The 144,179-nt window shown below is 36.2% G+C and overlaps 6 protein-coding genes and 1 long non-coding RNA gene across 17 annotated transcripts in view; 4 read left to right on the top strand and 3 right to left on the bottom strand.

The window, feature by feature from the left end:
• The first annotated feature begins 660 nt into the window (after positions 1-660).
• lmo4a (LIM domain only 4a) lies at positions 661-15,246 on the top strand. Of its 2 annotated transcripts, none has more exons than XM_058057123.1 (5): positions 661-795; positions 3,475-3,721; positions 10,271-10,367; positions 11,661-11,819; positions 14,556-15,246. In XM_058057123.1, the coding sequence occupies exons 2-5, from the start codon at positions 3,480-3,482 to the stop codon at positions 14,562-14,564; spliced, it is 507 nt and encodes a 168-aa protein (XP_057913106.1). In that variant the 5' UTR covers positions 661-795; positions 3,475-3,479; the 3' UTR covers positions 14,565-15,246. The 2 variants fall into 2 exon arrangements, with proteins under 2 accessions (XP_057913106.1, XP_057913107.1); XM_058057124.1 differs by having other exon boundaries at positions 673-775.
• Positions 15,247-35,829: 20,583 nt separating this feature from the next.
• nsmce1 (NSE1 homolog, SMC5-SMC6 complex component) lies at positions 35,830-42,816 on the bottom strand. 7 transcript variants are annotated; one of them, XM_058057175.1, is made up of 8 exons: positions 42,732-42,804; positions 39,980-40,107; positions 39,782-39,903; positions 39,628-39,705; positions 39,414-39,557; positions 37,481-37,591; positions 37,217-37,343; positions 35,830-36,002 (listed from the first exon to the last, which is right to left on the bottom strand). In XM_058057175.1, the coding sequence occupies exons 2-8, from the start codon at positions 40,095-40,097 to the stop codon at positions 35,941-35,943; spliced, it is 762 nt and encodes a 253-aa protein (XP_057913158.1). In that variant the 5' UTR covers positions 40,098-40,107; positions 42,732-42,804; the 3' UTR covers positions 35,830-35,940. The 7 variants fall into 7 exon arrangements, with proteins under 7 accessions (XP_057913158.1, XP_057913155.1, XP_057913156.1 ...); XM_058057172.1 differs by lacking the exon at positions 42,732-42,804 and adding an exon at positions 42,251-42,405 and having other exon boundaries at positions 35,841-36,002; positions 37,481-37,597; XM_058057173.1 differs by lacking the exon at positions 42,732-42,804 and adding an exon at positions 42,260-42,345 and having other exon boundaries at positions 35,841-36,002; positions 37,481-37,597.
• A 742-nt stretch (positions 42,817-43,558) lies between these two features.
• On the top strand, positions 43,559-79,670 carry LOC131107285 (DENN domain-containing protein 1A-like). Of its 2 annotated transcripts, XM_058057167.1 has the most exons (22): positions 43,559-43,721; positions 45,535-45,599; positions 49,207-49,250; positions 50,025-50,074; positions 53,441-53,560; positions 53,695-53,764; positions 55,508-55,588; positions 55,817-55,870; positions 58,016-58,126; positions 60,164-60,264; positions 60,398-60,443; positions 61,327-61,428; positions 63,604-63,729; positions 64,341-64,442; positions 66,072-66,159; positions 67,045-67,085; positions 69,765-69,836; positions 69,906-69,962; positions 70,045-70,149; positions 71,836-71,900; positions 75,747-75,975; positions 77,572-79,663. In XM_058057167.1, the coding sequence occupies exons 1-22, from the start codon at positions 43,705-43,707 to the stop codon at positions 78,454-78,456; spliced, it is 2,631 nt and encodes an 876-aa protein (XP_057913150.1). In that variant the 5' UTR covers positions 43,559-43,704; the 3' UTR covers positions 78,457-79,663. The 2 variants fall into 2 exon arrangements, with proteins under 2 accessions (XP_057913150.1, XP_057913151.1); XM_058057168.1 differs by lacking the exon at positions 55,508-55,588 and having other exon boundaries at positions 77,572-79,670.
• A 4,672-nt stretch (positions 79,671-84,342) lies between these two features.
• LOC131106926 (uncharacterized) lies at positions 84,343-102,096 on the top strand. Of its 3 annotated transcripts, XR_009120167.1 has the most exons (7): positions 84,343-84,383; positions 85,191-85,865; positions 92,138-92,285; positions 97,118-97,188; positions 98,018-98,157; positions 101,167-101,239; positions 101,335-102,096. It is a non-coding gene; the product is annotated as an uncharacterized LOC131106926 (long non-coding RNA). The 3 variants fall into 3 exon arrangements; XR_009120168.1 differs by lacking the exons at positions 84,343-84,383; positions 85,191-85,865 and adding an exon at positions 91,963-92,047; XR_009120169.1 differs by lacking the exons at positions 84,343-84,383; positions 85,191-85,865; positions 92,138-92,285 and adding an exon at positions 96,802-96,845.
• Positions 85,149-112,552, bottom strand: crb2a (crumbs cell polarity complex component 2a). The gene is made up of 13 exons (XM_058056472.1): positions 112,453-112,552; positions 102,841-103,500; positions 101,146-101,341; positions 99,091-99,230; positions 98,492-98,662; positions 98,283-98,396; positions 94,924-95,856; positions 92,094-92,656; positions 90,004-90,169; positions 88,871-89,741; positions 87,117-87,233; positions 86,831-86,957; positions 85,149-85,803 (listed from the first exon to the last, which is right to left on the bottom strand). Exons 1-13 carry the CDS (start codon positions 112,517-112,519, stop codon positions 85,582-85,584), a joined length of 4,347 nt encoding a protein of 1,448 aa, XP_057912455.1. The 5' UTR covers positions 112,520-112,552; the 3' UTR covers positions 85,149-85,581.
• A 2,743-nt stretch (positions 112,553-115,295) lies between these two features.
• fbxw2 (F-box and WD repeat domain containing 2) lies at positions 115,296-135,143 on the bottom strand. The gene is made up of 8 exons (XM_058056473.1): positions 134,793-135,143; positions 129,331-129,623; positions 128,671-128,893; positions 126,848-127,042; positions 124,928-125,061; positions 121,511-121,597; positions 119,801-119,970; positions 115,296-116,164 (listed from the first exon to the last, which is right to left on the bottom strand). The coding sequence occupies exons 2-8, from the start codon at positions 129,595-129,597 to the stop codon at positions 115,867-115,869; spliced, it is 1,374 nt and encodes a 457-aa protein (XP_057912456.1). The 5' UTR covers positions 129,598-129,623; positions 134,793-135,143; the 3' UTR covers positions 115,296-115,866.
• Positions 135,144-137,022: 1,879 nt separating this feature from the next.
• Positions 137,023-144,179, top strand: part of LOC131106925 (SWI/SNF-related matrix-associated actin-dependent regulator of chromatin subfamily B member 1-like) — a 12,183-nt gene continuing 5,026 nt past the window's right edge. The window contains exons 1-6 of the mRNA XM_058056474.1: positions 137,023-137,335; positions 139,123-139,234; positions 139,330-139,438; positions 141,493-141,630; positions 142,758-142,885; positions 142,958-143,124. Coding sequence (XP_057912457.1) covers positions 137,246-137,335; positions 139,123-139,234; positions 139,330-139,438; positions 141,493-141,630; positions 142,758-142,885; positions 142,958-143,124 — 744 coding nt within the window. The 5' untranslated portion in view covers positions 137,023-137,245. The remainder of the gene's footprint in view (positions 137,336-139,122; positions 139,235-139,329; positions 139,439-141,492; positions 141,631-142,757; positions 142,886-142,957; positions 143,125-144,179) is intronic.

Raw genomic sequence — 144,179 nt, 5'->3', positions numbered from 1 at the left:
CTAGAGGTCGCGCTCTACTAATGTAATATAGGACACTTATCGGCCTCTAAAACTTCAAGATATGCCAAATGTTAAATATACTTATGAAATAAAAAATGTGAATGGCCGCTGGATTTATTTTTATATTGTATTACTTAAAATGTAATAATTGAAATCATGAATTATTATCAATAAGCATCATTTTATTTTAATACAGTACATACAAGTCAAATCAAACAGTAGTCCAATGGTGTTAATTAATTACCGAATAATTTGTCATTTATGTAATTTTCCTCACAGTTTTAATATCAAAGACATAACTTTGTGTTATTATTACTTATTAGTATTTCGGATGTTTTTCTTAACATTATATTTTTTGCAAATTTTGTTGAGATTTTTTATTATTCATTAATAATTTATTATTATTAAATTCTTATTTAAACATATGATATACTTTCATTTATTATTTATAGACACAAGCTGACATTTTTATTTTAAAATGTTGCATATTTTATTTTTATTTTTTTAAAAAAAATTTATTTGGGCATCCGTCCAGACAGTATTGAAACTAGAGCCACGCCCCTTTTCAATGAAGGGGGCGGGCCTAATAACAATGACGTATTTAACAAGCCGAGCAGGAGCTGCCAGAAACGTGCTCGCAAGTTGACCAAGGGAAAGAGAAAGTGAAAGTGACTGGATGTCAACTGCGCTTCTCGGCAGCTGTCACAGCGAAGTTTTCAGCATTTTGTGGACTCGAACGATCTTATATTTTCGACTCGTCGTGGTCCTGAGTCACGTGAGTTCTTTTATTTATAGGTGAGTTATTTGAACTCACGTGAGTTCTTTTTGTGTGTACATACAGTATACACTCGTTTGATACTTGGGAAAAAAAACAAATAACAAAATTATTTGAACGATTACTTAAATTATTATTAGTTCATATTTAGTTATATTTAAAAAGAACACCGAATTCCATCATTAGTGGTTACCATCAACATATTCTCTTTTTGGGGACACTGATGTCCAGCGTAGTGTCTTGACTGTGGCCACCAGTAGGGGGTGCTGTGGTAGCCACTGCTGAACAGGATGTCCCAAAAATCTGGAAACAAAAGCATTTAAATGTAATATATAATATTGATAAATAATGTAACAAATACATATGTCTTCGTTTGAATTTTTAACGTGGCTTGTAATATATTTATTTATATTAATATATCAATTTTGTTATTTAAAGTTGTTGAATAAATACATTTTGGAATAAATTATTATTAATTAAGTTTCCCTTTTTGTATAAGGTATCTGTATTATAAATGTATAATAATAATAATAATAATAGGGCTGCACAGCGATCGAGTGGTTAGCGCGCAGACAGTAGACCAGGGTTCAATTCCACCCTCGGCCATCTCTGTGTGGAGTTTGCATGTTCTCCCTGTGCATGCGTGGGTTTCCTCCCACATTCCAAAAACATGCTAGGTTAATTAGCGACTCCAAATTGTCCATAGGTATGAATGTGAGTGTGACTGGCTGGCCACCAGTCCAGGGTGTACCCCGCCTCTCGCCCGAAGACAGCTGGGATAGGCTCCAGCACCCCCGTGACCCTCGTGAGGATAAGCGATAGAAAATGAATGAATGAATGAATAATTCATATTGATATTATGTGCCCAGTCTTTGGGGACCATCTGTATGTAGCTGTACAAATTTAGACTTGGGAACCGCACAGTAAATATCAAGTAAAAGTCAATGTTTTCAAGTCCAAAAAACAAACAAAAACTGCTGTCAGTGTAGCACTATAGAGTGTGCAAATTACACGCCCACCGAGTCTGGAGTTGATAATAGCCACCCCCCGCCACGCCCCCCCCCCCCCCCCCCCACAATTAGTGGGTCTGCTTGAGTTTATTACATTTATTATAACACTGGTAGCCCCGCAAAAAACACGTAATAACCACATTACACGTTCCCGATGTTGTGGAAAACCTAAGCTGCTTACCATTCGGAGATGTCTTGAAATCACCTCTTTTCTTGAGAAACTGGATCGGATTCGGACAAATATGGCTGTATTTTATTTTATTATTAGTTTATTGTCAACACCTATACCGTTTATCAAATTCTATAAAGTTGGGTTTATAAGTTTTCCCAGCTATCCAGAAGTCTTTGTGAGCACTTGGGAATGTGTGACCAACCAGCCTGGAGTAAATCAAAAACAGACTCTTTTCACAAAAAGCACAAAATCCAAAGAAATATGGCCAGAATAGGTGCAGATTCTGGAGGATCTAGAATGCTTTCTGTGCTGTTTATTGTGTGTAGCTGCTCTATAGGAGTCCACAACTCAATACAAAGGGACGAAAAATGGTAATGGTTTAATTTCATTTGAACATGCATCAGATTACAATTGAGTGCATCCCATAATCAGTTCCCAGTTCCACATGTCCAAAAGGAGTAGGAAGAAGCAAAGCTTATTAAATCCTACCCCTCCATCTGGTACTTTTACAATCAGTAACCTTTACATTTGTTCACTTCCTGCTTTCTTAATTTAATTTAATTTAATTTAATTTAATTTAATTTAATTTAATTTAATTTAATTTAATTTAATTTAATTTAATTTAATTTAATTTAATTTAATTTAATTTAATTTAATTTTTAGCTAATTGCTTATTTTTAGATAGATAGATAGATAGATACTAGATAGATACTAGATAGATACTAGATAGATACTAGATAGATACTAGATAGATAGATAGATACTAGATAGATACTAGATAGATAGATACTAGATAGATAGATAGATAGATAGATAGATAGATAGATAGATAGATAGATAGATAGATAGATAGATAGATAGATAGATTTAGATTTTAATAGACAGATAGATTTAGATTTTAATAGATAGATTTTTAATTTAATTTAATTTAATTTAATTTAATTTAATTTAATTTAATTTAATTTAATTTAATTTAATTTAATTTAATTTAATTTAATTTAATTTAATTTAATTTAATTTAATTTAATTTAATTTTAGCAAAGTGGTTATTTTTAGCCTTATGCATTATTTTAGCTGTTTGAAGATGAACTATATCAGCAAGTTGAAGTATTTGTGATTTTAGAAATAAGGAGTTAGTATGTTCTCTGTAGGTGGCATTATGAATTATCCTTACTGACCTTTTTTGCAGTACATTTAGCGAGTGAAGATTGCTTTTATAGCTATTAGCCCATATTTAATGAGCTATTATGAGCATAATAGGCCCCCTTTAATATAACACGTACAATGCTTTTCAGCCTTGTTGCTATGGTAGGATAGTGTTTCGAAGACATTATGGAAATCGAACATGACTTGTTGTGTTCTGTGACAACTTTGTCATGCCGTCATTCTTAGTTGTTTTAGTCGTCTTGTTGTCATTATTGCAGTTTTATTTGTTTTAAAAATACGGCAAAACTCTAATGCAGAGATAAAATACATAAAAGTAATACCATCTTTTCTCCCCTCCTGTCTCGCTTTAGTTGTGATGGTGAACAGCAGGGTGGAGGCGCCCACAGTGGCCGTGATGGGCAGCGGAGGGTCCACAGCGGGAAGGTCGTGCGCAGGATGTGGAGGTCGAATCGTGGAGCGTTTCCTCCTCTTCTCCATGGAGAGGTACTGGCACACGCACTGCCTCAAGTGCTCCTGCTGCCACGCTCAGCTGGGCCAATACAGCAGCACCTGCTACAGCAAAGGGGGCATGATCCTCTGCAAGAACGACTACATCAGGTCAGCACCTCCCCAAAAACACTTCTAGTATGATTATTATTATCATAGGATATTATTATTATTTGCCACTCTTTATTATATCACGCAACAACTACACAGATAGATACTAGATAGATACTAGATAGATGGTTAGACGGATAGATACTAGATACTAGATACTAGATACTAGATACTAGATACTAGATACTAGATACTAGATACTAGATACTAGATCAGGGGTGGGCAAACTACGGCCCGGGGGCCACATCCGGCCCGCCAAGTGTTTGAATACGGCCCGTCCATTCTTTCCAAAGTATTTAATTTAAACTCAACATACGAACTGGCATCATGGCTTGAGCCAACCTTTTGATGGTTTTATCAATTTTGTTATTTGATGTGGTCTGTTGTTTACAAAGTGCTCCTGAAAAAAGGGACACAAGCATAATGATGATAATAATAATAATAAATTTTAAAATATTTAAATATAAAATATTTAAATATAAAATATTTAAATATAAATATAAATTAATAATAGCAGATTGCATGACACTTTTACAGATACAATAATACCAGGTGGACTGTTACGTGTAAAATATATAGTCTGCCCCCTATAGATAGATAGATACGAGATACTAGATACTAGATACGAGATACGAGATACTAGATACTAGATACTAGATACTAGATACTAGATACTAGATACTAGATACTAGATACTAGATACTAGATACTAGATACTAGATACTAGATACTAGATGGATAGATACTAGATGGATATAGATAGATAGATACGAGATACGAGATACGAGATACGAGATACGAGATACGAGATACGAGATACGAGATACGAGATACGAGATACGAGATACGAGATACGAGATACGAGATACTAGATACTAGATGGATAGATACTAGATGGATATAGATAGATAGATAGATAGATAGATAGATAGATAGATAGATAGATAGATAGATAGATAGATAGATAGATAGATAGATAGATAGATAGATAGATAGATAGATAGATAGATAGATAGATAGATAGATAGATAGATAGATAGATACGAGATACGAGATACGAGATACGAGATACGAGATACGAGATACGAGATACAAGATACTAGATACTAGATACTAGATGGATAGATACTAGATGGATAGATACTAGATGGATATAGATAGATAGATACTAGATACTAGATACTAGATACTAGATACTAGATACTAGATACTAGATACTAGATACTAGATACTAGATACTAGATACTAGATACTAGATACTAGATACTAGATACTAGATACTAGAATCTAGTATCTAGTATCTAGGCAAACTACGGCCCGGGGGCCACATCCGGCCCGCCAAGTGTTTGAGTTCTTTCCAAAGTATTTCATTTAATAGATAGATAGATAGATAGATAGATAGATAGATAGATAGATAGATAGATAGATAGATAGATAGATAGATAGATAGATAGATAGATAGATAGATAGATAGATAGATAGATAGATAGATAGATAGATAGATAGATAGATAGATAGATACGAGATACGAGATACGAGATACGAGATACGAGATACGAGATACGAGATACGAGATACGAGATACGAGATACAAGATACTAGATACTAGATACTAGATGGATAGATACTAGATGGATAGATACTAGATGGATATAGATAGATAGATACTAGATACTAGATACTAGATACTAGATACTAGATACTAGATACTAGATACTAGATACTAGATACTAGATACTAGATACTAGATACTAGAATCTAGTATCTAGTATCTAGGCAAACTACGGCCCGGGGGCCACATCCGGCCCGCCAAGTGTTTGAGTTCTTTCCAAAGTATTTCATTTAAACTCAACATACAACCTGGCATCATGGCTTGAGCCAACCTTTTGATGGTTGAAGTAGCTGACTTATCAATTTTCGTTATTTGATCCTGAAAAAAGGGACACAAGCACATAATAATAATCATAATAACAATAATAATAACAATTAGAATAATAATTATCATTATTATTATTAACCAAATAATAATAATAATAATAATATTAAAATTTAAATTATAAGGCACTTTACATCAAATAAATGATCTCAAAGTATATATATAGCAGACTCCATGACACTTAAAATATATAGTCTGACCCCCCCCCCGTCAATTTTCTTAAATCAATGCGGCCCCCGAGTCCAAAAGTTTTATAGATAGAAGTTAAATAGATAGATCGATAGATAGATAGATAGATAGATACCGGATGGATAGATAGATACCGGATGGATAGATAGATGGATAGATCGATACCGGATGGATAGATCGATACTGGATGGATAGATCGATACCGGATGGATACCGGATAGATAGATACCAGATAGATAGATAGATAGATAGATAGATAGATAGATAGATAGATAGATAGATAGATAGATAGATAGATAGATAGATAGATAGATAGATAGATAGATAGATAGATAGATAGATAGATAGATAGATAGATAGATAGATAGATAGATAGATACTAGATAGATACTAGATAGATACTAGATAGATAGATAGATACTAGATAGATACTAGATAGATACTAGATAGATACTAGATAGATACTAGATAGATGATAGATAGATACTAGATAGATACTAGATAGATACTAGATAGATGATAGATACTAGATAGATACTAGATAGATACTAGATAGATACTAGATAGATGATAGATAGATGATAGATAGATACTAGATAGATAGATAGATAGATAGATAGATAGATAGATAGATAGATAGATAGATAGATAGATAGATAGATAGATAGATAGATAGATAGATAGATAGATAGATAGATAGATAGATAGATAGATAGATAGATAGATAGATAGATAGATAGATAGATAGATAGATAGATAGATAGATAGATAGATAGATAGATAGATAGATAGATAGATAGATAGATAGATAGATACTAGATAGATGATAGATAGATACTAGATAGATGATAGATAGATACTAGATAGATACTAGATAGATAGATAGATAGATAGATAGATAGATAGATACTAGATAGATAGATAGATAGATAGATAGATAGATAGATAGATAGATAGATAGATAGATAGATAGATAGATAGATAGATAGATAGATAGATAGATAGATAGATAGATACTAGATAGATAGATAGATAGATAGATAGATAGATAGATAGATAGATAGATAGATAGATAGATAGATAGATAGATAGATAGATAGATAGATAGATAGATAGATAGATAGATAGATAGATAGATAGATAGATAGATAGATACTAGATAGATACTAGATAGATACTAGATAGATACTAGATAGATACTAGATAGATAGATAGATAGATAGATAGATAGATAGATAGATAGATAGATAGATAGATAGATACTAGATAGATAGATACTAGATAGATACTAGATAGATGATAGATAGATAGATAGATAGATAGATAGATAGATAGATACTAGATAGATAGATACTAGATAGATACTAGATAGATAGATAGATAGATAGATAGATAGATAGATAGATAGATAGATAGATAGATAGATAGATAGATACTAGATAGATAGATACTAGATAGATACTAGATAGATGATAGATAGATAGATAGATAGATAGATAGATAGATAGATAGATAGATAGATAGATAGATAGATAGATAGATAGATAGATAGATAGATAGATAGATAGATAGATAGATAGATAGATAGATAGATACTAGATAGATAGATACTAGATAGATAGATACTAGATAGATAGATACTAGATAGATAGATAGATACTAGATAGATAGATACTAGATAGATAGATACTAGATAGATAGATACTAGATAGATAGATAGATAGATAGATAGATAGATAGATAGATAGATAGATAGATAGATAGATAGATAGATAGATAGATAGATAGATAGATAGATAGATAGATAGATAGATAGATACTAGATAGATAGATAGATAGATAGATAGATAGATAGATAGATAGATAGATAGATAGATAGATAGATAGATAGATAGATAGATAGATAGATAGATACTAGATAGATAGATACTAGATAGATAGATAGATACTAGATAGATAGATAGATAGATACTAGATAGATAGATACTAGATAGATAGATAGATAGATAGATAGATAGATAGATAGATAGATAGATAGATAGATAGATAGATAGATAGATAGATACTAGATAGATAGATACTAGATAGATAGATAGATAGATAGATAGATAGATAGATAGATAGATAGATAGATAGATAGATAGATAGATAGATAGATAGATAGATAGATAGATAGATAGATAGATAGATAGATAGATAGATAGATACTAGATAGATACTAGATAGATACTAGATAGATAGATAGATAGATAGGTAGATAGATAGATAGATAGATAGATAGATAGATAGATAGATAGATAGATAGATAGATAGATAGATAGATAGATAGATAGATAGATAGATAGATAGATAGATAGATAGATAGATAGATAGATAGATAGATACTAGATAGATAGATACTAGATAGATACTAGATAGATGATAGATAGATAGATAGATAGATAGATAGATAGATAGATAGATAGATAGATACTAGATAGATAGATACTAGATAGATAGATACTAGATAGATAGATAGATACTAGATAGATAGATAGATAGATAGATACTAGATAGATAGATACTAGATAGATAGATAGATAGATAGATACTAGATAGATAGATAGATAGATAGATAGATAGATAGATAGATAGATAGATAGATAGATAGATAGATAGATAGATAGATAGATAGATAGATAGATAGATAGATAGATAGATAGATAGATAGATAGATAGATAGATAGATAGATAGATAGATAGATAGATAGATAGATAGATAGATAGATAGATAGATAGATAGATAGATAGATTCCTGCTTTCCATAAAACAGTTTTTTTTTAATAATGCACCTCGTACCGAAGTACGAGGTGATATGACCATACAATAACATACTTGTGAGGCGTCTTTGTCTTAAACTACACACTCTCAGATATGTGTCTGCAGCGTTTTTATGTCCTTGTTAGACCCAGTTTGTGCTGCCCTCTGAATGTAGTAGTTAACAGCATAGTAGGAGGTTTTTTGGTGGGTTTTCTAATATTTATTAGCCTTATCAAATGGTGAACTTGAATTAGCAGCCATACCAGGAGATCGATGCAGAGGACTGACAGTTGTTGATAGTAGGCCTCCATGCAAAAATGTATATCCTTCTTTGAAAATCATCTCATTCATTTTCATTGTTTGTTAAATGGATAAAAATGTTTGTGAAATGGAAAAACAAGTTTGTGAAATGCATGAAAATATGTTTTTGTTTGGAAAACACTTTCGAGCAGTAGTGTATATTGTAGATGCTCCAAACTATGCACCAGATGCACCGGCAAATACAAATAGACGGTGTGGACATTGAAAGGGTGAAGGAAAAAAAATTATAATCACAATAGATGAAAATATGAGCTGGAAACCTCATATTACAAATATACAACATAAGGTGGCCAGAAATATTTCAGTATTGAACAAAGCAAAATTTGTTCTCAATCAGAAATCACTCCACACTCTTTATTGCTCTCTGGTTCTACCATATCTTACTTGTTGTGTGGAAATATGGGCTAATAACTATAAAAGCAATCTTTACTTGCTAAATGTACTGCAAAAAAGGTCAGTAAGGATAATTCATAATGCCGTTCATAAATCCTTATTTCTAAAATCACAAATACTTCAACTTGCTGATATAGTTCATCTTCAAACAGCTAAAATAATGCATAAGGCTAAAAATAACCAATTAGCTAAAAATGTCATCCAATACTTCTCTACAAGAGAGGAGAAATATGATCTCAGGGAAGAAGTACATTTGAAACACTTCTATGGACAAATTTTAAATTAAATTAAATTAAATTAAATTAAATTAAATTAAATTAAATTAAATTAAATTAAATTAAATTAAATTAAATTAAATTAAATTAAATTAAATTAAATTAAATTAAATTAAATTAAATTAAATTAAATTAAATTAAATACAATGAATTTTAATTACATTTAATTTTAATTAAAATTAAATTAAATTAAATTGATTTAATTAATTAAATTTAATTAAAATTTAATTAAAATTTAATTTGAATTAAAATGTAATTTAATTAATTTAATTTAATTTAATTTAATTTAATTTAATTTAATTTAATTTAATTTAATTTAATTTAATTTAATTTAATTTAATTTAATTTAATTTAATTTAATTTAACAAATGTAACAGTATGTAATGTACTGATTGTAAAAGTACCAGATGGAGGGGTAGGATTTAATAAGCTTTGCTTCTTCCTACTCCTTTTGGACATGTGGAACTGGGAACTGATTATGGGATGCACTCAATTGTAATCTGATGCATGTTCAAATGAAATTAAACCATTACCATTAGCATTACCATGAATGAACACGTGTCCAACATTTTTGCCTCTTTTTATGCTGTGGGTTTGCAGTACAGTGGTTGTCATGTGTGTACTGTATTCCTGCAGGCTGTTTGGGCACAGTGGAGCGTGCTGCGCATGTGAACAATCCATCCCTGCTAGTGAAATGGTGATGCGGGTCCAAGGAAACGTCTACCACCTGAAGGTGAGCGTTATGATACAGCTGCACATCTCAGAATATGATAAAATAAGATAAGATATACCTTTATTCGTCTCTCCGTGGGGAAATTTGCATTGCACAGCAGCAAGAGTACAGAATCAGTTAAGCAGTACAAAATACACAATATAACACAATATTAACAAAATATATAATACAAATAATACAAATATTAACAAATCAACAGTTGTATATTGTATATTTTAGTTATATACAGTCTATACAGGGGTCTCAAACACGCGGCCCGCGGGCCAAATGTGGCCCGCAGGACACTAGTTTGAGGCCCCCGCCTTGATATGAAAGTTTGATATGGATGCTATATGGTATCATGTACCCAGAAAAAATTATTACGTTTGATTCATGTTCATGTTAAAGGTTAAATAACTGTTAATAGTTATCCTCCCTATCCGTGTGGAAGTGGTAAGTTTTTGGCTATTTAAGTTTAAAGGAAATAACTTGAAGGCTACCGTTTAGGTTCGCTAGCTCTCTAGTTTGCGAGTTAGCATGTGTCTCGAGACCCTGCAGTTGTGCAATATGTTGTAAATAAAAAGAGTATAAATGTGACTATAGTCGTGTTTTGTCATGTCTACAGGGCTCTAATAATGCTTTGTTCATTTTAATCTGAAAAAAATCATTTGTTTACCCACCAACTATATGTGGTTTCTTAAGTTTTTATTATTTGGTGTTTTATTATTATTATTATTATATTTATTTATTTATTTCTGATTGATTTATTTTCTTTATTCTTGATTTGTTTATTTATTTTTCATCTTATTTTGTGAAGAAAAATACAAATTAAGATATTTGAGAACAGTGGAATGTTTTATCAGAGCTTTTCTTGTAGAAAATTGGAACCAAAGCAAAGTTTTTTTAATTTTTTTTGTTTTTAATAAATGCATTTTTTTGTTTTTTTGGGGGGAAAACCTGATGCGGCCCAGTCTCACCCAGACCCTAGCTCCAGTGGCCCCCAAGTAAATTGAGTTTGAGACCCCTGGTCTATACACTATGAGATCTTGCTAGTGAGTTAGTATGAGGCATTATAGAAATACTTCACATAGAATTTAATATATTGTATTTCAAGTCTTGATATTGCACATGGAAGTTGATCAGATATTGCACAGTGAATGGAGTCTGGAGTAACTATACTGAGTATAAAAACAAAGTATTGCACAGATGTACATAGTAGTGTAGAAGTAGTGAGTGTAAATGTAGTAGAGTTGAACAGTAGAGTTGAACAAATACGTTTAAAAAAATGGCTTAAAAAGTATTTTTATGCATTAGTGTTTTATCTGTGCAACCTGTCGGAACCGCCTGGTCCCCGGTGATCGCTTTCACTACGTCGACGGAACTATCTTCTGTGAGCACGATCGGCCAGGAGATGGGCTCCTCAGTGGACATTCGACTCAACTCCAGGCCAACAGTTTGATGTCCGACCAAAAGGTAAATGGCATGCAAAAGCAAACACACACACACGACTTGTTATTGCATATTTGGTTCTCGCCCGTTTGGGGTACGACACATGCATGAAAACTAGCATATTAGCAAATTAGCATACGCATGCGCATCACGACCAAAACAAAATGTCATACTTTGGTGCTCCCGAACACGTGCTATATTAACTCTTTGCTGGATTTGCCCTTGCAACCTGCCACCAGTTTCACACATTGACATGGAATCTGACAGCTGTCGTAACGGGACAAACAACACACAGGAAGCTAGCTATTACCTAAGCTAGCTAGGAAAATAAAACTGTATTTGTATGACCAAGTGGAAGAGTGAGGTTACAGGGAGAAGAGATACACAAGGTGGAGAATGTGAAGTACTTGGTGTCAACCATGTTGCTTGGCCTAGAGACAGTGGAACTGAGGTAAACACAGGGAGCAGAGATACGGATGCTGAGGCTCTCATTGGGAGTGACCAGGATGGATAGGATCAGGAACAAGTACATCAGAGAGACATTACATGTTAGAGACCTTGGAGATAAAGTCCTTTAGGCCAGACTGAGATGGTTGGGACATGTCCAGAGGAGAGATAAATAAACAAAAACAAGAATAAACAAAATCAATCAATCAGTAATAAATAAATATAATAATAATAATAATAATAATAATAAAAACTTAAGAAACCACATATAGTTGGTGGGTAGACAAATGATTTTTTTCACATTAAAATGAACAAAGCATTATTAGAGCCCTGTAGACATGACAAAACACGACTATAGTCACATTTATACTCTTTTTATTTACAACATATTGCACAACTGCAGGGTCTTGAGACACATGCTAACTCGCAAACTAGAGAGCTAGCGACCTAAACGGTAGCCTTCAAGTTATTTCCTTTCAACTTAAATAGCCAAAAACTTACCACTTCCACACGGATAGGGAGGATAACTATTAACAGTTATTTAACCTTTAACATGAACATTAATCAAACGTAATAATTTTTTCTGGGTACATGATACCATACAGAATCCATATCAAACTTGCGCGGGCCGCACTAACATTAAACTTTCATGTCAAGGCGGGGGCCTCAAACTAGTGTCCTGCGGGCCACATTTGTCCCACGGGCCGCATATTTGAGACCCCTGGTTTCGAGCAAAGAGGAGGTTTATGGATGTAGTGAAGGAGGACATGACGGTAGTTTGCTGTGGCGACCACCCGCTCCTATACGTCTTGGATTTTTCTCAATCTTGATGTTTATAGCATTTAGCTCATTAAAAACAAAAATCCTTGTCTGAAAAAAATAGAATATTTCATCAAAACAGTTTTCAAAAATGGGATTTTTAACAGAAATGGAGCCTATCCCAGCTGTCTTCGGGCGAGAGGCGGGGTACACCCTGGAATGGTGGCCAGCCAATCACAGGGCACATATAGACAAACAACCATTCACACTCACATTCATACCTATGGACAATTTGGAGTCGCTAATTAACCTAGCATGTTTTTGGAATGTGGGAGGAAACCGGAGTACGCGGAGAAAACCCACGCATGCACGGGGAGAACCGTAGACAGCTGGGATAGGCTCCAGCATGCTAGCAACCCTAGTGAGGATAAGCGGTAGAAAATGAATGAATATTATCTACAGTATTATATATACTATTATAAACAAATACTATGGGGAATATCATGTAATTTTAGTGGCACAGAGTTAAAAATTGTTTAACTCTATAGCTGGGATAGACTCCAGCATGCTCGCAACCCTCGTGAGGATAAGCGGTAGAAAATGAATGAATATTATCTACAGTATTATATATACTATTATAAACAAATACTATGGGGAATATCATGTAATTTTAGTGGCACAGAGTTAAAACATTTTTTAACTCTATAGCTGGGATAGACTCCAGCATGTTCGCAACCCCCGTGAGGATAAGCTGTAGAAAATGAATGAATATTATCTACAGTATTATATATACTATTATTAGCAAATACTATGGAGAATATAATGTAATTTTAGTGGCACAGAGTTAAATTTTTTTTAACTCTATAGCTGGGATAGGCTCCAGCATGCTAGCAACCCTCGTGAGGATAAGCGGTAGAAAATGAATGAATATTATCTACAGTATTATATATACTATTATAAACAAATACTATGGGGAATATCATGTCATTTTAGTGGCACAGAGTATTTTTTTTAACTCGATAGCTGGGATAGGCTCCAACATGCTTGCGATCCTCGTGAGGATAAGCGGTACAGAAAATGGATAGATGGATGAATGGTTCAGATGGTTACATTAAATAGCAGCGGCTGTGATTGTTTGTTGCATTTAAATGTGCCCCACTCTGAAAAACGGTGAGGTTTTGATGACGTGTGTGTGCACTGTGCGCCTGTCAGCCAATTTACCACTGCGCCGGGTGCCCTTTGCCTTCGCCCTTCGCCGACCAAATTATCCCCGGAACAGGGTGCGCCACACACCGCCATCCTGCGCCACCTTGAGGTGCGCCACGGAAATAACAGTAACAGTAAAATCTTCGATTAAAGTAACATTAAGGATTAGAGTGAACACAAACTGAGGCAAAATTACGGCGTAAATATTCTACGTTAACTGAAAAACATGCTAACCTGGGCGGATGCTAACTGAGGGTCCACTATATATTTCACTGTACAGGTACAGTATGAACTGTACGAACATGTCAAGTTAATAAATCCGCATCTCCATGTCCATTTATTTTCCAGGTTTGCTGAAGAAGATGATGAAGAAACAAATGTGTGCCTTCTCGTCTGAGAGAGCTCATCGCTTCATTCAGGACGTTTGGACAACATGGCCGCCCGCCATCGGGAAACAGAAAAAAACGTAACATGTCATTGCAGGGATTGCATTGGAATTGGAAATGAACTGTTTCCAAAATGGTGGCAATGCGAGGAGCATTTCTTGGTTTGAAGAAAAACCTCCGCTACGACGGTTTCCTTCTTGAATGTTCTGCTCTCAAAGTGGTTTGTTATGGAAGCATTCAAGCCTTATTTGGAATTGCATCATCCACCCAAGTCCATCGCTTATATCGATAATAGAACATTTAAACTGTAAAAACGCAACATTTGTTCTGATGCTGGCAGCTGAAATGTCCGTGTATCCAATATGCGGCGTGATTGGCGTGTCCAAATATTTCCCACCGAGGGCTACGTCCTGAAAAACGAAAGGATGCACTTTGATGTTTAGTAAGAGCTAAGCTAAGCTAAGACGCTTTTCAGAAGTCATTTTTTATTTTCTTTAGTTATTTAATACTTATTTGGTATTTATTATTGTTCTATTTTCTTATTTTTGTTGTCTCTCCTATCTTGTCTTGTTTTGTTTATTTTATATTTAAGTGTTTAGGTTTATTATGACATTTTGACATATGAATTTCCCTCAATAAAGTCTATATCTATATATAATATCTATCCATGTATCTTTCAAGGAAAAGCTAAGTTTTGTGATTTAAAAAATAATAATTTCTTTATGTAATATTATAACTTTATTTCCTTACTGTTACAAGTTTTCGCCAACCTAAAATAAAATTCATTTTTTCCCTATAATATTATGATGTTAAAAATGCATGTTTTCATTAATATTTCAACTGTATGCTAAAATGACATTTTTCCTCACAATGCTATGACTGTAAATATAAAAAGAAATAATATGAATAAATAATAATAATAATAATAATAATAATAATAATAATATAAATAAATAAATAATAAATTATTTATTAATTAAAAATATAAACAATAAATAATAAATAATAAATAATAAATAATAAATAATAAATAATAAATAATAAATAATAAATAATATAATTTTACTTTATTTTCTGCAAAATTACATTTTTTTTCAATTTCTGCATTTTTTTGTATTTATAATATATAATATAATTTGACTTCATTTTCTGCAAAATTACATTTTTTTTTCAATTTCTGCATTTTTTTGTATTTTCCAAATATTTTTCTTATTTTAAATATTCTTCTCGTAATAAATAATATATAATAAATAATAAATAATAAAATATAAAATATAAAATATAAAATATAAAATATATAATATATAATATATAATATATAATATATAATATATAATATATAATATATAATATATAATATATAATATATAATATATAATATATAATATATAATATATAATATATAATATATAATATAATTTGACTTTATTTTCTGCAAAATTACATTTTTTTCAATTTCTGCATTTTTTTGTATTTTCCAAATATTTTTCTTATTTTAAATTTTCTTCTTGTAATTACAATAACTTAACAGTGATTTCTGATTTCTTATTTTATTTGCATGTTTGTCACACTTAAATGTTTCAGATCATCATACAAATATTACTCAATAACACAAACGAACCCAAAATGTGTTTTTTAAATGAAATTTAAGTACAAAACCCCCCAACACAACTCAGTTAATTGTGATCTATCCATCTGGAAATAGCTTGTAAAAGCATTTCTAAAGCTTTGGGACTCCAGCGTACCACAGTGAGAGCCATTATCCGCAAATGGTGAAACCAAGAAACAGTACTGAACCTTCCCAGGAGTGACTGGCCAACCAAAATGACCGCATGTGACTCTCACAGACTCAACCAAGAGGTCACAAAAGACCCCACAACAACATCCAAAGGCCTCACTTGCCTCAGTTAAAGTCAGTCTTTTTGACTCCTCCATAAGAAAGAAACTGAGAAACACTGGGCAAAAACGGCCCGCATGGCAGAGTTCCAAGACCAAAACCACTGCTGAACAAACGGAACATTTAGACTGGTCTCAATTTGACCGGAAAACATCTTAATGATTCCCAAGACCTTTAGGAAAATACTTTTAGGAAACCTTCTGGAATGGATTCATGATGCTAACCAAGGTTCTACCGTACCGTACCGTACTACCGATACCGAAATCCACGCAATTATGCTAAGGGTAGAATGAAATCACGGAAATGTGTTGAGGGACGGCCATATTTAATTGATGTGTTTGAGTGGCGGGTCAAATGAAAAGCTTTGATGGACCTGATGTGGCCTGCTCGCCAACTATTGAGGACCACTATCAGAGCCCATTGTCCTGCCCCTCCCCCTCCTCAGTTTCCCATTGGTTTGACTTCCAGTTCTATGGTTATCAACGTGAGTAGTCGCATTACAAAAGGTGGAATAAAGCCAAAGAAAAAGCACTGACATCAAAGGCAAGTAGTGATTGTCACCAATTATGAAGATATGCGATCAATAATCATGTTCAATGTTGGAATTTATCGCATTTCCAGACATCAAGTATGGAAGCGAAAAATTTGTGTTATGCGGTCATGTGACTCAGGATCACATGACTGCATGAATATGAATATGAATATGATACATATCCAAAGAAGCGGCTACAGATAACAGTCTACTGTCCCATTCAGCCGGGTGAGGAGGCGTGGTTTATATTTCACCCAATCAGAGTACTCGCAATAATGAAAGCGCTCATCTTAATTAGCTTGATTACGTGGATTTGACGACACATCGCCGCCATATGGCGCAACAAAACCAAAAGAGAGGGGAACTAATTAAAAGTACAATAATGAGGATTTTAATTACCTGCTTCCCCGAGACATCAGCAAATAGGGATGCGGAGTTGTAATTAAAAAGCCCCGTTGTGCTGGAAACACCCCCCCCCCCCCCCCCCACTCCGTTTTAATAACGACTCCATCCATCTAATTAAATCTGTAAATGAATTAGTACAACTGAGTGTTTTGGGAACTTTTTGGAACGGAACCTTTGGTTCGGTACAAAGGTGTGTTTCCCACACGGTACACATTAAGAGAGAGACAAGAAGTTTGCGTGTCATAAACTACGGGTGTCCAAAATGCAGCCTGGGGGCCATTTGCGGCCCACCGATGTTTATTTTATTGGCCCACCGCACATTCGAGATGTAAAAAAAGGTAAAGGTAAAAAAAACCAGGAGGAATTTTAGAAGAATGAAATGTAAATATAAAGAGTAAAAAGTTGGAATCTAAAGTAAAATGTTGGAATTTTATGAGAATAATGGCGTAATATTATATTCTGTTGTCTTAGTAGCATAACGTTGAAATATTTAAAATATTTCTTTAGTATATACCAGGGGTCAGCAACCCGCGGCTCCAGAGCCGCATGTGGCTCTCCAGTCTCTTTGTTGCGGCTCCCTTTGCAATGCTTGAATATTTTTTAAGCACCCGAGTGGTGAAAATGCACATCTTCGTTATGAGTTTACAAAAATCCAACTTTGTGTGAGACCATGAATGCATCCTGACTGAGTTCTGACTGGTGACTGAATGAGCAGACAGGATGCTATCCAGTTCTCTCTGACAGGTTAACATGAAGGGAAATGAGTAATACTTTGAGTTATTAATTATTAATTATTATTAATGAGTTATTTGACAATTCTGAAAAAATAAATTAGAGCTCATTTAAAAACAAAAGTTTATCTCCAGTACTAGCAAGAGTACTCCAACTCGTCTTTTTTTTTTCCCTCCAATGTTGTTTTAAACATACAACGTTTTGCGGCTCCAGGCTATTTTTCTTTAGTGGGCAAGTGGGTGAAATGGCTCTTTTCATAGTAAAGGTTGCCGACCCCTGGTATATACTATAGTATATACCATATAAATATATAAATATATAAATATATAAATATATAAATATATAAATATATAAATATATAAATATATAAATATATAAATATATAAATATATAAATATATAAATATATAAATATATAAATATATAAATATATAAATATATAAATTTAATTTAATTAAATTTAATTAAATTTAATAATAAATGTATTAAAAAATAAAAAAATAAATTAAAAATAAATTTACTTGAATTGAATTGAATTGAATTGAATTGAATTTTATTTTATTTTATTTTATTTTATTTTATTTTATTTTATTTTATTTTATTTTATTTTATTTTATTTTATTTTATTTTATTTTATTTTATTTTATTTTATTTTATTTTATTTTATTTTATTTTATTTTATTTTTTTGTCCCATACCGAAGTAGGAGGTGATATGAGCATCCAATGCCATAATGTGTACCATAGTAAGTGTCAATATAGTGATATATATAGCACATCATGACTGGTTCAAGACTCTTCATCCTTGTCAACACAGAATAATAGGGTGATATTTCATATCTATTGGCATCTAATAATGTTAACACCCCTATTTTCAAAGTCACAAACAGGTTTTTCTATGATCTAACTACAAAAATATTCCATATATTATTATTAAATCCTACTTTGTAGAAAACAATTATCCGTTATAAACAAGCGACGACTGTAGTAATTAATCAAATAAAATTTGCCTGGAAAAAATAACACTGATCCATACATCAATAACACGGTAAATGTGGAAAATGACATCTTGAAACAACAACCATGTGAAAATTTATTATGGCTTTTCAGTGGGTGCTGCTGTTTTGGTTAGCAACCGGGCTCTTTAATGCATAAGATAAGTCACTGACATGATTTATCAACTTTGCTTAAGTACGTGCTATATTGTTTGTAACTATATTCTTTTTCATTTTTTTCAGATTATGATTAAAATTAAGATATGGTAGAACCAGAGAGCAAGAAAGAGAACAAATTTTGCTTTGTTCAATACTGAAATATTTCTGGCCACCTTATGTTGTATATTTGTAATATGAGGTTTCCAGCTCATATTTTCATCTATTGTGATCCCCAGAAATGTATTTTCCTTCACCCTTTCAATGTCCACACCGTCTATTTGTATTTGCTGGTGTGTGTCCTTTCTATACATACATCATACATATATATATATATATATATATATATATATATATATATATATATATATATATATATATATATATATATATATATATATATATATATATATATATATATATAATTACAGTATACATCAGTGTGGTTTGTCACACTCAAATGTTTTAGACCAGGGGTCTCAAACTCAATTTACCTGGGGGCCACTGGAGCTAGGGTCTGGGCGAGACTGGGCCAAACCCCAAAACCCGCATTTATTAAAAACAGAAAAATGAATAAACTTTGCTTTGGTTCCTTTGGCTAGCTATTTTGGGTACAACCCAATATGTAGTATACAGGAAAATAAAACTGTATTTGTATGACCAAGTGGAAGAGTGAGGTTACAGGGAGAAGAGATACACAAGGTGGAGAATGTGAAGTACTTGGTGCCAACCATGTTGCTTGGCCTAGAGGCAGTGGAACTGAGGAAAACACAGGGAGCAGAGATGTGGATGGTGAGGTTCTCATTGGGAGTGACCAGGATGGATAGGATCAGGAACAAGTACATCAGAGGGACATTACATGTTAGAGGCCTTGGAGATAAAGTCCTTTAGGCCAGACTGAGATGGTTGGGACATGTCCAGAGGAGAGATAAATAAACAAAAACAAGAATAAAGAAAATCAATCAATCAGTAATAAATAAATATAATAATAATAATAATAAAAACTTAAGAAACCACATATAGTTGGTGGGTAGACAAATGATTTTTTTCAGATTAAAATGAACAAAGCATTATTAGAGCCCTGTAGACATGACAAAACACGACTATAGTCACATTTATACTCTTTTTATTTACAACATATTGCGCAACTGCAGGGTCTTGAGACACATGCTAACTCGCAAACTAGAGAGCTAGCGACCTAAACGGTAGCCTTCAAGTTATTTCCTTTCAACTTAAATAGCCAAAAACTTACCACTTCCACACGGATAGGGAGGATAACTATTAACAGTTATTTAACCTTTAACATGAACATTAATCAAACGTAATCATTTTTTCTGGGTACATGATACCATACAGCATCCATATCAAACTTACGCGGGCCGCACTAACATTAAACTTTCATATCAAGGCGGGGGCCTCAAACTAGTGTCCTGCGGGCCACATTTGGCCCGCGGGCCGCGGGTTTGAGACCCCCAAATTTCAAGTTTGTTACCAAACAGCATGATTTTAGTTTTGCTTAGGTTCAAGGACAATAGTTAAAGTGCAGTAAATTATTTGGACGTTTGGTTTGAATCTGGCTTAAAATATTTATTTCTAATCAAAATGCCAGAAGACAAGGTTGTTTATATTTTCATATTATTTTATATTATAAAAAACACAGAATGGACTTCAACTGGTATTTTGACACACTTTTATAATTTTTTTTGAATTTTTTTTTTTTGTAAAGTTGGAAGAAAATCCAAATTCTGTATTGTCGATTATAAAACCCTGCAAAGAGTGTTTCAAATAAAATGAATGTTTGCCTATTTTTCTTGCTCCACGTGAACCGGGATTGGCTCCAGCTCCGATTTACGCCCAAACACAGGTGCAGTATGGAGACAAGAAGTGAATATGACTCCCGATTTCACACCCTGCTGATCATCATCATCAAAACAGCAACGCTCTTCCTGCACCGCTCATCTGGTCAAGCATCTGCTTGCTCCTGCAATGCTTCAATAGCTTGCTGCGGCATCCCATGACAATGACGTTAAGTTCAATCAAAGTGTATTACCATACTCCCACTCATAATGAATGCTTTATCCTTCTCAAATGGGAAATTTGCCTCTTTCAGATCCAAAAATTGATCCCACATGCTGGATGATCGGGGTTGGTGCAACGTTAAAGCAGGAGGACGGAGACCTTCATGCAGGAAGGAACAACAACTTCATGTGTGAAAGGAGAACTTTATTTTTTTTGAAATTTTGCCCATCATTCCCAACCCATTCCCAAAAGCGCTTGTCTGTGTAGCATTATAGAGTGTGCATACCAAAAGTTTTTTAAACACTGGTAGTCCCGTAAAACACATTAAACATTACTGATGCTAAAATGCTAAAGCTACTTACCATTGAGTAACCTCTTTGCCTGAGAAGCCTCGAACTGTCCAGTCTCGACTTCGGATCGGATTCGGGATCCAACACATGAATGTGAGTGTGAATGGTTGTTTGTCTATATGTGCCCTGTGATTGGCTGGCCACCAGTCCAGGGTGTACACCACCTCTCGCCAGAAGACAGCTGGGATAGGCGCCAGCATACACCCGCAATTTTAGTGAGGATAAGCGGCATAGAAAATGGATCTTTTTACAACATTTATAAAAGCAACATAAAATGGCATCCGTGGCCCAAAATGCATTGTGCGATCAAGTATCGCAAGATTTTGTCTTGGTCGAGTGATCCCAAATGCCGGCGTAAACAAACCGGACGGTATTTTGGAAGCTAAACAAAGCAAAAATGTGGGTTGTTATTAAAAAAACACTAACTGGGGTGGACTTTAACCAAGGTACAACTGTACTATGGGGACACGTTCAACACATTTGATGAAAATCTCAAGTATTATTCAGATCATTAGAGTAAAGTCCGAGTCGCTTCCACTTTTCTGACCAATAAACGTCGTTAGAATGTTGTATTTTTGTGTTAAACGATGCCAGAGTTTCAGATCATTTGGAAGTGAGCCCTGAAAAAAGTTTGGGATGGCTCAAAACGCTCAATTTCACAGGGCATTGCCATACTGTTCCTTTGTGATGTCACAGAGCGACGGACTTCCTTATATGGGCGTGGCTGTAAGCCAGATAAGCTCTCTGCTTCTGTGTTTACTTGCTATAGCAAAGGCTTGTAAGGGAACACCACATTTGTTTACAATTCGTAAAGACGCCACCATCAGGTTCAAGTGGTTGGAGTTCCTGATTCCCTACCAAAAAAAGCAAAAAAAATGCTGGACTGGACTGTTTTGTGAACATGGGCCAGTATGCAGCTGGACTAGTTGAAGTCCGAAACCTTTCCAACGTTACTTGGTCGTGTGGAAGAGTCAGAAGAGCAAGCCATGGAGCAAAAGCGCTTGTCTGTGTAGCATTATAGAGTGTGCATACATCGAGAGGGGCTCTACCAAATGTTTTTTAAACACCGGTCGTCCCGCAAAACACATTAGACATTACCGATGCTAAAATGCTAAAGCTACTTACCATTGAGAGATATCTTGAAGTAACCTCTTTGCCTGAGAAGCCTCGAACTGCCCAGTCTCTACTTCGGATCGGATTTGGGATCCAACACAAATGTTAAAAGCGGACATTTTAAAAGGATAAGCGGCACAAACTGGAAGTTCTTTTTTCAGCACTCTGGAGTGTGAACAACCATGGCGGAGTGGGCATGCCTGGAAATCCCCAAAAATACAGCTGGAATAGGTGCAGATTCTGGAAGAACTAGAAAGCTTTCTGTGCTGGTTATACAGTAAACCTTGGATATATCGGAAATTCGCTCACAACGGACAGATAAAAAAGAACCGATTTTTCTGTAATGCATTTCCAATAAAAATTCATTGCATATATCGGATTTTTTATAACGGATTTCGCCTATTTTGGACAAAATCTCCAGTCCCGTTCCAATGCATTTCCATTAAATTTCCCTCGCATATATCGGATGGCCGCATCGTGGCGCTCCGATTCGCCGAATCGTGACAGGCCGCTATACGACGTCATTTGCAGCGTTTGCAGCGTTGCCTGCGCGTCCAGGTACATTGGAAACATAGTCAAGGAAGTGCCTTTTTATAACGGATAAAATACGATTTACGCATATACCGGATATAAATCCGATATATGCGTAAAACGGACATTTTCCGGTATACGCATATAACGGATTTCGCTTATATCGGACAAAACCAGTGGGAACAATTGAATCCGATATATCCGAGGTTTACTGTAGTATGTTCCCTTTAACAAGGTAAGGATGCTAACTAGGACGTTGTGTCAGTAAAGATACACAATAAAGAACACAGTTGGACTCACGCAGTGTATTATATCCTTTTTCTTATTAGAATATTGCAATTTTCTTTCCATAGTATGACTTTATTCCCAATCCTTATGTGAAACATGAACATATATTTCTTTCATATTTCCTATTCATATTTCTTTTCTGTGTATTCTAACACAAGAACACGAGTTGATATGAGCTAGCTAACAATGTACATCACTGGGACAATGACCTATTTGGACTATGAAGCCCTCTAAAGAAACCTCTAACGTCATTCCATGGTTTGATATCCATGCTGTGATCATGTATTAACACGTACACTGATGATAACATGGAATAGTTGCAGTATCTTGACGTATTTTGATGATTTAAAACGTATTTTTTTGGTGTATTGATACACATACTTATGCTAGTTCTGTTAATAACAACGATAACACTTATGATGTCAGCTCTCATTGGGATGGCTGTGTCTTCCAGCACAAGACTTGTGCTCCAAGATTCAGGAAGTGCATCACGCTACAGTAAATTTGAATGTTTATGTTTTGTTGTTGGAACCAGAAATGAGTGACAGGAAGACATACAGAGTAGAGACTAGTCAGGAAGGTGGGATTACTAAAGACAGGAAAAATACCCTGACAAACACGAGAGGGAGAGATGCCAGGAAACAAAATGGCACCAGCTGGGGCCGACCATGGCGTCAGATCGTTGCCAAAATCAGCGCTCATAAATGCCACTCTCCTCACACTCGCGGTCTCCGAATAATCTCCGACTGCCTGTGCCTTCGACATCCTCCGGGACTCTGGGACTCTGGGATTCACCCCCAATCCTCCCCCCTCTTTGGTCACTATAAACGCCGACTATCTCCAGGTCAGTGCCAATCCGAGGCAGATTAGGGCAGGTCATCAAAATTTGGTAGAAAATTTAGGATCAAGCTGTCAGAGGAAAAATAGGAATTTATTTAATTATTATTAAATAATTATTTAATTTTAATATTTTTAAATATTTAAATATTATTTAATTTATAGTTTTTTATTTAATTTATATTTTTTATTTAATTTATAATTTCTTTTTTAATTTATAATTTTTTTAATTTATAATTTTTTTTATTTATAATTTTTTCAATGTATTTTTTATTATTTATTAATTATTATTATTTAATAATTAAATATATTTAATTAAATTTTTAACTTAATAATAATTATGATGGCTTCCTGACTTCCTATGAAGGAGAAAGGAGGCCCTATTCTGCCTGGATACAGTCAGCATTTCAAGCGACCAATCAGAAACAACGGTGAGTGCCAAAACTCTGAAATGGCGACTTCGCCCAAGACGCAGAAGAAGACAGATAGCGGTCTTCATTATTGTGGTTTTTATGCACACGGCTATTGGCGCTGGTTTGATTCCATTACAAAGTGAGCTCTCTGATTCGTCGAGAGCTTGTCACTCAACCTACACGCAGGTTGCCGTGGCAACTCGGAACTGACAACACAAAAGCGTTCCCTGAGAGCACTGTAACACCACATTATGTAAAAATAGAATACATTTTTTCATCATCAAAGCATATATGCACAATTAGTACCGGAAATGCCGACATGTTGGCAGGTCCGCAAACGTTGAAGTTCATCCTCCTGTGTTTCCCCTTTGTGGCTTCATTCTCTGTCCCATTGGGGAACATGTTAAAGGCTAGATTGCTAGATTTCCAAATGGTGGCTAAAAGCCACCAATGCAAGCAAGGAAAGGCCAGTTGTCCTGTTGGCAAACCCGCCAGGCCCCCAGGAGGGGACGCTTTCCTGGCTTGGCTGATAGAAATCTGACTGACATTTCCCGTTTCTTTTTAGCGGAAAAAGTCCATCAGTGGCATTACGTGGGAGCATTTGGAAAGGTCCGGTCATATTCCTCTTCTTGATATGCAAGACAAACTCTTTGGGGAACTTTTGGTTTTGGGGATCATTTGAGTGCATCCCATAATCAGTTCCCAGTTCGACATTCGACATGTCCAAAAAGAGTAGGAAGAAGCAAAGCTTATTAAATCCTACCCCTCCATCTGGTACTTTTACAATCAGTAACTGTTACATTTGTTCACTTCCTGCTTTCCATAATACAGTTTAAGGCTTTTTTTTTTAAATAATGTACCTCGTACCGAAGTAGGCTAAGTAGTATTTAATTTAATTTAATTTAATTTAATTTAATTTAATTTAATTTAATTTAATTTAATTTAATTTAATTTAATTTAATTTAATTTAATTTAATTTAATTTAATTTAATTTTTATTTTGTCACATACCGAAGTACGAGGTGATGACCATCCAATGGCATAATGGGTACCATAGTAACTTACATTTGTTACATATTTCTCCTTCTTATTATAGATAAAAGCGTATTTCCATCTGCAATTAAATGCGATTAATTGTGAGTTAACTGTGCACAAAATGCGATTAATCATGATCAAATATTTTAATCAATTGACAGCCCTATAAAAAACATATTTACAAGGTCATAAGCAGGAAGAAAATATACTAGTTATCAATAAGGAATCCTACTTGTACCAGGTAAGTACTTTCTTAGAGGAACAGGACTGAAATTAAAAAAAAAGGTCTGTGGGGTCACAATGCTCGCTGGTTGGTAGGGAATGGTAATGGTAATGGTTTTATTTCATTTGAACATGCATCAGATTACAATTGAGTGCATCCCATAATCAGTTCCCAGTTCCACATGTCCAAAAGGAGTAGGAAGAAGCAAAGCTTATTAAATCCTACCCCTCCATCTGGTACTTTTACAATCAGTAACTGTTACATTTGTTCACTTCCTGCTTTCATAATATAGTTTTTTTTTTATAAAATTAAATAAAATTAAATAAAATTAAATAAAATTAAATAAAATTAAATAAAATTAAATAAAATTAAATAAAATTTAAATAAAATAAAATAAAATTACATTAAATTAAATTAAATTTTTTGTGCCGTACCGAAGTACAAGGTGACATCCAATGCCATAATGGGTACCATAGTAAGTGTCAATATAGTGATATATATAGCACATCATGACTGGTTCAAGACTCTTCATCCTTGTATTTAGCAAACATCAACTGCTTGTATTGTTTCTTGAATTGGCTCATCGTTGTGCATTGTTTGAGGTCCTTACTCAATCCATTCCATAGTTTGATTCCACATACTGAAATGCTATGGCTAGCATAACGTAGTCCTAGCATAGAAGTGTTTCAAATGTACTTCTTCCCTGAGATCATATTTCTCCTCTCTTGTAGAGAAGTATTGGATGACATTTTTAGCTAATTGGTTATTTTTAGCCTTATGCATTATTTTAGCTGTTTGAAGATGAACTATATCAGCAAGTTGAAGTATTTGTGATTTTAGAAATAAGGAGTTAGTATGTTCTCTGTAGGCGGCATTATGAATTATCCTTACTGACCTTTTTTGCAGTACATTTAGCGAGTGAAGATTGCTTTTATAGTTATTAGCCCATATTTCCACACAATAAGTAAGATATGGTAGAACCAGAGAGCAATAAATGAAATACTGCATTTCCTTCAATCAATCACAGATGAATGTACAAGCTTGATTGAATTAATTTTTATTATGGACTGAATGAATGCCACAGTTTTAATTTTAGTGGGCAGATTCTTCTCTAAATAATACCTTGCACGTCGTCTAATAGAGAGCCAAAAGCGCCCCGTGACTCTGACAGCTCCTGTGTGTGCGCCATTTGATGGATGAACCCCACCGCAAACGGGTTTTTTGTGCAAGTCAGTGGGAGTTAAAGCGCCTTGTGCATGTTAATACCAAAGAAAACATTAGCAGGAGTGATCCCACTGCTAGCTCCCTCTTGGATGATTTCATCAGTCATCTCTCTGAGGCTCGGCATGACTCCAGCCCACTGAGGAGAGGAAATGGAAGACGACCACGATGTAGTCACGCTGCTATGGGATTTCACAATTCCTGCGGTGACTGTCATTTACGTCTTTGACTTTGTGAAACAAAAAACTAGATGAATCCATAATCCACTCATTCAAAAGATGGTAAATGTGGGGTACTAACCGCTTATGTACAATACATTGCAGTAAAACTATGATCCAAATATTAATATTAATAGTAGCATCAGTATCAGAAAGATAATAGCATGTTGAGATTGATTTTTCTACTATCTCCTATCTTTCATTTCACATTCATTTCTCAATGTTTTTTGTTGTTTTGTTTAGTTTGCTGATATTGTCACTGAGTTCGTCCCGATAAAATAATCACATGGGCGTGAGTGGCTTTTAATGTGGACCAATTAAATTGAATTGAATTGAATTGAATTGAATTGAATTGAATTGAATTGAATTGAATTGAATTGAATTGAATTGAATTGAATTGAATTGAATTAAATTAAATTAAATTAAATTAAATTAAATTAAATTAAATTAAATTTTAATTTAATTTTTAAGAACATTTTTAATAATTTCATTAAATTTAATTTAATTTAATTTTTATTTAAAAAATATTTTTTATTAAATTAAATTAAAATTTCCCTTACATATTAAATTAAAATTTAATTTATTAATTTCATATTTCCCTTACATACTATAATTTAACTTAATTTAGTATTTCCCTTACATATTAAATTAAAATTAAATTTATTAATTTAATTTCCCTTACAAATTAAATTAAATTAATTTAATGTTGAGATTGATATTTCTACTATCTCCTATCTTTCATTTCACAAATCTCAATGGTTTTTGTTGTTTTGTTTAGTTTGCTGATATTGTCACTGAGTTCGTCCCGATAAAATAATCACATGGGCGTTCGTGGCTTTTAATGTGGACCCATTAATCCAAAAATAAAATAAAATAAAATAAAATAAAATAAAATAAAATAAAATAAAATAAAATAAAATAAAATAAAATAAAATAAAATAAAATAAAATAAAATAAAATAAAATAAAATAAAATAAAATAAAATAAAATAAAATAAAATAAAATAAAATAAAATAAAATAAAATAAAATAAAATAAAATAAAATAAAATAAAATAAAATAAAATAAAATAAAATAAAATAAAATAAAATAAAATAAAATAAAATAAAATAAAATAAAATAAAATAAAATAAAATAAAATAAAATAAAATAAAATAAAATAAAATAAAATAAAATAAAATAAAATAAAATTTTTAATAAAATTTGTAATAATTTCATTAAATTAAATTTCAATTTAAATTTTATTTAAACTTTTTTAATTTTTATTAATTTAAATTAAATTAAATTAATATTACTCTTACATATTAAATTAAAATTTCATTTATTAATTTCATATTTCCCTTACATACTATAATTGAATTTAATGTAATATTTCCCTTACATATTAAATTAAAATTGTATTTATTAATTTAATATTTCCCTTACAAATTAAATTAAATAAAATTAAATAAAATTAAATAAAATTAAATAAAATTAAATAAAATTAAATAAAATTAAATAAAATTAAATAAAATTAAATAAAATTAAATTAGGAAAGCAGGAAGTGAACAAATGTAACAGTTACTGATTGTAAAAGTACCAAATGGAGGGGTAGGATTTAATAAGCTTTGCTTCTTCCTACTCCTTTTGGACATGTGGAACTGTGAACTGATTATGGGATGCACTCAATTGTAATCTGATGCATGTTCAAATGAAATAAAACCATTACCATTACCTATTGTGATTTTTCCACTTTTCTGACCTATAAATGCAGTTAGAATGTTTTATTCTTGTTTTAAACCATGTCAAAGTTTCAGAAAATGAGATTTGCGCATTTGGAAGTGAGCCCTGAAAGAAGTTTGGGATGGCTCAAAACGCTAGGTTTCCGAAGGCGTGGTAAAACCGTTCCTTTGTGATGTCACAGGGGGACAGACTTCCTTATGTAGAAACTCTCTGCCCTCCTCCAATGCCTCAAAAGAGAAAACCACATTTGTTTACAATTCCTAAAGACGCCACCATCAGGTACAAGTGGTTGGATTTCCTGATTCCCTACCAGCACATAAATGCATTTTAATCTGTCAACGGCATTTCACACTGGACTGTTTTGTGAACATGGGCCAGTAGGCAGCTGGACTAGCCCAAAAACTTGCTGATGCCCGACTCCTTTCCAATGCTACTTGGTCGTGTGGAAGAGTTAGAAGGACCAGCAGTAAGTAACATTCTATCAGTGTCCTAACTGTGTTTATTTTGTGTAAGTCACGGAGCAAAAGCGCTCGTCTGTGTAGCATTATAGCATCGCTAAAGGGCTGCTAATAGCTCTACCTGACTTTTTTACACACTGGTAGTTCCGCAAAACACATTACACGTTATCGATGTCGCTAAAATGCTAAAGCTCCTCATCATTGAGAGACGTCGGACTGTACAATCTCCATATTGGATCGTATTCGAGATCCAACACATATGACTGTATGTTAAACGTGGACATTTTAAAAAGATAAATCGCGATAAAGTTGGCGCCACAAACCGTAAGTCTTTCTTTCTATGCACTCAGAGTAGCTTAGTAGGCGTGCATGGCGGTGAGCCGTGGGTGGAATATATTAAGACAGACCCTTTTGCCCGGAACCACAAAATCCAAAGAAATACAGCTGAATAGGTGCAGATTCTGGAAGACCTAGAACGCTTTCTGTGCTGGTTATTGTGTGTGACTGCTCTGTAGGAGTCCACAACTCAATACAAAGGGCCAAAAAATTCAATTTTCTTGGCCTTTCCTGCATGTGGGGCCTTGATAAGGAGAATATTTATTAATATTAAGATAATATTAAGTGCTTTTCTAGTTCATATTAGGGAAGCTGCTGATTCTAATACCGAACTGAAATTGGCCAATAATGTACATATGGATAAAATATACATTTTTCAATTATTCATTCATTCATTTTCTACCGCTTGTCCTCACAAGGGTTGCTGGAGCCTATCCCAGCTGTCTTCGGGCAAGATGCAGGGTACACCCTGGACTGGTGGCCAGCCAATCACAGGGCACATATAGACAAACAACCATTCACACTCACATTCATACCTATGGACAATTTGGAGTCACTAATTAACCTAGCATGTTTTTGGAATGTGGGAGGAAACCGGAGTACCTGGAGAAAACCCACGCATGGAATCGAACTCGGGTCACACTGTGTGACCTGCGCCTACTAACCACACCACCACCGTGCAGCCTCATTTTCAATTAATTTTTGATAAATGCTATTGGCCGTAAAGGAACAATAAATTCCCCTAATTTAGACAAAAAACATATTTGACTTGAAAGCCTCTATCTGATGACAAAGGCTGGCCATCTTGTCTGATGAATTGAATTATTTTTCGGGTTATTAGCATAGGCTGACTGTCACACACGTACGTATGGGCGAGTGTCCAGATGGCGTCTGTTTGATTGATGATTGTGAGCCTCTAAAACTCTCCGTCCAGTAGGACATACGAAAACCGAAGTTTCACTGTACAGCGTAAAAGTAACCTTAAATGTCCATTTATTCCTTTCAGTCATCATTTATACGCATTTTAGTTCTTGGATGTAAAACAATTAAGGCTCAACAGAACAAAAAATGTGTTTTATGTGAAGATTTTTGGACTTTTTCAGCTTACATTTACCAGTGAAAGTACAAAATTTTGTCGTGATATTGATACATGATGTATTTACATTATAAATATCCTTGTTAGCTTGCTAATACCCCGTTAGTATACAAACAAAAGCTACATTTTGGTGTACATTTTCCAGTAAAAGTACAAAATCTTGTCGTGATATTGATAAATATCCTTGTTAGCAGCCATTTAGCTTGCTAATACTCCGTTAGCATACAAACAAAAGCTACATTTTGGTGTACATTTTCCAGTGAAAGTACAAAATCTTGTCGTGATATTGATAAATATCCTTGTTAGCTTGCTAATACTCCGTTAGCATACAAACAAAAGCTACATTTGGGTGTACATTTTCCAGTGAAAGTACAAAATCTTGTCGTGATATTGATAAATATCCTGTTAGCTTTGTAATACCCAGTTAGCATACAAACAAAAGCTACATTTTGGTGTACATTTTCCAGTGAAAGTACAAAATCTTGTCGTGATATTGATAAATATCTTTGTTAGCAGCCATTTAGCTTGCTAATACCCCGTTAGAATACAAACAAAAGCTACATTTTGGTGTACATTTCCCAGTGAAAGTACAAAATCTTCGTCTTGATATTGATAAATATCCTTGTTAGCAGCCTGTTAGCTTGCTAATACTCAGTTAGCATACAAACAAAAGCTACTTTTTGGTGTACATTTTCCAGTGAAAGTACAAAATCTTGTTGTGATATTGATAAATATCCTTGTTAGCAGCCATTTAGCTTGCTAATACACCATTAGCATACAAACAAAAGCTACATTTTGGTGTACATTTTCCAGTGAAAGTACAAAATCTTGTTGTGATATTGATAAATATCCTTGTTAGCAGCCTGTTAGCTTGCTAATACCCCGTTAGCATACAAACAAAAGCTATATTTTGGTGTACATTTTCCAGTGAAAGTACAAAATCTTGTCGTGATATTGATAAATATTCTTGTTAGCAGCCTGTTAGCTTGCTAATACTCCATTAGCATACAAACAAAAGCTACATTTTGGTGTACATTTTCCAGTGAAAGTACAAAATCTATTTGTGACATTGATACATCATGTATTTTCATTATAAATATCCTTGTTAGCTTGCTAATTATCTGTTAGCATACAAACAAAAGCTACATTTTGGTGTACATTTTCCAGTGAAAGTACAAAATCTTGTTGTGATATTGATATATAATGTATTTTCGTTATAAATGTCCTTGTTAGCTTACTAATTATCCGTTAGCATACAAACAAAAGCTACATTTGGGTGTACATTTTTCAGTGAAAGTCCAAAATCTTGTCGTGATATTGATAAATATCCTTGTTAGCAGCCATTTAGCTTGCTAATACACCATTAGCATACAAACAAAAGCTACATTTTGGGGTACATTTTCCAGTGAAAGTACAAAATCTTGTCGTGATATTGATACATAATGTATTTTTATTATAAATATCCTTTTTAGCTTGCTAATACTCCGTTAGCATACAAACAAAAGCTATATTTGGAGTACATTTTCCAGTGAAAGTACAAAATATTGTCGTGATATTGATAAATATCCTTGTTAGCAGCCTGTTAGCTTGCTAATACCCAGTTAGCATACAAACAAAAGCTACATTTGGGTGTACATTTTCCAGTGAAAGTACAAAATCTTGTTGTGATATTGATAAATATCCTTGTTAGCAGCCATTTAGCTTGCTAATACACCGTTAGCATACAAACAAAATCAACATTTTGGTGAACATTTTCCAGTGAAAGTCCAAAATCTTGTTGTGATATTGATAAATATCCTTGTTGGCAGCCTGTTAGCTTGCTAATACTCCATTAGCATACAAACAAAAGCTACATTTGGGTGTACATTTTCCAGTGAAAGTACAAAATCTTGTCGTGATATTGATACATAACATATTTTCATCATAAATATCCTTGTTAGCTTGCTAATTATCCGTTAGCATACAAACAAAAGCTACATTTTGGTGTACATTTTCCAGTGAAAGTACAAAATCTTGTTGTGATATTGATACATAACATATTTTCATCATAAATATCCTTGTTAGCTTGCTAATTATCCGTTAGCATACAAACAAAAACTACATTTGGGTGTACATTTTCCAGTGAAAGTACAAAATCTTGTCGTGATATTGATACATAATGTATTTTCATTATAAATATCCTTGTTAGCTTACTAATACTCCGTTAGCATACAAACAAAAGCTACATTTTGGTGTACATTTCCCAGTGAAAGTACAAAATCTTGTTGTGATATTGATAAATATCCTTGTTAGCAGCCTGTTAGCTTGCTAATACTCTGTTAGCATACAAACAAAAGCTACATTTTGGTGTAAATTTTCAACGCTATGCTAACAGAGTATGCTAACAGAGGTTCCACAGTATTAACACAATGCTTAACAGGTTTCATGAAATGGTAAATGATTTCACCTGGAAACTTTTCACAGCTCGGAGTCTCTTATTTCTTCTGCCAAAAGACTTTTGGTGTTTTTGGATGATCTGGAAGCTGTCATAATCTCGCCGCATCTAAAAAGTGCCTCAGGAGCGAAACGGAGGACTCGAGTGCTCCTCATGACTTAATGTGGCCCCCCACTGTGTTCATTTCAGAGCAAGCCAAGCTCATCTTCTCCCCACTGGGCAGCTAATGCAATTACACCCTTGCATGTGCAGGGGGCTCCCCGCTCAACCCACTGCCACGCTTGCTGTGTGTGTGAGTGCATGCGGTGTGAAGGAGGAGGTAGAAACGGAGACTGGTAGGTCTCACGGTCACGATACGGTTAATCAATCATCGCGCCGACTTAATGACACCGTGCTGGTTCCCTAATGTCTTCTGGCGGAGGCGGCCTGCTGCTGGCACAGATCTCACGCCGGCACACATATGGTCGTCTCCGATTGAGTGACAGGGCGGCTTTCATTTGAGCTGCCCCACACGCCGGATGCCATCAGCCGCGTAGGAGCGCCGCTGGCTGGCACCGAGAGGACCGGCGGAGGAGGGAGACGAGCAATAGAGAAGAATGACGGGAGTGATGGAGCGAGGAAAAGAGTGATATTTTTCACCTGACTGGCTCGGCCTGCACAGATCCCAAAAGTCCAAAACAAAGTAACGGGAAGAGAGAGTTACAGTACACAAGGTTTCCATGCTGACGGATCTGACAGTAATGGAGGGAAATTCATGCAAAGGCTGCACTTGAGGAACATCTGGTGCAGGGGTGTCCTAACTTTGGTGCCCTAACCAAAAGTAAAATGCTCAGAAGTTAAATGGTAATGGTAATGGTAATGGTTTTATTTCATTTGAACATTTTTTTAATTTTTTGTCCCGTACCGAAGTACAAGGTGATATGACCGTTTTTTTTTTAAATAATGTACCTCGTACTCGTAATCAGTTCACAGTTCCACATGTCCAAAAGGAGTAGGAAGAAGTTATTTATTTAAAAAAATTAAATTAAATAAATATAAAATATAATATATAAAATATATTATGTATAATAAATATATATAAAATATAAAATAAATATAAATATTTTAAATTATTTAAAAATTTTAAACGCTTATTAAATCCTACCCCTCCATCTGGTACTTTTACAATCAGTAACTGTTACATTTGTTCACTTCCTGCTTTCCATAATACAGTTTAAGGTTGTTGTTTTTTTTAATTTTTTGTCCCGTACTGAAGTACGAGGTTATATGACCGTTTTGTTTTTTTTATAATGTACCTTGTACCGAAGTACAATTACAATTGAGTGCATCCCATAATCAGTTCACAGTTCCACATGTCCAAAAGGAGTAGGAAGAAGTTATGTATTAAAAAAAAATTAAATTAAGTAAATATAAAATATATATAAAATATAATATATTAAATATATTATATATAATGAATATATATAAAATATAAAATAAATATAAATATTTTAAATTATTTTAAAATTTTAAACGCTTATTAAATCCTACGCCTCCATCTGGTACTTTTACAATCAGTAACTGTTACATTTGTTCACTTCCTGCTTTCCATAATACAGTTTAAGGTTGGTTTTTTTTTTTGTCCCGTACCGAAGTACAATTACAATTGAGTGCATCCCATAATCAGTTCACAGTTCCACGTGTCCAAAAGGAGTAGGAAGAAGTTATTTATTAAAAAATATTAAATTAAATAAATATAATATATTAAATATATTATATATAATGAATATATATAAAATAAATATAAATATTTTAAATTATTTTAAAAATTTAAACGCTTATTAAATCCTACCCCTCCATCTGGTACTTTTACAATCAGTAACTGTTACATTTGTTCACTTCCTGCTTTCCATAATACAGTTTAAGGTTGTTGTTTTTTTTTAAATATTTTGTCCCGTACCGAAGTACAAGGTGATATGACCGGTGTTATTTTTAAATAATGTACCTCGTACCTCGTACAATTACAATTGAGTGCATCCCATAATCAGTTCACAGTTCCACATGTCCAAAAGGAGTAGGAAGAAGTTATTTATTTTTATTTTTTTTAAATTACATAAATATAAAAAATATATAAAATATAATATATAAAATATATTATATATAATAAGTATATATACAAATATATAATATAAAATAAATATAAATATTATTTTAAATGATTTAAAAATTTATTTTTAAATTTTAAACGCTTATTAAATCCTACCCCTCCATCTGGTACTTTTACAATCAGTAACTGTTACGTTTGATTTCGCTCAAGCGCAACACCGGCGCGTTCACACAGCCACAAAATAAATGCTGCTCTTTAATACACTTGATAAGGCAGCATTTCAAGAAATGCTGCAAACGTCAGACCGTAGGAATTGCCTTTGAGAAAATACATACAAACATCAATTCCACAACTTCAGTGAGTGAAAGATGACATATTCAAGAAAATGTATTATTGCATATCATTATTAATGATTCATTTGGTCTCAAAAAATTTTAATTTTTGATTAGTGTTGGAACATAAACATTTTCAAAATGTACCTGCATTGTTTTGTGACATGGTTAAATTTAAGTTTGTTTGTCCGGTCATATTTCTTCATTGGATTTTTCTTAAAATTAATATTAAAATCTCGTCTCATGGACCCAATCTTGTGCATCGTGTCGTCTCTTGAGTTCACCCTATTATTTGACCACAATCTAGACCAGGGGTCTCAAACATGGCCAAATGTGGCCCGCAGGACACTAGTTTGAGGCCCCCGCCTTGATATGAAAGTTTAATGTTAGTGCGGCCCGCGCAAGTTTGATATGGATGCTGTATGGTATCATGTACCCAGAAAAAATTATTACGTTTGATTAATGTTCATGTTAAAGGTTAAATAACTGTTAATAGTTATCCTCCCTATCCGTGTGGAAGTGGTACGTTTTTGGCTATTTAAGTTGAAAGGAAATAACTTGAAGGCTACCGTTTAGGTTGCTAGCTCTTTAGTTTGCGAGTTAGCATGTGTCTCAAGACCCTGCAGTTGCGCAATATGTTGTAAATAAAGAGTATAAATGTGACTATAGTCGTGTTTTGTCATGTCTACAGGGCTCTAATAATGCTTTGTTCATTTTAATCTGAAAAAAATCATTTGTCTACCCACCAACTATATGTGGTTTCTTAAGTTTTTATTATTATTATTATATTTATTTATTACTGATTGATTGATTTTCTTTATTCTTGATTTGTTTATTTATTTTTCATCTTATTTTGTGTAGAAAAATAAAAATTAAGATATTTGAGAACAGTGGAATGTTTTATCAGAGCTTTTCTTGTAGAAAATCGGAACCAAAGCAAAGTTTATTCATTTTTCTGTTTTTAATAAATGCGTTTTTTTTTTTTTTTTTGGAAAACCTGATGCAACCCAGCCTCGCCCAGACCCTAGCTCCAGTGGCCCACAAGTAAATTGAATTTGAGACCCCTGATCTAGACGTCTTCATTCGCTGAACGAAGATCGATGTCCCTCAATTTCTGTAATCGACAAACCAATGAGCTTGGTTTTAATGCAACAAAATCATGTGCTATGTAGTTTAAGCCCGAATCAATGGACACTCACCAGGTATCGAATGCGGCCAAAAATCCTCACACGCGGGACACCTTGGATCTGTTGCTCCTCTGAAGAATCTGGCCACACATGGGTTGTGTATTTTGATCCCACACATTGGATTCTCACAGATTTGACTCTAAGAACGAGATCCAACGTTGTCGTTAACGTGTACGTATGACGCCAAAGCATCAAGATGACAGACTAATTCCAAATGACTTGCTGATATGATATTATTATTTTTAATTACAACACCCAAACATTGGAGAGGTTCACCTGGAAGGCGACGCTGTGACAGATCCGACACTCTTTGACCTGATCCTGATACATGGTGCGAATGTATGACTCCATTTCAATGATACACCTGGTGGACAAGCAGTACTCCCCCTGTTTCTAAGGACAACAATCACAATAAACACGTTTATCTGATCTAATGGTTCATCATATTAAACATACTGGTGAGCAACAGGAAAGAATTTTTAAAAGACCGATAAAGTGATGATAATTAATACATAAAACTGTTACAGGATTGGAGACATTATTCCACTAGTTGAAGAAATTGTGCTGAAACTAACAGGAAAATCTGTCAAAGGGAACCAAAAACACATTTTAAGACCAGTTGAAAAATTCTAAGAACTTATGCTAGGAGGCCAGTTGGTGCCAGTTCTCGCCAATGCAATTTAGTGGCGTGCAGTGGCTCAAACTGCCTCCCAACTGGCTCGTGGTGGCCCGTAACGGCTCGTAACGGCGGCAAAAATTTTGTTTGGCGTCAGAAAATTTAATTCATTCATTCGTTCGTTCGTTCGTTCGTTCGTTCGTTTTCTACCGCTTATCCTCATGAGGGTCGCGGGGGTGCTGGAGCCTATCCCAGCTGTCTTCGGGCGAGAGGCGGGGTACACCCTGGACTGGTGGCCAGCCAATCACAGGGCACATATAGACAAACAACCATTCACACTCACATTCATACCTATGGACAATTTGGAGTCGCTAATTAACCTAGCATGTTTTTGGAATGTGGGAGGAAACCGGAGTACCCGGAGAAAACCCACGCATGCACGGGGAGAACATGCAAACTCCACACAGAGACGGCCGAGGGTGGAATTGAACTCGGGTCCAGAGTGGGCCTAACCATACCAAGGCAGGGTCACAGAGTGGAGACAAACTACAGTAGGGCAGGGTTCCAGAGTGGACACAAGCCATGCTAGGGTTGGGTTCCAGAGTGGGCCTAACTATACCAAGGTAAGGTTCCAGAGTGGAGACTAACTAGACTAGGGCAGGGTTCCAGAGTGGAGACTGACTACACTCGGGCAGGGTTCCAGAGTGGACACAAACCATGCTAGGGTAGGGTTCCAGAGTGGGCCTAACCATACCAAGACAGGGTTCCAGAGTGGAGACTAAGTAGACTCGGGCAGGCTTCCAGAGTGGAGACTATCTATACTAGGGCAGGGTTCCAGAGTGGAGACAAGCCATGCTAGGGTTGGGTTCCAGAGTGGGCCTAACTATACCAAGGTAAGGTTCCAAAGTGGAGACTAACTACACTAGGGCAGTGTTCCAGAGTGGAGACTAACTACACTCGGGCAGGGTTCCAGAGTGGAGACTAACTATACTAGGGCAGGGGTCTAGAGTGGGCCTAACTATACCAAAGTATGGTTCCAGAGTGGAGACTAACTAGACTAGGGCAGGGTTCCAGAGTGGGCCTAACTATACCAAGGCATGGTTCCAGAGTGGAGACTAACTACACTAGGGCAGGGTTCCAGAGTGGACACAAACCATGCTAGGGTATGGTTCCAGAGTGGGCCTAACCATACCAAGACAGGGTTCCAGAGTGGAGACTAACTACACTCGGGCAGGGTTCCAGAGTGGGCCTAACTATACCAAGACAGGGTTCCAGAGTGGAGACTAACTAGACTAGGGCAGGGTTCCAGAGTGCAGACTAACTACACTAGGGCAGGGTTCCAGAGTGGAGACTAACTAGACTAGAGCAGGGTTCCAGAGTGGACACAAACCATGCTAGGGTATGGTTCCAGAGTGGGCATAACCACACCAAGACAGGGTTCCAGAGTAGAGACTAACTACACTAGGGCAGGGTTCCACAGTGGACACAAACCATGCTAGGGTAGGGTTCCAGAGTGGGCCTAACCATACCAAGACAGGGTTCCATAGTGGAGACTAACTAGACTAAGGCAGGGTTCCAGAGACCAATTTTTACCTCACTGAGCCAACCGTCATGCACCAGTCGATTCAACAGTTGTTCCGTGTCTTTCTTCTTTGTTTTTTTGTTCAGTGTGAGGGCACAGTTCAGAATTTTGGTGGAGGAGGCCGTGCCAGAGTCAGCGTCCACAATCAGGTCCATCTTAAGAGGAACAGTGTACAGTTATATATACACTTTAGGTAAGATGGACAACATATTCCATTGAACACACAATTTTCCTGAAGAGCTCCAGCTCATGTTCGGCGTAGTCAGACGTCATTCTGGTGATGCTCGTCTCGGTCATGTTAACCTGGATAGGATCAACACCGACATTTTTATGTCGTCCTTCCTGTTCAACATTTATGAATGAATGCTCTAACCCTAACCAAAGCATAGTGCTGCACCCCGCGGTCTTCACACCTCCCCTTTCTGATCTGCATGAACAATGGCTGCAGATTAGAGTTGATGGTGTCGATATAGTCATCTAGTTGGTCAGGGCGGTGATGTGCTGCAAATAAACAAGAACAGCAGTCACTAGTCTCAACTGTGTCGGTTATATAGCAACAATTGATGCAGTGACTCACTGTTATGTACTCTGCAGCAATGCTGATGGAGCTTCTTTGCGGCTCGCTCGTCAACAATACCACTTCTCATTAACGTCTGCAGGAATCGTCTGTGACTGTCATCCATCTGTCGTGCCATGGCTCTGGAACTTTGAAAAACCGGGGAAGAATATCGGTATTGATTAATACATTTCCTCTAATAGCAATTTATGGTAATAGTTTTATTTCATTTAAACAGGCATCAGATTACAATTGAGTGCATCCCATAATCAGTTCCCAGTTCCACATGTCCAAAAGGAGTAGGAAGAAGCAAAGCTTATTAAATCCTACCCCTCCATCTGGTACTTTTACAATCAGTAACTGTTACATTTGTTCACTTCCTGCTTTCATAATATAGTTGAAGGTTTTAATTTTAAATAAAAAATAATAATTTCAAAACATTATTAAAAAAATATTATTAAAAAATCATTATTATTGATTATTTTAAAATTATTTTTTTAATTAAAAAAAATTAAAAAATATATTATTTTTTGTCACATACTGAAGTAGGAGGTGATATGAGCATCCAATGCCATAATGGGTACCATAGTAAGTGTCAATATAGTGATATATATAGCACATCATGACTGGTTCAAGACTCTTCATCCTTGTATTTAGCAAACATCAACTGCTTGTATTGTTTCTTGAATTGGCTCATCGTTGTGCATTGTTTGATTTCCTTACTCAATCCATTCCATAGTTTGATTCCACATACTGAAATGCTATGGCTAGCATAACGTAGTCCTAGCATAGAAGTGTTTCAAATGTACTTCTTCCCTGAGATCATATTTCTCCTCTCTTGTAGAGAAGTATTGGATGACATTTTTAGCTAATTGGTTATTTTTAGCCTTGTGCATTATTTTAGCTGTTTGAAGATGAACTATATCAGCAAGTTGAAGTATTTGTGATTTTAGAAATAAGGAGTTAGTATGTTCTCTGTAGGCGGCATTATGAATTATCCTTACTGACCTTTTTTGCAGTACATTTAGCGAGTGAAGATTGCTTTTATAGTTATTAGCCCATATTTCCACACAATAAGTAAGATATGGTAGAACCAGAGAGCAATAAAGAGTGTGGAGTGATTTCTGATTGAGAACAAATTTTGCTTTGTTCAATACTGAAATATTTCTGGCCACCTTATGTTGTATATTTGTAATATGAGGTTTCCAACTCATATTTTCATCTATTGTGATCCACAGAATGATTTACATTATAGCGTTTAGAGCCACAGTATGCGTCCGTTGAAAACTTTCAGAAGCAATGTTTTGTTTCTTGTTTTTTTTTAAGTTTAGTAAGTAACTACATCAAATTTGACATAAATGCATATCAATTTTGGAAACAAGGGCTAGTTCACTGGGAAAAAAATAACATACCGTTAGAAAGCCCACAGTATGTTTTGTTTCATTGTTTTTCATCAAGCGTTTATTCCCACTTTGTTCTGCATCCTTGAACGCTCCATAGTGGAGTGCAGTCATTGCCCTGCTGCATCTTGGTTTCGAACATTACTTACCGAACATTAACTGACACTCCTTGCTATGTGAGACATAACAACCAACTACCTGGAGCAACCACAACAGAAGAACCCAGCCCAGCCCTCCGGGTGGCAACCACTCCTCTATCAATCTTTCCGGGGTGAACCAAGCACTACATTGGTTTGTACTTCGCTCCCTCACTCTTTTTTTTTTTTTTTTTTTTTCAAAAAATCAATTCATGAATGACCTCTGTTAACATAAATATGTTCTAAATGAACCAAAATAACATAATATTTATAATTATTTATCTCACAACAGGCACAATAACAACATAAGTCATCATAATAAACACCCAGCCAAAGTTCAACGCTAAATCCCAGACGTCACTTCCTGTCCATACGGCCGGAAAACATTTATTGAAACACACACCACAACGATGGTTATTAATGTCTTGAATTGCTTGTTGTTTGTGATTAGCTCTACTATATTTGGTAATATAATTGTAAACTCGTTACTATAGAAGGCTGTAATATCGGTAAAAATCATATTTAGAAAGTCATAAACAGGTTTTCTTTACTAAACCGGAATAAATGAGGCATTGCTGTACCTTTGTCAAGTGATTCCACAAATAGACTATAAATATGTTTTTCTTTATCATTGTTGTTTACAAATGCTGATGCCGTGTGAATACATAAAAGTGAGCTTTGTGAGTAAATAACCTAAAGTTATTTCATGCAAGCGCACCGTTTACGGCTTCACCTAAAAAAAACGATATACGTACTGTAATCACCTCTCTGGAAAACAGACTCCAGGCTAGTGGAAATGTTAAATGTGACACAATTTTGTGCTTTTCAGTCTATGTTGTTGGAAGGTACTTTTCAGACGCAGGGTCTTTATTGTGACAGCCCGGACGTTTGTTGTTGAGCTCGAGTGTCCTTCTTTTATGTTAAGCGTACACAACTTTAGTAGTCAACTTAGATAAGCGTAGTCATTCCATTACATTGTATTGTATTGTATTGTATTGTATTGCATTACATTATTATATCACATTCCTCACATCCGGGTTTGTTAGACCGCGAACCGGTGCCTGGACTCAAAAAAGAATGGGGGGACATTGGTTTAGAGCGCAGCAAAATTAACCAGATCGAGGTAACACGCACCCAAATGTCCAAAATACGGATTCCCATGAGTTATACTACAGGACATAATTTTATAAATAGTCCACAACCTTATAAAAAAATCATTTACCAGCTTCAACACACCTCGACTTGGGCGCTTCCGTCTTCTTCTTCGTCCTCGGAGCCAGCTACAGTTTCAATTGCGCCACCTGCTGCTCTGGAAGCACACATATACAATTGACTGAGGACTGCTGTACTGATTCGTCAGAAAATGTCAACACTGCCGCTTCATGGGCACAATGGAGTACAGCATGTGATTCACTTTCCGCAAGAAAGTATTTTCCACCCGACTGGTCACCAGGCATATGTGCTGTAGACATATTTAAAAAATGAAAATAAGATTCTCGTTTTATTTGAGTCAGATCAAATCTTGTCGATCATGGTCATGTGACTGAGAAGGCGCGGTGACGTCATCGTTTTCAGGAAGCAGGCATTTTTAAGATTTTCCCATTCTGAAAGTTTTGAAAAAATACCGTTTCAGGACACACAGAATTATCTTTCATGAAAGTTTGAAACAATAAAATGCATTTTTTTTCCTGAAAACGTTAGTCTACAACATTACTGACACCTCCCGACCAGTGTAGAATACTATATATCATTCACAGCGTCTTTGAATGCCTTTTTTGTATGTTTGTCACACTTAAATGTTTCAGATCATCAAATTTAAATATTAGTCAATGACAACAAAACTGAACACAAAATTAAACTTTTTATTATTAAGGGAGAAAAAAGCCAAACCGTGTCACTTCTATCTACATTCGAAGAAACTATACATCATTATTGAAATTAACGCAAATAATAAAATGTCACGCGACCCTCGCGTGCCCCTTACTAAGAAATGTGGGAGTTGTAGTTTATTTCAGGAAACGCTTGTGTATTGTACTCCTACCTGCAGTCGTGGTAGTACTACAACCCCCATAATGCCATGGGGGCTAGCTGTGTTTAGTGTAGAAACGTTGGTAATTTGTACATGTCTATGACATGTTGGAAATAAAAAAGCCGCTCTTGACACCTCTCTAATCTTTCTACTGCGAGACAAAGTGTTAAGGAGATCAAGATGGAATCGAGAATCAAGTAAGAACAACTTGATACTTTCCGCTCTGCTGTCATTAGCATGTGTGCTACCGTTAGCTCGTTCAAAGTGACAAAATAGCCACATTCCGTACACTTCCTGACTTGTTGACACACTCAAATGTGGAGACCACCTCCAAAAATGGTGGAAAAACAACAACATCGTCAACAAGATTAGCTATTTTACTTCGTTTCAGGATCTTCGGTGCAGGATGGATGCTGATGGATACATGAACATTTACCTTATCACCAGATATATCATATATAGATGTGATGTCATATAATACCATATTTACAAAAACATCGCACATACGCACATATAAAAACACAACTGTCATGTATATTTAATGTGTGGCACATAAATATAACTGTATTTAATATTAAATACATATTTAAACATGCTAGCCATACATACGTATGTCATTTTTTGAAAAATATTAATCTATATATATTATTATTATATTATATTATATTGTATTATTATTAAATATATATATTTTTTAAATTATTTATATTGTCATGTAAATAATATTAAAAAACAAAAACACCATGAATTAATGAATGGTATAAATAATATTAAAAAAAACAACTGTAATATATATGCATGCCTATACATGTGTCATATATGTCACATAAAACACAACTTTAACATTAGCTAATGTGGCGTGTGGAGTGTGTATGAGTGTGCTTTAGTGCTTGTTGATGTAGCCTGGCGTTTTAGGATGATGGCCGACTTCCTGCAAGTTGTGTGTGAAATAGGGACGGCAGCAACGACTGCAAGACGCACTCGGATAGCTAGCTCAATAAGCGGTAGTAAAAAAACACATTTCCGCACACATAAAAATTTCGGCCTTCAAAATAAACGTGGCGCCCATATTGTCTAATTTTGGTAATAAAATAATGGTGTCAAACAATAAAAAAAATGCAGAAGCATCAGCAGCATGACACAGTGATGGCATGCAGCCCACCATCACAGCTTCAAAAAATCTGAATGGAAATCCTGCAGTCTATGTTTGTCTTTAATATCGTGCTTAAAAGTAATATCGATAATAACTCATTTAATACCAAAGACATAGCTACACATTATTATAAACCCAAACTCCCAATCCCAATGACGTATTTATACATTTTACATTTTGTTGTTTGAGAAGCAAAAAGATTGCACACTACTGGATGTCACTTTTCGAGCATTTAAGAGAGCAATAAGAAAAACACATGACAGCAAGGAGGAAGTGCAAGAACGTGGACGACTGCAGCCTGCAGAATGTTACGCAATGACGGGAAATGCACACAAATGCACACAAATGCACACACAGTTCAGTTCCAAATGTGAAAATTGTAAAAAAAAATCATGGCTGAAAGGATTGTCTTTTGAAAAACAGCTGGGCTTGAATGAGTTACTGTAATAATATTGATATATTGCCCAGCAATATACTTTTCATACACAAACACAATATATTATATTTTACATTGGTCAGTGTGTTGCCTGTAGCTTATTGTCTTTACTGGTCTTTAGACATAGACTTTCTTTATTGTCATTGCATAATATCACAGCAGTGAAATAGCCAACGAAATGTTGTTGCCTGGCTCCCGTATAATAATAAATAATAATAATAATGTGGAGAATAAATAGATGACATCAAATATAAACAACAATGTGCAGCGTAAACAGTAATTTGTACAAATAATTTAAATAATTTTGAATAAATAATTTACTTTACTTCATTTTGTAGCGCACAGCTAAGCTCGCTTGTGGATAGACGCGCTTAGCTTGTTAGCTACCATGTGAAGCTGAATTTATTTCTTCTTTTTCTAGCGAGAGGCCAGAATCTGCTTTTGAAGTTTACATGGAGGTAGTCCATCCAGGCACTCCTAGCTCGGGTAAGTTTCATAACTCATCATTACACTTTGATACTGGCTTTAACAGTTGGTACCTACCGTTGGTATTTCAAAGGATAAACTTGGGTTGGTAATGTGTAATAAAGAAAATTTCAAAACTTGTGCTTCAAACAACTGTAGAAATCCTCCCCCTGAGGACTCTAAGTGGGTTTCGAATAGAGGATAAGGGAATCTTAAAGAACCAAATTATAGAATGAGAACCAGATTTATTCCTGACAATAATACCTAATACAGACGTCTGGACTTATCTACAGTCCCTGTATGCCTACAAGTAAGCGGGTCTTATTAGACATAGACATAGACTTTCTTTATTGTCATTGCACAATAACACAGCAGTGAAATTGCCAACGAAATGCCGTTGCCTGGCTCCCGTGTAATAATAAATAATAAATAATGTGGAGAATAAATAGATGACATCAAATATGAACAACAATGCACAGCGTAAACAGTAATTTGTACAAATAATTTAAATAATTTTGAATAAATAACAATAATTTAAAGTTTGGGTTGTGCGTGTGGGCAGGTAGAGGGGCTTATTTGGCATTGAGCAGTCTGAAGGTATTTGCTCAATTTTGCTAGCTAAAGATAAAAGCAAGTTTTACAAATACAAAGGATACTTATATATGCACCCTCACAAAAAAAGGACTAACGTGACATCTGACAGTTAAGGTGGAAACATGGAGTACGCATATGACAGCTTGCTTTGCAACAAAGGAAAAGTAGAATGTTCCAGATGCCTTGATGCCCCAGCGAAGGGGGCAAGGAGAAACAAACAAAAGGATAAACACCATGAAAGCGGTTCAAGGACTACAGCCTCAGGACTCCAGCCTCGAGTGTATAAAAGGCAGGGAAAGGAAGGGTGCTTTTTTTGCAGCTGCGCTGTAATAAGACCCGCTTACTTGTAGGCATACAGGGACTGCAGATAAGCCCAGACGTCTGTATTAGGTATTGTTGTCAGGAATAAACAATCTGGTTCTCATTCTATAATTTGGTTCTTTAAGATTCCCTTATCCTCTATTAGAAACCCACTTAGAGTCCTCAGGGGGAGGATTTCTACAATACGGACGGAAGCCGTGAGGCACATACAACTACTAGCAAAACAGCATGGACGTTCGCACGCAAGCAGTAGCGAGGAAGTTATCGAAAAGTATGACACACTTACGACACCATGACTACCCTACGTCCTCGACAGCATGTTGACATTTGTGAGTTGATGATATCGTAAATGGGTGACTTACTGTAACTGACTAATGTTTCCGGTTGCCATTGTTTTAGCCGCTAAGTGATGCTGAAAAGATACTAACAAGGACATTTTGTTTCAAAGATACATTACTATTGTATTATTCACTAGTAATTATTATTGTTTTGTTATAGGACAACTGTGGCACTTTCTAAACTTGAGGCTCTCTTGCTAGGTGATAGCAAGATGACTGTTAGCATTTTAGCATTTAAGCTAATTTACTCATGTCCTAAGGCAAATACACACATGGTATGATGTGGGGGCACTTTCGAAACTTGAGGCTCTCTTGCTAGGTGATAGCAAGATGACTGTTAGCATTTTAGCATTTAAGCTAATTTACTCATGTCCTAAGGCAAATACACACATGGTATGATGTGAGGGCCAGTATAAGACTGCCCCAAAGTTTTTGGGACCAGAGGCTGTCTTGCGAGGTGCTATCATGGTAGCCGTTAGTATGTTAGCATTTTAGCTAATTTACTCATGTCTAAGTGCAAATACACACATGACATGATGCAGGGAGGTTATAGGACAACCTTGGCACTTTCTAAACTTGAGGCTCTCTTGCTAGGTGCTAGCATGGTCGGCATTAGCATGTTAGCATTTAAGCTAATTTACTCATGTCTCAAGGCAAATACACACATGGCATGATGTAGGGATGTTATAGGACAACTTTGGTTCGTTCTAAACTTGAGGCCCTCCTGCTAGGTGCTAGCATGATGACTGTGAGCATGTTAGCATTTTAGCTAATTTACTCATGTCTAAAGGCAAATACACACATAGCATGATGTAGGGAGGTTATACGACAACCTTGGCACTTTCTAAACTTGAGGCTCTCTTGCTAGGTGATAGCAAGATGACTGTTAGCATTTTAGCATTTAAGCTTATTTACTCATGTCCTAAGGCAAATACACACATGGTATGATGTGGGGGCAGTATAAGACTGCCCCGAAGTTTTTGGGACCCGAGGCTGTCTTGCGAGGTGCTATCATGGTAGCCGTTAGTATGTTAGCATTTAAGCTAATTTACTCATGTCTACAGGCAAATACACACATGGCATGATGCAGGGAGGTTATAGGACAACCTTGACACTTTCTAAACTTGAGGCTCTCTTGCTAGGTGCTAGCATGGTAGGCGTTAGCATGTTAGAATTTAAGCTAATGTACTTATGTCTCAAGGCAAATACACACATGGCATGATGTAGGGATGTTGTAGGACAACTTTGGTTCTTTCTAAACTTGAGGCCCTCCTGCTAGGTGCTAGCATGATGACTGTGAGCATGTTAGCATTTTAGCTAATTTACTCATGTCTAAAGGCAAATATACGTGGCATGATGTGGGGACACTATGGGACTGCCCCAAACTTTTTGGGACCTGAGGCTGTCTGGCTAGGTGCTAGCATGGTAGCCGTTAGCATGTTAGCATTTAAGTTAATTTACTCATGTCTAAAGGCAAATAGACACATGGCATGATGTGGGGACACTATGGGACTGCATCAACCTTTTCGGTTCTTGCTAGGTGCTAGCACGGTAGCCATTGGCACACCGGGCCCGAGGTTCACAGCACCGGTGGCAAGCCCATCAAAATTTCTGTGGGAATTTTCTAGTTATTATTATTATTGTATTAATAACACGTCAAGACGTGCCCAATAATGTTTTTCCTCACCAGAAAAGGTACACAAACCAAGGCAAAATTTTTTACCTTAACTGAAAAACATGCAAACCGGGGCGGACGTGAACCGAGGTTGCACTGTACCAGTGATTCTTAACCATAGGGCCGCGACCCAAACGTGGGCCTCAAGCTCCGAGTTTGAGTTTGAATTGAAAACATCGGAGATGCTACTGTATGTTATCCATGAGAGGCTCAGTTACAGTGCAGCTTCCAACCAGAGGGTGGCGGTAATATGTCAGTCACTTGTTTAACAAGCTCACAGAAGATCAGAAGAAGACAATTCACCTACAACGAGCAATGGTGAAGTTTTTAAGTTAGCAGAAAGCTAGCACAAGAGGAAGGTTAATAAGCCTGACTTAAGCCTTTGCATTTGTTCCATGAATTATTAGCAAAAGTTAGGATAGGTTTAATAAAAATCTTTGTGATGATCACATTTAATCATGTTATTATTCATTAAACTTTATTCAGGTTTTAGCTTGTTAAACTGTGAGTGGATTTGATTTATTAGCGAAAAAATGAATGAGATCATTTAATGGGCGCCGGGCCCCTCTGCAATGAAAATGACATCAAAAAGGTTAAGAATCCCTGCATTGTACAACATATACAACATATAAATGACATGTGTTCATGGAGTGGTGCGTTGAAATGGATAATAATCATGCAATTTGTGCTTTTCTAACAGCGCCTGATATCCGAAGGAAATTCCCAGAAGACTTCAACGACGGGGTTTGAGACAAATTCTTTTTTCTTTGCATTTCGTTACATTATTCCGGAATTTGGATTGACAGTGCTAGATTGACATATGCAAGAATGTTTTATTTGGTGCCGCTGAATTCCTACTCAGTTATTTGCTTCAAATTTAAGCATGCAGTGGATCCGTGCACATTCGTTATTCAGCATTCACGATCCTGTGAATTTTTGGATATTTCTCTGAAAATTTTTTGCCACATAAAACACATTTTCCAAGTTGGTACTTTATGAATATGTGATAATACAAAAAGTACAGCATACATGTGCCACAAAGGGACGGGGGGGGTGCTGGAGCCTATCCCAGCTGTCTTCGGGCGAGAGGCGGGGCACATCCTGGACTGGTGGCCAGCCAATCATAGGGCACATATAGACAAACAACCATTCACACTCACATTCATACCTATGGACAATTTGGAGTCGCTAATTAACCTAGCATCTCTGTGTGGAGTTTACATGTTCTCCCCGTGCATACGTGGGTTTTCTCCGGGTACTCCGGTTTCCTCCCACATTCCAAAAACATGCTAGGTTAATTAGCGACTCCAAATTGTCCATAGGTATGAATGTGAGTGTGAATGGTTGTTTGTCTATATGTGCCCTGTGATATACTGGCGACCAGTCCAGGGTGTACCCCGCCACTCGGCCCAAGACAGCTGGGATAGGCTCCAGCACCCCCGCGACCCTCGGGAGGAAAAAGCGGTATAAAATGAATGAATGAGACATTATTCCCAATGAATTTCATCTGTTCCACAGGAAACCATCCAGACTGTGCCAAAGTTCTGCTTTCCGTTCTCCTTGGATAGGTACACTATCACAAACAAAATATAAAACATGTGTCTGTCTTTCTTGCCTACTATCCCACCTATCAACCCACCATCAGCAAGAAAAGCATTAGTAAGACTCGGATTAAGATCCTGCAGTACCCGTAAGGTCCCATTGTCCAAGAAGATATGTGTACAGACTAAGGATCGACCGATATATCGGGCCAATATTTGCGTTTTTTTCCTTGTATCAGTATCGGCCGATAGGCGCGTGGGATCGCCAATATATTTTCCGCCGCATGATTTACAGTCAGGCATCTGCCGGGGCAGCTTTGTGTTGAGCGGTAGAGAAATTTTTTGTGATGTGTGATGTGTTTGTGTGTGTGGAGGGGGTGGGGGGAGTGCGCGTCACGCTGCGGAGGAGCAGTCATCACATCGATGCTAGATAAATGATAAATTGAAACTACGACAGAAATATTTTGCACATGGTTGAATATTTATTCCTTTTAAAGTTTAAATGCCGTTTAAATGTGTTTTTTAAAAGGCTGAATCCTACTGTGTTCAGTGTTTACATTTCCATAAATATTTGTTTAAACATGAGACCTGGAGTATTTATTATCATGGTCATTTTTTTCATGTAAATTGAGGGATCAAAAGCAGTATCGGCTACAAATATCGGCCCAAGCAAAATCGGCCATTGGCTAAGGGTGATGGAAAAAAAAATCGGTATCGGCATCGGCCCCAAAAAAACATATCGGTCGATCCCTAGTACAGACCCGTCTGAATGGTTCGTTGGGAGTATTTGAACCATGGTCGGAAGCTTTTAGCATGCATGAAGGGGATGTTTTTAGACGCAGATAAATAGTGAATGTTCCAACAACAGCATCTCTACTAGCAAGTATGGAGGTAGAAACACTCCTGGTTCCTAGAAGACTTCCCCACTTGATGGGGCTGATGAATGGGATCAGGATGTCAGATCATGGAGCTGCATTAGCAAAGGCCCCTGGCAGCGTGCCGTTCTTGCTGAGGTTGGACGCAGTAAGACAGTCATTCGATATTTTTTGGAAAGATCCTGAGCATTACAGAACCAAAAAGTCAATCGGCAGACCCCAAAAAAATGACAACCGCGCTGAGCTGGAACATCCGTCTGTCAAGACACACGGCGACCTGTGGTCCTCGACCCAAATCAAGGCCCTTACTGGTGCCGACTAACCATCAGACGGCATCTGCGGGAAAAGGGTTCCAAGAACAAAACACAAATTCAAAGATCTCGTCTTCGTCTACGCCACAAAACTGCCCATTACGACTTTGCCAGGGAGCATCAAACGTTTTTTATTCTCCGATGAGAAAATATGTAACCTTGACGGTCCAGATTGCTTCCAACGTTACTGGCATGACAAGGAGATCACAGTGGACGGAGGTCCATCATGATCTGGGGTGATTTTTCATTCAGTGGAACACTGGAGCTTTAGGTAGTGCAGGGGTGTCAAATGGTGGCCAGTTACTAGTTAAATCACAGCTGAGGGCCCTCGTCTGTGTGGTAACAGCTGGGTTTTTCAACAGGGCACAATGCTGGCTTGACAAGGGCCTTCAGTCATGATTGATGCCCCCTGCAACATTTCCACATAGCCATCTGCCGTTTGACGCCCCTGCACAACCTGAAGCTCCACTGTTCCAATGAAGTAAAAAGGACCTCCACCGTTGGTTTTATTTATGGGTTTATTTCATTTGAACATGCATCAGATTATAATCCCATAATCAGTTCCCAGTTCCACATGTCCAAAAGGAGTAGGAAGAAGTTATTTATTAAAAAATATTAAATTAAATAAATATAAATATATATATATACAATATAATATATAAAATATATTATATATAATAAATATATATAAAATATTAAATATAAAATAAATATAAATATTATTTTAAATTATTTTAAAATTTATTTTTAAATTTTAAACCATTATTAAATCCTACCCCTCCATCTAGTACTTTTACAATCAGTAACTGTTACATTTGTTCACTTCCTGCTTTCCATAATATAGTTGAAGGTTTTTTTTTTTTTGGAATTTTAGAATTTTTTGTCCCATACCGAAGTATGAGGTGATATGATGTTTTTTTTTTTAATAATGTACCTCGTACCGAAGTACAATTACAATTGAGTGCATCCCATAATCAGTTCACAGTTCCACATGTCCAAAAGGAGTAGGAAGAAGTTATTTATTAAAAAAATATTAAATAAAAAAAAAAAAAAAATATATATATATATATATATATATATATATATAAAATAAATATAAATATTATTTTAAATTTTATTTTTAAATTTTATTTTTAAATTTTAAACGCTTATTAAATCCTACCCCTCCATCTGGTACTTTTACAATCAGTAACTGTTACATTTGTTCACTTCCTGCTTTCCATAATACAGTTTAATTTTTTTTTGTTTTTTTTTTTTTAATAATGTACCTCGTACCGAAGTAGGAGGTGATATGAGCATCCAATGCCATAATGTATACCATAGTAAGTGTCAATATAGTGATATATATAGCACATCATGACTGGTTCAAGACTCTTCATCCTTGTATTTAGCAAACATCAACTGCTTGTATTGTTTCTTGAATTGGCTCATCGTTGTGCATTGTTTGAGGTCCTTACTCAATCCATTCCATAGTTACAAAGTGTCTTGGCATGTCACAGTGTCATGTGGAAAACATCTCAGGCGGCATCTCCTTATAGTACAGTAACGTTGGAAGCCATCCGGACCGGAGAATAAAACTTTCTTCCACATTTCAGTGTCCCATGTTCAGCCTTTTCTTCTTAAAAGCATTCTTGCAGTTTATTATTACACAGATCAACCAAACATCAGCCATCCCCCCAACATGCTCGGAAAGAAACCAAAGTACGGGGTAATATGGCGCATATTAAATAAAAAATATATTCATGATATTTCCTGGTTGCATTGTAAATTTGTGTTGCTTTTAAAGATAATGTAACACGTGAATGTGTATTTTATATCTCATGATGAGGGGGAGTTGTTGCTTGGGTACCCAGCATGCCTTGCGGGCACTTTGTGACTAATAGTTATGTGTTTGTTATTGGTGCTTATTTGTCGTTCTTGAGGTTGAGTTTGAGGACTTGATGGAAAATGTCCTTGTGCCAATAGATGGTAATTACATGAGGTGTAGGATTTGTTGACGCTATTTACATTTTGGGAAACAGTACCTTTGAATCAGTGGGTGTTTCGGCCTTTCGACACTAGACACCCTCATCAAAGGCGGCAAGCTACAGGGTGATCAAGCCTGAAACAAATAAAATGTCATACGCGAAACGTTGGAAGATCATTTTTGAACAAAAACCTCTCAAAACCAACATTGTCTCTGCTCTAAAATATGTTTCTATCTGCAGTGTCACGGTCAATCAGATGGACCAAAATTTCACATTTGTGTTGACTGACATCAACAGTAAACACAGATTTGGATTTTGTCGCCTCTCCTCAAGCGCACACACCTGCTATTGCGTCCTGAGGTGAGTTTTTCTTTTGCAATTCCCCATCAATCCTCATCTAATTGTACTGCAAACACAGCAAGTCGGAATGTTTTTGGAAGTCTGGGAAAGGTTGCTCTCAGGTTACAGAATGTACTTCTCTTTTTATTCCTCAGCTACCTGCCTTGGTTTGATGTATTTTATAAACTGCTAAGTATCATCGCAGACTACACTGTAAATGGCCAGGTAAGAACAATACACTATCTTCATTTTGTGTTATTGTTGTTATTGTTGGTTGAAAAAATATCTATTCACAATGGGTGTGTGACAGATGTCAATGTCAGTGATCAACTCCCCTTTCAGTAACTCATTCATTCATTCATTTTCTACCGCTTATCCTCACAAGGATGGCGGGGGTGCTGGAGCCTATCCCAGCTGTCTTCGGGCGAGAGGCAGGGTACACCCTGGACTGATGGCCAGCCAATCACAGGGCACATATAGACAAACAACCATTCACACTCACATTCATACCTATGGACAATTTGGAGTCGCTAATTAACCTAGCACAGGGGTCTCAAACACGCGGGGCCCGCAGGACACTAGTTTGAGGCCCCCGCGTTGATATGAAATTTTAATGTTAGTGTGGCCCGCGCAAGTTTGATATGGATGCTGTATGGTATCATGTACCCAGAAAAAATTATTACGTTTGATTAATGTTCATGTTAAAGGTTAAATAACTGTTAATAGTTATCCTCCCTATCCGTGTGGAAGTGGTAAGTTTTTGGCTATTTAAGTTGAAAGGAAATAACTTGAAGGCTACCGTTTAGGTCGCTAGCTCTCTAGTTTGCGAGTTAGCATGTGTCTCAAGACCCTGCAGTTGCGCAATATGTTGTAAATAAAAAGAGTATAAATGTGACTATAGTCGTGTTTTGTCATGTCTACAGGGCTCTAATAATGCTTTGTTCATTTTAATCTGAAAAAAATCATTTGTCTACCCACCAACTATATGTGGTTTCTTAACTTTGTATTATTATTATTATTATATTTATTACTGATTGATTGATTGTCTTTATTCTTGATTTGTTTATTTATTTTTCATCTTATTTTGTGCAGAAAAATAAAAATTAAGATATTTGAGAACAGTGGAATGTTTTATCAGAGCTTTTATTGTAGAAAATCGGAACCAAAAGGTTTTTTTTTTTTTTTTTTTTTTTGAAAACCTGATGCGGCCCAGCCTTGCCCAGAACCTAGCTCCAGTGGCCCCCAGGTAAATTGAGTTTGAGACCCCTGACCTAGCATGTTTTTGGAATGTGGGAGGAAACCGGAGTACCCGGCGAAAACCCACGCATGCACGGGGAGAACATGCAAACTAACTAAACTAGGTTAATTGGCGACTCCAAATTGTTCATAGGTATGAATGTGAGTGTGAATGGTTGTTTGTCTATATGTGCCCTGTGATTGGCTGGCCACCAGTCCAGGGTGTACCCTGCTTCTCGCCCGAAGACAGCTGGTATAGTCTCCAGCACCCCCGCGATCCTCGTGAGGATAAGCGGTAGAAAATGAATGAATGAATGAATGAATGAGTTCTCCTATTTTGTGTGGAAGTGGTAACTTTTTGGCTTCTTATTTTGTCTTTCCCCACCCTCGGCCATCTCTGTGTGGAGTTTGCATGTTCTCCCCGTGCATGCGTGGGTTTTCTCCGGGTACTCCGGTTTCCTCCCACATTCCAAAAACATGCTAGGTTAATTAGCGACTCCAAATTGTCCATAGGTATGAATGTGAGTGTGAATGGTTGTTTGTCTATATGTGCCCTGTGATTGGCTGGCCACCAGTCCAGGGTGTACCCCGCTTCTCTCACGAAGACAGCTGGGATAGACTCCAGCACCCCCGCGACCCTCGTGAAAATAAGCGGTAGAAAATGAATGAATGAGTATTTATTATGGGATATTTATTACATTTATTTGAATGTGAATGTTGTCATTGCTTTAGGATAGTCATTTCCAAGAGTTACTGGTGTCCCTGCATAAGCTTCCCATTCCTGATCCGGGTGTCCCTGTTCATCTTGCTATGGTGAGTCACGCAGCACATCTTCAGACCCGAGAAACAAACATGTCCATATTCTGACATTCTTCTGAAAACGGGTACGACACAGTAGCAGCTTGCTAAGCCAATAATATTAAAAGTGTATATCCATACAGTACTTCTGTACTGATTAACCTGCAAAAGTTGACATGTTAAATACACGTTAATGTATGTGAAATAAGTATAAGTATTCTTTGTCTTTTCTTTGTATTACAGCATTTCTACTTCACTGTACCCGACGTAAAAGAACTCCCCAGAATACCAGAAAACGTGAGTGTTCTCATTTTCATCAGTTTAAGGATGACAACATGTTTTTAATATCATGCCATTCACATTTTTAACTTATTTTTATACATTTTAAGAAGTTTTTGTTTTTGTGTTACTACCCCAACCTTCCATAAGTGGGTCAAAAATGACCCGGTCAGGTTGTTTTCTTGAAATATCTTCATAATGAAATTTTTTTATCATTTCATATTCTAAGTAGTCCTCAGAAAACATGTTTTGATATCATACCGTTCACATTTTTAACTTTTATACATTTTAAGACATTTTTGTTTTTGTGTTACTACTCCAACCTTCCATAAGTGGGTCAAAAATGACCCGGTCTGGTTGTTTTCTTGAAATATCTTTGTAATGAAAATTTTTTATCATTTCATATTCCATGTATTCCTCAAAAAACATATTTTTGATATCATGCCGTTCACATTTTTAACTCATCTTTTATACATTTTAAGAAAATTTAGTTTTTGTGTTACTACCCCAACCTTCCATAAGTGGGTCAAAAATGACCCGGTCAGGTTGTTTTCTTGAAATATCTTTGTAATGAAAATTTTTTTATCATTTCATATTCCAGGTATTCCTCAAAAAACATGTTTTTGATATCATGCCGTTCACATTTTTAACTTCCCTTTATGCAACACACAATGGATCCTCACATTTTCTATTGTTGTATGGGGTCATTTTCTTTTTCAAAAATGTAAAAAAGTGAAAAATGAAGATGTTTCTAACATGAAATCATTCTTGTGTGGTCCTAAATATAATACTAAATATCATACAAGTGATTATTCCTAACCAAAATGGCAAAATTGGCATAAAAAGGCATTGATTCTAGTATGGGTGATTTTTGAGCCACTTATGGAAGAGTGTAGGGTCCAGTCACTCGTGCATCTAAGGGTTAAACCAGATCAGAATTTGGACATTGTTGTCCTCAAAGGACTGTTCCTTCTTCTAAAAATGCAAATAAACTGCTGACTCGGGGCCCAATGGAACTGCTGTCGTACGTGTGCCATGCATTTTAATAAGGTCTCTCCAATGTAGAGGTCAGACTGAACGCCTCACTAAATAAATAAACATTTTCTCTGGATTTTGTCTTTGGAGTGAACCTGCTTTTGTCTGAAGGAAAATGCATAACATACCAATGCATTTGTCTGAAATGCATCAGTGTGTGATGTTTGGAGAAAATCCTGCTCAGTTTCTCTGACGGACAAACATGAAGAGTCCAGTTGCCCTAGATTTAACCTATGCTGACATTACCAGTGTAGTTTTATGTATCTGACAGCAGGACTGACGGTAAGCAGTGCCGAGTTCAAGGAGATGTGGTTTTTGTTCAGTATGTAACTGTCAAATGCATGCATAGCACAGGGTGTCCAAACTGCGGCCCAGGTCTGTTTTTATTGGACGCTATTTTCCAAAAATGTAAATTAATTCATTCATTCACCCTGGACTGGTGGCCAGCCAATCACAGGGCACATATAGACAAACAACCATTCACACTCACATTCATACCTATGGACAATTTGGAGTCGCTAATTAACCTAGCATGTTTTTTTGGAATGTGGGAGGAAACCAGAGTACCCGGAGAAAACCCACGCATGCACGGGGAGAACATGCAAACTCCACACAGAGATAGCCGAGGGTGGAATTGAACCCTGGTCACCTAGCTGTGAGGTCTGCACGCTAACCACTCGTCCACCGTGCCGCCCTCCAAAAATGTAAATTAACAAGAAAACTCAAAAGATGAAATGTAACAAGAAAAAGTCATAATTTTGGGTTTTCTCCGGGTACTCCGGTTTCCTCCCACATTCCAAAAACATGCTAGGTTAATTAGCGACTCCAAATTGTCCATAGGTATGAATGTGAGTGTGAATGGTTGTTTGTCTATATGTGCCCTGTGATTGGCTGGCCACTGTTTTAGAGTGTCAAAATAACATTTTTATGGGCATGTAAATTGGGATCTACTCTAGTCATAATGTCATAATATGTGTGTATTTTACTTGAATATGAATTGTATGTTTTGACTTTTTCCATTCATACAAGTAGTAATGAAAGACCTGATTGTGTTTGGTGAACAGTTAACAGCTTGTGTCACAAGAGGAGGATTAACTAACTCGTTTTTTTTTTGTTTGGCTCTTGCAGAGGAATCTTACAGAGTACTCTGTAGCAGTAGATGTCAATAACATGCTTCATCTCTACGCTAGTATGCTTCATGAACGTCGCATTCTCATCTGTTGTAGCACACTAAGCACTGTAAGTAGTCCACTTCATTGAAGCTTTTCAAATTATGATCTTTCATGTCAATTGTATTTCTTGATTATGGTTTCTTTTTAATGCACATCCTTTACATCAAACTTTCTGTACCATTGGTATCGCTTTTACAGATTGTTCAATAACTGATTGCACTGGTTATACTCAGCCCCACTACATCCTGGTGATTTCATTATTGTCTGTTGTGGGTCAATATTGCTCCACTCTGATGGTAGCGATTCCAATTATTCAACTCCAAGTCCATCTTTCTGCTCATGAAAGATTCCAGAATGACTTGAACGTTGTCATATTTGATGGAATTTGAAGACAGCAGCTGCAGCACCAAAGCAATGAGTGAACTGGGCTGAAATGATTTGGGACACCACCCGAGGCTGATGCCTAACTTGGCCTCATGATTGCTGTACGTTCTGATTTCTTCATATGCAGTGAATCAGCTTCTTATTTGCAGCCTTCTCACCCCCCACAAACCAGAGGCTGATCAACCTATTTTCTTACTTCACTCACGGTGCAACCAAAGTAACACATGGAACACACACTGTAACAGTACTACACAGACTATGCAGGTATTGAGATTATAAATAAATATATAAAAAAACGTTTATTGTGCTCAATTGGTATATCATCACAAACTATTTATATTTGTTTACGTCCTGAAAATGCTTAATTTAGGCAAAAATGATGCATATTTTATATTATGCCATATTCAACATTGCAGCAACAATGATTTATTAATATATGTTTGTGTCAAGTGGCACGGGATTACATGCAATACTATTTTATACAAACCCGTAACACACAAGGTGTGCTGGGAAGGCCACAAGCACATGCCCCCAACAGGAACTCACCCAGCATGCCTTGCGGGTTATACATGAGTTTTGCCAGCATAGTCCATGTGGTGCTGCTACAGTGTGTGTTCCACATATTGTATGGTACTTGTTGTTATTTCTGGTTGCACCGTGAGTGAGTGAGTGAGTGATATTTCTGGTTGCACCGTGAGTGATTGTGTGTTATTTCTGGTTGCACCGTGACTGAGTGAGTGTTATTTCTGGTTGCACCGTGAATGAATGAGTGAGTGAGTGTTATTTCTGGTTGCACCGTGAGTGAGTGTTATTTCTGGTTGCACAGTGAGTGAGTGAGTGAGTGAGTGTTATCTCTGGTTGCACCGTGAGTGACTGAGTGAGTGTTACTTCTGGTTGCACCGTGAGTGAGTGTTATTTCTGGTTGCACCGTGAGTGAGTGAGTGAATGTTATTTCTGGTTGCACCATGTGTGAGTGAGTGAGTGTTATTTCTGGTGGCACCGTGAGTGAGTGTTATATCTGGTTGCATCGTGAGTGAGTGAGTGAGTGAGTGAGTGAGTGAGTGAATGTTATTTCTGGTTGCACCGTGAGTGAGTGAGTGTTATTTCTGGTTGCACCGTGAGTGAGTGAGTGTTATTTCTGGTTGCACCGTGAGTGAGTGTTATTTCTGGTTGCACCGTGAGTGAGTGAGTGTTATTTCTGGTTGCACCGTGAGTGAGTGTTATTTCTGGTTGCACAGTGAGTGAGTGAGTGTTATTTGTGGTTTCACCGTGAGTGAGTGGGTGTTATTTCTGGTTGCACCGTGAGTGAGTGAGTGTTATTTCTGGTTGCACCGTGAGTGAGTGAGTGAGTGAGTGAGTGAGTGAGTGAGTGAGTGAGTGAGTGAGTGAGTGAGTGAGTGAGGGAGTGTTATTTCTGGTTGCACCGTGAGTGAGTGAGTGAGTGAGTGAGTGAGTGAATGTTATTTCTGGTTGCACCGTGAGTGAGTGAGTGTTATTTCTGGTTGCACCGTGAGTGAGTATTATTTCTGGTTGCACCGTGAGTGAGTGAGTTAGTTTGATGATCTGTTGTGTAGGTGGTGTTTTAGAGTGTCAAAATAACATTTTTATGGGCATGTAAATTGGGATCTACTCTAGTCATAAAGTCATAATGAATTGTATGTTTTGACTTTTTCCATTCATACAAGTAGAAATGAAAGACCTGTTTGTGTTTGGTGAACAGTTAACAGCTTGTGTCCATGGGTCTGCTGCCATCTTATATCCAATGCACTGGCAACATGTTTACATTCCAGTTCTGCCTCAACATCTATTAGACTACTGCTGGTGAGTTTGCTGGCTTTTACTCAGATACTTCCAACGTCATTCTGTTGGCAATTAAGACTAAATCGTGCACGTAAACATTTCTTAAGCATGAACATTGGGTTAAAGAAATGCTCTAACATGGATTTCTTTTTAGTGCCCCAATGCCGTACCTCATTGGAGTGCATTCCAGCTTAATGGAGGTAAGTACCACAGACACACTGGTGTAACTTCTGAAGGATCCAAAAAAAAATTCCACAAAGTCGGATTCCTAATCTATAAATGGAATATTTACTCAGAGCATAGAAAACAGTTTGCGACTTTTCTAAATCTATATATTTTTTAGCATTATTACTGTGAATGTGAATCATTCACACAGAGGCTGCTGTCGACCACAACTCGTGCCAATCACCACACTGACACACCAGACATCATCTTAGCTCCACTGCTGCTATCACTCAGCGAAACACTGCCGACGCTAGCTATCTGACGTCACACACGTCACTTCCTACTCGGCCCCACTTCTTAAAGGAGTAGTCACAGATATTACACTACATATCATGTCTTGAATGCCTTATATTTGTATTAGTATTTTTGTTCATTCAGCCATTAGACAGTCTACAGGACTCTATATGGTACAACCTGTATTTAAAAATGGATGTTTTACAAATAACACATTTGAAAGTAATATTTATTTCAATACGTCAAATAACCTTGTGTCCTTCATACTTTAAAATGTGGGAAAGATGGATCCCAAGCTCTTATGAAACACACTTTTTCCACCATATGGCATAAAATTGCACTAAACATGATCTCTTCTATTGTGCACTTGCATCATCAACTCTTTTTGCCTGAACTGAAAACACATATAAATACAGTACTTTGAGATTTGGTCGTTCGGTTGGGCCTGCAACCATTTATCCTTGATAAACGAGGGACGACTGTACATACAATTACCTTGATGCATTTTTTTTTTTACTAATAGCATCTTTGAACTGTTTTGAATGCATGCACAGTTGTTAGCATGTGTCGTAGCACACGTATGTGTCGGTATCCTATGCTGAGATCTTTGTGTTTTTCTTTTAGAAAGTTCGGAGACTGGCAATGGACGATGTGGTGGTACTGAATGTAGACACTAACACACTTGAAACCCCCTTTAATGATCTCCAAAGTCTACCCCAGGATGTGGTAAGGAACATGAGTACATGCATGCTGTATTATTTTACTGTACACTAGAGTGCATCAAAAAACACAATTATTGAATTTTCATATGGCTGGGTACTAAAAGTGTTCCAATATATGTAGAAACAACACATACAAAATATTTTTCCAATACATGATTATTTAGGGGTGCCACCATATATCTGTTTTTGTGGAATAAAGTGAACAGTTCAATGGTTGCTATGGAGATTTGAGGTCAGCAAAGACTGCAGCTGAAGAACTCTTTTTGTTGGTATTTATACTCCTATTACATATTACTACCAAATATGTGGTTTTGTCATTGTAATTTGAATGATTTGTAGTCATATTTATAGATATTTAGTGCTTATTGCCTCTACTGTAACTAATATTAGCTAGCTACAGTTTGCTAATGACAGTTAGCTAATAGCTGCAAGTTTCTAGTGAGTTTGCCAGTAGAGAGAGTTTGTTATTTAAATGTGTTACTATTGCCCCTTGTGCTTACAATAAAATACAAATAAAATAAAAAACAATAAAGTGTTTAAACTTTATATGTATGTCAAATATCCATCACTGCTACATAAAATTCAGGGTAAGGCCATGTGAACATGTCCCATTTATCGCCATTCGTTTTGTCAATAGGACAAATGAATGGAGAATCTTGAAAGTTGATTTTTCTTAGGAATACCCAATCCAAAGACAAAACAAATAGTGAGTGAGTGAGTGTTATTTCTGGTTGCACCGTGAGTGAGTGAGTGAGTGTTATTTCTGGTTGCACTGTGAGTGAGTGAATGAGTGAGAATGAGTGAGCGAGTGTTATTTAACTGGTTGCACCATGAGTGAGTGAGTGAGTGTTATTTCTGGTTGCACTGTGAGTGAGTGAGTGAGTGAATTAGTGAATGAGTGAGAATGAGTGAGCAAGTGTTATTTAACTGGTTGCACCATGAGTGAGTGAGTGAGTGTTATTTCTGGTTGCACCGTGAGTGAGTGAGTGAGTGAGTGAGTGAGTGAGTGAGTGAGTGAGTGAGTGAGTGTGAGTGAGTGAGTGAGTGAGTGAGTGAGTGAGTGAGTGAGTGAGTGAGTGAGTGTGTGTTATTTCTGGTTGCACCATGAGTGAGTGAGTGAGTGAGTGTTATTTCTGGTTGCACCGTGAGTGAGTGAGTGTTATTTCTGGTTGCACTGTGAGTGAGTGAGTGAATTAGTGAATGAGTGAGAATGAGTGAGCAAGTGTTATTTAACTGGTTGCACCATCAGTGAGTGACTGAGTGAGTGTTATTTCTGGTTGCACCGTGAGTGAGTGAGTGAGTGAGTGAGTGAGTGAGTGAGTGAGTGAGTGAGTGAGTGAGTGAGTGAGGGAGTGAGTGAGTGAGTGAGTGAGTGAGTGTGTGTTATTTCTGGTTGCACCATGAGTGAGTGAGTGAGTGTTATTTCTGGTTGCACCGTGAGTGAGTGAGTGAGTGAGTGAGTGAGTGAGTGAGTGAGTGAGTGAGTGAGTGAGTGAGTGAGTGAGTGAGTGAGTGTGTGTTATTTCTGGTTGCACCATGAGTGAGTGAGTGAGTGAGTGAGTGGTATTTCTGGTTGCACCGTGAGTGAGTGTTATTTTTGGTTGCACCGTGAGTGAGTGAGTGTTATTTCTGGTTGCACCGTGAGCGAGTGTTATTTGTGGTTGCACCGTGAGTGAGTGAGTGTTATTTGTGGTTGCACCGTGAGTGAGTGAGTGTTATTTCTGGTTGCACCGTGAGTGAGTGAGTGTTATTTCTGGTTGCACCGTGAGTGTGTTATTTCTGAGTGAGTGAGTTTGATGATCTGTTGTGTAGGTGGTGTTTTAGAGTGTCAAAATAACATTTTTATGGGCATTTAAATTGAAGAAATTGCACATTTTCTGAAATTTTACAAAAGTTTATGTGTGAGGTGGCACCCCTAAATCTCAATGGATTTCCTCAAAACTTTGCAAAAGACATTTTTATGTTCATTAGAAAAAAATGGAATGCCAGCCTAATTGATATTATGAAATTAAAATTTCCCATTCAAAAGTGCTTTACTTAGAACTAACGCTTTCAGGTAGATTAAATCAAAACAATTAAGATGCCATGGAAGAGGATACCATTGACAATATGTAAAAAAAAAAGTTGAGGATCTCTGTTAAATTGATTTTTTTTTCCCCTTTTTTTGTTCTGTGATTAGGTCTCGTCTCTGAAAAGTCGTTTGAAGAAGTTTTCGACAACTCCTGGGGACGGCATGGCTCGAGCTTTCCTCAAGAGTCAGGCGTCTTTGTTTGGCAGCTACAGAAATGCTCTGCGGATTGAGTCGGTTAGTAGATTTTACTTGACACATTTAACATTGACTTGACAGACGCTTTGTGCCGTTGCGAAGAACAGTGCTTGGAAGGCCTTTGCAAACTTTAATGACTTGTGACCTCAGTGCCACGTTTGTTACACGTTTTCACAGGCAAGAAGATTGGAAATTGCTAACATCACTTTGCAGTTGACATGTTGAATAAGGTCATAAATCAGGGGTCTCAAACACGCGGCCCACGGGCCAAATGTGGCCCGCAGGACACTAGTTTGAGGCCCCCGCCTTGATACGAAAGTTTAATGTTAGTGCGGCCCGCGCAAGTTTGATATGGATGCTGTATGGTATCATGTACCCAGAAAAAATTATTACGTTTGATTAATGTTCATGTTAAAGGTTAAATAACTGTTAATAGTTATCCTCCCTATCCGTGTGGAAGTGGTAAGTTTTTGGCTATTTAAGTTGAAAGGAAATAACTTGAAGGCTACCGTTTAGGTCGCGAGCTCTCTAGTTTGCGAGTTAGCATGTGTCTCGAGACCCTGCAGTTGCGCAATATGTTGTAAATAAAATGAGTATGTCAACTGTAGGTCCTGGTGTTCAACTCCTGACGTGTCTTTCTCCATGGTTAGGGTGAGCCAATCACATTCAGTGAAGAAGCCTTTGTAAATCATCGATTGAGTGCCATGAGAGAGTTTCTTCAGAATGCCATCCATCTGCAACTTTTCAAACAGGTAAACATCTGCACACAATAGTATCAGCGTTTGCTTGTTCAACCGGTGCTTGGCCATTGACTTGAAGATAGAAGCCTCCTAAAATTTTGCCACATTCTGTGAGGCACACTTCCTGTCCCTTGCTTGTAATGTGTACTATGTGGGAAATGGTAATGGTAATGGTAATGGTTTAATTTCATTTGAACATGCATCAGATTACAATTGAGTGCATCCCATAATCAGTTCCCAGTTCCACATGTCCAAAAGGAGTAGGAAGAAGCAAAGCTTATTAAATCCTACCCCTCCATCTGGTACTTTTACAATCAGTAACTGTTACATTTGTTCACTTCCTGCTTTCCATAATACAGTTCAAGGTTTTTTTTTTTATTAATTCCTATTTTTAATTTAATTTATTTTTTTGTCCCATACTGAAGTACGAGGTGATATGACCATCTGGTACTTTTACAATCAGTAACTTTTACATTTGTTCACTTCCTGCTTTCCATAATACAGTTTAAGGTTTTTTTTAAATTAATTCTTATTTTTAATTTAATTTTTTGTCCCATACCGAAGTACGAGGTGATATGACCATCTGGTACTTTTACAATCAGTAACTGTTACATTTGTTCACTTCCTGCTTTCCTAATATAGTTGAAGTTTTTTTTTTTATTAATTCTTATTTTAATTTAATTTAATTTAATTTTTTGTCCTCTACCAAAGTACAAGGTGATATGACCATCTGGTACTTTTACAGTCAGTAACTGTTACATTTGTTCACTTCCTGCTTTCCTAATATAGTTTTTTTAGTTGTTAGTTCCTGTTAGTTTTAGGATTTTTTTTTATTAATTCTTATTTTTAATTTAATTTAATTTTTTGTCCTGTACCGAAGTAGGAGGTGATAAGGATAATTCATAATGCCGCCTACAGAGAACATACTAACTCCTTATTTCTAAAATCACAAATACTTCAACTTGCTGATATAGTTCATCTTCAAACAGCTAAAATAATGCATAAGGCTAAAAACAACCAATTAGCTAAAAATGTCATCCAATACTTCTCTACAAGAGAGGAGAAATATGATCTCAGGGAAGAAGTACATTTGAAGCACTTCTATGCTCAATGATGTGCTATATATATCACTATATTGACACTTACTATGGTACCCATTATGGCATTGGATGCTCATATCACCTCTTACTTCGAGGTGCATTATTAAAAAAAAAAAAAATTACGTAAACTGTATAATAGAAAGCAGGAAGTGAACAAATGTAACAGTTACTGATTGTAAAAGTACCAGATGGAGGGATAGGATTTAATAAGCTTTGCTTCTTCCTACTCCTTTTGGACATGTGGAACTGTGAACTGATTATGGGATGCACTCAATTGTAATCTGATGCATGTTCAAATGAAATCAAACCATTACCATAATAACACAAGAAAACACTAACAGGAAAATGTATGCTAACTGAGGCAAAATATTGACATAAAATGTAAACACTATCCAAGGTTCCATTGTACTTTTTGTGGTAAGAGATTTGCGTTGTAAGACATAATAAAGGTTAAAGTTAATAAGAACAGAAGTGACAATATTATATTATGACATGTTACAAACGCTAAGCTATTGTTATCATTTATTGTTTCAAACTGCAGTTCATCGATGGCCGTTTGGACCGGTTAAACTCTGGAGAAGGTTTCAGTGACATCTTTGAGGAGGAGATCAACAAAGGCGAATATGCGGGTGAGTTTCCATTTCAGTCTTTCTGTTTTGGGTGGGAAGAAAATGTTCTTTGGAATTGATACAGTTGTGAAAAACAAAGTAAAGTTTTTCACATGACAGCAGGTTTGACATATTATATTAACCTATAACTTATATATAATAATATGTTGTACTAGAACAGGGGTGAGCAAACTTTTTGACTCGCATTGAGTTAACAAAATTGTGCGGGGGGCCAGAACATATATTTAACACACATGATTTTACGCTTATAATTTTAATAATTTTAATAATTTTAATAATTTTAATAATTTTAATAATTTTAATAATTTTAATAATTTTAATAATTTTAATAATTTTAATAATTTTAATAATTTTAATAATTTTAATAATTTTAATAATTTTAATAATTTTAATAATTTTAATAATTCTAATATTTTTATTATTTTTATTATTTTTAAGAATTTTAAGAATTTTAAGAATTTTAAGAATTTTAAGAATTTTAAGAATTTTAAGAATTTTAAGAATTTTAAGAATTTTAAGAATTTTAAGAATTTTTACGCTTATAATTTTACGCCTTGAATTATTTGTCTAATTTTATATAATATCAGCTATATGTTTTCATTTCTCCTTTTTTCAGGAGCACTTTAAACATCAGATACATCAAACTACGATTTTTTTTTTTTTTTTACTGAATAAGACATCCGACTTGAAAGTCATGTTGCCAGCTGGTATGTTAAAAGTTGAAATACTAAAAAGCAATTGGCGGGCCGGATTCAAACGTTTGGTGGGCCGCATGTGGCCCCCGGGCCGTAGTTTGCCCACCCCTGTACTAGAAAGTCGCTATGACCATTTTTCCTGTTATTGTTCAGCATACAAGACTTTTTCTTATTGCAATTCTCTCCACAGGAAGTGACAAATCCTACCACCAGTGGCTAAACACTGTGAAGGTTAGTTCAATGTTTTATCATTTTACCACACAGAAATAGCCCTGTCTGCAAACAAAGTTATTACATATTATTTACATTTTTTAGTGTGTGCCGCTCTCCTCCCTTCATGTAACCTTGATCAATCCTCATTGAAGTACTTTCTTGGTCATGTTGTTAACACAACTACGTTTCAAAGACACAGTACTACTATCAACTTTGCTGTTTTTTTCCCCTCAAATATTTCAACTTTCTTCATAAGAAATCTTTCTGAATTTTCCCTCTAATATATCTAATATTTCCTCTAATATTAAAATTAATATTGTGACTTTTATTTGCTCAGTGTAATTTTCCAAGGCTTTTATTTTATTTATTTTATTTATTTATTTATTTATTTATTTATTTATTTATTTATTTATTTATTTATTTATTTATTTATTTATTTATTTATTTATTATTTATTATTTATTATTTTATAAAAAAGTTATTATTATTATTATTATTATTATTATTATTATATAATATTTCAACTCTGTGCTACTAAAATGACATTATTTTTCTCTTAACATTCCGAGTTTATTCTCGTAAAATTGTGACTCTTTTGTCTTAATATTTTGGCTTTATTCAGATAAAATATATTTTTTTTCCCCCATATTCCAACTATTTCAACTTTCTTCTTGTAAATGTTATATTTATTTGTTTATTTGTTCTATTTATCTATTTTATAATTATGACTTTTTCCCCAATATTTAGAATTTTTTTCTCGTACACATTTTTTAAAAATGTGTCATATTTCAACTTTATGCAAATAAAATGATATTTTTTCCTCATAATATTATGAGGTTATTTTTTGTAAAATTATGGTTAAAATGTGTCATATTTTAACTTTATGCAAATAAAATGCTATTTTTTCCTCATAATATTATGAGGTTATTTTTTGTAAAATGATGGTTAAAATGTGTCATATTTTAACTTTATGCAAATAAAATGCTACTTTTTTCCTCATAATATTATGAGGTTATTTTTGTAAAATTATGGTTAAAATGTGTCATATTTTAACTTTATGCAAATAAAATGCTACTTTTATCCTCATAATATTATGAGGTTATTTTTGTAAAATTATGGTTAAAATGTGTCATATTTTAATTTTATGCAAATAAAATGCTACTTTTTTCCTCATAATATTATGAGGTTATTTTTGTAAAATTATGGTTAAAATGTGTCATATTTTAATTTTATGCAAATAAAATGCTACTTTTTTCCTCATAATATTATGAGGTTATTTTTGTAAAATTATGGTTAAAATGTGTCATATTTTAACTTTATGCAAATAAAATGCTACTTTTATCCTCATAATATTATGAGGTTATTTTTGTAAAATGATGGTTAAAATGTGTCATATTTTAATTTTATGCAAATAAAATGCTACTTTTATCCTCATAATATTATGAGGTTATTTTTGTAAAATGATGGTTAAAATGTGTCATATTTTAACTTTATGCAAATAAAATGATATTTTTCCTCATAATATTATGAGGTTATTTTTGTAAAATTATGGTTAAAATGTGTCATATTTTAACTTTATGCAAATAAAATGCTATTTTTTCCTCAGAATATTATGAGGTTATTTTTGCAAAATTATGGTTAAAATGTGTCATATTTTAACTTCATGCAAATAAAATGCTATTTTTTCCTCATAATATTATGAGGTTATTTTTGTAAACTTATGGTTAAAATGTGTCATATTTTAACTTTATGCAAATAAAATGCTATTTTTTCTTCATAATATTATGAGGTTATTTTTGTAAAATTATGGTTAAAATGTGTCATATTTTAACTTCATGCAAATAAAATGCTATTTTTTCTTCATAATATTATGAGGTTATTTTTTGTAAAATTATGGTTAAAATGTGTCATATTTTAACTTCATGCAAATAAAATGCCACTTTTTTCCTCATAATATTATGAGGTTATTTTTGTAAAATTATGGTTAAAATGTGTCATATTTTAACTTTATGCAAATAAAATGCTATTTTTTCCTCATAATATTATGAGGTTATTTTTGTAAAATGATGGTTAAAATGTGTCATATTTTAACTTTATGCAAATAAAATGATATTTTTCCTCATAATATTATGAGGTTATTTTTGTAAAATTATGGTTAAAATGTGTCATGTTTTAACTTTATGCAAATAAAATGCTATTTTTTCTTCATAATATTATGAGGTTATTTTTTGTAAAATGATGGTTAAAATGTGTCATATTTTAACTTTATGCAAATAAAATGCTACTTTTTCCTCATAATATTATGAGTTTATTTTTGTAAAAGTATGGCTTTCTCGTTAGATTCCCACTTTGTCTCCTAATATTTTGACTTTATTCTTGTAAAATTGACCGTGAGATGTTTATTTCCCCAATATTTAGACTTTTTTCTTGTAATACTTCTCGTAAAACTTTGTCCCTGACAAATTTTCCAAAATACTACTTTATTTGTTTTTCATAATAGTACACATTTTTTAAAAAATGTGTCACATTTCAACTTTATGCAAATAAAATGCTATTTTTCCTCATAATATTATGAGGTTATTTTTATAAAATGATGACTTTCTTGTTCGATTCCCACTTTGTCTCCTAATATTTTGACTTTATTCTTGTAAAATGACCGTATTCTATTACTTGTGTGTTGTAAATATTCCCTGACAGAAAGGAAGCGGGGCTATCTTGAACTCTGTGAAGACCAAGGCAAACCCAGCCATGAAGACTGTTTACAAATTTGTGAGTACAACCCAAAAAAAAAAACTATGCTTGCTATGACTTGGACAGGAACTTATGCTTCATCGGCAGGCCAAGGACCATGCCAAAATGGGTATCAAGGAAGTCAAGAGCCGGCTAAAGCAGAAGGTCAGTGACTGATCAAACTAAATGAGCAAGTGGCATTTAGTGTTTTTCACAATTAGTCCATGTCCTTGCTTCTCTACCGCAGGAGCACCCAGATATCGGACCAGGAATGGTTGTTGGTGATAATGACAAGAGTGAGGGAGCACCACCGACATGGGATGAGCATAGACTCAATTGGCATTTTGGACTGGTGAGAATTTTCACATTGACACTTCAAAACATAGAAAATACTTCCTTAAAATGTTGTTTTTCTGCAGCAATAAATATCCAACAGCGTATTTTAGAGATGCAACAAACGGGAAAATGTATGGTTTGATATTTTTTCAATACAAAATGGAGACATTTGGAAACCTTTTCTAAGTGGTATGTTATTGATTCAAAGTAGATTCAAAAGTAGTGTTTGTAAATGCAATATATGTTGTAGGTTGAAATGCTAACTGTAAGCTGCACCTGCTAGCCTATAATTGCATACTTTGGCATGCACAAAATTGCAGCACGTCATTATTCAAGATGACAGTCTGACTCACTGTGTCATCTTACAATCAATGCTAATCTCATAATACAGCAACTTAATACTCAAAAGGTAGACCTAATAAATATAACAAACATGTACTAATATGAATTATTTATGTTAAAAAAAAATGACCATAATCTATTGTGTGAGCAAAGCATTTCATTGTAGGACAAGCAGCGTAGAAAACGGGTGAATAGTGCTGCAGTGCTGCTTCTGTCCACCAAAGAAACCCAGAGGGAGGCTGATGTCAATGCAGCGCTGCAGCGATGAATGCATCTTATCATGATGGAAAAACTTTTAAAAAATCACAGGTTTTTATTTAAAACTCCTATTGTTACATGTTTGTATCTTTATCTTTATTATACATTTTTGAGTGTTAAGTTGCTGTGTCATGAGTTTAATGTTCTTTGTAAATTGGCACTGAGTGAGACTGTTATATTGTTATGCTGTTACATATTATGACCCCCTGCGATTTCCAATGGGTTAACAAGCTCATTGTGAGTTCACCGATAGCTCGTGATTGGCTCCTTCCAAAGAAGGAGTGAGCGTTCCCCATTGCCTTGCATGTGGCACCATATTGAAATAGTTGGTAGTTTTGAAGTAAAGGAGATGTCGCAAGATTAGAATTTGGCCAGAGATTAGCCACACCACAGATAAGCGGCAGGGTTATTCTTAAAGAAAATTTAGGGGAAAAGTAGTGGAAAGCAGGAAGTGAACAAATGTAACAGTTACTGATTGTAAAAGTACCAGATGGAGGGGTAGGATTTAATAAGTGTTTAAAATTTTTAAATAAATTTTAAAATAATTTAAAATAATATTTATATTTATTTTATATTATATATTTTATTTTGTATATATATTTATCATATATAATATATTTTATATATTATATTTTATATGTATTTTATATTTATATTTATTTAATTTAAAAAATAAATATCTTCTTCCTACTCCTTTTGGACATGTGGAACTGTGAACTGATTATGGGATGCACTCAATTGTAATTGTACTTCGATAGAGGTACATTATTAAAAAAAAAAAACCTTAAACTGTATTATGGAAAGCAGGAAGTGAACAAATGTAACAGTTACTGATTGTAAAAGTACCAGATGGAGGGGTAGGATTTAATAAGCTTGCTCCTCCGCAGTGAGACGCGCACCCCGGCGGATGCCTGTCTGTAAATCATGCGACGGAAAAATATATCGGCGAACCCACGCACGTGGCCGATACCGATTCAAGTAAAGAACGCAAATATTGCCCCGATATATCGGCTGATCCTTACATAACACCCGCTACATAAGCAGTCTATTTTCATTCCTGTTCAACTTATTGACATGTGTTTTTTTTTATTCACTTTTACAGACACAGTCACCCATCCTGTTGAAGAGACACACCAGTAACGACAGTCTGGAAAGTTCGGATGACCAGTAAGCCTACTTCAGTTCCGTATAGAGCCGCTATAGAAAACCACAACCTAAATTGCAGAATATCTTATACTTAATAAAAAGCCTTTGAAGTGCAGTTTGAATTTGCGCTTGTGCAAAATAAGACCATGTGCTAGCATAAAACAAGTTTCTGGACCATTTAAGGACAAAAACCATAGCAGGTTCTCAATAATAACTCCAGCTGAGTTCAATTTCTGACTTTACTTTGGAGCTTGCTAAAACCGAACCCACAGAAATAAGACCTATCAGTACCCACGTTTACATGAGTTTTTCTCTTTCCGAATGGAATTGAAATTAGTTTGGATCAAAAACAAACTTATGAATGAAGTATAGAAGGGTTTAGATTCTGTTCCAAGGAAATACAGTTGGAATGGGTGCAGATTCTGGAAGACCTAGAAAGCATTGTGTGTGGGTTATTATGTGTAGCTGCTCTATAGGAGTCCACAAAATGAGCATGATAGGAATCCTTCATCCACAATCCTTATGATGAACACATTTATTTGACCTTTTTCACAAGAGAAAACGAGTTAGCATGAGCTAGCTAACAATGCACGCCATTGGGAGGTACCTTTTGGACTACGAAACTCAAACAATAGCCATGTTTACACGTTTTTTTCTTTCCGAATGACCTTTCCGAAAACACGGTATACATGGAAAGGAATATTCCAATCTCTTGTCTAAATGCGGCGCTATAATCAAACAGAATAGTCAATGGGGCATGCCCAGTAAAACGTAAACATCAACATTACGTGATACCGGCTTTTCCTAGTTTTTCTTCCGTATTGCCAGTTTTTCGTTGGTTTATATAGATATATATATATTTTTTTTATGAATAATGTATAGAAGGGTTTAGATTCTGTTCCAAGGAAATACAGTTGGAATCGGTACAGATTCTGGAAGACCTAGAAAGCATTGTGTGTGGGTTATTATGTGTAGCTGCTCTATAGGAGTCCACAAAATGAGCATGATAGGAATCCTTCATCCACAATCCTTATGATGAACACATTTATTTGACCTTTTTCACAAGAGAAAACGAGTTAGCATGAGCTAGCTAACAATGCACGCCATTGGGAGGTACCTTTTTGACTACGAAACTCAAACAATAGCCACGTTTACACGTTTTTTTCTTTCCGAATGACCTTTCCGAAAACACGATATACATGGAAAGGAATATTCCAATCTCTTGTCTACATGTGGCGTTAAATCAAACAGAATAGTCAATGGGGCATGCCCAGTAAAACGTAAACATCAACATTACGTGATACCGACTTTTCCCAGTTTTTCTTCCGTATTGCCAGTTTTTCGTTGGTTTATATAGATATATATATATTTTTTTTATGAATAATGTATAGAAGGGTTTAGATTCTGTTCCAAGGAAATACAGTTGGAATCGGTACAGATTCTGGAAGACCTAGAAAGCATTGTGTGTGGGTTATTATGTGTAGCTGCTCTATAGGAGTCCACAAAATGAGCATGATAGGAATCCTTCATCCACAATCCTTATGATGAACACATTTATTTGACCTTTTTCACAAGAGAAAACGAGTTAGCATGAGCTAGCTAACAATGCACGCCATTGGGAGGTACCTTTTTGACTATGAAACTCTAACAATAGCCACGTTTACATGAGGAGTTTTTTTCTTTCCGAATGGAATCTTTCTGAATACACGGTATACATGGAAAGGAATATTCCAATCTCTTGTCTAAATGCGGCGCTATAATCAAACAGAATAGTCAATAGGGCATGCCCAGTAAAACGTAAACATCAACATTACGTGATACCGACTTTTCCCAGTTTTTCTTCCGTATTGCCAGTTTTTCGTTGGTTTATATAGATATATATATATTTTTTTTATGAATAATGTATAGAAGGGTTTAGATTCTGTTCCAAGGAAATACAGTTGGAATCGGTACAGATTCTGGAAGACCTAGAAAGCATTGCGTGTGGGTTATTATGTTTAGCTGCTCTATAGGAGTCCACAAAATGAGCATGATAGGAATCCTTCATCCACAATCCTTATGATGAACACATTTATTTCACCTTTTTCACAAGAGAAAACGAGTTAGCATGAGCTAGCTAACAATGCACGCCATTGGGAGGTACCTTTTTGACTATGAAACTCTAACAATAGCCACGTTTACATGAGGAGTTTTTTGGAATTGGAATCTTTCCGAATGACCTTTCCGAAAACTGAAAAAATAATCAAACAGAATAGTCAATGGGGCATGCCCAGTAAAACGTAAACATCAACATTACGTGATACCGACTTTTCCGAGTTTTTCTTCCGTATTGCCGGTTTTTCGTTGGTCCGGTCTTGAAATTGAGTTTGGATCAAAAACAAACTTTCCTTAGCAGTCCAGTGCCGATTGCTCGCCTCCATTTTTAAAAGCGAAGAACGTCTGGATCTGCGTGTTCAAATTCCATCTTGCTAATATTTTATAATGAAACTGGTAACATGTTTTATATAGATATATATTTTCTTTTTATGAATAAAGTATAGAAGGGTTTAGATTCTGTTCCAAGGAAACACAGTTGGACTCGGTGCAGATTCTGGAAGACCTAGGAAGCATTGTGTGTGGGTTATTATGTGTAGCTGCTCTATAGGAGTCCACAAAATGAGCATGATAGGAATCCTTCATCCACAATCCTTATGATGAACACATTTATTTGACCTTTTTCGCAAGAGAAAATGAGTTAGCATGAGCTAGCTAACAATGCACGCCATTGGGAGGTACCTTTTGGACTACGAAACTCAAACAATAGCCACGTTTACACGTTTTTTTCTTTCCGAATGACCTTTCCGAAAACACGGTATACATGGAAAGGAATATTCCAATCTCTTGTCTAAATGCGGCGCTATAATCAAACAGAATAGTCAATGGGGCATGCCCAGTAAAACGTAAACATCAACATTACGTGATACCGACTTTTCCGAGTTTTTCTTCCGTATTGCCAGTTTTTTGTTGGTTTATATAGATATATATTTTCTTTTTATGAATAATGTATAGAAGGGCTTAGATTCTGTTCCAAGGAAATACAGTTGGAATGGGTGCAGATTCTGGAAGACCTAGAAAGCATTGTGTGTGGGTTATTATGTGTAGCTGCTCTATAGGAGTCCACAAAATGAGCATGATAGGAATCCTTCATCCACAATCCTTATGATGAACACATTTATTTGACCTTTTTCACAAGAGAAAACGAGTTAGCATGAGCTAGCTAACAATGCACGCCATTGGGAGGTACCTTTTTGTCTATGAAACTCTAACAATAGCCACGTTTTCATGAGTTTTCTTTCCGAAAACACGATATACATGGAAAGGAATATTCCAATCTCTTGTCTACATGTGCCGCTATAATGAAACAGAACAGTCAATGGGGCATGCCCAGTAAAACGTAAACATCAACATTATGTGATACCGACTTTTTCGAGTTTTTCTTCCGTATTGCCAGTTTTTCGTTGGTTTATATAGATATATATATATATTTTTTATGAATAATGTATAGAAGGGTTTAGATTCTGTTCCAAGGAAACACAGTTGGAATCGGTGCAGATTCTGGAAGACCTAGAAAGCATTGTGTGTGGGTTATTATGTGTAGCTGCTCTATAGGAGTCCACAAAATGAGCATGATAGGAATCCTTCATCCACAATCCTTATGATGAACACATTTATTTGACCTTTTTCACAAGAGAAAACGAGTTAGCATGAGCTAGCTAACAATGCACGCAACAACAACAACAACAATGCACAGTAGGATGCTGCCTCCCAACACATCCACTCATCTTGGCGTCAAAGAGCTCCAGTTTGATGATGCGTCGTATCCTGCAGGTCACAGCCGTACCACTCTCTCAGAGAGGCGGAGTGGATGGAAGAAAGGGATTGTCAGACGGCTCCTCCCAGCCCGCTGAAGGAGAACATCTCCAACGTCAGCTTACTGGCCAATATCTTCAGCTGCCTGGATGAGCACGAGAGCCCAGGATTTCCTCTGGCTAAAAGTCTCGAGGACCTGAGGATTCTGCAAGACTCTGACGCACTTCAAGCCAAGCTCACCTGTGAGGTCAGAGATGTTTTTTTTTTTTTAGATTTCATCAATTTGTCTTTTTTCTAATACAGTATTACCGTATACTGTATATAGGTGCCTGCTATTGCCAATATTACTTTCATAATGTAATATAGTAAAGAATAATGAATAACTATTAGATGCTGTAGTTTATTCTCAAAGAAAATTAATGTGAAAAAAGAATGAAACAAATGTAAACATTAAATATTTTATTTAATCTTTTTCATTTTTCAATAAATAAAAATGATGATTAAAAATATGAATGATATATATTTTATATACATATATTTATATAATTTTGTTTTTGTTAAACTAAAATTTAAAAAATTATGATGAAAATAAAATAAACTACTAGATATTTCATCTATATTTTTCTTTTTTTTATATTTTTATATTAATATATTAATGTTTTTAATGATATATTTATTATAATATTTATTTATATATTTAATATAGTTATTTATGTACAATAAAAATTGTGACAGAAAATACAGTAAATATGAACTATTAATATTTAGTATTTATATTTAAAGTCATTTTTACTTTTTTAAATAAAAATAAAATACAAATAATTGTAAAATATAAAACAAAAATGAAATATATATTTCATATATATTTTAGCATATTTTTATTTAAATAAAAAATCTCATAGTTCATATATATATTTTTGTCATTTTAGGTTTTTATTTAAATAACAATGCTGATTTTAAATAAAATATTAATTATAATAAAAATACTTTACATTTTATAATTGTTATTATTAAAATAATAATAAAAAATAATAAAATAAATAAATAAATACTAATAATAAAAAAATGTAAATATTTTTTACAAATAAAAATGCTGTTAATAGGAAATACTAGATATTTCAACATCATATTTTTATTTAAATATGAAAATGATAAAGATTAGAATAATTTAAATATGAAGTATTGACATTTCATAATGTTTCATCATCATTTTAGGTTTTAAAATAAATAAAACTGGTGATAAAAATCCTATTATTTGTTTGTTATTATTTTTAGGTTTTTATTTCACCAAATTTAAAATCCTGATTATTAAAAAATAAATAAAACTTAACATTTTTTAGGTTTTTATTTAAATAACAATGCTGATTTTAAATAAAATATTAATTATAATAAAATAGTTTACATTTTATAATTGTTTGTATTTTTTAAATAATAATAAAATTAAAATAAATAATAATAAAAAATTAAAAATAGTTTTTACAAATAAAAATGCTGATAATTGGAAATACTTGATATTTTTATCATTTTAATTTTTTTATTTAAATATGAAAATGATAAAGATCAGAATAATTAAAATATGAAGTATTGACATTTCATAATGTTTCATCATCATTTTAGGTTTTAAAATAAATAAAACTGGTGATAAAATTTTTATTTTTTGTTTATTATTTTATTTATTTAAAATAAAAATTTATTAATAAAAAGAATAACTTAGAATTATTAGAACTGTTGTGAATTTTAATTACTGGATAAGTAATTGCCTTCTTGTGATGGCGACATTGAGTTTAATGAGGAAGAGAAAACTCGTTAAAGCCGTGTCATGTGTTGCATTTCCTGTCTGCAGCGAAAGGAGCTGAGTTTCAGTGAATATTCCCAAATGTTTCCGGGCCTGAAGCCGTCCAACCCTTATAACAAGCTGTTGAGTCCCGGACTGGATCAAGTCGACTTTTCCCCTTGCGAGCCTCCTTCCTGCCAAAGACCCCCATCTTCCCAACCCCGCAGCCAGAACAAATACCACAGCAGTAAGAATTCAGACTCCTGCGGCCAAGACATCATCACAATACCTCGTCCTCACGGCAAGAGAAGAGCTGATCTGGGACCTGTGCGTGCACCAATTGTCGGGCAGGCGCCGTGTACACAATTCCATAATGACGCGACAAAAAAAGGTGGCCAGGAATTTCGAAAAGCCCTAACAAAGACCTCAGATGACGTCCAAATGAAGTCTGGGCAGGATGGTGTGGATTTGATAAGCCTTCTGGACCCCCTCAACGACTCAGCACGCAGTAGTTTCATGTCAGGAAGGGGTGACGTGGATATTGAGGTGTTTTCTTGCAAAGCAACCCCTTTCGCACAGAACCTGCCTCCGTTTCAGCCACTTGATGACATATCACCTAATCTCTTCACCCAAGCTACCTGGAGTAAAACGCCGGAACCGCGCCGGCCGCAGCCGTTCCACGCCCTCTCCGGCAGTGCCACCCTCATACCCGGGTACCCGTCCTCATACATTTCGTTGCCTCACTCGTCCACCGCGAATTATGCACTTTCGAGTGCGCTTACGAACTCATCGTCTGTGCCGACTGCGGCACCCAACCCGCTCGCCAGGCCGCGTCACGCCGAAGCGGAAAACCACCACACTCAGGATCTGTTTGGTGACCTGCTCACAATGATTAAACCAGCCGCCCCCCCCCAGAAGACCGTGGAGCAGAAGAGGTGGGAAACATTTGACTGAAGCCTGCACATAAATAATCTCATCCTCTGCTGATTTTGGCACGTTACCCCGTTACCCCGTGTATATTCGGAGTACTCAAGCACTTTTACCCAAGGGTTTGCCCAAGGGCACTTCAACATTGTCATTAAACCCGCAACCTTCAGGTTTGAAAGTGGACACCGCTAACTAATAGAATGACACCAACATCTCAGTCAATTAGAAATTCATTGATATCTGCCATATAAAGCAGGTACCGTTCACATGTTAGTGAGGGTACCCTGCAAAAGTCAGCAGGGGTTCAAATCCCACCATGTTTTGTCTGAATGTTGCCTTTTGATTTCATGACTGCACGAGAGCCATTTTTGAAATATTACAAAACATATCAAATGTTCCTCAAATTCAAACCCAAACTGCAATGAAATGCATGATTGTCTTTTATGAAACGTCTTACAACAAACGACTCCAAGCCCCCCCCCCCCCCCCCCCCCGCACGGAAAATCCATGTGAAATGTGAAAACGTACATTGGAACCTTGGATAGCGTCATTATTCCATCTTTAGCCAAATCCAAATTTCTCATAAGGAATAATAATAAGGCCAAAAATATTAACACAAAACCGTCAAATGATTCAAAAAAGGAATCAAATTAATCACAGTTTTCAAATTAATTAATCATGATTCATCATTATTTGAAACTGTGTAAAATTTGCCAATTTTTATGTATTTTATGCACAGAAAGATACATGACAGGACACAATTTATTATAACTTATAATACATAATTTAATTATATTACAGCTGTCAAATGATTACAAAATTAATCATGATTAATTTAGCATAAGCAACTGCAGTCATGGGAAAAAAAATGATGCTAGCGTCAACTGCTGACGTCATCGTAGACGGGCGATGTAACTTCCAGCTGCGTTTGCCATTAAGCTAATAGCTAACAAAGAAGGACGTTTATGATAAATACATTAAAAACATAAGCAGTGCATTAATAACATGACCGGAGAATGTATACTTGTGGTGTGTACATTTTCAATGTTAACCAAAAAACACGCTAAGCAAGGTTCCTTGTACTCCAATAGGGTTTCCTTTATTTTGGTTCACTTTTTGTCAACACACACTTGCTATCTTATTGACACTCAATAAAGACATTCCTCTGAATTCATACCGCATATTGGTCATTTTCAAACCTTTATAGGTTAAGAACCTACTGCAAAAAAATCTAGTCAAAGATCCTTTATCAGACAAGACTGCTTGGCTGTTTTTAAGGTTCTACTGCCAAAATATCAGTCAAAGATCCTCGACATGAAAGGAACACTTGGCTGTTTGTAAGGACTTGATGTAAAAAGCTAGTCCAAGATCCTCAATATAAGACAAGCACTTCATTGTTTTTAAGGACGTACTACAGAAAATATGCTGGTCAAAGATCCTTACAGAAGTGTTTGCTGTTTTTAAGAACCTACTGCAAAAACTCTAGTCAAAGATCCTTTATCAGACAAGACTGCTTGGCTGTTTTTAAGGTTCTACTGCCAAAATATCAGTCAAAGATCCTCGACATGAAAGGAACACTTGGCTGTTTGTAAGGACTTGATGTAAAAAGCTAGTCCAAGATCCTCAATATAAGACAAGCACTTCATTGTTTTTAAGGACGTACTACAGAAAATATGCTGGTCAAAGATCCTTACAGAAGTGTTTGCTGTTTTTAAGAACCTACTGCAAAAACTCTAGTCAAAGATCCTTTATCAGACAAGACTGCTTGGCTGTTTTTAAGGTTCTACTGCCAAAATATCAGTCAAAGATCCTCGACATGAAAGGAACACTTGGCTGTTTGTAAGGGCTTAATGTAAAAAGCTAGTCCAAGATCCTCAATATAAGACAAGCACTTCATTGTTTTTAAGGACGTACTACAGAAAATATGCTGGTCAAAGATCCTTACAGAAGTATTTGCTTTTTTAAAGAACCTACTGCAAAAAATCTAGTCAAAGATCCTCGGCATGAAAGGAACACTTGGCTGTTTGTAAGAGCTTAATGTCAAAAAGCTAGTCCAAGATCCTTAATAAAAAAAAAGACAAGCACTTAGTTGTTTTTAAGGACGTACTACAGAAAATATGCTGGTCAAAGATCCTCTGTATTACAGAAGTGTTTGCTGTTTTTAAGAACCTACTGCAAAAAATCTAGTCAAAGATCCTTTATCAGACAAGAGTGCTTGGCTGTTTTAAGGTCCTACTGCCAAAATATCAGTCAAAGATCCTCAACATGAAAGGAACATTTGGCTGTTTGTAATGGCTTCATGTAAGAAAGCTAGTCCAAGATCCTCAATATACTAGACGTACTACAGAAAATATGCTGGTAAAAGATCATCTGTATTACAGAAGTGTTTGCTGTTTTTAAGAACCTACTGCAAAAAATCTAGTCAAAGATCCTTCATCAGACAAGAGTGCTTGGCTGTCTTTAAGGTCCTACTGCCAAAATCAGTCAAAGATCCTCGACATGAAAGGAACACTTTGCTGTTCCTTTCATTAAGGGCTGAATGTAAAAAAGCTAGTCCAAGATCCTCAATATAAGACAAGCACTTAGTTGGTTTTAAGGACGTACTACAGAAAATATGCTGGTCAAAGATCCTTACAGAAGTGTTTGCTGTTTTTAAGAACCTACTGCAAAAAAATATATAGTCAAAGATCCTCTATCAGACAAGAGTGTTTGGCTGTCTTTAAGGTCCTACTGCCAAAATATCAGTCAAAGATCCTCGACATGAAAGGAACACTTGGCTGTTTGTAAGGGCTTAATGTCAAAAAGCTAGTCCAAGATCCTCAATATAAGACAAGCACTTAGTTGTTTTTAAGGACATACTACAGAAAATATGCTGGTCAAAGATCCTCTGTATTACAGAAGTGTTTGCTGTTTTTAAGAACCTACTGCAAAAAATCTAGTCAAAGATCCTTCATCAGACAAGAGTGCTTGGCTGTCTTTAAGGTCCTACTGCCAAAATATCAGTCAAAGATCCTCAACTTGAAAGGAACACTTTGCTGTTCCTTTCATTAAGGGCTGAATGTAAAAAAGCTAGTCCAAGATCCTCAATATAAGACGAGCACTTAATTGTTTTTAAGGACGTACTACAGAAAATATGCTGGTCAAAGATCCTCTGTATCATAGAAGTGTTTGCTGTTTTTAAGAACCTACTGCAAAAAAATCTAGTCAAAGATCCTCTATCAGACAAGAGTGCTTGGCTGTCATTAAGGTCTTACTGCCAAAATATCAGTCAAAGATCCTCGACATGAAAGGAACATTTGGCTCTTTATAAGGGCTTCATGTAAAAAAGCTAGTCCAAGATCCTCAATATAAGACAAGCACTTTGTTGTTTTTAAGGACTTACTACAGAAAATATGCTGGTCAAAGATCCTCTGTATGACAGAAATGTTTGCCGTTTTTAAGGTCTGACTGCTTGTCCCTGTTGCTAAAATGCCAGTCAAAGATCCTCAATATAACAGAAGCACATTTTTAAAGACTTACTTCAAAAAAGCCAGTCAAAGATCCTCTGTAAAGACAGGAGCGCTTTGCTGTTTTTAAGGTCCGACTGCAAGAATGCTTGTCAAAGATCCTCCATAGTCCATATGACGAATGCATGATGACTGTTTTTAAGGCCCTATTGTGAAAATGCCAGTCAAAGATCCTCAATATAACAGAAGCACATTTTTAAAGACTTACTTCAAAAAGCCAGTCAAAGATCCTCTGTAAAGACAGGAGCGCTTTGCTGTTTTTAAGGTCCAACTGCAAGAATGCTTGTCAAAGATCCTCCCTAGTCCATATGACGAATGCATGACTGTTTTTAAGGCCCTATTGCTAAAATGCCAGTCAAAGATCCTCTGTAAAGACAGGAGCGCTTTGCTGTTTGTAAGGTCCGACTGCAAGAATGCTTGTCAAAGATCCCCCATAGTCCATATGACGAATGCGTGACTGTTTTTAAGGCCCTATTGTGAAAATTCCAGTCAAAGATCCTCAATATAACAGAAGCACATTTTTAAAGGCTTACTTAAAAAAAGCCAGTCAAAGATCCTCTGTAAAGACAGGAGCGCTTTGCTGTTTATAAGGTCGGACTGCAAGAATACTTGTCAAAGATCCTCCATAGTCCATATGACGAATGCATGACTGTTTTTAAGGCCCTATTGTGAAAATGCCAGTCAAAGATCCTCAATATAACAGAAGCACATTTTTAAAGACTTACTTCACAAAAGCCAGTCAAAGATACTCTGTAAAGACAGGAGCGCTTTGCTGTTTTTAAGGTCCAACTGCAAGAATGCTTGTCAAAGATCCTCCATAGTCCATATGATGAATTCATGACTGTTTTTAAGGCCCTATTGTGAAAATGCCAGTCAAAGATCTTCAATATAACAGAAGCACTCTGTCGTTTTTAAAGACTTACTTCAAAAAAGCCAGTCAAAGATCCTCTGTAAAGACAGGAGCACTTTGCTGTTTTTAAGGTCCGACTGCAAGAATGCTTGTCAAAGATCCTCCATAGTCCATATGACGAATGCATGACTGTTTTTAAGGCCAGTTTTTATTGCGAAAATGCCAGTCAAAGATCCTCAAAATAACAGAATCTTTTGATTAATCAAAAGATTAATCAAAAGATTAATATGACTGTTTTTAAGGACCTATTGCAAAAAAGCCAGTGAAAGATCCTCTGTGAGAAAGGAGTGCTGTTTTTAGGGGCGTATTGCAAAAAATATGCTGGTCAAAGATCCACTACATGACAAGACTGCTCAGGGGTTTTTAGGAATCTGACGCATAAATGTTACTCTGCAAAGTTTTGAAATGAAGTCGCAGGCCGGTCTGATGTGGCCGAAGGGCCGCCTTTCTGGGAGCAGTGACGATCTGGTCAACCTCAACACCAGGAAGACCAAAGATATCGTGGATTTTCTGGAGGTGGAGGACCACACCACCCGCATGCTTGACCATCAACAGGGAGGTGGAGGGCTGGACTGTAAACACCAATCATATTGTAAAAAAAAGGGTGCTTTTTTGCAGTTGCACTGTAATAAGACCCGCTTACTTGTAGGCATACAGGGACTGCAGATAAGCCCAGACGTCTGTATTAGGTATTGTTGTCAGGAATAAACAATATGGTTCTCATTCTATAATTTGGTTCTTTAAGACTCCCTTTTCCTCTATTCGAAACCCACTTAGAGTCCTCAGGGGCAGGATTTCTACACGGTGCCCACGCTTGGGACCCGTAACACGGACACCCTTTGTTAATAAACATTTTTTTTTCCATTTTGTTTTTTGTTTTTGTTTTTGTTTTCTTGACACTACAGCTTCCAAATTTGCAGCATGTCCTTGGCATGTCCACCTAGATATGTCTACTGAATGTTTGGCTCAAAAGGGAGCGTCACAAAGCCCAAAACGCCACTAAACCCTGAGGTACCAAATGAACAGGGTTGTATCAGGTTATCATCTTGCATATGAAGGCAAGTTTATTTCCACAGCACAATTCATCCCCAAGGTCATTCAAAGTGCTTCACAGAAAAGAAAGGTGAAATCACTTCATAAAATGATTCCATAAAAACAAAATCAGTTTAAAATCATTACAGAAAATTCCATAAATCATTTCATAGAACAAAAGAAAAATGAACAGCGCAGATGAAATACTTTCAGTTGTTATGCAGAGTTGAATAGAAGTGTTGGAGCGTTCAAGTGTTTTCGGCTTGGATTTTAGTTAGAAATGCACATTTATTTTCAAAATGTGTGAATTTATTATTATTTAATAATTGTGTGAGTTTTATCTCAATTTTTTATTTTTCTTATTTTGTTTAGTCTATTTTCATCGCTTTCCTTGTATGTGCTTTATTTTGTCCTTTCACTTTTGCTCCTCCCGGGCTTCCGTAGTTGCCCCCATCTTTGGTAGCACTCCCTCTCTTTACCACACAACATGGCTGGCATTGATGAGGGTAAGTTCAGTTAAGGAGCTGCAGACAAAATGTGTTGTTTAGTTTAAGATTCAGTCATGTGTGTTGTGTATATTGTTTTTATGTCGATATATTTGTCATTTCGAGTGGTTTTATGTTATTTTGATGATTGGTTTTAGTAAAAAGGGCCTCGTTTCATATACACTTCTGGCGGGATTTGCGTTACACTAGCAAATGCCCGTCGTGGTTTTTGTTACATTGTGTAATTTATGTTCCGTCTGTGTAGGGTGTAGAAGTGGAGAGGAAAATAACTTTATTTCCATTCTTTTGTTCTTCATGTATGTGTTTTTAATTTTTTGTAATAATACTTTTTGTGCGTCACGTGTCATTAATCACTCTTTCCGCTTCTCTCCCCCACTCCGTTACTTATGTTGGCCACTAGTTGGCAGTGTTGTGCAACATTGTAAATATAAAATCTGTGTTTATTACCATTAAAACAAGTACTTCCTCTTTTTGCCACACAACGTGGTTGGCATTGATGAGGGGTGCAGAAATGGAGAGGAAAATAACTTTATTTTCATTCTTTTGTTCTTCAGGTATTTTAATTTTTTTGTAATCATAATACTTTTTGTGCGTCACGTGTCATTAATCACTCCTTCCGCTTCTCTCCCCTACTCTGTTACTTATATTGGCCACTAGTTGGCAGTGTTGTGCAACATTGTAAATATAAATCTGTCTTTATTACCATTAAAACAAGTACTTCCTCTTTTTGCCACACAACGTGGTTGGCATTGATGGGGGCAGAAATGGAGAGGAAAATAACTTTATTTTCATTCTTTTGTTCTTCAGAGACCTAACAAGGCCGTTACATACGCTAACATCAAGCATGGCGAGTCAGGCCATCTCTCCCAGACGCGGACCCAGCCCCACCACAAAGATTGTAAAAACTTACATATTGGGGTCTACTTGAACGCCAGGACCTGGACACACACACAGGAACAGTATTGTACATTAAGTTCTGTATGGAAGCTGTGTCTGTAGAATTGGCATCCGGGTTTTTTCCTAACCGGAAACTCTGGATGACCAGCCAGCCACCTCGCCAGCAGTCGATCCTGGGGTTTCTGATGTCAATGTGACACCAGGAAATTTTGTTTTTTCATTTTTGGTTCTAATCATGTCTACTGTACTGTGGCGTGTACTTGTGCATAATGTTGACGGTACGATTGATTGTCGATGTGGGTCAGATGAGTCTTTCCTCAGGTGGAACTTTGAGCATTCTGTCCATGGCCAAGCGAGCCCCTGCCAGTTCCTCGGCGCTGGGACTGTACGCCCCCTCCGACTGGCGCTTCTTTCTCGTCGTTCGTATCATGAAGCCCAAAGCGGGGATGAAAACGAGGACGCAGAAGGACAACAGGGGGAGCGCCACTGCCAGCCAGGAGACCTCTTCTGCACGCGCTTGTTGCTGGGAAGTAAAGGCAAGCCACAAAAGGAGACGTGAGTGAGGAATCAAACGTGGCGTGTTGGGTGAGTATGCTGTTTATGCCTGTGTTCACCCTACCTTTAAAAACCATTCCAGGAAAGTGTTAAATAACTTTACAAAAGCGGCATTCACTGAATATAATGCAATAATTCATATATAGTATATATTTTTGTTACAGTTCGATTAGCGCTATCTTGCTATATCGCTTTTTCCCCCTGACATTAATTACATTTTTAATGATCGCTATTACTGGGTATTTTATTGGTGAAAACATATTGCAATACAGGGCTGCACGGTGGAGGAGTGGTTACCGTGAAGGCCTCACAGGTAGGAGACCCGAGTTCAATTCCTCCCTCGGCCATCGGGATGTTCTCCTCGTGCATGCGTGTGTTTTCTCTCTTCCAAAAACATGCTAGGTTAATTAGCGACTCCAAATTGTCCATAGGTATGAATGTGAGTGTGAATGGTTGTTTGTCTATATGTGCCCTGTGATTGGCTGGCCACCAGTCCAGGGTGTACCCCGCCTCTCGCCAGAAGACAGCTGGGATAGGCTCCAGCACCCCCGCGACCCTCGTGAGGAAAAAGCGGTAGAAAATGAATGAATGAATGACAGACACATTAGCTTACATTACATTACCTTAACACATGCAGTGTTAAGGTAATGTAATGTAAGCTAATGGCATGTCCAACATGAGTGGAAAAAAAAGATCTCCCATTCAGTGTGGAAGTGGTATGTTTTTGGCTTCTTAAATTTATAGAAAATACATTTGAGGCATTTGGTTCACACGCTAGCTCACTAGCTTGTTAGCTTGCTAGCTAGCGGCCGTCTCGAGTCCAAAAAATGCAATGTGTTGTAAATAATAACTAATATAAGTGTATAGGGATGGTTTCATGTCTGCAGGAATGTAATAATGTTGTAAAAAATATATTTAGAAAGTCGTAAAAGGTTTTCTAAGCTGGCCTGGAGGACTTTCCACAGCCAGGATAACAGGAAGTATGGAGTACTTACATTGATGTCACACACGGAACCGCTGTAGCCAGGCGGGCATTGACACACAAACATGTTGAACCGATCCAAACAAGAACCGCCATGCCGACAGGGATTGGAGTTGCACTCATTGATCTCCATTTCACAGCTGGAACACAAAACGTGTACGATGTCAAGGGAGTTGGGAGCACAAACAGCAAGAAAAGCATTAGTAAGACACTTAGCTGTCATGAATTAAGGTCCAATTGCAGACCCATGTGACACATATATGGCCTCTGGTGAGGTCATTGAAGTTATTGAAACGTACCTTTTGCCTTCAAAGCCCGGCATGCATGTGCAGTTAGCACCCCAGAGCCCGTCGTTGCAGATCCCATCATTTGCACAAAGTACATCTTTACCACACTTTAGCGGCGGATAGTCCCACCTATTGGAAAAGTTAGCATCATTACTATTTAAAAAGCCATAGCATTTCAGTATGTGGAATCAAACTATGGGATGGATTGAGTAAGGACCTCAAACAATGCACAACGATGAGCCAATTCAAGAAACAATACAAGCAGTTGATGTTTGCTAAATACAAGGATGAAGAGTCTTGAACCAGTCATTTATTCATTCATTTTCTACCGCTTTTTCTCACGAGGGTCGCGGGGGTGCTGGAGCCTATCCCAGCTGTCTTCGGGCGAGAGGCGGGGTACACCCTGGACCCCTGGACTGGTCACAACCATTCACACTCACATTCATACCTATGGACAATTTGGAGTCGCTAATTAACCTAGCATGTTTTTGGAATGTGGGAGGAAACCGGAGTACCCGGAGAAAACCCACGCATGCACGGGGAGAACATGCAAACTCCACACAGAGATGGCCGAGGGTGGGATCATTTAATTTAAATTTTTTAATTTAATTTTTTTAATTTAAATTTTATTTAATTAATATTTTATTCAATTAATACTTTATTTAATTAATATTTTAATTTGAATTTTATTTAATTATTTTAATAATTATTATTTTAAATTTAAATTTGCTGTGTGGCCTGCGCTCTAACCAGTCCACCGTGCAGCCATTTGTAATAAAAAAATTCATTCATTCATTCATTTTCTACCGCTTATCCTCCCGAGGGTCGCGGGAAGTGCTGGAGCCTATCCCAGCTGTCTTTGGGCGAGAGGCGGGGCACACTCTGGACTGGTGGTCAGCCAATCACAGGGCACATATAGACAAACAACCATTCACACTCACATTCATACCTATGGACAATTTGGAGTCGCTAATTAACCTAGCATGTTTTTGGAATGTGGGAGGAAACCGGAGTACCCGGAGAAAACCCACGCATGCACGGGGAGAACATGCAAACTCCACACAGAGATGGCCGAGGGTGGGGATAGACAAAACAAGAAGCCAAAAAGTTACCACTTCCACACAAAATAGGAGGAGAACTCATTCATTCATTTTCTACCGCTTATCCTCTCACGAGGGTCGCGGGGGTGCTGGAGCCTATCCCAGCTGTCTTCGGGCGAGAGGCGGGGTACACCCTGGACTGGTGGCCAGTCAATCACGGGGCACATATAGACAAACAACCATTCACACTCACATTCATACCTATGGACAATTTGGAGTCGCTAATTAACCTAGCATGTTTTTGGAATGTGGGAGGAAACCGGAGTACCCGGAGAAAACCCACGCATGCACGGGGAGAACATGCAAACTCCACACAGAGATGGCCGAGGGTGGAATTGAACCCAGGTCTCCTAGCTGTGCGTTAACCACTCGAACGCCGTGCTGCTCCCCTCTAAACATAACACCCCTATAGTCACCTTTGCGCCTGCATTACCCAATACAGTACATAAATTACATGAAATATAGACATTGTATTGTTCTTTATATACGTACTTCCTGTTGAGTACAGTACTTACTGTGGAGGCTCCTGTCTCATCAAGGTAACAGCATCTTTTTTGACTAATAATAGGTCATACTTGACCACCAAACCAAACATTTAATATAAATAAAACGTGATAGAGGCTCGCTACGAAACTACTATTGGCGAGGGATCAAACGCGTACTCACTGGCATCGTGGGCCGCTGTAACCATTGGGGCATATACAGGTGTACATGTTGGGTCCGTCTTGACAGATGGCGCCATGTTGGCAAGCGTGATGCTCGCACTCGTCCACGTCCACGTCGCAGAGTGCGCCTGCATATCCCGGGTGGCAGCGGCACTCGAACCCAGCCAAGTAGTCCTTACACCGGCCATTAAAACAAGGCCCAGACGCACAATCATCCGCGTCGACATCACATAGTTCCCCCTCCCAGCCCACGTCACACTCGCAGAAAACCTTATTAAAGACGTCGTTACAAGTGGCTCCGTTTAGGCAAGGGTTGGCGTTACAAACGGGGGCACTGCGACAACCCAGGCTGATTCTTTGCGTTCCCGAAAAGCGGAACTGAGCCACCTGTGGGGGGTCGTAGTCGTCCACAAAAGGAAGATACACCCCTCCGACCCTGATTGCACCCAAGCATCCGGTGAAGCTCTCGGCTAAGGTTAGCACCGCGCCTCTATCATTGAGGAAGTGTAAACTTCCTGTTCCGTGCGGCAGGCTACTAGCATCGATGATTCCGTCCACGGTGATCGTCCAGGGGGATGATTTTTGGTCTCTCTTCGCCATCGTCACGTTTACTCGATGCCACCTCCCATCAGCCACTTTACGCTCGCCTGTAAAAGTCAGCGTCTCGGCTCCGTCGGCGATGTGGATCTCAACCCAAACAGACGAGTCCAGCAGACCCACCGTCAGCTGGTCGGAACCCCGGGTGGCTCTCAGGAGAACCGCATTCTCGGAACGGGTCCTTAACTCCACGTATATTAAAGACACGGGTTCAACCAGGGAACCTCCAGTACTGAATTGTGCAGGACTGTTGTCAAACGTTGCGTTGTGCAGACCTAGGAATAAGGAACAGTCGTTATGGGGGGACGTCATTGGCGAACAAAGCAGCCATTTGATTAGGGACCCACCCTTCATCCTTCACCCATAGCGTGTGAAAAACGGTGGAAGGTTGTTTTGCCACAAGGCAGGCAAATGACCAAGTGGTACGGAGTATGGTCATTCACCAGCCACGCCCGGCAACAACACCGCCATGTGCCGCCCCCCCCCCCCCCCCCCCCCCCCCCGACAGTCTGACAGTAACAACACTGTGATACTTACATTCATAGCCGTCAGAAAGATCCATGCAATGGCCGCCATTCAAGCAAGGATCACTGACACACCAAACTTGAGTTTGACAAGTGAGTCCCGTGTAGTCGTGCGGACAAGAACACGTGAAATCGTTGAACGTCACCGTGCATTCGCCTCCATTCTGACAAGGGCTCCCCTGTTGAGGACAGCAAGTGACAAAGAAATTAGCGGCGGATATCAAAAACATGTTTTTTGAGGAATACCTGGAATATGAAATGCTAACAATTTTTCATTACGAAGATATTTCAAGAAAACAACCTGACCGGGTCATTTTTGACCCACTTATGCATTTAAGGGTTAATTACATTTTTAATGATCGCTATTACAAGGTTTTTTATTGGTGAAAACATATTGCAATACAGGGCTGCATGGCGCTGAGTGGGACCAATCACAGCGGAGTGGCCGTAGGTTAGGGTGCATCAAATTTGAATGGGAAATTTGAATTTCATAATATCAATTAGACTGGCATCCCATTTTTTTCTCATGAACATAAAAATGTCTTTTGCAAAGTTTTGAGGAAATCCATTGAGATTTAGGGGTGCCACCTCACACATAAACTTTTGTAAAATTTCGGAAAATGGGCAATTTCTAGTCTAATTGCCAAAAAGTTGACCTGGAAATGTTGAGTACAATGAACTTCAATGAACAGCATAATTTTATATAGGGTTATCAAAGTAAATTATTATTATTAATATTAATATAATTATAATTAACAATAATTATATTGTGATATATATAGTATATAATTATTATAATTAATTATTATTATTATTAAATTATTATATTTGTTTTCTCTTTGGGCAGATTGGGTATTTGATTAAACATGATTAATTGTGAGTTAACTATGGACAAAATGTGATTAATCGCAATGAAATATTTTAATCGATTGACAGCCCTAATATATATATATACATACATATATATAATATTTATGATGCATATTATTGGTATATATATTTATTATATATTGTGTAAAAAAACTTGTTTCCATCTGTGATTAAACATGATTAATTGTGAGTTAACTATGGACAAAATGTGATTAATCGCAACGAAATATTTTAATCGATTGACAGCCCTAATATATATATACATACATATATATAATATTTATGATGCATATTATTGGTATATATATTTATTATATATTCTGTAAAAAAAACTTTTTCCATCTGTGATTAAACATGATTAATTGTGAGTTAACTATGAACAAAATACAATTAATCGCAATCAAATATTTTAATCAATTGACAGCCCTAATATATATATACATACATATGTATATATAATATTTATGATGCATATTATTGGTATATATATTTATTATATATTCTGTAAAAAACTTTTTTCCATCTGTGATTAAACATGATTAATTGTGAGTTAACTATGAACAAAATACAATTAATCGCAATCAAATATTTTAATCGATTGACAGCCCTAATATATATATACATACATATATATAATATTTATGATGCATATTATTGGTATATATATTTATTATATATTCTGTAAAAAAAACTTTTTTCCATCTGTGATTAAACATGATTAATTGTGAGTTAACTATGGACAAAATGTGATTAATCGCAATGAAATATTTTAATCGATTGACAGCCCTAATATATATATACATACATATATATAATATTTATGATGCATATTATTGGTATATATATTTATTATATATTCTGTAAAAAAAACTTTTTTCCATCTGTGATTAAACATGATTAATTGTGAGTTAACTATGAACAAAATACAATTAATTGCAATCAAATATTTTAATCGATTGCCCTAATTTATATATATATATACGTATATATATACATACATACATACACACATATATATATATAATATATATATATATATAAATATATATAACATATTATTGTTATATATATTTATTATGTATTGTGTAAAACTATGACATGCAAGGACTGTCAAAGTAATCATCATCACGGACATGAAGCTTTGACAAGGTCTGACCCTGATGTGAAAGACAACAATTGTTACTGAGGTACGCCGTGAAAGAAGATGATATAATATAAATATCCCTTTTCCACCTTGCAAGTGTCGTCACTGATGCATCCTCTCTTTACATTTTCAGCACCACTGGATACGTAGATTTCCTCCTCATCGGCGTCGTTCCAGGCGTCCACCTCCAGATGAACTAAATCCAAACGAAAGTCCTGCAGGCAGCCTTTGTAATGTCCTCCCCACGGCCGAGAGTCCCACTCTTCTGGAAGTCCTCCGAGGTAAGCCTCGTCTCCTGCGTTAATGACCACCTCAGGTATAGTCCCGATTCCATAACGAAGGCTTCCGTGATCAAAGATGACTTGTCTTGGCTGGATCTCCACCAGAAGGAAGTGCTTCTCGCCGGTTGTCAGAAAAATGGGAGCAGTAAGAGGGGCGCCGTCGCCCAGAGAGCTGATCAAAAGTCTTCCCATCTTTAGGTACATGGAAAAGTACACTTCTCCTGCGGGTGTTCTCAATTGAAAGATCAACCCTTCCAGCTTTAATGACCTCAAAAAAAAGGAGACTTGAAAGTTCCTGCCGTGGCTCTTGGCGATACGATAAACGCTAAAACTCCTGCTGTCCTCATGGCTGTATGTCCACGACGGCAATTCTGCCAAAAAGTAGATGCACTTTTAAAATAGCAACAATAATATTAAGGTAATATTTACAGTACATCATTAAAGTTCCAGGTATACTAAGCAATATTTTACTTAAGACTATTTTTATTACTCATATGGTATATTCATTCTGCAATTTATCAGGAAATATGCCGCTTCACCGATTTTTACCTCAGAAAATGTTACAAACCGTTGGATTTAAAAATACAATTACAGTAAACCTCGGATATATCGGAATCGGATATATCGGAAATTCGCTCACAACGGACAGATAAAAAAGAACCGATTTTTCTGTAATGCATTTCCAATAAAAATTCATTGCATATATCGGATTTTTTATAACGGATTTCGCCTATTTCGGACAAAATCTCCAGTCCCGTTCCAATGCATTTCCATTAAATTTCCCTCGCATATATCGGATGGCCGCATCGTGGCGCTCCGATTCGCCGAATCGTGACAGGCCGCTATACGACGTCATTTGCAGCGTTTGCAGCGTTGCCTGCGCGTCCAGGTACATTGGAAACATAGTCAAGGAAGTGCCTTTTTATAACGGATAAAATCCCATTTACGCATATACCGGATATAAATCCGATATATGCGTAAAACGGACATTTTCCGGTATACGCATATAACGGATTTCGCTTATATCGGACAAAACCAGTGGGAACAATTGAATCCGATATATCCGAGGTTTACTGTATAACAGAGTTGAATGGACATTCATTCATTCATTTTCTACCACTTATCCTCACGAGGGTCGCAGGGGTGCTGGAGCCTATCCCAGCTGTGTTCAGGTGAGAGGCGGGGTACACCCTGGACTGGTCGCCAGACATTTACAGAGCGACAAATAGTCATTTTTTTATGTTATCATTATTTTTTTGCTTATTTGGTAGCCAGGTAGTCAGAGCCTCACCTATCATCGCACATCACGACTAAGAACACACCATTATTATATAGAACTAGACTATAGACTATTATATACTATTATGTATATATATATATTATATAGACTATTATCATAGTCTTGATTCAACAAATGACCAAGTATAACTACACCAAAGCCGTCAATCGTTTTACCTTTACGGTCTTTTCACATCATAACAGAGGGATCTAAACAAGGGACCTTATTTTAAATTTGCATATTTGAAAATTAAAAATTATCAAGCTTAAAAATTAGGAATGTGTGATATTGTTTTGTTTTGGAGGTTTTTTTGCCAAAAAACAATATGCCGATTTTGTCCAACAATATGACAAAAAAAAACTTAAACTGTATTATGGAAAGCAGGAAGTGAACAAATGTAACAGTTAGTGATTGTAAAAGTACCAGATGGAGGGGTAGGATTTAATAAGCTTTGCTTCTTCCTACTCCTTTTGGACATGTGGAACTGGGAACTGATTATGGGATGCACTCAATTGGAATCTGATGCATGTTCAAATGAAATCAAACCATTACCATTACCATTACTTATATGTTTCTTGAGTAAAACTATTATAAAGTAACAATACTCTTCAATGAGTAAACTTGTTTTATGCGTATATATATATATGCGTATACCGGAAAATGTCCGTTTTACGCATATATCGGATTTATATCCGGTATATGCGTAAATCGGATTTTATCCGTTATAAAAAGGCACTTCCTTGACTATGTTTCCAATGTACCTGGACGCGCAGGCAACGCTGCAAACGCTGCAAATGACGTCGTATAGCGGCCTGTCACGATTCGGCGAATCGGAGCGCCACGATGCGGCCATCCGATATATGCGAGGGAAATTTAATGGAAATGCATTGGAACGGGACTGGAGATTTTGTCCGAAATAGGCGAAATCCGTTATAAAAAATCCGATATATGCGATGAATTTTTATTGGAAATGCATTACAGAAAAATTGGTTCTTTTTTATCTGTCCGTTGTGAGCGAATTTCCGATATATCCGAGTCCGATATATCCGAGGTTTACTGTATGACACTCTTAATTTGTTTACACAATTAGACAGCATGTGGCAAAAAGCGCTCTTATTTTGAAGTATGTCGAGAAAGTATGAAGACTAGCCGGGAACGAGAATAAATGTGCCTCACGTGCTTATTTCACTCAGAAAGGGCGTCGGTAAACGGGGTAAATGGGGCGGACTTTGTGATGAGATTCCACCACATCCGAGCTGTCCGTCAGGGAAATACTTCCACACTCAAACGCCACTTCCGCGTATTTTTCGATTCTGTCAGCGCAGTCATGGGACCCTATTAGTGTACAGGCGTGCTTACCTTCCTCGCAGCTTCCACTGTAGAAAGGACGGTGGCAGTCACAGTGGTAGCTGGTCCAAAGGTCCACACAGCGTCCACGCCCGTGGCAGGGGTCAGGCTCACACCACTCAGTTTTACTACATCCCAGATGTTGGTCCTCTTGGAATGTTTGGGGAAGAACAGGTCCAGAGTCAATGATCAGGTCTTCCATGCATCCTATGAAGCTCTCATAGCTGACGGAGTTCTGTAACAATTCCTCTGGAGCCCCGCCCACATACACATGGAAAAGGCTGTCCAAGTTCTGGAAAGGTGATTCAATTTGAGCTCGGCACCCGTCTCCGTTGCAGCCAGGTCCTTTCAGAAGCAAATGTAAGCCTTTGCTGTTCTCAAACACATGAACATCTCTCCAATCTCCATCGTTGACAAAGTCAGGAGAAGTCAATTTCAGTTCAAAGCCATCAGAGAAGGCTTTCACCTGAAGGGAACCATTCACAATCTCAAGTAGGAGGTAGGTTTCCAAATCTCCTCTGTAGAACACTAACATGTCGGGTAAAGTTGTCCGAAAGCGCAACTGTATTGCTAAACCATAATCGTCACCATATTCAACCCCCATCTGGATCTTCTCTTGGGGAACCTCGATGGGAATAAATCCGGGCGAGGAGAACGAGAAGGTTGTTTGCGTCAAGCACTGCTCGTCATAAAAGCCGGGAGCGCACAAGCACGTGTGGCCGTGTCCTACGCCATCAAACCACGGCGAGCACGTGGCTCCGTTTTGGCATTCATGGTGGAAACAACCGAAGAGCTTGACGTTGCACTCACTGCCTCCCCACGGAAGATTCCCCACCTTTGCCTCAGGACAGTGGCAGATGTAGGAAGCGGTCCCGTCTTCACACCAGCCGCCATTCTGACACGGCTGACTTTCACATTCATCGATATTCACTTCACAAAGAAAACCTGCAGGAAAACAACATGTGATCAGAGACATTTTGTTCTGGAGGGAGTACAGACCAAATCATTAGAAAGGTCAGAAGAAATGGTCTCGTTCTACCATCTACTTATTGTGTGGAAATATGGCCTAATAAGCAATCTATATTAAAATTAAAATAAAATTTTTAAAATTAAAATAAAATTTTTAAAATCAAAATAAAATTTTTAAAATTTAAATACAATTTTTAAAATTTTAATATTTTTTTTAAATTAAAATAAAAATTTTAAAATAAAATTAAAATTAAATCTTTTAAAATAAATTAAATTAAAATAACACAAAATAAAATAAATATAAAAAATAAATAATAAAGCCAAAGGCCAAAAAGCAATCTTCACTCGCTAAATGTACTGCAAAAAAGGTCAGTAAGGATAATTCATAGTGCCGCCTACAGAGAACATACTCCTTATTTCTAAAATCACAAATACTTCAACTTGCTGATATAGTTCATCTTCAAACAGCTAAAATAATGCATAAGGCTAAAAACAACCAATTAGCTAAAAATGTCATCCAATACTTCTCTACAAGAGAGGAGATACGAATAATGGTGCATGACGCTGAAATGATTTGCTCCAGTTGTGTGAGTGTGCATGGTGTGTTGCATAAAGACAGAATGGTTGAAAATGTAAGGTACATAAAATATAAGGTACCATGGTTTTAAAAAAAAAACTTTAAAATGCATAAATATGGTTATAGCATTTAAGAGTAGTAATACTTACTGTCATACATATAAAATTCTGTTGTAAAAGAAAAAAATTCACCCTACTATTTTTTTATATGTTTGTTTCTAAAATAACCAAATCTCCATTGTTGGCGCTTGGGTGTAATACCGCAAAGTCCACGAGGGGGTGCTAGCAGCGATGGTGGTATAGAGTAGGTGACAAAACGACAGAGGAAGAATAAATCCTGAGGGTGAAAATACGTCATCGTGGATTGTCTTCCTTATTCTGTACCACAGGTTACTACAAAGTAGAGATAATTTATATTTTAACGGCTGTAAAGAGTTTAGAAAGTTGCTAGAGTAAACAGCTGACTGCTAAATGTTTTTTTTTTTTTACAAAATATGTAGTAGAAAATTTGAACATAAGCTAAATGGCTAATGCTAACCAGTTTTAATGTACAGTTAATAGCATGAAGTAGGCTAATTGAAAATGTGAAATGTGTCTGGACACAAATTGGTAATTGTTGATGTAATCATTTTAATATATTTGAAGTTTTGTTATTTTTCAGAGGAAGAATAAATCCTGAGGGTGAAAATACGTCAAGTCATCGTGGATTGTCTTCCTTATTCTGTACCACAGGTTAGTACAAAGTAGAGATAATTTACATTTTAACGGCTGTAAAGAGTTTAGAAAGTTGCTAGAGTAAACAGCTGACTGCTAAATGTTTGTTACAAAATGTGTTGTAGAGCATTTGAACATAAGCGACATGGCTAATGCTAGCCAGCTTTAATGTACAGTTAATACAGTAAACCTGGGATATATCGGATTCAATTGTTCCCACTGGTTTTGTCCGATATAAGCGAAATCCGTTATATGCGTATACCGGAAAATGTCCGTTTTACGCATATATCGAATTTATATCCGGTATATGCGTAAATCGGATTTTATCCGTTATAAAAAGGCACTTCCTTGACTATGTTTCCAATGTACCTGGACGCGCAGGCAACGCTGCAAACGCTGCAAATGACGTCGTATAGCGGCCTGTCACGATTCGGCGAATCGGAGCGCCACGATGCGGCCATCCGATATATGCGAGGGAAATTTAATGGAAATGCATTGGAACGGGACTGGAGATTTTGTCCGAAATAGGCGAAATCCGTTATAAAAAATCCGAAATATGCAATGAATTTTTATTGGAATTGCATTACAGAAAAATTGGTTCTTTTTTATCTGTCCGTTGTGAGCGAATTTCTGATATATCCGAGTCCGATATATCCGAGGTTTACTAGCATGAAGCATGAAGTAGGCTAATTGAAAAATGTGAAATGTGTCTGGACACAAATTGGTAATTGTTGAAGTAATCATTTTAATATATCTGAAGTTTTGTTATTTTTCAGAGGAAAAATAAATCCTGAGGGTGAATATACGTCAAGTCATCGTTGATTATTTTCCTTATTCTGTACCACAGGATTTTCAAGGCATACAACCCCTCCAGGTGGTGGAGGGGCAACAAAAACAAGGCAAATAAAAGACTTTTCCCAGTAGCATGCCTGGATTGTTCACCCACTAATTGTGAACGTGAGCTGGGATTAGGCCGTCGTGAGACAGGTTAGTTTTACCCTACTGATGATGTGTCGTTGCAACATGGGCGGTACATATACATATATTACATATATTTGCAACACTTTATGTTAATTTCCTCACATTCCAAATTTGAAACGAAAATGTCCCACCTGAAAATCCAACAGGACATGTGCATGCATAGCCATTGTCTTGATCCTGACAAGTGCCTCCGTTCTGGCAGGGTCCAGACTCACACTCATCGATGTTAACAGTGCAGTTCTCGCCTGAAATTGAAAACAAAGCTGATGTCTGATGATTGACAAGTGGTAAGAAGGGAGAATTTGTAAGCAGATTATCTTTTCATTCGTGTTTAGTCGACCTGCAAACCCCGGCGAGCAATGGCAAATATATCCAGCTACGCTTGCGTAGCTTGGTTCCCAGTCCAGACCCCAGTGGGTCAGTTTGGAACGCTCGTAACATTCGCCACCGTTGTCGCAGGGATGTTCAGCACACTCGTCAATGTCCATCTCACAGTGTGTGCCTTCATAACCTGGAAGGAAAAGAAAAAAGATCAGATTTATGCGAAAAAGTTGCAGTCATTAATGGCTCGGTTGCATGTGACATCACGTCCTCCGAATCAAACTTTGCCAACTTTGAAACTTCATGCAACCCCATTATCCCATTATGTCATTGGATGGTCATATCACCTTGTACTTCGGTACAAGGTGCATTATTAAAAAAAACAACCCTAAACTGTATTATTGAAAGCAGGAAGTGAACAAATGTAACAGTTTCTGATTGTAAAAGTACCAGATGGAGGGGTAGGATTTAATAAGCTTTGCTTCTTCCTACTCCTTTTGGACATGTGGAACTGGGAACTGATTATGGGATGCACTCAATTGTAATCTGATGCATGTTCAAATGAAATAAAACCATTACCATTACCATTACCATTACCATGCTATTTGGTTGATGTACCTGGCCAGCAGAGACAGGTGTATTGTTTGACTCCCTCCAGACATGTGGCGCCATGTTGGCAGGGATGAGAGACACACTCAGCGACGTCCACTTCACAGTGGTCTCCCTCAAATCCAGTGTCACTGCAGTCACACTCGTAGCTGCAACAAATAATGTCATTTAAGAAAAAAAATAGTACAAAACAGATCCAGAAACAGTATCTCATCAAAGAAAACTTCATTTTCTGCCGCTTATCCTCACGAGGGTCGCGGGGGTGCTGGAGCCTATCCCAGCTGTCTTCGGACGAGAGGCGGGGTACACACTGGACTGGTGGCCAGCCAATCACAGGGCACATATAGACAAACAACCATTCACACTCACATTCATACCTATGGACAATTTGTAGTCGCTAATTAACCTAGCATGTTTTTGGAATGTGGGAGGAAACCGGAGTACCCGGAGAAAACCCACGCATGAAATATGATCTCAGGGAAGAAGTACATTTGAAACACTTCTATGCTAGGACTACGTTATGCTAGCCATAGCATTTCAGTATGTGGAATCAAACTATGGAATGGATTGAGTAAGGACCTCAAACAATGCACAACGATGAGCCAATTCAAGAAACAATACAAGCAGTTGATGTTTGCTAAATACAAGGATGAAGAGTCTTGAACCAGTCTTTTTTAAGATGTATTGTTTTGCAGGCATATAAGAACTGTTAGGAATGGAATATGTTCCACTCAGGTCTTTGGGTACTGCGATATGTATGTGCTTATCTACGACACAGGCATCTGTTGGTACAAAGACATCCTGTTCTTTTCAATTAATCTCACACACAACCATAGTTTTTTTTTACGATTAAACCTTCTGTCTCCTGGCTGAGATGTCCAGCCTCCTAGTTCAGACCAATACACCAATAAAGGGTTCGTGGACGTTTCCTGATCATTGGTAGGAAGAGGTACTCAGTTTCACTTTAAAGACCGCTTGGACCTCGCTAGACTTTGGCTGTGGGGCTGACTGTTCTCTCCAGCGCTGGCATTGCAATTGTTTGTATTCTGTGCTCTATCACTCTAAAGCAGGGGTCTCAAACTCAATTTACTTGGGGGCCACTAGAGCTTGGGTCTGGGTGAGACTGGATTTTCAAAAAAAAAAAAAAAAAAAACACATTTATTAAAACCAAAAAATTTTTAAAAACTTTGCTTTGGTTTCGATTTTCTACAATAAAAGCTCTGATAAAACATTCCACTGTTCTCAAATATCTTAATTTTTATTTTTCTACACAAAATAAGATGAAAAATAAATAAACAAATCAAGAATAAAGAAAATCAATCAAGCAGTAATAAATAAATATAATAAGAATAATAAAACGGCAAATAATAAAAACTTAAGAAACCACATATAGTTGGTGGGTAGACAAATGATTTTTTTTTTTTTAGATTAAAATGAACAAAGCATTATTAGAGCCCTGTAGACATGACAAAACACGACTATAGTCACATTTATACTCTTTTTATTTACAACATATTGCGCAACTGCAGGGTCTTGAGACACATGCTAACTCGCAAACTAGACAGCTAGCGACCTAAACGGTAGCCTTCAAGTTATTTCCTTTCAACTTAAATAGCCAAAAACTTACCACTTCCACACGGATAGGGAGGATAACTATTAACAGTTATTTAGCCTTTAACATGAACATTAATCAAACGTAATAATTTTTTCTGGGTACATGATACCATACAGCATCCGTATCAAACTTGAGCGGGCCGCACTAACATTAAAGTTTCATATCAAGGCGGGGGCCTCAAACTAGTGTCCTGCGGGCCACATTTGGCCCGCGGGCCGCGTGTTTGAGACCCCTGCCCGAAAGGATCTTTGACAAGTGGGATCATAGCCAGTATTTTTGACATACAGTTGACAAGACGTTCAGAGAATATATGTACGTATGTACATATGTACTCATACATAAACTACCAGCTGCAGTAAATCATGATAAGAACGAGCTTGGGTTTGACTTTTTGACAGCACTTCCTAAAATTCCAAATAATGAAGTGAAGGAAAAGTTGATTTCCTAACCTGTTGACCATGTCGCGGCAGGCAGCTCCGTTGAGGCATGGCTGACTCTCGCACTCGTCGACATCCGCTTCACAGTGGACGCCTTGAAACCCAGGTGGGCATTCGCACGAGTAGGAGCCCATCAGGTCGTGGCACGTGGCTCCGTTGTGGCAGGGATCCGACTCACACTCGTCTATTTCACTTTCACAGTTGATTCCTGACGTGGAAGAGGAAACACAAGTTTATGGTGACGTCATAACGATGCTGGTCGTGCTGGTCTTGCTGGTATGTTATCATGCTCTACTATGGTGGCCTTTTTTACTGCATGCTTTGTAGTCTTGGGGGAAATTCAGAAATTTCAAATTAAATATTTCAGTATTGAACAAAGCAAAATTTGTTCAAAATCAAAATCAAACTCTTTATTGCTCTCTGGTTCTACCATATCTTACTTATTGAAATATCGGCTAATAACTATAAAATGACCCCTGTTCTCCAAAACCTCCACTGGCTTCCCGTCCCCCAAAATTCTTCTCATCACCAACAAAGCCCTCCACGATCTGACCCCCCCATATCTCACAGACGTCCTCCATCCACACAATCCCCCGCGTCCCCTTTGCTCCTCACACTCAAACCTCCTGGCACTCCCCTGTAAGACCAAGCTCCGAACCTGGGGAGACAGAGCCTTCTCCATCGCTGCCCCCACTCTCTGGAACTCTTTGCCCCATTCACTCCGTGCTTGCCCTGACCTTAACACCTTCAAAAAACAACTCAAAACCCACCTCTTTAATGTCTAACTTTTTTATATCTGACTGCTGTGCCCCGCCACCCCCCACCACCCCCGCTTTTACTCATGTTTTAACTGTGTATTAACCAATGAATGTTGTATTTTGGTGTCTCTTCTATTCGCTTTACTTGCTTTATTCAACTTCACTCTTCTGTAAAGTGTCTTTAGAGTATTTTGAAAAGCGCTATACAAATAAAATGTATTATTATTATTATTATTATTATTACAGTAAACCTCGGATATATCGGACTCGGATATATCGGAAATTCGCTCACAACGGACAGATAAAAAAGAACCGATTTTTCTGTAATGCATTTCCAATAAAAATTCATTGCATATATCGGATTTTTTTTATAACGGATTTCGCCTATTTCGGACAAAATCTCCAGTCCCGTTCCAATGCATTTCCATTAAATTTCCCTCGCATATATCGGATGGCCGCATCGTGGCGCTCCGATTCGCCGAATCGTGACAGGCCGCTATACGACGTCATTTGCAGCGTTTGTAGCGTTGCCTGCGCGTCCAGGTACATTGGAAACATAGTCAAGGAAGTGCCTTTTTATAACGGATAAAATCCGATTTACGCATATACTGGATATAAATCCGATATATGCGTAAAACGGACATTTTCCGGTATACGCATATAACGGATTTCGCTTATATCGGACAAAACCAGTGGGAACAATTGAATCCGATATATCCGAGGTTTACTGTATTATAAAAGCAATCTTCACTTGCTAAATGTACTGCAAAAAAGGTCAGTAAGGATAATTCATAATGCCGCCTACAGAGAACATTATCAACATATGAAGTGGGACTTTTTGGGAAGTATGGAATCTCCACTAGTAAGCATCATCGGTATTCATCAGGAAGAGCATCCGGAATATAAATCTTAGTATTTTTTTTCAAAGTCCCGTGTGTAGATGTCTTACCTGTGAAGCCCACCAGGCACTCACACGCGTAGTGGTCCTTCTCATTGATGCATGTAGCAGAGTTAGCACAGGGCCTGGATGCACATTCATTAATGTCAATTTCACACTTGTGGCCCTGGAAACCAGGCACGCAGAAGCAATGGAACTCTGCCACCCCGTCGATGCAGATAGCGCCATTCTGACAAGGCTCTGACGAGCATTCGTTGATATCATCCTCACACATCTTTCCCTCGTATCCGGGTACACATTGGCATTCAGAGCCTTGCGGGCGTAGAACGCAAGTCCCGTTATTCATGCAGGGTTGCCGAACGCAGTCATTCACGCGCCGATGGCATTGCGGGCCTCCATAACCTGCGGGACACCTGCAGAAGTACCCGTTCAGTTGATCTACACACAGGGAATGTGGCTCCGAGCAGGGGTTGCTCTGGCACTCGTCCACCTCCTCCATGCAGCGGTATTCCGGCATACCCGGAGTGCTGATGCAGTCTTTACACGGAGCAAAAGAACAAGCATCATAAAGCTTATCGCAGTTTTTGCCCACGTATCTAAGCCCTTCAGTGGAACAAATGCAGGCGTAATCATCCTTGGTGTCCACGCAGGTAGCTCCATTTTGGCAGGGGGTCGACAAGCATTTGTCAGGCGTGGCTGTGCACAAGATTCCTGAAAAACAAAGCCGACAAGTGTTTGATATCATTTATACTCAATTCATTGAACAATTGAATTGTCTGATATGCTATATCCTAAATTTAATCTATTTGTATTTAATTTCATGTATTTTTACTTCATAAATACCAGTGTATTATGTCATTTATCGTAAATTCTTTATTTAATGAAACCCACAGTGTCAGATATCACGTTATTAGTGTCAATTAATTCATTAATATTTAATGAAAACCACTGTATTAGATATGATTTATCCTGAATTCATGTATTGATATTGATATACTGATATTCTATACCATGAATTCATTCATTTATTTTTATTTAATGAAAACCACAGTGCCTGATATCATTTATTCTCACTTTTTTTTTTTTTTTTTTTTTTATTTTTTTTAATTTATTTGTATTTATTTTTTATTTAATAAAAACTCATATAATTTATCCTAAGTTCTTAATTTAATTTTGATTTCATGAAACCCACAGTTTCAGATATGATTTATCCTGAATTAATGTATTTATATTGATATACTGATATTCTATACCATGAATTCATTCATTTATTTTTATTTAATGAAAACCACAGTGACTGATATCATTTATTCTCACTTATTATTATTTTTTCATTTATTTATTTGTATTTATTTTTTATTTAATAAAAACTAATATCATTTATCCTAAGTTCTTAATTTAATTTTGACTTAATATGATTTATCCTGGATTCATTTATTGATGAAAACCAGTGTCTGATATTCTGTACCATGAATTCATTCATTTATTTTTATTTAATGAAAACCACAGTGCCTGATATCATGTATTTTCACTTATTAATTTTTTTTTATTAATTTATTTTATTTATTTTTATTATTTTTTTAAATAAATACTCATATCATTTATCCTAAGTTCTTAATTTTGATTTAATGAAACCCAAAGTTTCAGATATGATTTATCCTGGATTCATTTATTGATGAAAACCAGTGTCTGGAAACTTCCTCAAGCGTAACTTGGAATTGGTTTACTCTGTGAATGTTTACAGCCTGTGGGTGAATGAGCCCTCGTCAAGCGCTGTGTGGGGAGGCGGGTCCGCTAGCATTCACACAGCAGAAGAATGTTGCTGACCCAGCTGACTTTGGGCGAGAATATACCCGAGTATACCCTCGACAGCCAGCCAATGGCAGGGCACATTAAGCTCTGGACGAATTTTAACAATTTATGCAGCTATTGCGGCTATCTACGAGAAGAAGAGCAATCAATCTGGTTGCGGGAATCAGAGAAGAATCTTCTTGTCGGCGAGTCCTGGCAAGACACTTGCTCGGATCATGAATAATCGCTTAACACCATTGGATGACAAAATCCTACCAGACTCAAGCAGGCTTTAGACTAACAACATGATCTTCAACATGCAACCACAAAACAACCAATTAGCTCAAAATGTCATCCAATACTTCTCTACAAGAGAGGAGAAATATGATCTCAGGGAAGAAGTACATTTGAAACACTTCTATGCTAGGACTACGTTATGCTAGCCATAGCATTTCAGTATGTGGAATCAAACTATGGAATGGATTGAGTAAGGACCTCAAACAATGCACAACGATGAGCCAATTCAAGAAACAATACAAGCAGTTGATGTTTGCTAAATACAAGGATGAAGAGTCTTGAACCAGTCATGATGTGCTATATATATCACTATATTGACACTTACTATGGTACACATTATGGCATTGGATGCTCATATCACCTCCTACTTCGGTACGGGACAAAAAATTTAATTAAATTAATTTAATTTAATTTAAATAATTAAATTAATTTAATGTATTTCATTTAAATAAATTTAATTTAAATTAATTTAAATAATTTTATGTATTTAATGTATTTAATTTAAATAAATTTAATTTAAATTAAATTTATAAATTAAATAAATTTAAATTAAATGAATAAAATTAAATAACATTAATTTAATGTAAATAATTTTATTTATTTAATGTAAATATTTAATTTAAATAATTAAATTAACTTAATTTAAATAATTTAATCTATTTAATTTAAATAAATTTAAATTAATTAAATACATTTAAATTAAATTAATAAAATTGAATACATTTAAATTAAATTAATAAAATTTAATCAAATAAATGTAATAATGTAATTCATTTAATTTAAATATTTAATTTAATTTAAAAAGAATTTAAAAAATACTTAAATTAAATTAGGAAAGCAGGAAGTGAACAAATGTAACAGTTACTGATTGTAAAAGTACCAGATGGAGGGGTAGGATTTAATAAGCTTTGCTTCTTCCTACTCCTTTTGGACATGTGGAACTGGGAACTGATTATGGGATGCACTCAATTGTAATCTGATGCATGTTCAAATGAAATAAAACCATTACCATTACCAACATGTGTCAACTTCAATAAAAATGCCTGCAAACAGCACAGACTATTAAGATGGCCTTCACTGACCTGACCCAGGCCTTCAATGCATCACGACCATATAATCAAAGGAGAGATCCGATCAGGAATTCACAGAACGAATATTCAACCGAGAGCCAAAACAAAGACATCCTCCATGCTCCTGTTTGTGTTTAAATACACACATATTGTGTTCAAATCAGCTGGGAGGACAGACCAAATTGCAAGAACGGAGGGTGAGTGAGTGAACATCATAGCCTGATGAAGCCAGCAGGACCATACCATCTGCAAAAAGCACAGATCCAAGCCTGCAGCCACCGAACCGCATCCCCTCAACCTAGAAATTCTGTCCGTAAAAGTAACAAACCCAATCGGTGACAAAGGGGCAGCCCTGGTCCAACAGTCCAACAGTCACTGGAAATGAGCCGAGTGTACAGTTGGTCGACAATTCCACAACCGTGACGAAACCCACACTGCTCTTCCACTTCTCCTCCTCCAAGTTCGAGTCCATGATTCTCGCCCAGAGAACATGCTATTTCTGGGTCAGGGATGAGATTCTACCCCAAGTGGAGGAGTTTAAAGAGGACCAATGTAGTTAGAATGTGGTATTTTCGTGTTAAATCAGGGGTTTCAAACTCAATTTACTTGGGGGCCACTGGAGCTCGGGTCTAGGTTTTCAAAAAAAAAAAACAAAAAAAAAACGCATTTATTAACAGAAAAATGAATAAACTTTGCTTTGGTTTCAATTTTCTACAATAAAAGCTCTGATAAAACATTCCACTGTTCTCAAATATCTTACTTTTTATTTTTCTACACAAAATAAGATGAAAAATAAATAAACAAATCAAGAATAAAGAAAATCAATCAATCAGTAATAAATAAATATAATAATAATAATAAAAACTTGAGAAACCACATATAGTTGGTGGGTAGACAAATGATTTTTTTCAGATTAAAATGAACAAAGCATTATTAGAGCCCTGTAGACATGACAAAACACGACTATAGTCACATTTATACTCTTTTTATTTACAACATATTGCGCAACTGCAGGGTCTCGAGACACATGCTAACTCGCAAACTAGAGAGCTAGCGACCTAAACGGTAGCCTTCAAGTTATTTCCTTTCAACTTAAATAGCCAAAAACTTACCACTTCCACACGGATAGGGAGGATAACTATTAACAGTTATTTAACCTTTAACATGAACATTAATCAAACGTAATCATTTTTAATTAAACTTTCATATCAAGGCGAGGGCCTCAAATTAGTGTCCTGCGGGCCACATTTGGCCCGTGGGCCGCGTGTTTGAGACCCCTGTGTTAAACGATCCCAAAGTTCCAGATAATAAGCTTTGCGCATTTGGAAGTGAGCCCTGAAAGAAGTTTGGGATGGCTCAAAATGGTCGGTTTCAGAGGGTGTTGCAAAACTGTTCCTTTGTGATGTCACAGAGGAGCATGCTTCCTTATATGGGCGTGGCTGCTTTCCAATAGTTAATTCATTTATTATCAACTCCCATACCCGTTCAATTAAAAAAGTGATGTTCGCAGTAGTCAGGAAATATTTTGGGACTGTGACCAATCATAGCAGAGCAGTGATGGGAATAACGGCGTTTGAAATTTAACTTTTTTCAGTAACAGGTAATCAAACTCCTTCACATTGAGAGGAGTCAGTTGAGGTGGCTCGGGCATCTAGTCCGGATGCCTCCCTGGTGAGGTTTTTCGGGCATGCCCAGCCGGGAAAAGGTCGACTTAGGACACGCTGGAGGGATTATGTCTCACAGCTGGCCTGGGAACGCCTTGGTGTCCTCCCGGTGGAGCTGGAGGAGGTGGCCGGGGACCGGGAAGTCTGGGTTTCCCAACTGAGACTGCTACCCCCGCGATCCGGACCCGGATAAGCGGTGGAAAAAGGATGGATGGATGATAATCTAATTACTTTTATTGTCAGTGTAACGCCGTTACCATTTTTGACACCCCGTTACTGCACGTTACTGAGGATTGGCTAAGGTTTTAGTCAAATTGCATCTTCAGCCAATCAGAGAACTTGGGTGGGCGGGTGTTTCGAGCACATAAGCGATGAGGATTGGCTAAGGTTTAGTAAGATTGCGTTTTCAGCTCATCAGAGAACTTGGGTGGGTGTAGTAGACTAACTCAGTTACTTTTTTTGAGAAGTAACTAGTAACTATAACTAATGACTTTTTTAAAGTAACGTGCCCAACACTGCAGCAGAGTGAGTGTGCCCAGGGGAAATCGAACAATCAGTTCTGGCCAGAAGTACAAATCCAAGGAAGTACATCTGCAATTGATGCAGGTTCTGGAAGATCTAGAAAGTTTTCTGTGTGGGTTATTGTGTGTAGCTGCTCTATAGGAGTTCGAAATGAGTTTTCTCGATAGGGCGGAGGTCTCTCCGTTACAGATAAGGTGAGAGGCGCTATTTGTAATATTTCCATTTTTTCGATACCGACTATGTGGTTCGGTCACCCAAAGTGACCCTAGTTTAGTTAATTAGTTTGCCTCACTGATGCTAATTTGTCTTGATTCTGCTGTGGGTTAACTCTGTTAATTTGTATTAACACTTAGTGTTATGGTATCTGTGTTGTGGAGCGCAATAATCCGGGCAGTACAACTGACTAGCTATAAATCCAGGGTGGGCCCCACTTCTCACCCAGAGTAATCTGGGATAATCCATTACCAACTTTTATCATTTATGCTGCCCTTCCAAGCACTTTCATTCCCATTTTTTTAAATTAAATTACATTTTAATTTGATTTAATTTAATTAATTTAATTTATAATGATAAATTATTGTTAATTTAATTTATTACTTTAAAAGTATGATTAAAATAAATTACATTTTAAATGTTTTAATTTAATTTAATTTGATTTAATTTTTATATGTGCCCTGTGATTGACTGCTGACCAGTCCAGGGTGTACCCTGCCTGCCGCCCGAAGACAGCTGGGATAGGCTCCAGTTTTTAAATTTAAATTATTTAAATTAATTAAATTTAAAATTTAAATAATTTAAATAATTTAATAAATTCAATTAAATAATTATAATAATAATAATTTCATTTATTTAATTTAAATATACTTAATTTAATTTTTATTTTGTCACATACTGAAGTACAAGGCGATATGTGTATCCAATGCCATAATGGGTACCATAGTAAGTGTCAATATAGTGATATATATAGCACATCATGACTGGTTCAAGACTCTTCATCCTTGTATTTAGCAATCAGTAACTGTTACATTTGTTCACTTCCTGCTTTCCTAATATGATTTAAGTAATTTTTTTATTTAATTAAATTAAATTAAATCAGGAAAGCAGGAAGTGAACAAATGTGACAGTTACTGATTGTAAAAGTACCAGATGGAGGGGTAGGATTTAATAAGCTTTGCTTCTTCCTACTCCTTTTGGACATGTGGAACTGGGAACTGATTATGGGATGCACTCAATTGTAATCTGATGCATGTTCAAATGAAATCAAACCATTACCATTACCATTACGTTTGATAGCCTCGCTGACCTATGCAGCCTTTGCATGTTGTAATCCCTACGGCCTCTTCCGGTCAATCCCCTTGCTGCTCTAATCTTGGAGTGACAGAATGGCCAGCAGATAACACCTTCAGGTTTTAAACTCAAGGCTCAGTCTTCCATCTCCTTTCACAATCGCACTGACAATTATTCAACTCTCCTTGTTCATTTTGTGTCTGCAAAGTTCCTAAACATACAGTAGTCTGGAATAAACCAGCAAAACAACATTGGAAGGATGATTCGTGATCATTAATGAAAGGACAAATGAACATTTAATGTTACTTTTACCTTCACTGAAGACATGATTCAAGAAGTGACTTCTCCCAAAGACACAAAATATACTGATACGATACTGATTACATAGTAGATATAATGGCCAACATTATTGACTACCGTAATTTCTGGACTATAAGTCACTCCGGAGTACAATATATCATATTATATCATATATATACAGTAAACCTCGGATATATCGGATTCAATTGTTCCCACTGGTTTTGTCCGATATAAGCGAAATCCGTTATATGCGTATACCGGAAAATGTCCGTTTTACGCATATATCGGATTTATATCCGGTATATGCGTAAATCGGATTTTAAAAAGGCACTTCCTTGACTATGTTTCCAATGTACCTGGACGCGCAGGCAACGCTGCAAATGCTGCAAATGACGTCGTATAGCGGCCTGTCATGATTCGGCGAATCGGAGCGCCACGATGCGGCCATCCGATATATGCGAGGGAAATTTAATGGAAATGCATTGGAACGGGACTGGAGATTTTGTCCGAAATAGGCGAAATCTCTTATAAAAAATCCGTTGTGAGCGAATTTCCGATATATCCGAGTCCGATATATCCGAGGTTTACTGTATATATCATTTATCCTGAATTCATTAACTTTTATATACTGAAACACAGTGTCTGATATAATTTATCCGGAATTCATTATTGTTATATACTGAAGCACACAGTTTCTGATATAATTTATCCGGAATTCATTCACTATTATATACTGAAACAATGTTTGATATCATTTATCATGAATTAATCCATTATTATATACTGAAACACAGTGTCTGATATTATTTATCCCGAATTCATCCATTATTATTATATACTGAAACAGTGTCTGATATCATTTATCATGAATTCATTCATTATTATTATACTCTGAAACAGTATCTGATATCATTTATCATGAATTCATTCATTATTATTATATACTGAAACAGTGTCTGATATCACTTATCCTGAATTAATTCATTATTATATACTGAAACACAGTGTTGATATAATTAATCCTGAATTCATTCATATTATATATTGAAACACAGTGTCTGATATCATTTATCATGAATTAATCCATTATTATATGTATATTGAAACACAATGTCTGATATCATTTATCCTGAATTAATTCATTATTATTATATACTGAAACACAGTGTCTGATATCATTTATCATGAATTCATTCATTATTATTATATTCTGAAACAGTGTCTGATACCATTTATCCTGAATTCATCATTATTATATACTGAATCACAGTGTGTGATATCATTTATCATGAATTCATTCATTATTATATACTGAAACACAGTGTCTGATATCATTTATCATGAATTCATTCATTTGTATTATATTCTGAAACACAGTGTTTGATATCATTTATCCTGAATTAATACAATTTTATTATATACTGAAACAGTGTCTGATATCATTTATCTTGAATTCATTATTTTTTATACACTGAAACACAGTGTCTGATATCATTTATCCTGAATTCATTCATTGTTATTATATACTGAAACACACTGTCTGATATCATTTATCATGAAATCATTTATTATTATTTACTGAAACAGTGTCTGATATCATTTATCCTGAATTCATTAATTTTCATATACTGAAACACAGTGTCTGATATCAATTATCCTGAATTCATTCATTATTATTATATACTGAAACAGTGTCTGATATCATTTATCATGAATTCATTCATTATTATATACTGAAACCGTGTCTGATATCATTTATCATGAATTCATTATTATTATATACTGAAACAGTGTCTGATACAATTTATCCTGAATTTAATTCATTATTATTATATTCTGAAACAGTGTCTGATATCATTTATCCTGAATTCATTCATTATTATTATATACTGAAACAGTGTCTGATATCATTTATCCTGATTTCATCCATTATTATTATATACTGAAACACAGTGTCTGATATCAATTATCCTGAATTCATTCATATTATATATTGAAACAGTGTCTGATATCATTTATCCTGAATTAATCCATTATTATATATTGAAACACAGTGTCTGATATCATTTATCCTGAATTTATTCATTATTATTATATACTGAAACACAGTGTCTGATATCATTTATCATGAATTCATTCATTATTATTATATACTGAAACACAGTGTTGATATAATTAATCCTGAATTCATTCATATTATATATTGAAACACAGTGTCTGATATCATTTATCCTGAATTAATCCATTATTATATATTGAAACACAGTGTCTGATATCATTTATCCTGAATTCATTCATATTATATATTGAAACACAGTGTCTGATATCATTTATCCTGAATTAATCCATTATTATATATTGAAACACAGTGTCTGATATCATTTATCCTGAATTCATTCATTGTTATATTCTGAAACACAGTGTCTGATATCATTAATCCCAATTTCAGTCATTTATTATGAGATGTTATTGTATAATTTATCCTGATATCATTCATTCATATTATGAAACCCCCATTGTCTATCATTTATTCTGAATTCATGTCTAGACTACAGCCTACTGTTATTTATATTGACATAGTTATTTATACTCTACATTATACAATATACGTTTTTATTTATGAATGTTTCAGTTTCATGAATTCTTTAGGTGTAAACATGTGATATTATTTATCATAAGATGTCATAAGTCACCTTATGACACCCACAAACAACCAATGAGTGTGGACTCACCCCATTTGAACATCATCATGGTCAGCAAGAGAGTCTTTAGATCCAAATAAATGCTCTCCAACTCCATGATGAGGACCTCCACGATGCATTAAGGCTACTGGGAAAAGCAAATACTGGGGATACTCTTTGCTTGCTATGTGTCAGGAGGCGGGATAAAAACACATGGCAGCCAATCAGCACGGCCCAGGAATGAACATGTAAGCTAATTAGACATGATAGCATGAGACGCCTGGAGAACACCAGCTGCTCATACTGCTGCTGTCTTTCCATCCAATCCAAGCCACTTTAGTTATGGAGTATATTTTATACACGCACTTTCCAAAGTGCTGCACAGACTCGTAAAATACAAAGTACTAATAAAATACAATAAATAAAAGGTACAAATTGAATTTAATCCAAACTAAAAGATCAAATAAGAAATAAAATAGTAAAATAGATATTAAAATATTCAAAACAAGAAGCAAAGTAATAAAAGTATTTAAAAAAAAATAAAACCAATTAAAATAAAAAGAAAGCTAAAAGACACAGGACCATACGACTCACTCCGAGTTAAAAGCCAGAGAATAAAAGTGGCTTATTATAATTATTATAATATAATAAATAATTATTATTATTATTATATTATATGTAATATTATTCTATTATAATAATATTATATTATAATAATATTATTTATTATAATAATATATTATATTATATATTATTGTATTAACAGGTTTTGTTGTAAATACCACTCTGTTATAATAATAATAATTATTATTAGTAGTATTATTATTATATATAATAATATAATATATAACAATTATTATAACAACATAATAATAATTATAATAATACAATAATAATATATAATAATTATTAATACAATAATAATAAATTATTATAACATAATAATATTATTACTATTATTATATTATATTATAATATAATATATTATATTATTATAATATAATATATTGTATTATATATTGTGTTACAACCAGGTTTTGCTGTAAATACTATTATATTATATTATATTATATTATATTATATATTATTGTATTACAACCAGATTTTGCTGTAAATACCACTCTGTTATAATAATAATAATAATTATTATATATAATAATTAATATAATATAATACTATAATTATTATTATAACATAATAATAATTATTACTTTTATTATATTATATTATTATAATATATTATATTATTATAATATAATATATTATATTATATATTATTGTATTACAACCAGGTTTTGCTGTAAATACCACTCTGTTATAATAATAATTATTATATATAATAATTAATATAATATATAATTATTATTATAACATACTACTAATTATTATTATTAATTATTAATATTATGATTACGTTAGTATAATGTTACAATAATCATAATTATTATTATTATTACTATTATAACATAGAGTGATATTTACATCAAAAGCTGGTTGTAATCCAGAGAACTACAGAGCGAGTGTTTGCCATGACTGTGTAGACGACAGGAGTAGAAGTGTTTAATCCAGAGAATTAGCGTGCTCACACTTGGCTAAGAGATTAGCCGCCCATCTCCTGGCTCCCTGCTGGCCTGCGTTCAAGACCAATCAGTCATCTTACCCACCCTTTCATTTCTAGTCTGGCATTTTGCAACAAGTTTGATGACTTTGTTCTCTGTCTTATTTGTAATATAGTATATTACTCAAGATGGTGATTCATTCATTTGGGCCGTACTTCAGTATGAGGTACATCATTAAAAATAAATAAATAAATAAAAAAAACCTTAAACTGTATTATGGAAAGCAGGAAGTGAACAAATGTAACAGTTACTGATTGTAAAAGTACCAGATGGATGGGTAGGATTTAATAAGCTTTGCTTCTTCCTACTCCTTTTGGACATGTGGAACTGGGAACTGATTATGGGTTTTCTCCGGGTACTCCGGTTTCCTCCCCCATTCCAAAAACATCCTAGGTTAATTGGCCACTCCAAATTGGAATCTCATCACAAACACAAGTCCACCCGATGCTCTTTCTGAGTGAAATAAGCATGAGAGGCACATTTATTCTCGCTCCCATACGTTCTCGACACACTTCAAAATAAGAGCGCTTTTTGCCACATCCTGTCTAATTGTGTAAACAAAATAAGAGTGTCATACAAAGTATTTTCCATCAATAATGTAATTGGAGGGCGGCACGGTGTTCAAGTGGTTAGCGCGCAGACCTCACAGCTAGGAGACTCGAGTCCGATTCCACCCTCGGCCATCTCTGTGTGGAGTTTGCATGTTCTCCCCGTGCATGCGTGGGTTTTCTCCGGGTACTCCGGTTTCCTCCCACATTCCAAAAACATGCTAGGTTAATTAGCGACTCCAAATTGTCCATAGGTATGAATGTGAGTGTGAATGGTTGTTTGTCTATATGTGCCCTGTGATTGGCTGGCTGGCCAGCCCTCGTGAGGATGTGGAAGTGGTAGAAAATGAAAGAATGAATATAAGACATTTAAGCAAAGTTAATGGAGTTTTTTTTTTTAAATAAAACAAGACATAAGAATCAAGCAAAGCAGGGAAGATACGGGATAGGGAGGAGATGGGAACGTTTCTCACCTGGAAGCTAAAATGGGGTTGAATTCTTCAAGTCCATTTGGACCTTCATCAGATGTTATGGATATTTAGCAGCCTTCCTGGTGTGGAAGAACTGTACAGTGTTATGGGGGATGGGGGGGGGGGGGGGGTGAATGGCACAAATTCACAAATCGAAATAAAATTAATTTTTCCAAGAACGATTAAAGATGAAGAAGATACACAAATATTTTATTGAGCCAACTCGCAGAACAATCCGGAACCGCTACCAAGGTGGCCATTTTTTTTCGAAATTTATGTTGTGTCATCCGTTGTCATGTTTACATGCATTGGAGTAAAAAAAAAATAAAAAAAAAAATAATAATAATAATAATAAAAGATTATTCAGCTTTTGCAGAGTATCTGTGTTTTCTAACGTAGTATTTCTTCTCGGGGTGGTATTGTAGTATTGCAGTATTAGTGAGGCACTGGCTTATTATCAAGTCACTTGGATTTCACCATTAGAAACTTTTATTGGTAAAATAAAAGTAAAATAAAGTAAAAATGTTGTCTTTGTTGGCTATTAGGCTAGTAAATCTTACTTATTTTGGACATGGATTGTAATTCACAATAAAAAAAATGACAAGCTATATGATAAAAGTCAGCAATATGATTATTATTTTAATGTTCTGAGCCAACCAATAAGAACACAAAAGCATTATGACTTGCCTTTACATTACACACATTTAATACAAAAGAGTGGTTTATGTGGAACTTTGATATTCCAGTCCAAGAAATCTCCAGTCTTTTCTGATCGGACCAAAAAATTTAAAATAAAATTGTCCCGTCCCGTTCCGTTCCGTCCCGGCGTCAGGTTTGATGCATGTTTTCCTTCCATAGTACTAAGTGGATACTGTGGTCCGGCATGCTCGTGGCAAACACAAGTCCAGAATCATTGTCTCCATCCAGGCCGTTGAGCCAAGACGTAACACCGGCCAGGAAACTGGACCCGCGTTTCGATTTCCTGTAAGGTGGCAGGGGCCAGCGACCCGAAATGGACTCTGTCCTGAGATCCATCACGTAGAGGAAATGGTTGTCAAAAAGGAGGGCGAAGACCTCGCCGAAGCTGAGCAAAGACAGGTTGGCCGGGTCCTGGGATTTGATCACCCTGGGGAAATAAAACAACGGCGATTTAAGAGTGACGGGAGATCATCGTTGACATTTTCAACTTCAGTCGAGAAATTCCAGGAAGTCTACACCAGAACCGGGACACTTGGAAGCTTAAGACACTTAGTGGTCACTTAAGTAGGCTTAAGCTAGCGCAGTGTTTTTCAACATTTTTTGACGTTTTTTACGTTGGAAAAATTTTCCGGCACACCGATAACCAAAATTATTTACTTCTTTCAGCTTTTTCCTGATTACGGACTCCTTTTGATTGGCATACTAATTGAACCAACAATGTTACAAAATGTCGCCACTACCTCTCACGTGCATCGCTAAGTCTATTAGAGTAGTGATTTTCAACCACTGTGCCGCGGAACACTAGTGTACCTTGAAAAAAACGTCAGGTGTCCCGTGAGGAATTATCCAAATTTTAACATTTATTAATCATCATTTGCAAATATTATGTCAATAGTATACATGGACCCAAATATTCCAATTGCATTTGGTTTATTTGCTCAAACGGAAAGAATTGAACAGGGATGGAATATTCCTTTTAACCCAGGGGTCTCAAACTTAATTTACCTGGGGGCCACTGGAGCTAGGGTCTGGGCAAGGCTTATGGAGGACCAAAACTGCCAAAAAAATAAATAAATAAATAAATAAATAAATAAATAAAGTGACAATAAAAACAAAAATGAAAAAAAAATCAAAAAATTAAATACACAAAAATAAATATAAATGGAAATAAAAACAAAAATAAAAAAATATATACATGAATAAATAAATAAAAGCAAAACTAAATACAAAAATAAAAAACAAGATTCAAAAATTAAAAATAAATACAAAAATAAATGTAGAAATAAATACAAAAATAAATATATAAATAGAATTGCAAGAGGAAGTCACCACACCACTCTCAATGGCGGTAAATATGGCTGCAATCTCCAGCTCGGACACCGACTTCCTGGTGGACCCCGCCATTATTGTCCCGCCATTGTAGTTTTTCCTTCAGCATTTCAAGCTGACATTGTCTGCTGCATGAAATAAATACATATGAGAGCAGAGTGCTTTTATTTATTTATTGATATGTAATTCTATTTATATATTTATTTTTGTATTTATTTCTACATTTATTTTTGTATTTATTTTTAATTTTTGAATCTTGTTTTTTATTTTTGTATTTATTTTTGCTTTTATTTATGTATATATTTTTTATTTTTGTTTTTATTTCCATTTATATAAATTTTTTTGTATTTAATTTTTTGATTTTTTTTTCATTTTTGTTTTTATTTCCACTTTTATTTATTTATTTATTTATTATTTTGGCAGTTTTGGTCCTCCATAAAGGCTGGGCCGCATCAGGTTTTCCAAAAAAACAACAAAAAAAACGCATTTATTAAAAACAAAAAAATTTAAAAAAACTTCGCTTTGGTTCCGATTTTCTACAATAAAAGCTCTGATAAAACATTCCACTGTTCTCAAATATCTTAATTTTTATTTTTCTGCACAAAATAAGATGAAAAATAAATAAACAAATCAAGAATAAAGAAAATCAATCAATCAGTAATAAATAAATATAATAATAATAATAATAAAAAGTTAAGAAACCACATATAGTTGGTGGGTAGACAAATGATTTTTTTCAGATTAAAATGAACAAAGCATTATTAGAGCCCTGTAGACATGACAAAACACGACTATAGTCACATTTATACTCTTTTTATTTACAACATATTGCGCAACTGCAGGGTCTTGAGACACATGCTAACTCGCAAACTAGAGAGCTAGCGACCTAAACGGTAGCCTTCAAGTTATTTCCTTTCAACTTAAATAGCCAAAAACTTACCACTTCCACACGGATAGGGAGGATAACTATTAACAGTTATTTAACCTTTAACATGAACATTAATCAAACGTAATCATTTTTTCGGGGTACATGATACCATACAGCATCCATATCAAACTAACATTAAACTTTCATATCAAGGCGGGGGCCTCAAACTAGTGTCCTGCGGGCCACATTTGGCCCGCGGACCATATGTTTGGGACCCCTGATTAAACCAATCCGATTGAGGTATCTTGTGCCCGCTCAAACGGAAAGTTGTCAGATTGCGTTTTTTTTTTCTTCTTCTGTTGTTTATTGGCGGTTGGCAAGCAGCTTTCGTGCGCATTAGCGCCATCTGTGAAACGGTCCCGCGGGCCAAATGTGTTTATTTGAGATATTTGAGAACAGTGGAATGTTTTATCAGAGCTTTTATTGTAGAAAATCGAAACCAAAGCAAATTTTATTCATTTTTCTGTTTTTAATAAATGCGTTTTTTGTTGTTTTTTTTTTGGAAAACCTGATGCGGCCCAGTCTCGCCCAGACCCTAGCTCCAGTGGCCCCTAAGTAAATTGAGTTTGAGACCCCTGATCTAAACCCTTCTATACTTTATTCATAAAAAGAATATATATATCTATATAAAACATGTCCTGAGTTTAATTATAAAATATTAGCAAGATTGAATTTGATCTTTTAAAATCGCTTTTAAAAATGGAGGCCAGCAATCGGCACTGGACGGCTAAGCAAAGTTTATTTTTGATCCAAACTAAATTTCAAGACTGGACCGACGAAAAACTGGCAATATGGATTATTATTCCAACAAGTGAAAGAAAAACATCACGGTATCACGTGATTTTGATGTTTACGTTTTACTGGGCATGCCCTATTGACTATTCTGTTTGATTTTCATCAGTCTGATCCGAGAACAGGGGTGGGCAAACTACGGCCCGGGGGCCACATCCGGCCCGCCAAGTGTTTCAATATGGCCCGCCTGTTTTTTCCAAATATTTCATTTGAACTCAACATAAAACCCGGCATCATGGCTTGGGCCAATTTTTTGATGTTACAAAACGCTCCTGTAAAAAGGGACACAAGCACATAATAATAATAATAATAATAATAATAATAATAATAATAATAATAATAATAATAATAATAATAATAATAATAATAATAATAATAATAATAATAATAATAATAATAATAATAATAATGATAATAATAATAATAATAATAATAATACTATTATATTAATATTGTTGTTAATAATATTAATATAATAATGGTAGTAATATTACAAAATACTCCTGGAAAAAGGAGCACAAGCATAATAATAGTAATACAAATAATGATAATAATACTACTATTATATTAATATTGTTGTTAATAATATTAATATAATAATGGTAGTATTATTATAACAAAATAATAATAATATAATATTACTATAACTAATAATAATAATAATTCTAATAAAAACAACAATAATAATAATATTAATAATACAATTTCAAAGTGCACATATAGCAGATTGCATGACACTTTTACATGTAAAATATGCGTAAAAATATAGGTGTAAAAATGGACTGTTATGTGTAAAATACTACATAATCCCCCCCCCGTCAATTTAGTTAAATTAATGCGGCCCGCGAGTCAAAAGGTTTGCCCACCCCCGTCCTAGAACTATTTCTAGATCAGTATATCAGTATATGGACTATATTTAGGTCATATGATATATTTGGGTCATATGAATATCAAATCCTTTCCAATATCAACAGAACAGGCTTCAGTTCCCAGATGTTGAAAGATAGCGTTTACCTGAGAATCTCAAAACTGGCAAAGTCCCACTGATAAACTCCGAGGTCTGAGCTACAGACGATGTAGCGGCCGTCAAACTGCAAACGAGGTTGAAGGCTGATGCTGCGGTTCTCCGACACGGACAGGGTCTTTAAGCACTTACAGTTGATTTCTTTTCCTAAAGGCCAGACCTGAAAATGAACAAAAACCCATCATCATCTCCTCCATATCGCCCTCTTTAGGTCACAGAAAAATGGCTGATGCTAGCATGCAAACTACTGAAAAAATCCTTCCCGGAGAACTACCATGTCTATTCAAGAATATCATGATTCCGATTTTTTTTTCCAGAATCATCAAGTTTCTGTGAAACGGTGATTCCCAACCAGTGTGCTACAGCAAAAGCACCATCACGTGATTAATTAAATTAACCCATTTCACACCAATGGTCCAAATATTTACAAGAACTCATTCATCCTTGCTCATCTATCTACAGTAACCACAGAACAGTTTAATGCTCTTCCACTAGATGGCAGAAGTCACAAAAATTAATTGAATAAAAAAAATAATAATAAAATTTAAATTTAAAATTTAATTAAAATTTAAAAATTTTAAATTAAAATTTTTTAAATTAAAAATGTAAAAATTAAAAATTAAAAATTTTTAATTTTAACATTTTTGAATGAAAAATTTAAAAATGAAAAATTTTAAAAACAAAATCAAAATAAATTAAAATAAAATGAATGAATGAATGAATATAAAATAAATAATAAAAATATATTGACACTTACTATGGTACCCATTATGTCACTGGATGCTCATATCACCTCCTACTTCGGTACGGGACAAAAAATTAAAATATAAAAAAAACAAAAAAAAACTTAATTAATTAAAAAAACAACTTAAATTATATTAGGAAGGCAGGAAATGAACAGATGTAACAGTTACTGATTGTAAAAGTACCAGATGGTGTGGTTAAATTAAATTAAATTAAAAAGGCAGGAAGTGAACAAATGTAACAGTTACAAAAATAAAATAAAAAATATATATATTTTTTTAAACTTAAAAAAAAAAACTTAAACTATATTAGGAAAGCAGGAAGTGAACAAATGTAACAGTGATTGTAAAAGTACCAGATGGTTTGGTTAAATTAAATTAAATTAAATTAAATTAAATTAAAAAGGCAGGAAGTGAACAAAAGTAACAGTTACAAAAATAAAATAAAAAAAATATATATTTTTTAAACTTAAAAAAAACACTTAAACTATATTAGGAAAGCAGGAAGTGAACAAATGTAACAGTTACTGATTGTAAAAGTACCAGATGGAGGGGTAGGATTTAATAAGCTTTGCTTCTTCCTACTCCTTTTGGACATGTGGAACTGGGAACTGATTATGGGATGCACTCAATTGTAATCTGATGCATGTTCAAATGAAATTAAACCATTACCATTACCATATTAAACGTTCTTAAATCTATAACATAATCATCAAACTTCCTCATTTGTTCATGTGGTAGACACACAACAATTAGCAACTCTGTGTCCTTCTCCTTTTCTCAGTTCCTGCACTGTTGGCAATGTGTTCAAGCACACTACGTAACTGGAAGTGTTTAGCGTTTCACATACAAACTGAAAATACAAATGAATTGGACAGGTACCACAAATCTTGGGTCCCTCCCGTCCCCCCACATTATAAAAAACTGCATGATGAAAATAAATAAAATAAACATTACCTTAATTTCATACTTGTCAGCACTTAGGAGGATATAATCACCAGGACTGTGCACCATCGACTCCACTTCACTTTTCTGTAGTATCACCTAAGTCAACAGTAATAATCATCATAATCATAATCAAGTATGCTAACACTTAACTCATGTTTGAAACAACAAAGCAAATATGTGAATTACTTCTAGGACACGGGTGTCCAAAGTGCAGTCCGAGGGCCGATTTTGCTCATTCTTTCAAATTTTTTATTTATTTTTTTAAACAAAACGTCAACATTAATACAAAAAACTGAAAACAAAAGTAGTATATTATAATTTAGTTATTTCATATTCCTTGTCATGGTGCAATTTGAATCATTTCCTTGGTTTGTGTTCGTGAACAGTGTCCATTTCGGCCATTTTTCTCCACATATGTCTTCTTCAGTCCTCAATCTATGTGTTAATACAGTAATCCTCGGATATATCGGACTCGGATATATCGGAAATTCGCTCACAACGGACAGATAAAAAAAGAACCAATTTTTCTGTAATGCATTTCCAATAAAAATTCATTGCATATATCGGATTTTTTATAACGGATTTCGCCTATTTCGGACAAAATCTCCAGTCCCGTTCCAATGCATTTCCATTAAATTTCCCTCGCATATATCGGATGGCCGCATCGTGGCGCTCCGATTCGCCGAATCGTGACAGGCCGCTATACGACGTCATTTGCAGCGTTTGCAGCGTTGCCTGCGCGTCCAGGTACATTGGAAACATAGTCAAGGAAGTGCCTTTTTATAACGGATAAAATCCGATTTACGCATATACCGGATATAAATCCGATATATGCGTAAAACGGACATTTTCCGGTATACGCATATAACGGATTTCGCTTATATCGGACAAAACCAGTGGGAACAATTGAATCCGATATATCCGAGGTTTACTGTAGTTCCATATCATGTATTGGATTCATCACATAAAGCCAGTCCTCCAGGGGGGGCCAAGACCAAGACCGGGGTCTTGGATTAAGCCATTTTTTGGTAATGACTTTTTTACATTCTACCAACATAATGAACAACCCCTTTAGTAGCGGCTGTTTTAGATGATTTGACCGATTTTTCAAGGCACACAGATTATTGTTTTGTGTGGATATATACAGTAAACATGGTAGCTAAGACCCTCAAAACATCTAAAAAAAAAAAAAAAAAGTTTGTTTCCACCTTTTTCTGTTATCCACACTAGATAAGTAAGTTTCAGGAAAATTTTGGTGAAAAGATTTTCTAGTAAAAACTGTGTGTGTATGTGTGTGTGTGCACACACACACACACACACACACACACACACACTTACATGCAAAAAGATCCATCCTGTGCTTTTATCAAATGCACGAGGGGGGGGGGGGTGCTGGAGCCTATCCCAGCTGTCTTCGGGCAACAGGCAGGGTACACCCTGGACTGGTCGGCAGTCAATCACAGGGCACATATAAAAGTTTAAAAATTAAATTAAATGAAATTAATTATTTAATAATTTAAAATAATTTATTCCCTTATTATTTTGACCTAATTTCCCCTCCAAAATTATTTTTGTTGTTTGTTTCTCCATACTTCAAAAAACACATTTTACTTATAACTTTACTTATAATTATAACTATATGCTACTGAAATTATTACTTTTTTTTGTTAGATTTAACTTTATAACCTTTTAAAAAATTAAATGAAATTTAATGAAATTTCATTAAATTTAATTTAATTTCATTAAATTTCATTAAATTTCATTAAATTTCATTTAATTTTTAAAAAGGTTATAAAGTTAAATCTAACAAAAAAAAGTAATAATTTCAGTAGCATAGAGTTATAATTAAATTAAATTTAATCAAATTTCATTAAATTTCATTTAATTAAATTTCATTTAATTAAATTTCATTAAATTTCATTAAATTTCATTTAATTTAAAAAAAATAAAAATTGAAAAAAATAAAAAAATTAAAAAATTAAAAAATTTAAAAAATTTAAAAAAAATTAAAAAAAAAATAAATTAAATTTAATTACATTTAATTAAATTAAATTTAATTTAATTTTTAAAAAGGTTATAAAGTTAAACCTAACAAAAAAAAAGTAATAATTTCAGTAGCATAGAGTTATAATTATAAGTAAAGTTATAAGTAAAATGTGTTTTTTGAAGTATGGAGAAACAAACAACAAAAATAATTTTGGAGGGGAAATTAGGTCAAAATAATAAGGGAATAAATTATTTTTAAATTATTAAATAATAAATTAAAATTAATACAAATTAAATTATAAAAAGTATTTTTTTTTTAGTAAAAAAAATTATAAATCTTTTTAAAAACCCACCAGACTAGAGTAACTTTAGGGCAACAGCATTCATTTATACGTATCAGAGTTGTTGCACCATAGAGAGATACACGACCTAACAACACCGGGACCGCGCAAAAGAGAAAGGCGATGGGCTGTACCGGGACAATTTTATGGAGTGACTCCATCCATCCATCCATCCATCCATCCATCCAACCCGGCGGCGCATCGAGGGCGACACTCATCGTTTGTGCCTTTCCCATCGCTAACCTCATTTAGCTTCCAACAACACAACATAAGCATTCAAATGGTGGTTGCAGCAGAATAAATTATGTGTTTATTTTGGCTTACTGTATTTTGTTCCTTGTATTTAATCTTAAAGAACATAGACCAACTCCATCACTTACATTCTCTGCGATCTGACCGCCCCCATATCTCACAGCTCTTGCCCTGACCTTCCCAGTTTCAAAAAAACACTAAAAACCCACCTCTTTAAATCTGTTTTTAATGTCTAACTTTTTATACCTGACTGCTGTGCCCCCCCCCTGCTTTTACTCATTTTTTAACTGTGTATTAACCAATGAATGTTGTATTTTTATGTATCTTTTACTGTTTACTTGTTTTTATTCAACTCCATTCTTCTGTAAAGTGTCCGAGTATTTTGAAAAGCGCTATACAAATAAAATGTATTATTATTATTATTATTATTATTAATGTCAGTTGTATTGTTATTTGAATGGAAAAGTGTGCATGTTAAAAAATGGGGATTGCCCTCCAAGCATAATGTGCACTCCTCCCCTTTTTGCATGATTTTCTCTATGTACAACTATAATTACTGTCAATAAAATGTGTTTTTTGTTAACATTTTTGAGCGTTTGGAACAGATTCATGACTTTTTTTTCACCTATATCACAAAGCTGAGATTATTATATTATTATTATTATTATTATATTATTTTCTTGACATATACATTGCTTCGTAGCATATATGAAAGAAAATATCTACGTATTTGGATCTACATCCTTTCATTTGTCAATATGTGGCCCTCGCTGGAAAAACTTTGGACACCACCAATGACAGATAATATATGTACATACGTAAAGAATAATGACAACAGTTAGCAGACCTTGGTAACCCATTCGGTGTGTCCAGTCAGAGTGTTGAGACAGGCGCCGGCTGCCAAAGCCCAGACCTTCACGGTGAAGTCCGCGGAGCCGCTGACCAGCATGTCCAGTTCATCATTGTAGTCCACGCTGAAAACTGAGCAGACAGACAAATGTTAGTTATGCAAATGAGGCAGTACTGCGTGAAAAAATTGCCATGAATGCCGAGATGTCCACTCCACAACGTGAGCCATGTAAAATTCTGTCATCATGGATCATCATGTTACAAGGAAAATGAACTTCCACCAATAGGGGGCACTATTCAACACTGAAATTGGCCATTCATTTTCAATGGAGAAAATTGGCACGGAATTCCATTTAATTTGTCCACCATTCCCAGCAGACTGCTAGGAATAGGACTGTCTGCACTAACATTGAAAGTACCCCCTGCCTCCCTGACCCCCAAATGACCCCTTCAGTGGGACCCCCAACTGCAGTAATGGAAAATTATTTTCCAATCAGTAGGGGTCACCCCATATGATTTTTTCATATGATAAGAAAGAAAGAAAGGAAGAAAAGAAAGAAAAGAAGGAAAAGAAAGAAAGGAAAGGAAAAAAGGAAGCAAGGAAGGAAGGAAAGAAGGAAGGAAAGGAAAGAAGGAAAGAAAAGGAAGGAAAGGAAAGAAGGAAAGAAAAGAAGGAAAGAAAAGAAGGAAGGAAAGGAAAGAAGGAAAGAAAAGAAGGAAGGAAAGGAAAGAAGGAAAGAAAAGAAGGAAGGAAAGGAAAGAAGGAAAGAAAAGAAGGAAGGAAAGGAAAGAAGGAAAGAAAAGAAGGAAGGAAAGGAAAGAAGGAAAGAAAAGAAGGAAGGAAAGGAAAGAAGGAAAGAAAAGAAGGAAGGAAAGGAAAGAAGGAAAGAAAAGAACGAACGAACGAAAAGAAGGAAACGAACGAACGAACGAACGAACGAAAAGAAGGAAACGAACGAAAAGAAGGAAACGAACGAACGAACGAAAAGAAGGAAACGAACGAAAAGAAGGAAACGAACGAACGAACGAAAAGAAGGAAACGAACGAACGAACGAAAAGAAGGAAACGAACGAAAAGAAGGAAACGAACGAACGAATGAAAAGAAGGAAACGAACGAACGAACGAAAAGAAGGAAACGAACGAACGAACGAACAAACGAAAAGAAGGAAACGAACGAACGAACGAACGAAAAGAAGGAAACGAACGAACGAACGAACGAAAAGAAGGAAACGAACGAACGAACGAAAAGAAGGAAACGAACGAAAGAAAGAAAGAACGAAAGAAATGACGTCGTATAGCGGCCTGTCACGATTCGGCGAATCGGAGCGCCACGATGCGGCCATCCGATATATGCGAGGGAAATTTAATGGAAATGCATTGGAACGGGACTGGAGATTTTGTCCGAAATAGGCGAAATCCGTTATAAAAAATCCGATATATGCAATGAATTTTTATTGGAAATGCATTACAGAAAAATCGCTTCTTTTTTATCTGTCCGTTGTGAGCGAATTTCCGATATATCCGAGTCCGATATATCCGAGGTTTACTGTATAAACGACTGTGTTGTGCTTGTTCCCGAAAAAAAAAAAAATTCCACATTTGTCATTTGGAAATATTTTGGGATCCACAAAGATAATGTTGAGCAAAACAACACAAAATGCAAAGAGTGTCTAAAAAAGGTCATAATTTTTATACTTCTATTTCATTGATAAGCAATGTATGCCTGTTGGTCAACAAATCAATAGAAGGCAAATCAGATGGCAGAAGACATAGCTGCCATGGTTGGGGATTTATGGTGGTAAAACTGCCCAATTTATCCTGGCATTGATTGACATTGATGAACATTTAGCGATATTCAGTGGTAGCACGTATTCGGATCACATTCCCAAACACATAGCTGCTCTGCGTTTCGACCAACCTGCTCCGGTGTGACCACGGAACTGCTGGATTTTGGCCCCTGTGCTCCACTCCCAGCATGCAACAGTGTTGTCAAAGGACCCAGTCACCAGCTTCTGTTCGTCAAACTTCACTGTGGCACAGGTGTGAGTCTGAATCCCGTAAATACACTGCCCAGTGCGAACATCCCATAATTTGGCAGAGAGATCATCGGATCCTGAAAGGACAAATGTTCACGTAAAAGCTAGCATGTCTTCATTTCATTATAAATAAGAGCTAACTGTGTCATGTTTACAAAGACTGTCCATGTAATAAGTTGGCATTCCGGTCTTGTGCAGGTCTACAGTCCTGCTGATGGTCTCGTAACCCATATGGATCTTGTGCGGGTCTAAAATATTGCATAAGTTCAGGTGTAAAGTCTTCCTGAAAGCCCTGTAGAACATTTCAGTCTTGTGTAGGTCTACAGTCTTGCTAATGTTATCGTAGCCCATGGTAGTCTTGTGCAGGTCTACAATCTTGCTCATGGTCTTGTGGCCCATTCCCGTCTTGTGTGGGTCGACAATTTTACTGATTCTGTCTTTTAGCCCATTCCGGTGTTGTACCAGTCTACAATCTTTCTGATGGTCTTGTAGTCCATTCTGAACTTGTCGGGGTCTACATTCCCTATGATGGTCTAGTAGCTCCTTTCGGTGTTGTGCAGGTCTAGAATGTTTCTGATGGTCTTGTAGTCCATTCTGAACTTGTCGGGGTCTACAATCCTGCTTATGGTCTAGTAGCTCCTTTCGGTGTTGTGCAAGCCTAGAATCTTGCTGTGATGGTCTCGTAACCCATTTGGATCTTGTGCGGGTCTAAAATATTACATGAGGTGTAAAGTCTTCCTGAAAGCCCTGTAGAACATTTCAGTCTTGTGTAGGTCTACAGTCTTGCTAATGTTATCGTAGCCCATGGTAGTCTTGTCCAGGTCCACAATCTTGCTCGTGGACTTGTATCCACATTCAGATCTTCTGCGAGTCTACAGTCTTGCTGATCTTGCAGACCATTCGATCTTGTGCAGAACTACAGTCGCTAACGTCCTTTACGGCTCTTTGGTCTTGCCCAGGGGTGTCAAACATACGGCCCGCGGGCCGGAACCGGCCCCCAAGGAGGCCCGCAGGATAATTTGAAAGTGGAAAAAAATGCATAAAAGACATGGAATTAATATTTTTAATTCGCTGCAATTCATGGATTATCCGCTAAGGGGCGCACTCTTTCCATCAGAGTAGAAGACAAGCCGCATCACTGAGACAGACTGAAAACAGCAGATGGTATCAATGCGCCATCTGCTGCTTGTTACGACGTTGTTAATACCTTGGTCTCTACCTCTCCGCTACACCCTCATTAGCCAAAATGTCGTTATCCAAACGGAGAAAAGTAGATAAGGAGTGTAGAATTTTCAAAGAAAAATGGACCACGTCCTATTTATTTACAGAGACGCACGGAAAACCTTTGTGCTTGGTGTGTTTGCAACAAGTTTCGGTATTGAAGGAATATAATATTCGACGCCACTACGAGACTCATCACGGCGAAAAATATGGCGGCTTGCAAGGACAACTGAGAAGAGATAAGATTAACGAATTGCTAGCGGGTCTGAGGAAACAGCAGTGAACTTTCATCAAGAGCCGAGAAGTCAGTGAAGCAGCGGTAAAAGCCAGCTACCTAATTGCTAGCGAAATAGCATTAGCATCGAAGCCGTATTCGAAGTAAGATGCCAAGTTTCAGGAACAAATACAAGTCCAGACTAGACTAATAGATACTAGATACTGTTTGCATTGAAAGAATACAGCTTTTAGAAAAGCAACAGCATACCTGTACAGAGCAGACCATCCTTATAGTAGAGCGCATACACTCGAGCGCTGTGGCCAATCAGGGAGGACGTCTCAAAGGCCTTCTGGTCCTTCAGCTGCATCATTCGCAGCTTGGCCTTGATGTAGACACCCTTCCAATGGGACGCATCCTGAATGGACTCATCAATCCTCCAGCCGAGCTCATGACAAGCATTCTGCCACACCTCCATGCACGAGTTTATCACCTAAAGAGAGATGGATGGATACTCACTTTGAAAATAAGATTAAGTAATAACGATAATAATTCAAAGGCAGTCTGATTATGTTTCTTTCAGGTATTTCCAAATATTTATTTTATTTAAATTTGTCATTCAGTTGCCCCTTTGTTCACGCATAGAACATGGATTATTCCCATTGCTATTACCCATAATGGAATTGCAGGAAGTAGGATCACCGATCCCACCTGCTACGTCTTCTTATTCTCAGTGTTAAGAAGCGGAATTACGATGCTTACAATGTGGAATAATAACTACGCTTAGTCTAAACATGTACAAACTAAGTACCGCAAAGCATACGGGAATGCCGGAAGCACTCCCAGCATGCCTTGTGGTACCAATTAAGTACAAATGATCATGACAGTATTTCAAATGTTGCAAGGAGAAGCAGTAATGATCCCATTTACTTTATTCCATTGCTTGCACACGAGGCAGCAGGTGAGTAAAGTCTGCGGATCTAACCAGCGCAGCAAGTAGAAGGCCAGCTCCAGAGGCAGAAGTCGCAGGAAGTCTCGTTTGAGCAGGGCCTCCAATCCATTGGACAGGTGGCGGAGCTGGGCGGCGCCGCTGAGGGATATAAGGTGGTCCAAAGACTGGTTCCGCTGCTGGTCGTTCAGCGTAAGAAAAGTGGCTGAGATTGACTCCAGCCACCCCTCGAAATCTGTTCTCTCCATGAGATCATTAGAGCAACCGGCAAAACCTGCGAGAACAAGACAGCACTTTAGCGCCACGCCAGCGTTTCTACGATGTAAACAATCATTCTTATTGTTCTTATCAGAACAAGGCCCCAATTAGTATTAGTACAGTAAACCTCGGATATATCGGACTCGGATATATCGGAAATTCGCTCACAACGGACAGATAAAAAAGAACCAATTTTTCTGTAATGCATTTCCAATAAAAATTCATTGCATATATCGGATTTTTTATAACGGATTTCGCCTATTTCGGACAAAATCTCCAGTCCCGTTCCAATGCATTTCCATTAAATTCCCCTCGCATATATCGGATGGCCGCATCGTGGCGCTCCGATTCGCCGAATCGTGACAGGCCGCTATTTGACGTCATTTGCAGCGTTTGCAGCGTTACGCTGGTACATTGGAAACATAGTCAAGGAAGTGCCTTTTTATAACGGATAAAATCTGATTTACGCATATACCGGATATAAATCCGATATATGCGTAAAACGGACATTTTCCGGTATACGCATATAACGGATTTCGCTTATATCGGACAAAACCACAAAACAATTGAATCCGATATATCCGTGGTTTACTGTATTAGTATTACTACTAAGCTGGTATTATTTGCGGATGATACCACTGCTTTTTGTTCTGGAGGGAGTACAGACCAAATCATTAGAAAGGTCAGAGAAGAAATGGTCACACTAAAAAGATGGTTTGATGATAATAGATTGTCCTTGAACCTAAATAAAACTAAAATCATGCTGTTTCATAACAGCAGAAAGGACACGCACCAGCAAATACAAATAGACGGTGTGGACATTGAAAGGGTGAAGGAAAAAAAAAATTCTGGGGATCGCAATAGATGAAAATATGAGCTGGAAACCTCATATTACAAATATACAACATAAGGTGGCCAGAAATATTTCAGTATTGAACAAAGCAAAATTTGTTCTCAATCAGAAATCACTCCACACTCTTTATTGCTCTCTGGTTCTACCATATCTTACTTATTGTATGGAAATATGGGCTAATAACTATAAAAGCAATCTTCACTCGCTAAATGTACTGCAAAAAAGGTCAGTAAGGATAATTCATAATGCCGCCTACAGAGAACATATTAACTCCTTATTTCTAAAATCACAAATACTTCAACTTGCTGATATAGTTCATCTTCAAACAGCTAAAATAATGCATAAGGCTAAAAATAACCAATTAGCTAAAAATGTCATCCAATACTTCTCTACAAGAGAGGAGAAATATGATCTCAGGGAAGAAGTACATTTGAAACACTTCTATGCTAGGACTACGTTATGCTAGCCATAGCATTTCAGTATGTGGAATCAAACTATGGAATGGATTGAGTAAGACAAAAATAAAAAATTAAATTAAATTAAATTAAATTAAATTAAATTAAAATAATTAGAAAGGCAGGAAGTGAACAAATGTAACAGTTACAAAAATAAAATGAAAAAATTAATAAAACTTAAAAAAAAAACCTTAAACTATATTAGGAAAGCAGGATGTGAACAAATCTAACAGTTACTGATTGTAAAAGTACCAGATGGAGGGGTAGGATTTAATAAGCTTTGCTTCTTCCTACTCCTTTTGGACATGTGGAACTGGGAACTGATTATGGGATGCACTCAATTGTAATCTGATGCATGTTCAAATGAAATTAAACCATTACCATTAACATAAGATAAGAAGAATTAAAATATGAAAACCTATAAATGTTTGGGTGGTTTTAGTTAAAGCAGACACTGTTTTTTCATCTGTGTGATTTTGACAAAGATCAAATCACATTTTATGGTGATTTTATGCAGAAATGTGAGAAATTCCAAAAGGTTCAGAAACTTTTTCATACCACTGTACAATGCTGTCATTGGGATATACCTATTTGGACTATGAAGCCCTCTTAAAAAAAACGTTGCATGGTTTGATATCCATGCTGTGATCATGTATTAACACGTACACTGATGATAACATGTAATAGTTGCAGTATCTTGCCCTATGTTGATGATTTAAAACACTACCTAAACTTCTTTGAGGCGCATTGATACATACGCTTTTCCATCTGTGAATGACGCCGAGACTAGCAATTAGCGACGAGTCGTGTTCATCCGCCAGATAAAAATAGTTTTTCATGTTAGCTGCTACAATAATAATATTACTGTAGTTTGGTTAATATACAAGTTACTTATGTAAATGGAACACTTTTGGTGTTTTTTGAGGGTTTTTTGTGAGGGCTTTAGCGTCAAAATAGGTATTTCCCATGTCGCCCATTGCTAGCTAGCGCATAGATCTTGTTTTCTGGTGTTATAATGCACAGAAAATGGAAATAAATGTGTTCATGTTTCACAAAAGATTTGGGAATGATGGGCAAAATTCCGCTTTAACATTGTGAAATAGGCCATTTTTTTAGGGTTTTTGTGAGGGCTTTTGCGTCAAAATAGATATTTCCCATGTCGCCCATTGCTAGCTAGCGCATATAACTTGTTTTCTGGTGTTATAATGCACAGAAAAGGGAAATAAATGTGTTCATGTTTCACATAAGGTTTGGGAATTATGGGCAAAATTCCCAAAAAGTGCTGTTAACATTGTGAAATAGGCCATTTTGGGCATTTGTGCCATTAAAAATGGTGAGTTCAACAAAATATCAAAAATGTAGGATTATTATTTTGGTGTAAATCACAACTATGGTGCTTGAAGGAGGTCTGTGCTCTCCATTCTGTTAGTTTTTTTGTATTTTTAGAATGGAGTGTTCCCTTTTATTTATGGCACTACCTTTTTTTTTTACCAGATTTGTTCTATCGTTATCATGCACCCTGCTGGAGCCTATCCCAGCTGTCTTTGGACGAGAGGCGGGGTACACCCTGGACTGGTATTCTGCGACCACACATCCTAAATAACTTCACTTAGAGTCAAACACGCTAGCCATGAGGCCCAATGCCCACCAGCGGTGGTATGCTGGAGCCTATCCCAGCTGTATTTAGACAATAGGCAGGGTACACCCTGGACTGGTATTCTGCAACCACACATCCTAAATAACTTCACTTAGAGTCAAACACGCTAGTCATGAGGCCCAATCCCCACCAGCGGTGGTATGCTGGAGCCTATCCCAGCTGTCTTTGGACGAGAGGCGGGGTATTTTCGTCGTCTCAGGGTCTGCTATGTTTAATTTAAAAGGCTCCCTTAACTTTGCTTAAATGTGTTATAGTCATTCATTCATTTTCTACCACTTCCACATCCTCACGAGGGCCACGGGGGGTGCTGGAAAGAGGCTGGGTACCCTGGACTGGTGGCCAGCCAATCACAGTGCACATATAGACAAACAACCATTCACACTCACATTCATACCTATGGACAATTTGGAGTCGCTAATTAACCTAGCATGTTTTTGGAATGTGGGAGGAAACCGGAGTACCCGGAGAAAACCCACGCATGTACGGGGAGAACATGCAAACTCCACACAGAGATGGCCGAGGGTGGGGAAAGACAAAACAAGAAGCCAAAAAGTTACCACTTCCACACAAAATAGGAGGAGAACTCTTTCATTCATTCATTTTCTACCACTTATCCTCACGAGGGTCGCGGGGGGCGCTGGAGCCTATCCCAGCTGTCTTCGGGTGAGAAGCGGGGTACACCCTGGACTGGTGGCCAGCCAATCACAGGGCACATATAGACAAACAACCATTCACACTCACATTCATACCTATGGACAATTTGGAGTCGCTAATTAACCTAGCATGTTTTTGGCATGTGGGAGGAAACCGGAGTACCCGGAGAAAACCCACGCATGCACGGGAAGAACATGCAAACTCCACACAGAGATGGCCGAGGGTGGGGAAAGACAAAACAAGAAGCCAAAAAGTTACCACTTCCACACAAAATAGGAGAAGAAGTCATTCATTCATTAATTTTCTACCGCTTATCCTCACGAGGGTCGCGGGGGTGCTGGAGCCTATCCCAGCTGTCTTGGGGCGAGAGGCGGGGTACACCCTGGACTGGTGGCCAGCCAATCACAGGGCACATATAGACAAACAACCATTCACACTCACATTCATACCTATGGACAATTTGGAGTCGCTAATTAACCTAGCATGTTTTTGGCATGTGGGAGGAAACCGGAGTACCCGGAGAAAACCCACGCATGCACGGGGAGAACATGCAAACTCCACACAGAGATGGCCGAGGGTGGGGAAAGACAAAACAAGAAGCCAAAAAGTTACCACTTCCACACAAAATAGGAGAACTCATTCATTCATTCATTTTCTACCACTTATCCTCACGAGGGTCGCGGGGGGCGCTGGAGCCTATCCCAGCTATCTTCGGGCGAGAAGCGGGGTACACCCTGGACTGGTGGCCAGCCAATCACAGGGCACATATAGACAAACAACCATTCACACTCACATTCATACCTATGGACAACTTGGAGTCGCTAATTAACCTAGCATGTTTTTGGAATGTGGGAGGAAACCGGAGTACCCACGCATGAATGGGGAGAACATGCAAACTCCACACAGAGATGGCCGAGGGTGGAATTGAACCCTGGTCTCCTAGCAGTGAGGTCTGCGCGCTAACCACTCGTCCACCGTGCAGCCCCCATCGTATATTATGTATTGCGTCAAGGACAGTTATGCAAATTGGAACCAGCCACTGTAATTCCTTTGGTAAACACCGGAATGGTTCTCAGCCCACAAATGGCCCCTGGGTGGGATGTTGGACACCCCAGGTGTAAACAAAACACCTTGTAGGATGTATACAAATTTTACAAATAATACAAAAGTATTATTATGAAGACGGCCAAGTGCCATGCATGTACAGTACTACAGTACAGTTATATGTAGTAAATATACAGTATGTCATTCCAAGTATCCTATCATATATACTCAAACCATATGTTGTACATGAAATCACCTGGCTACCGCATGAATATACAATTTTACTGTAAAAACAAACACGCAAATGAATACGCGAAAGCTTCGGTTAGGGCGTGTAGAATTCCATAACAGAGTACAGTGCTTTCAAGTACGAGTAGTACTTTTAATAACAGTTTATGATGCAAACGGAGCGGCTGGATGTTGCATTTGGGAACGTGAAAAGAGCTTGAAGGGCTGGGTGGCTAACAGAATGCCGGACCGTGGAATGACAAAGTATTATTCAGACATAAAATGCGTACTAACCAGATGGTTGTGGAAAGCTTCATTATCGACACCATGCTTGGTCGGAGTCGAGTTTCACAGCAGGGAAAGCGAGCGGAAAGACTCGCTAAGCTAAGCTAAGCTAAGCTAGCTCGTGTGCTAAGTTAGCCGTCCGCCATGATGAAAGCTCCTCTGACAAGATGTTACATCATGACGCAGCGTATCCGACTTTCTCCGCTAAAAAGCATCATCGGGTTCCGTTTCTTCAACAGCTGACAAGTCTTGTCAACTCGGCTTCTTATAAATCTTGTCATCGGATCGACAATCCTTTCGTCCGGACGAGTAGATCGATGTTAGGGAGCAGCAGGATTTAGGACATGTGTCTCCGTGCAGGACCATAACAGTAATGTCGTTAAAAAGACATGCTTTTATTTAAATACGCAACTATTACACACTTTATGCAAAAACTTTGTTAACTGGAACATTTGCTTTTGTGCAATGTGCATAAAGTTGCAGTTTTATACACAATACAATACAATATTGTATCCACACAGAAATAAGACTATGAACCACATGACACCTCATGATACATATACTCTTTTTTCTTTTTTACAGCAAATGTTTGTGATTGACAATTAAGAATAAAAACATCTTCAAAACATATATTTGAATTTGATGTATTATTAAATTGTTTTGGCTAATTTGTAATGTTTATGACGTTAATATGGAAGGCATGTTTAGTTGTGTAATTAGCCCACAAGATGGCGCCATATATAACATTATAGTTAAATTGAGACTACGGAAGCAGGAAGTGTTTCGATTCAAAATGGATGCAGGAGCGGAAATGTAAACAATGGTAACCGAGGTTTCGAAGTTCACTAAAAAGACTAAAAATAAGATAATATAATCAGAATCAGAAATCACTCCACACTCTTTGTTGCTCTCTGGTTCTACCATATCTTACTTATTGTGTGGAAATATGGGCTAATAACTATAAAAGCAATCTTCACTCGCTAAATGTACTGCAAAAAAGGTCAGTAAGGATAATTCATAATGCCGCCTACAGAGAACATACTAACTCCTTATTTCTAAAATCACAAATACTTCAACTTGCTGATATAGTTCATCTTCAAACAGCTAAAATAATGCATAAGAACTACATTTGAAATGCTAAAAGAAAATAGCATTTCAGTATGTGGAATCAAACTATGGAATGGATTGAGTAAGACAAAAATAAAGAAAAATAAATTAAAAAAAACATAAATGTAACTTCATAAATGAACAAATGTAACAGTTACTGATTGTAAAAGTACCAGATGGATTGGATTGGATTGGATTAAATTAAATTAAATTAGAAAGGCAGGAAGTGAACAAATGTAACAGTTACAAAATAAAATAAAAAATAAAATACAATTTTTAAAAAATGTAAAAACTTAAAAAATTAAACTATATTAGGAAAGCAGGATGTGAACAAATGTAACAGTTACTGATTGTAAAAGTCCCAGATGGAGGGGTAGGATTTAATAAGCTTTGCTTCTTCCTACTCCTTTTGGACATGTGGAACTGGGAACTGATTATTCTGGTACTTTTACAATCAGTAACATTTGTTCACTTCCTGCTTTCCATAATACAGTTTTCAGTATTTAATTTAATTTAATTTAATTTAATTTAATTTAATTTAATTTAATTTAATTTAATTTAATTTAATTTAATTTAATTTAATTTAATTTAATTTAATTTAATTTAATTTAATTTAATTTAATTTAATTTAATTTAGAAATAAGGAGTTAGTATGTCCTCTGTAGTCGGCATTATGAATTATCCTTACTGACCTTTTTTGCAGTACATTTAGCGAGTGAAGATTGCTTTTATAGTTATTAGCCTGCACTTTCCTATTTTTCACCACTCCTGAATGCAGCCTTCTAAAAGCTAATTTGCTAGGTCAGAGTTTCATTCCCGAACTTTACATAATTCATTATTAATTGTCCGAAAAGCACAGCAGGAAACCTCACATGGTGTGAAGTTTAGGGATAGTTTTGTTTGATTGGATAAAAATACACAAATGCATCTCTATGAAAACCAAGGCGAACATTAAAACTCGCTAATAATAAACCGAAGAAGGTGGGTCGCCTCTTCTCCCATCCAGTTGATGGCGGTAGTGCACCAACTACGATCCCCCAATAACAGCGAATAAGAACGAAAACCATAGAAGAAGTCAAAAGGCGAAACTAGCAGTCGCAAAATAGCACAATTCAAAAAGGGGATAGTTTTGTTTGATTGGATGAAAAATACACAAATGCATCTCAGACGAACATTAAAACTCGCTAATAATAAACTGAAGAAATGGGTTCGCCTCTTCTCCCATCCAGTTGGTGGCGGTAGTGCACCAACTACTATCCCCCAATAACAGCGAATAAGAACGAAAACCATAGAAGAAGTCAAAAGGCGAAGCCAGCAGACGCAAAATAGCACAATTGAAATAGATCAAAACAGAGATGCAGTTAGCTTTAAGTAAAACGTTTGGCCAGAAACCAGTTAAATTCCAACTGGAGCAAGATGGCGACTTTTACATGGTTGGTTCGGAGGTATGTGCTGGTGTTCATACGTTGCATTGACATGGCACGATGCTATGTTCTTTGTTGTTGGATTGTATATCATTCTGCTACATGTTGTGGATTCACTATATCAGACCAATTGCAGATTTGTAATAATAATAATAAAATTGAGTTGAATAAATACAATTAAACAGAGTAAAAGATACGTCAAAATACAAAACACAGTTAAAACACTGTTAAAACATGAGTAAAAGCTATAATGCTAACCATGTATCACTATTGTGTTTTTTAACCTTATTTATCGCTGAGTCATCTCGCAGTGTGTTGTGGGATCTCTACCAAAATAACAGCGTTATTATACTAAACGTCATACAATATACTGTATAGAATTCACATTGCATATTGATAAATGTGTAAATAGTTATTGACTTGTTGAAATATGGAGCCTAGCACCATCACCAAATTCAGAATGTCCATCCAGGAGATGCTGGGCCGGATCTGCAAACACATGGACTAGACTGGACTAGGTTGTGAAGTTCTATCTTAAGTGGTCTAGGATCTGACGGTTTTGTTATGCGTTGTTGACCACAACGGTGTTCCACGTATGAGGTTCAACAAACACTTGGTACTCACCGTAATATGCCATATATATATATATATATATATATATATATATATATATATATATATATATATATATATATATATATATATATATATATATATATATATATATATATATATATATATATATATATATATATATATATATATATATATATATATATATATATATATATATATATAATTACATTCATGAAAAAAATGATCGTCACGCAATAATTGGTAATGGTAATGTTTTTATTTCATTTGAACATGCATCAGATTACAATTGAGTGCATCCCATAATCAGTTCCCAGTTCCACATGTCCAAAAGGAGTAGGAAGAAGCAAAGCTCATTAAATCCTACCCCTCCATCTGGTACTTTTACAATCAGTAACTGTTACATTTGTTCACTTCCTGCTTTCCTAATATAATTTTTAAAAATAAAAAATAATTTGTTTTTTATTTGATTAATTTTTATTAATTTTATTTTAATTTTTTATTTTTTTTTATTTACAATGACATAATGTGTACCATAGTAAGTGTCAATATAGTGATATATATAGCACATCATGACTGGTTCAAGACTCTTCATCCTTGTATTTAGCAAACATCAACTGCTTGTATTGTTTCTTGAATTGGCTCATCGTTGTGCATTGTTTGAGGTCCTTACTCAATCCATTCCATAGTTTGATTCCACATACTGAAATGCTATGGCTAGCATAACGTAGTCCTAGCATAGAAGTGTTTCAAATGTACTTCTTCCCTGAGATCATATTTCTCCTCTCTTGTAGAGAAGTATTGGATGACATTTTTAGCTAATTGGTTGTTTTTAGCCTTATGCATTATTTTAGCTGTTTGAAGATGAACTATATCAGCAAGTTGAAGTATTTGTGATTTTAGAAATAAGGAGTTAGTATGTTCTCTGTAGGCGGCATTATGAATTATCCTTACTGACCTTTTTTGCAGTACATTTAGCGACTGCTTTTTGGCCTTTGGCATTTTTTTATTTTTATTTTTATTTTTATTTTTATTTTTATTTTTATTTTTATTTTTATTTTTATTTTTATTTTTATTTTTATTTTTATTTTTATTTTTATTTTTATTTTTATTTTTATTTTTATTTTTATTTTTATTTTTATTTTACATTTTTAGTTCTAGTGCTTCTTTTTATTCAAAGAGACATTTTGGTTAATGACTGCCTTGTTTTTCAGGTGGGAAACTATCTACGTATGTTCCGAGGCTCTTTATACAAAAGATATCCATCTTTATGGAGGAGGCTGGCCTCAGTGGAGGAGAGGAAGAAAATCGTAGCGTCATCACACGGTGAGTGTCGCCTGGCAAGGATTTACGCCAGAGTGGATGACACCAAAAAGCAGCCTGTAAACCCTGATTACTTTTTTGTTGGTGTTTTATTATAGCCACCAGTGTTACTCTGCTGAAGGCGTCAGAGTGTGAGGAGATCTTTGAGGGCAACGATGAGAAATACAAGGCGGTGTCCATCAGCACGGAGCCCCCCGTGTACCTGAGGTATTGCTGACCTTCAATGACAATGCACTTCTTTATTTTGTATGTTAAGTGTCTTATTTCATTGGACTGTATACAGAAATATACTGTATAATCAATACTGTCCACCATATGGTATGTTTATAATTATATAATTATAATTATGTTTATAATTACTTTTTTTCTGGAAGCCGGTAGTCAAAAAGTATAAAAGCAAGGTAGTTTCCTCTTAATATTTTTACTTTATATATTAAAAAAAAAATTCATCTTGTAAATTTTGTTCTTGTAATGATGACTGTTCCTCATACAATTTTGGCCTTATTCCCATAATAATATATATATTTTTGCAAGTTAATATTCTAAAACAGGGGTCTCAAACTCAATTTACTTGGGGGCCACTGGAGCTAGGGTCTAGGTGAGACAGGGCCGCATCAGGTTTTCAAAAAAAAACAACAAAAAACACATTTATTAAAAACAGAAAAATGAATAAACTTTGCTTAGGTTTCGATTTTCTACAAGAAAAGCTCTGATAAAACATTCCACTGTTCTCAAATATCTTAATTTTTATTTTTCTACACAAAATAAGATGAAAAATAAATAAACAAATCAAGAATAAAGAAAATCAATCAGTAATAAATAAATATAATAATAATAATAAAAACTTAAGAAACCACATATAGTTGGTGGGTAGACAAATGATTTTTTTCAGATTAAAATGAACAAAGCATTATTAGAGCCCTGTAGACATGACAAAACACGACTATAGTCACATTTATACTCTTTTTATTTACAACATATTGCGCAACTGCAGGGTCTTGAGACACATGCTAACTCGCAAACTAGAGCGCTAGCGACCTAAACGGTAGCCTTCAAGTTATTTCCTTTCAACTTAAATAGCCAAAAACTTACCACTTCCACACGGATAGGGAGGATAACTATTAATAGTTATTTAACCTTTAACATGAACATTAATCAAACGTAATAATTTTTTCTGGGTACATGATACCATACAGCATCCATATCAAACTTGCGCGGGCCGCACTAACATTAAACTTTCATATCAAGGCAGGGGCCTCAAACTAGTGTCCTGCGGGCCACATTTGGCCCGCGGGCCGCGTGTTTGAGACCCCTGTTCTAAAACTTACAACTTTATTATTATTATTTTTCTCATAGCACTACTTTTTTCTTGAATATTTCTACTTTATGCTACTAAAATGATGTTATTTTCTCATAATATTACAGTGTTATTCTACCACAATGTAAACTCGTTTGTTGGATTAAACCTTTCTTCATATTTTGACTTTATTTTTGTAAAATTTTGTAAAAAAATTCTCCCGTTATTTTTTTCACAGCTATTTCAACTATCTTGTAAAGATGACTTTTCCTCATACCATTTTGGCCTTATTCCCATAATAATATATATTTTTATGCAAGTTAATATTCTAAAACTTACAACTTTATTATTATTTTTCTCATGTCACTACTTTTAAAAAGCTACATTTTTTTTCTTGAATATTTCTACTTTATGCTACTAAAATGATGTTATTTTCTCATAATATTACAGTGTTATTCTACTACAATGTAAACTCGTTTGTTGGATTAAACTTTTCTTCATATTTTGACTTTATTTTTGTAAAATTACTATATATATATATATATATATATATATATATATATCCAAAAACATGCTAGGTTAATCAGCGACTCCAAATTGTCCATAGGTATGAATGTGAGTGTGAATGGTTGTTTGTCTATATGTGCCCTGTGATTGGCTGGCCACCAGTCCAGGGGTGTACCCTGCCAGCACCCCCGTAAACCTTGTGAGGAAAAGGGGTAGAAAATGAATAAATGAATATTTAATTATTATATTTTTTAATTTGCCACAGGCCAATAAAAAAAACAGCCGATGCTTGCAAATGGCCCCCAGGCTGCATTTTAGACACCCCGGTAATTCCTATAATTGTAAAAAGCCCACCTGGTTTAGATGTTGTTGTTTAATTTGCATAATACAAATGTAATAAAGGCTAAAATAATATTTAAAAAAACTTTTATTTGTTTCACTCCCCCCGTCCGTGAAGGGAACAGAAAGCGAAGAGAAGCAGTCAGTGGGTACCGACGCTGCCCAACAGCTCCCACCATCTTGACGCCGTGCCTTGCTCCACCACCATCAACCGCAACCGCATGGGTCGTGACAAGAGGAGGACCTTCCCACTGTGGTATGGAAACCCGACAAAAAGATTTTTGATAGGAATTACAGTAAACCTCGGATATATCGGACTCGGATATATCGGGAATTCGCTCACAACGGACAGATAAAAAAGAACCGATTTTTCTGTAATGCATTTCCAATAAAAATTCATTGCATATAACGGATTTCGCCTATTTCGGACAAAATCTCCAGTCCCGTTCCAATGCATTTCCATTAAATTTCCCTCGCATATATCGGATGGCCGCATCGTGGCGCTCCGATTCGCCGAATCGTGACAGGCCGCTATACGACGTCATTTGCAGCATTGCCTACGCGTCCAGGTACATTGGAAACATAGTCAAGGAAGTGCCTTTTTATAACGGATAAAATCCGATTTACGCATATACCGGATATAAATCCGATATATGCATAAAACGGACATTTTCCGGTATACGCATATAACGGATTTCGCTTATATCGGACAAAACCAGTGGAAACAATTGAATCCGATATATCCGAGGTTTACTGTAGTACGGTTCAGATATTAGCCAATACCGGTGTCAAACAGTTCTGAGGAAGTGGTGCTTAAATGAAAACATACAATATTTGTCTAAAAACAATATAATATGTAGTAATATATAACTAAATATTATTCTACAAAATAAAAATCTAATGTATACTAATATAGTTAGCTAATATAAAACCTGTTTCCAACCTTAAATAATTTTTAAGGCATGAAATAACACCTTCATAGTCACCTTGACACTCGGAGGAGTGGGGGGTGCGAACAGGAAATGACATCAGGTGTTCAAAGGTGAGTTTTTTTTTTTTGCTTGGCGCAGGTTAGAGCGGCCCGTGTCGGGGTTTGTGATGCTTACCGTGAGATCCATTCAAAGCCGCAAGAAACGCCTGTTGTTTTGGCAATGGAGTCTGGTGCTTGTGTGTCTCACCAAAAAACATTAAAGTAACAATGACACCCGGTGATGGGTGATGCATTCATTATGCATTTGAATGCGTCTTCTCAATGCTTTGTATTTGTATTTTACTTCATTGAGTCATTTTTATGCTTGAATAAATATACAATAAATATATAAAGTTTATTAAATAAGCTGACATGATGATAGGAATGAATGCTAAAATGCAGTCTCTCCTTAGCTTCGATGACCATGATCCTGCAGTGATCCATGAGAACGCGGCCCAAGTGGAGGTCTTGGTTCCCATTCGCCTCGACATGGAGATAGATGGGCAGAAGCTCAGAGATGCCTTCACGTGGAACATGAATGGTAGAATTCACTGGCAGCCAACAACAGTGCTGTTTTTTTTTTTTTATTGACTTTCCCGACATTCCCTAACAGAGAAACTGATGACCCCGGAGATGTTTGCAGAGATTTTGTGCGATGACCTGGACCTGAATCCTTTGGCTTTCGTCCCTGCCATCACGTCAGCCATACGTCAACAGATTGAGTCGTACCCGACTGACAGCATTTTAGAAGAGCAGGCAGACCAGAGAGTCATAATCAAGGTGGGTCCTGAAGCACTGAAGCAATACTGGCTGCTGGCGTATAGTGTAGCGATACAGGATTTTTTTTCAAGCTGATACAATAGTCTTTTGCTGAGGAAGGCCGATATCGATAACCGGTATATAGCTATCATTTGTTAGTTGAATTTTTTTAATGATATCCATTCATTCATTCATTAATTTTCTACCGCTTATCCTCACGAGGGGTACGGGGGTGCTGGAGCCTATCCCAGCTGTCTTCGGACAAGAGGCGGGGTACACCCTGGACTGGTGGCCAGCCAATCACAGGGCACATATAGACAAACAACCATTCACACTCACACTCACATTCATACCTATGGACAATTTGGAGTCGCTAATTAACCTAGCATGTTGTTTTGGAATGTGGGAGGAAACCGGAGTACCCGGAGAAAACCCACGCATGCACGGAGAGAACATGCAAACTCCACACAGACATGGCCGAGGGTGGAATTGAACTTTGGTGTTCTAGCTGTGAGGCAGGTGTGCTAACCACTCGTTCACCGTGCAGCCCGGCTAATGACCGTCCATTCATTCATTCATTCATTTTCTACCGCTTATCCTCACAAGGGTCGCAGGGGTGCTGGAGCCTATCCCAGCTGTCTTCTGGCGAGAGGCGGGGTACACCCTGGACTGGTGGCCAGCCAATCACAGGGCACATATAGACAAACAACCATTCACACTCACATTCATACCTATGGACAATTTGGAGTCGCTAATTAACCTAGCATATTTTTTTGGAATGTGGGAGGAAACCGGAGTACCCGGAGAAAACCCACGCATGCACAGGGAGAACATGCAAACTCCACACAGAGATGGCCGAGGGTGGAATTGAACTTTGGTGTTCTAGCTGTGAGGCAGGTGTGCTAACCACTCGTTCGCCGTGCAGCCCGGCTAACGACCATTCATTCATTCAATCATTCATTCATTTTCTATCACTTATTGGTGAGAGGCGGGGTACACCCTGGACCGGTGGCCAGCCAATCACAGGGCACATATAGACAAACAACCATTCACACTCACATTCATACCTATGGACA

This window comes from Doryrhamphus excisus, chromosome 19, assembly GCF_030265055.1.
Source record: "Doryrhamphus excisus isolate RoL2022-K1 chromosome 19, RoL_Dexc_1.0, whole genome shotgun sequence".
NCBI lineage: Eukaryota > Metazoa > Chordata > Actinopteri > Syngnathiformes > Syngnathidae > Doryrhamphus > Doryrhamphus excisus.
Note: the sequence above shows the minus strand (reverse complement) of the source record. Positions and strands in the feature narration are given on the sequence as shown.

What these genes read in the sequence shown, in the direction of transcription:
- lmo4a (XM_058057123.1), top strand. Translation starts at nt 3,480, where the DNA reads ATGGTGAACAGCAGGGTGGAGGCGCCCACAGTGGCCGTGATGGGCAGC. An exon ending in TGCAAGAACGACTACATCAG is followed by an intron (nt 3,722 to 10,270) that starts GTCAGCACCTCC and finishes GTATTCCTGCAG; the next exon opens with GCTGTTTGGGCACAGTGGAG. An exon ending in GAAACGTCTACCACCTGAAG is followed by an intron (nt 10,368 to 11,660) that starts GTGAGCGTTATG and finishes TTTATGCATTAG; the next exon opens with TGTTTTATCTGTGCAACCTG.
- nsmce1 (XM_058057170.1), bottom strand. Translation starts at nt 40,097, where the DNA reads ATGGCACGACAGATGGATGACAGTCACAGACGATTCCTGCAGACGTTA. An exon ending in TGGAGCTCTTCAGGAAAATT is followed by an intron (nt 39,558 to 39,627) that starts GTGTGTTCAATG and finishes GTTCCTCTTAAG; the next exon opens with ATGGACCTGATTGTGGACGC. An exon ending in ATGACGGTTGGCTCAGTGAG is followed by an intron (nt 37,598 to 39,413) that starts GTAAAAATTGGT and finishes TGTTGTCCTTAG; the next exon opens with AAACAGGGGGAGTACTGCTT.
- LOC131107285 (XM_058057167.1), top strand. An exon ending in GTTGTAGCACACTAAGCACT is followed by an intron (nt 58,127 to 60,163) that starts GTAAGTAGTCCA and finishes TTTGGTGAACAG; the next exon opens with TTAACAGCTTGTGTCCATGG. An exon ending in AAAGTCTACCCCAGGATGTG is followed by an intron (nt 61,429 to 63,603) that starts GTAAGGAACATG and finishes TTCTGTGATTAG; the next exon opens with GTCTCGTCTCTGAAAAGTCG.
- crb2a (XM_058056472.1), bottom strand. Translation starts at nt 112,519, where the DNA reads ATGGAGTTGGAGAGCATTTATTTGGATCTAAAGACTCTCTTGCTGACC. An exon ending in TCTTTCTGACGGCTATGAAT is followed by an intron (nt 89,742 to 90,003) that starts GTAAGTATCACA and finishes CCTTATTCCTAG; the next exon opens with GTCTGCACAACGCAACGTTT. An exon ending in TACAGCGGCCCACGATGCCA is followed by an intron (nt 87,234 to 88,870) that starts GTGAGTACGCGT and finishes CTTTTCCAATAG; the next exon opens with GTGGGACTATCCGCCGCTAA.
- fbxw2 (XM_058056473.1), bottom strand. Translation starts at nt 129,597, where the DNA reads ATGGAGAGAACAGATTTCGAGGGGTGGCTGGAGTCAATCTCAGCCACT. An exon ending in GGATGGTCTGCTCTGTACAG is followed by an intron (nt 127,043 to 128,670) that starts GTATGCTGTTGC and finishes TTGTCCTTTCAG; the next exon opens with GATCCGATGATCTCTCTGCC. An exon ending in GCCAGTTTTGAGATTCTCAG is followed by an intron (nt 116,165 to 119,800) that starts GTAAACGCTATC and finishes TTATTTCCCCAG; the next exon opens with GGTGATCAAATCCCAGGACC.